Genomic DNA, 101,023 nt, shown 5'->3' with positions numbered 1-101,023 from the left:
GATTCCCTGGAGAATGTTTAATCGTTTCCCATCCTTATGGAACAGCTTAAGCCAATTTTATCGTTAATTCTGTCTGTTGCAATAAAGAGGTAGAGTTTTGTTTACAATTTGTTTCTTGTTATTTCATCCATTTAATATCCCGTTAACAAATAAAACGATATAATCATAAACAATAAACTCATCCTCTAGTTATCAAACCAAACAGAAAAGTACAAATTTTGAAATTACAGTAACTCGAAATAATAGAGACAACATTTCGTTGACACTAGCCACCAGTCACCAGTGTCACCGCGGTCATTAACTAGAAACAAAAATCGAGCTTCAAAATTTACAATGGGATGGGAAAGTTTACTTGTGTTGGTTAGTCGGTATGATCATACAAAGCAACTTGAACACAAAACTTTTGAGTCCATACTCTTTTATATCGAGGGAAAGAAGTTCGTACTATCCACTGAGCTATAATATCTCAATGGTACTATCACTGCAAAAAGTTTGAAAATGATCCAAATTGTCTGTTCTTCTTTTATCCTCTTAGATGTACATGTCCGATTGATCGTTCACGTTGGTTTTAGAGTGGTTGTAGGCCTTTTAACTTTGTTAACAACAATCGCTTGTTTTAATTTTGTTGTTACATCCATCCCACAAATAGAAGAAAAATACGGTCTTTATTTCTATGAAATCCTTGCAATCACACATTCACTACCAGGGGCCCATTTCATAATAAACTACAAGTTACAACTTGTAGCTTGTAATTTCCAAAAGATTTGCATTGGGCGATCAGCTGATTTACTAATAATATTAGTTTGTACTTTATTATGAAATGGGCCCCAGGTCTCACCTTCCTGGCTCCTGGTTCCTCATCGCTCCTCCTACAGAGAAAAATGTCGGCTGGTAGACGTGTTTAACACATTTACTAACAGGTCTCAATTTCATAAATCTCCTCATAGAAAAGTGTGGTGACTGATGGTAGTGGTAGGCAATGTGTTAATTACCCAAGACAAGAGGAGAGTGGACGCCTCGTCCCGCGCTAGGAAAACCCAGCTTATAAGGCGTAATTGGTTAGGTTTTATCTCGGGGGTACCAGATAATGCGTAACTCACACGTTGTTCGAGTTAAAAATATAATCTCCATTAAGTTTGTTGTAAGAGTTCAAGAGTAATTGGATATCCAAATAATTAGGTAAAGTATATGTTTTAAGCCTGTTAGTGGGTTGTCCATTTGTTATATGTAAAAGTACGTAGATGTTTGTGGAAAAGCTAATATTATTACAGTACTAATCAAGAGCTGACGTTCGTTTACATCAAAATACCCCGACGCAGCAAACCTGCAGACTAAGCAAATTTCCATTTACAGTACCTGGCTGATTTACTACTAAAATATTTCCTTAAAATTGTTAGATTTATTCCCTATTTAAATTACACAAATTGTAGTGAGTACCTAGGTTTGCTGCTACAGGAAATAATGTATGCAAGTGATTTTTTTTATATTGAAATGTTGATAGCTTAAAATGAAATAAACGAAATTGCCAATTTGTTTAAAATACATGCATAAACAATCTAACTACAACAGTTTATTTATTTTCCATAATAATACCTTAGGAACTTTTTAATTAATATCTCCAACCGTTGTTGGTCATTTAACAGCGCTTCAATATACAACAATATTTCTTTTTTAAGCTTTAAAAATCTGGAAAGAAATTATGAAATTTTGTATTATTAGGGTCAAAAATGCATAAAACCCAGTTCTCATGGTCCGATTATGCTGGTTTGAGAACCCATCCGAATAAATGTAGGTTTACATGTTTGTACCAAATCAAAATCGCCCAAAATCGGACCATTCTTGCTCGAGTTATCGTGCTAATGGACATATAGATATATAATATACTAGCAGAGTACCCGTCCTTCGTACGGGGTTGGTATATAAGTATAAAATGCTTATTGCAGTTATACTAGATCTTTGCGTTTGCAATGTGAGAAGACACGGTTTGAGAAAATTAGCTTCCTAAAATTTACGGTATGCTATAGAATTACAAAAGTATTCTGTATTACACATCTACCATAGCCATTATGTTCTACCACTTCACCTACACAATAGAGAAAAATAGATTATTAATAATTCGCAAAATATCACAAATTATTCATGAAATAAAAAAAAAAACAAACTGTAAACAATCCTACTTTGACAGTTCTCATTGAGTATTACAGTTTTTTGTTGCTGCTTAGTTCAAATTAGCTATGTTTATAAATGAAAAAAAATTAATAGTGCTGCACCCTGTTGGTAAATCTTATAACTTTTTAATACTTTTGCATATTATAGAACCAACTCTTTTAGTTGAAACAGCTGGCTATGTTTCTTTAATTTCCTTTAAATATGAATACTCATAAGGTTAACATGGGAAACTGCAGAGCCATTGGGGCGGAGCCCGAAAGGATTTTTGAAATAAGAATATGCCTATATGTTAATCGGGAATGTGAGCTATAATCATGCCAAATTTCAGCCCAATCCGACCAGTATTTTTCGCGTTTACTTGTAACAAACATACATACCGGTACATCCAAACCTTCTCATTTATAATATTAGGATGAATTCAAACAGATTGAGTTTTTGGCCTCTGGGGACCTCAAAACAAAAAAGTAAATTGATCCTGGTCTAAAAAAAAAAAAATGCTCCAGGTAAAATGAAAAACTTGGGGTGCATGCAATAGTCAATAAAGGTTCAATAGTGAAGATAATTGATTAGAAGATGATTTGATTAGAAGATAACTTATAATAAATTAGCATGCGCCCCACGTTTTTGTTTTAAATCTAACAAGTGTTTATTCTTTCCACATAGGCTATTTCTAAATTATTTTTTACTTTTTAGTGCATTTAAAATTGTGTTTTTTTTAAAGAATTTTTATTTATAAATTATTTTTGCCTATTTGAATTTATAAAGGGATTCTGCACATCTACAGGAAAACACATTTTTAACAGTATGCATAGATTTTCCTGTAGAAAATGATTTTATATATTATAATATTTAAAGACCTCACGTGTTTACATGTTTGTTTACCTCTAAAATTAGGGATTCTGACAAGGACAAAAAAGTAAATGGAACAAAATGTTACAAAGAAATATAATCTGTCATCAATACACGGTAATTTTGAATCTACAATGAGACAGATCAGTAGATTAAAGTTGAATACAATACAGTATGTACAATATTATACACTGACCTTAAACCTTAACTGGTTGATGGTGTCTTCTGAATTGTGACAAAAAACCTTGAAACTTACATAAAACTTTCAATGTACAATAAATATGTAATATCTAACTATAATACATCATCTTTAACAAGGAATGCATATATTGATCTAACATTGACGTAAAATAAGATGCATTAGCAACTAATTATGAATAACATTTAAAATAAATGTACAATAGGTGAAGTAAAATGAAATGCGATGTAATTGGGTAATAGTGTTTTTTTGATTAAAACAGAAAATGTAAAAAAAATTGTTCTAAAAACACATTTTTGGATTGAGAAGAGAACTAAAATGTTTTATTTTCTTTAAAAAATGTATAGAAAAATAATCTTATATGGTTAGGCCTGCTTGAGTTTAATCAATATTTAAACTTGATATGAGATTCTCTAAAATATGAAATAGTGTAATCTGTATTTTAGCTACGTACAAATATTGATTTAAATGATCGGTAATAGTATTAATACACATTTATGACATTATTTTAACAGCTCCTGTCCCAAACTATGGCATTCTCTTAGTCTTATGGTTATAACTAAGATATATGAGCAAACATATACATATGGTACAACACGGCGAAACATAATTTTATTCTTAGTATAAAATACAATGTATGTATATAGCTGAAATCAAAACAGGTATCTTTTGACACCTTTAGTAAATAAATATTTCACTGATCAATAGGGGTGTGCGATGCAGCATATTTTTTTCGATTCGATGCATCGATGCGATTCAAAGAACTTTCGATTCGAATCGATGCGATTCGATTCGATGCAGCACGGCATAATTTTCTTCAAAAATTAAATACAACATGTGTTTCTGTAATGGATCCTTTACCTTAAAAAAGTTAAAGTAAAAAAATGACTAAATAAAATTATGAACAAGAGGATAGTTGCTGACCTAACCTCATTAATGGACACTGCTAATTTTATGGTTTGCCTAAGGAAATTCACCCTTCACTAACAATTAGAATAAGCCTATATCAATAAAGCAATCGTTAAGTTTATTATTATTGACCTGTATTAAATAAAATAGAGTTTATTTTATGATGTACAGGTAGTATTGTTACTTAGTTTTCACATTTATATTTGTTGGCTTTCAATACTTTTGGTTCATTCTTAAATCAGCATGAACCAAAAAAGTTGATAATCAGTATTTACTACTACAATCGGATCTTAGGCTGGATCCGGTTTTAATGGATCCGATTTTATTTATACTAGGGATGGACGAGATTGGATTTTTAGTTCGAGACGAGACGAGATTTTTTATTTCTCATAAAATTTCGAGACGAGATCGAGACAGGATTTCCCTTCTCATACACAACGGGAAATGCACGTTCAAAAATTTTACCTGATTTTGTAACATTGTTAGATGACTGTTTAAATAAAAAAATAATGATAATAGGCAAGAATATTTACAATCTTTTATTAAAAAACATCAGAATAACATTTTTTTTATTAATCACGCCTAAGTTATTAAAAATGCCTACGATTAGGAAACATAGTGATATCAGTTAGGATAGAGTTAAACTTATCCTAAAATAAAATAAATCATAAAATAAAAGCGATATTAATTTTTATAAAATAGTTGGTACTTGTTTTGACTTTTTATAGTAATAAAACATTCCTCACGCTGCTTACACAACAAAACTTCTCAAATGTTATTAGAGTAATATTATTAAAATAATTAAAGCAATATTTACATTTAAAGAATTAATTCAATAAGAACGCCTTCGCAAAGGAAACGCAACTACAACACGCTCCTGTATTGCGGGTATTGCATTGACTTTCTGCAGGCGTTTTTAATTTTTTTATATTTTTTTTATTCTCGTCTTGATAAAAATCTCGGCCAAAAAGAAATCTCATCTCGTGTAACGAGATTTAAAATTTCCCGAAATTTCGAGACTTGACCATCCCTAATTTATACAATTAACACTAAATGGGCGAGTATTCGAGATTTTGAGTTCGAGTAGAGTACGGCCTTGAAACTCGAGCTTATATTTGAACTCGCTAGTTTGGTATAAAATTGTAAGATCAATATTTGTTGAAATGTAACTTGTGTTAGAATAAAATGATGGATAATTTGTATTACTGTAGATTCTACAGTCATACAAACAAATATAGAAATAAGCAAGAGGTAGTTGTCTTGTCCTAACCTACTTTTATAGCTGTCACGACAGAATAGGTCAACTCAAAGCAGTCGCCGGCGACTGACTGGCAATGTTATACTGACTTGACACAGAATAGAATGACATGATCGGTAGTGATTTTGTTTTAGAGTAGGCCTAGTGTTTCACAATATAAAATTTCACTACTGAACTGTTACGTAAGCAATAAATTTATGTTTATAAAAGTCAGAATAGAAACACTATAAAGGCAAACCAATAGAAGGGAGGCAGGCGTTGTGCAATGACCTCGAAATGAGCCGAATAGTAACATTGAGTAGGGGGTTACAAGGGGGGGAAGGGAAGGGTGAGACCTTTGAGCTATATTTAGACTAGACTTTCACCACTTCCCAAATGGCTGGGTATGGGGATTACAATAGCAGGTTTTTTCCTTGCCTGGTTTGACTTTTGTCTTTTTGTGTAGGAGATTTGAATAATCAAAAATATAATTTGAATTGACCACAATTATTTAGCATTGATAATACAATTTGCAAGGGACCAGGAGGAAATAGAACAAAACACTAAAATTAATAGAATAACACACAAAGTAAACAAGAAATTAAATACAGAACATGGTGATTTAACACTGTCACTGTCACTAAATTTTGTTGTCTAGAAGGGTCGGTGAACTAATCAATAAATAGCCAAAACCAGTTTCCTCCCCCTCTTCTCTCTCAGTCTCACCACCACCCCTCCCCCCCTGAGCCGGGAGGCCCAGCACTTTGTCCTTGAAACACCCTAGCCTCTGAAACAATAAACCCTTACACCTGCGTTGCTGTTTTGACAACAGGTTTATGAATGTGTTCACTATTTTTCATTTTCCAGAATTAACTATCAATTATTATTATTTGCAAGTTACAAATAGGAAACTACATGACATTATGGTATTCAATTACCCATGTATTATCAAAAATGTATAATTCATTACTTATTTTGATAATAAAAAGCATTCATTACAGCACGCAGCACTTATTGATATATATATATTATATATATATATATATATATATATAATCATCAAAGTATCTGTTACTTTATACAAAATAAAATAGGTACAAAATTGTGTGGCCAGTCAAACTTTATAAACAAACATTTTATTCTATAAAATACAGATGGTAAATAGGGGTTGGTTTAAAGGAAATAAAATACAAAACAGATTAATTAATTATTTTGATAAACGATAGAAAGGTTATGGGATTGATTGAACTAAAATAACCACAGGGAATCTTAATTAGAAAAGTCGTCAACCACAATCTGTTCAGTACATCGCTAGAGAGAGAGAGGGGGGGGAGAGAGAGATAGCAGATAAGGGCGTTTGATAGGGAATATGAAAAAGTAAACAAACAAGGAACAACGACGCGACAATACTCGTTTATAGCCTTATTGTCTCGACCCCTACATTTGCACACGTGACCACTTTTTGTTCCTTCCTTATCTTTCATCCGTCCCAAAATGGAATTCCTGAAATAGTTTGTTGGTATAATCTTCCCTCACACACAAGGCGCAGAGCTCAGTGCGCACTGTAGGTTGCCACGGCAACCGTGTGTCGTCATTAGCGACTTAGCCAATCACGCACGCGCACTGCGTTGTAGATTACGATACAAATAACCCTCTGACTTCGATGTTGTAATTGAATCGAATTTTTCTAACGATGCGTAATGCAGGGATGAAACTGAACATCTAGACAAGTTTAGGTTATTTATTTTGTTCTAAAAATAAAAATAATACATTTAAAGGTCTGACTTATTGATACAGACATTTTTAGTATAATTTCGTGTTGAGGACACTCGCACGCCGGTTGTCTGAGACTGAATTCTGACCGTCTGACATCTTGAAATGTAGATTGTATTGTGTTGTGCAATATCATCTGCCTGCAGAGAGAACAGCTGAAAATAACCTTTAGCTGTTTTGAACTAAATAGTGTACTAAGTTGGTTACTAAAGTTGTTAGCGTGATTACTAAACCAATAGATATCAAATAAATAAATGTTAAATAAAATATCTATCCATCCCTGTCGGCTGTCGGTATCGGCGGAATCGGGCGAAATCGATGTTTGGCAATCGATTCTTGATACCGATATTCCTAGTATCGGCAATGTCCGAGTATCGGTGGTAGCGATAATTGACACTTCCCTATCTAAAACTCATTTTAGAGTCCTAAATTAGTTTTAAATATGCATCGGGACGTAATCGTTGCATCGGTAGTTAACCGCTGCATCGGTCTTTTTCGATGCATCGAGGCCAAATCGATGCATCGTGATTTCGATGCATGCTGAATCGAATCGCGATTCGATGCATCGAATCGAATCGAATCGAAATTTCGATGCATTTTCGATGCATCGCACACCCCTACTGATCAACATGTTTAGAACATCAACTTGAATATACACATAATATTTCTCAAATCTAAAATACAATAAAATAATTTAACAGACTATTATTGTAATATACTCTTATAAACAAGGCTTTTTCGACAGTGAGTTATACCTTAACAACAAAATATTACAGTGATATCAATATTAACAATACACTTACACTACGACCCCCCGCATGTGTGTGCGTTACACTGAGTCCGCCTTCATCACAGTCAGTTGCTCTTGTCTCTCACAATCTATATGACCAGCCTGCGACATCATACGCTAAATTTAAATACATGTTTTCCTTAATTAAGATTTTGGTATTGTTATAATAAGTCTTTACCACCCGAAGTTGGTTAATCGACTTTCCGTGTCATATGCCTGTACATCATAGCATACAGGCTCAATAAGCCGTGGTTGAGGTTTGTGTGGGGGGACTCTAGTCCCCCAGCCACCCTCACAGCATACAGGCAAGATACTTGGAAGATATTTTCTACCTAAATTTGACTGAATTTTCTGATTGGTTTAATGTATGGAAATTATTTCTTAGTTACAATGCCACTGGTCACTTAATAGAGAAGTATTGCTTCATATTGTTGTATTTTACAGTTTATATTTTGTATAGTTTATAGGTCTATTTTACAACTGTATAGTAAAATTTAATTTTATAAAAATTCAAATTAGAGTAACTATAAAATTAATTTAGAACCTGTTAACAGTTTAAAAAGGTATAATTTCTTTTAAACTGCATTTTAAAGGATAAATATTTTAAAATGGAAAACAAAAATTATCATTCAGGTTTAAAGCTTCACCAATTTCACAACTTAATCAATTATTGATACCAGATACTTTGTTCAAGGAAAGAACCGGTTTGAAAGGTGTAAACTTGAACACTTGTGTAAAACAAAAATCAGGACTTAATGCTTTGTCCTTACATTAGACACATACAGGCAGACTCTCAGGGGTTCCTGACTAGAGGGGGGCGGCGCGGGCAGCTGGGGGCTATTCCTCTTGCGAGGGCGGAGGAGTCTCATCTTCCCTCTTCATGTCTTCCACTGGCGCAGACGATGGTGGGTGCTGCACGATGGGCTCCGAGGCGCGAGGTCCACCCTCCCCCGACACCAGGTGTGAAGGGACGTGGGGCGACGGGCCATGCCCCGCTTTGTACGCCTTCTCACCTTTCCGCCACAGGGTTATTTCCTGCATTAGAAGGAAAATTGGTTAACTTGTGTACATTATTACATTTCATATCTAGTGACCAAGTGGAGTAAACGTAACCTATGACATCACATCAGTCAACAAATATATTTCTATGGAAACAATTTACATCTATCTATCCATCTATATATTAATAGGCAAGCATGTTTCTTTAAAACCTTTTTTCTAGGCTCGTGTGGATCGCAGAGAAAATCTATGTATATTGTTGGAAATATATTTGCCTGTAGATGTGCAGAATCCCTTTATAAATTAAAAATAGGCTCAAAAATAAGCACAAAAAAAAGAGTTTAAAAATTTGAAAAAATTAACATGGATCTTATGGGTTGCCATTGTTGCCATGCTGGTGACGAAATAACAATGAAATATAAACAGAAAATCAAAACAAATGGAAGAAACTCCAATCACATGTTTTATTTACAGTGTGGGGGGTGAAAATAGAGAAGTCCGTACATTACATATTTTTGGTTGAGTTTCGACCACTGGACGACCTCTAGTACTTATTTAATCTGAAATTAATCTTCAAGAAGAACTGGTGATATTAGAATGAATATAAATTTGAAATCACCAATATTTTTAGAATTTTTAATTTTATGAGGCCTTTTGCCAGCTATGCTGGTATCATCAGACACATCACAAAACTGAAGGATATGTTTTTTATGTGATGTGTCTTCAGTTTTGTGATGTGTCTGATGATGCCAAGACTTTGAAAAGATGGAAGTTTATAGAACCATGATGTATGCTTCATTGACACAATGAGATGTTTCTCAGAGCAAGCTGGCAAAAGGCCTCATAAAATTAAAAATTCTAAAAATATTGGTGACGTTTTTATTTCAAATTTATAAATGAAATAAAATTTAGATGCAGTTGTTTACATACAAAATGGATGCTGCTAAAATTTTGCAGTAAAACCTTGTGTAACATCATGTGATCGGAGAGAGTTCTGATGAGTGTTATCAAATAGATAATTTCTGATGAATACTGACAGAGTTTGTCCATTGGTTGATCCCCATCGCTCCAATCAGTAATCTTGCAGAGGACAACTACTAAGCAACCAAATCAAGACTTTGAAAAGATGGAAGTTCGTAGTACCATGATGTACACTTCATTGACACAATATGTTTCTCAGAGCAAGCATTATTGAGAAAATTTAAAATTCCAAAGGAGTTGTTATTGCAAAATATGTGGGGAATCAGAAGAAGAAAAGTGCTCAGGAGAAAATGGTCACATACAGTCCAACCTCAGTATAACGAATCTGAAGGGACCGAACTGAATATTCGTTATATCAAGGATTTCCTTAAAACGAGGTTTGTTATATAGAGGTTATGTTTGCAGGAATTTCGCTAAGTCGAGGTTCAGAACCAGCGTCGGTCAATATAGGTCGGGATTAGACATCATTAAAACACAATTAAAGTAGCATAGGCTACAATGTACTTTACAGTACAGTGTTTACATTGTACAGTAGAACCTAAATTATCCGGCATAAAAAAGGGGAGGGATCTTGAATATTGCGCAATCATGAAAATGGCATTGATCTTGGTACAGGTTAAAAACTGTAAGTTTAAAATCACAGCTTGTTCTAACCCTCCTAAAACCTAGTCAAACACTGTATTGCGTAGTCATAAACCATGTAAAGAACAAAACAAAACACTAGTAGAAAGTTTTGTAAGCTACTGCTCGTAATAGGCCGGTAGGCTACTTACAGTACAGTACTGATTTATCATAACAGAGGAATGTCAATAATAATCATTAACTATAGCATTGGTGTTGCTAGTTGAAACAAATCGTATTGAAAACAATAAATTATTAGATAAGTTATTATAAAAGTGTACTGTATAATCATAGCCAACTTAAAGATACAGTAATAAAAACACTCGAAAAAGGAATGTTAAAATAACGATGTTGCTATTCTTTCTCTTTGGTTTTGTTTTTATATTCTTTCTTAGGTTTCTCTTTATCCAAAAATTGTACAATTCACCATAGTAACTTATCGCCCAATCACAGCTTACTAAACATTACGTCGTCATCAGTCCTCAGTGAATGAAATCAGTTCTCAGTTGCAACATAGCGCGCGCAGCGACAGCAGACAGATATGTGTAAAACGGAGCAGACGAATGTTAGCGCAAGCGATGACGTCACCTTTCCATTTCATCTGATAAAGAAACAGATTTTACAAAAACAATAATGGGGTGGGGGATTTGTTATATCGAGGGAAAGACGTAGACAATTCATTATGCAGAGGTTAAATTCGCAATGTAGAGGTTCTGACAATGATAAATTCGCTATATTAAGGTGTCTTATTTTAGCCGAAATCACGAAAAATTTGTTAAATCAAGGTCGTTGTTATGGTTTGTTCGTTATGTAGAGGTAAAATATACATTATGTCTTATGGAGAGTTCTAGGGGATTAAAAAAAAAATCGTTATATCAAGGAATTCGTTGTATCGAGGTTCGTTATATCAAGGTTAGACTGTACCATGGAGAAGGTGATGGATTATCTGAGAACTTCAAGTGGAAGAAACTGAAGACATTAACAACTGAATTCATCTAACTGGGGAAAACTTTTTGGGCAAGGAAAAACAGCAACTTTTGGGAATGTGGAGGAAGAAGATTGATTTGAGACAGAATTATTAATATGTAGCCTATTTGATTGTATCATAATCTAACAAGTTGTCATTGATCAACACTGTTAACACTGCACCTGTTGTTTGAAGTAACGACGGTCCTCTTCATCCATTAGCACCAGGTTGAGGAAGTATTTGACTGAGAACTTCTTGTTGATGTCCCTCATGGTGGGGGTGAGGTCGTAGCCAGCTAGGAACACTCGGATAGGGATGCTCTCCCCTCGAACTGGCGCACCGTCCATGATCTCGTACTTGGCGATGGTCTCGTTTTCTGTGAAGGTGTGTGGCCCTGCGATTGGAATGAATCAGTTTTTGGCCATCCCAAAAATAATACACCTCGTGAGTCTAAAGTGACCTTTTTGACATAAGCTTAAGTTAAGTGACCATAACAAAGTCAGGGTCACAAATCAATAAGACATTTGACCTGTAGCCTATAATGATAAAAACAAAACCATGTTGGCCTTGGATGAATCGCAGTATGCAGCTGGTGTTTTCTGTGATTTGTCTAAGGAATTTGACTGTGTCAATCATGAACTTCTAATTCACAAACTTAGTAAAATTGGAATAACAGGTAACATTCTTAAATGGTTTAGATCATATTTGGCAAACCGTAAACAAAGAACTCTCATCATAAAAAAGGGAATAAAGTACTATTCAGACTGGATAAATATAGAACGTGGAATTCCTAAAGGCTCAATTCTGGGGCCTTTATTATTCATCATCTATATCAATGACTTGCCCCAAAAAATTCTTTCAGAATTAATACTTTTTGCAGATGATACCACTGCTTTTGTGAAAGGCAACTCAATGTCGGAAGTGCAAATTTCAGTTAACAAAACTTTGGAAGATCTCCGTGAATGGTTTACAGCTAATGGCCTGGCACTAAACAGTGATAAAACAAACGTCTTATTTTTTCAAAAGTCAAACATGACAGATATTTCACAACAAAAATTTCTCGGAGTGATCATTGACCAAAAACTAAATTGGAAGGAACATATTGATTATTTGTTAAAAAAATTAAGATCATTCTTTTTTGCTTTTTCAGTTCTTTCTCAGTGTGCATCAAAAAATGTTATCAGAATAGTTTATTTTTCCCATGTAGAGTCGATTTTGAGGTACCGTATGGCATTACCTTATGGGGAAATTCAAAAAATAGTAAAAAGATATTTTCAATGCAAAAAAGATTCATTAGAAATATGGCAAACGCTAAATTTAGGGCTTCCTGTAAAAAACATTTCAAAAATCAGTCCATATTAACTTTCCCCAGCCTGTTCATTTATGAAAGCCTTAATTATGTCCATGAAAATAAAAAAGATTTTGAAAAGTTCTTAATAAAAAATAAATACAACACTAGGAACAAGAACCTTTACAGTTATCCAATCCATCGGACAACAAAATTTGAAAAATGTCTTTTTTACACAGGCCTGAAGCTGTACAACCATTTGCCGAATAAATTTAAACAATTGGCAGTAAATGTTTTTAAAGTTAAAATTAAAGAAATTCTACTGGATAAGGTTTATTATTCCATCTCAGACTTTTTAGCAGACACCTCCTTGGGATAGTCATTGTACATTTTTATTGTTATTGTAATCTTCTATGTTTTATGTAAAATGTTTTTTCCATTGTATTTTATTATTAAGATTTATGTAATTGACAAGACACCAGTTACTGCTATAAGCACCCAATGTAACGTTATTTGTGTCAATAAATTGATTTGATTTTGATTTGATGAACAATTTTTTTTCATAGTGCACTATTCTTCAAGATAACTAATTTACAGAACATAAATTGTGTACATTGTTTATCTTTATAAATTAGCTACCAAAATGGGTTTCTTTGGGGTTTACTATTATACTTAGCCTAAACAGCAGTTACTATTAATTACTTGGATTTAACATTGTGTTACTTGCCAAAATAATAATAATAACTTTACATTTAAGTTACTGACATCTTTTAGCAAATTTCCCATATAGGGAATAAGCTATTTCTGTTTCTATCTGTCTAAATTTCATCCGAATCAGCATACATATGTTAAGTATTTTTATAATAAAAGGTTTAAATTACCTGTGATCCTGGTTTGTAGTTGGTTGACTACAGCTGTTTCATGTTTAATATTAACACATCTTCAGGTCAAATTTGTCAATGCATTGATTTATTCCATAGAATGGTCGTCATAAGGTTTAAAGTTCACAAAAAAATAACACATACACGTACACGAAACATTTAACAGTGATTGGCCAAAACACAAAACGAAAAAGCGCGTAATTAACATCGGACACGTACGGCGCCGGTAGAAGGTAGGTCATGACTGCCTAGGGGTACGTGTCCGATGTTAATTACGCGCTTTTTTGTTTTGTGTTTTGGCCAATCAGCGTTAAATGTTTTGTGTACGTGTATGTGTTATTTTTTTGTGAACTTTTTTTTTGGTAATTTTTTTGTAAACCTTATGACGACCATTCTATGGAATAAATCAATGCATTGACGAATTTGACCTAAAGATGTGTTAATATTAACATGAAACCGCTGTAGTCAACCAACTACAAACCAGGATCACTTGACGGATACAGGTAATTTTAACCTTTTATCGTAAAAATCAGTGATCCAGAGGCTATACCATAAAAAAGTATTTTTATATCCATTAGGTACTTATAATTTTACTTCTTTTGAAATTTTCAATTTCATTTTGTTTGGACGTTTGGCTCAGTGAGTAAACTATTTCAGAGTTCAATTTAGCTCAACCATCTGAGGGTACCAGAGTGGTTATAAGGCTCGCCTAAAAGCCATAAAATGTTTTGATCCATAAATCAGAATAGAATACTTTTTAGTGTTATTAAATGAAAACCAGAAACGTTAAATTTGCTGATACAAATACCTATTCTAAGTTTTATATGCCAAGCATCATCATCAACTTTTTTAGGTCTACCTCCTGGTTCGCCTTAAAATATACAGCTTGAAAATATGTTAAGTACTGGATAGTTATAATTTATACCTGACCCTGTAGTTTCTCTCTTAATTATGGCGATTTCCATGTGCTTGATCTTGATTCGAACCAGTAGGAAATAAATTTTACCTACTATAACATCTTTCAAGTGATATCTGAAACAAAGGACACAACGTGTTGTTAGAGAATTTATAAAAGGAATAAACATTTTGGGAAAACAGGAAAAGTTTTTCAGTGAACCTCCTGAAGAATATAAACTATAATCAAGCATTAGAAACATTTTGATGACAGCCTTGTTGATTACCTACTTGGGTGGTATTAGCTAGCATATAAAACATACTACCAGATATTAATATAAATTTATTATTGTTCAACGTTAACTCAGTATTTTTATTTAAATCCAATTTTCATACAAACTATATATTGATCAGGTTGGCATGGGTTTTAATAAAATTACGAGTTTTAGCTGAGTTAGTCTTTGATGACGAAGGATGCTTCTAATAATATAAAGTAAAATGGATTTTACTTGGTTTTCTTACTTGCACTTGTTGTACTCGAATTCAATGTGTAAACAGTCTTCAATTCCTACTTCCATTTTGATGCTGTTGTTCATATCGGGATACGATGACAGAGTATGAACAACCAAATCCAGTTCTTTTACAATATCGGAAATCCGTCTTACAACTGTCACCCTCAACAAGTATCTGTAAATTAATTGAAACATTAACTCTTTATACTGTCCTAGAAGACTACACATGTAGTTGCACAAAGCATTCAACTGTGAACTGTTACATCAAACATCAAATTAACGAAAAGCAACATTCCACATCAATGTATTAGGCTAAACCTTTCATTTTACTACAGTTCACTGGAAAACTGAAAAAAATAAATTAGATTTAGGTAACCCACAAGGGTAAAACTTTTTGAGAACGTATAACCTTCAAACTCAAAAACATGTTCAGTAGACTGATTAGTAATACCAAATTTTACTAATGGATATATTCTTAAAAATTCATTTTATAAAAAGTATCTCAAAAAATTTGTAGGTAAAGGATAATCTGGAGCTTATGTTCATTGTTAACCAAATTTATGCCTCACTTAAATGTCCTGTGTGGCCGTATCAATAATATAATTAACACGCAAGGTTTGTTAAAACAAACTGTAATATTTTACGATTATCGGTTAATGTGAGTTCGGTTAAGAGGGTGTCTACTGTAACACTTTGAATCTACTATGTGTTAATGAGGTCTATAAATAAACTGCTTCAGTCACAAGAGGTATCTAGCCTTAATTATAAATAACTAAACAATTGAATGGTTACCTACCTTAATCGGACATTGGAACCTGTGTAAGACTCAAACGGTTTTTCTACATTCAGAAACTCAAAGTTATATGTAGTGTTTTGGGGGAGGTATCTAGCCTTAATTATAAATAACTAAACAATTGAATGGTTACCTACCTTAATCGGACATTGGAACCTGTGTAAGACTCAAACGGTTTTTCTACATTCAGAAACTCAAAGTTATATGTAGTGTTTTGGAAAAGCTCTCCTGGCCGGGCAAGCTCTTTAACCAACGACGTAAACTCATGGTGGTTGCCTCTGTCGTAGTAGAGCTCTATTTGTCCGATAAATTCAATTTTGATTCCTTGATGTTCCAATTTGCTTCCTGGCTTCTTTAGAGAGATATTCACCTGCAATATAAAGATGGCATGGTATTCAATCCATGCATTCATATTTTAAAAAGTAGGCTGGCGCCTACTTTAGTTTAATATAGGACAGTAAAATAATGTTTGCCCATTGTCACCCTTTTGTTCCTAGATCTGTTCCTTTCGGACTATAATTGGTTTATTTAACACATTCACTGCGGCTGCAAGATGGCCAGCTGCTGCCGGGAGAGTGGACAGCTATAAGCTGCGTGTATGAGTGTACAACAATTTTGAAATTTAGTTTCATTCAATAGGAGAGACATATTATAGCATGTACTGTGTCCCAGTTGTTGTAGACGTAATTTTACAAAAACCTAATAGATAGCAGCACAAAAGAAAACTCCTAGCCGGTCCTCAGTTCCCTGTCAAATGGAAGGAAAAAGCAAGGGCAAAGTACCCGGAAACACCATCAAAACATACCGCAAAAAGGGATAAAGCACAATTTTAAGGTTAGGTTCCTTCCACAATGCGACAGTACATTCAGTATCGTTATTCTATTTCATGTCATGAAATGTCTTTATGACAATGTCAGCAAACTTGAATATGAATATTGGCGGTAACCTTGACTAACGCAAAACTAAAAACCCACTACCCTAACATGTACGCTAAGGCACAATATGAGTTTCCTTCTCTCTCAATAGATAGACGAAATATAATTGAATTACAGTGTCCATGACAAATGTCTCCAATCGGAGGCATGCACACGTGGGCAGGGATGCTGATGTCTCCAACCGGAGACAGGCCGCAGTGAATGTGTTAAGCGCAACTGTATGACTCACATATGTGTGTCACACCACTTTAGGTATTTAATACTTAAATTTTATAAGGGGTTGGCAGTCGCTTTTAACCTTGCATTTGCCCATCTACATGGGCCTCAAACTGAAACCTACCAAGCAAATCAAGGGGTGGGCCATTTCAGTACAAGATTAAACTTGACTGATATACAGTAAGTAGTTCCTCGATAATTTGGCCCTCAATAATCCAGGAAAACTAAATTTACCTTTCCAGATACACTCTCGCCATCATAATACAGCAAGTGCCTTTCCTTCTTTCCATCTTCAGTCTTGATATCAGCCTGTTTTCTTGTGTCTGCACCATCTAGCACAATGTTGATCTCAGCACTCTGGCCAAACCCAAAGAAACTCTGCAAACACAACACAATTTAGGATAAAAAATATAAATTAATTAATAACTTTGTTGTCAATAAATAACTAAGTTACTTAGAAAATCTAAGATTGAAAATCAATAAAAACATTTAAAAGAGTAAAACTAAGTTACCTACCTATGGCCAACTTGTTTGTAACGACTGACCATACTGCCACTGTTTTGAAAAACCCTTCAGCTAAAGTAAGTCTTACTCTCACAATTATCTGAGGAGCTTTTGGGTTATATAAGTTAGGCCTAAGTATTTCTTTTTTATTTTGGACCAGAAAACAATATATAAATAACGTTATTAGGCCTAAAAAATATTTCTGTTTGTTAAAAGTAGGCCTTAAGCAATTAAGGAGTTATTTGATAAAACTAGTAACTTACTTGTACATTATTATACATAAAATTAATAGGTCTGCTGTACATTGCAAGTTTTTTTTTAGTGAATTTCTCATTTAGGGAATAGGCTAAGTTGTTACCACAGGTCTCATAGTAAGATATGGACCCGGAACCGATTTACTTTTTGAAGTACTTACAAGGCTTACAAGAAGAGGCCAAAAACAAAATCTGTTTGAATAATTCATATAGGCCTATTTATACTACTATATATCTAATATATAAAATTCTCGTGTCACAGTGTTTGTCTGCAAACTCCTCCGGAACGACTTCACCGATCGTTATGAAATTTTGTGTGTAAATTCTGTAGGTATGCGAATCGGACGTAAACTATTTCCCGTTTCGAAATTCTTAAAAGGGCTCCGCCCCAGTGGCTCTGGAGTTTCCCATGTTAACCTTATGAGAAATGGAATCAATGAATCTTAACAGCTGTTTCAATTAAACAAGTTGGTTCTGTTCTATGATGTTCAATAGCATTAAAGTTACAAGGATTACCAACAGGGTGCAGCACTATTACTTCTTTTACATTTATGACAACAGCTAATTTGCAACCAAAAGGTGAGTGAGCGTAGCGAACGAACTTCAACCTGGAGGCGAGTTAGCGTAGCGAACGAGCTAACCTGAAGGCAAGTGAGCGCAGCGAACGAGCTCCAACCTAAAGGTGAGTGAGCGTAGCGAACGAGCTCCAACCCAAAGGTGAGTGAGCGTAGCGAACGAACTTCAACCTGGAGGCGAGTTAGCGTAGCGAACGAGCTAACCTGAAGGCAAGTGAGCGCAGCGAACGAGCTCCAACCTAAAGGTGAGTGAGCGTAGCGAACGAGCTCCAACCCAAAGGTGAGTGAGCGTAGCGAACGAACTTCAACCAGGACGTGATTGAGCGATGCGAACGAGATCATCTTGAAAATTAAACGTAACGGTACTTTCTTTCCATCGGTCTGTCTTAGGGGAAACCTATAACTTAGGCGATACGAAGTTCGACGGGTCAGCTAGTATATATATATATATATGTGTGTTTGTTAGCACGATAACTCAAGCAAAAATCATCTGATTTTGATGAAACTTGGTATAACCGTTTTTAAGAAAAATAAACCTAGTATATTTATTCAAACGAGTTTGCAAACCAGCATGATCGGACCATGGGAATGGAAATACTTCTTTTATACATTTTATGAATTTTAACAAAACAAACAATAACCAAAACTTATGGATATGATAAAAAGGTACCACCGCATGGGGTTTGAAATTGTACAGTTTCTTCCAATTTTAAGTTGGTCGTAAAAATTTAGATTAGGATATAACTAAAATAAGTTAAGGATAAAAAAGACAGCTTTAAGTTAAGTATTAATCTTTTCGGTACTTAACTGTTAAAGGGAACATTCATTATTAGGCTAGGAATATACTAGGACGCTGGCGTCCGGGAGGCCGGGACGCTAGCGGGGCATTAAATCAAATGGGGGCGATTATACTAGGGATGCCAGCGTCGGATGCTAAAAAAGCCACCGGACGCTCGATTTTGTGCCTCCCAGCTGGTAGGCTGAAATTCGAACGTCCAGTGACTTTTAGCCCCCCCCCCCCCCCCCGGGGGTGCACAAAACCGGTTGTGGAGCATTGGTTAAAATGTGGCGCATTATACTAGGCGGCTACGCTATTACTATAGGTCTCATGGTAAGACCTGGACCCGGGACCAATTTACTTTTTTGATTTGATGTCCCCAGTGGCCAAAAACACCATCCGCTCATATAGATTTAAATATTATATATTTGTCCGTAAACGCGATAACTTGAGTAATTTTTGTCCGATTTTGATGAAATTTGGCTTAAAGGTGTAGGGTGGGATAAACTTTAATGAGTTCACGAACCAGCATGAACGAACCTTGGAAACGGGGGTTCATGGGATAAAAAAAGGGTTTAGTAATTCTTTACCCTCAAAACACATAATTTTCCAATTTCTCTCTACACAACTTTAATGAGCATAAAACAAATGATTTAGTAGCCTATATTACAGTGTTTGTGTACAGTTATTAGTGGTACGTAGAAAATTAAAAAATTGTAAATTAAAAATTCCCATGATATTCTTATGGAAAATATTGTTAACTGTTGGAATTTGCTTGTCTATGGATATATTTTGATCAAACTTGGCCAATTTGTATTATACTAAGCTATTAATATTTTACTAAAAACACAATTTATTAGCCTCTCTGAAGCAGCAAACCTGGGTACTCGTTGAACCTAATGTTATTTAAATAGATATTTAAACAAAAAATGACAAAACATTGAAATAAAATGGCAGTCCGTAAGGCTAGCATCCCAACACAAATCACGTCATTTTCGGCCCGAAGTGGGACGCTAGCCTCTCGGACGCCAGCCTCCCGGACGCCAGCGTCCTAGTATAATCCTAGCCTTATTGGTGATTTTTTCCCGATATATAGTAGAACCTCTTAAATCCGAACCCCCCCATAATCCGAACGCCTCTTTGCGTACCTCACAGTACAGTAGTTCTTTATTGTATACTGTATTTACTGATACACGCACTGTAATTGTTTCTATTGTAATGTACAAAACTGTTTATTCACTATGTTTACTCTGTATTAAATAAACACTGTAAGCCTATTTTACTTGACAAGTTAAAGCATTTTTCTCTTTTCCCGTAACAATTGTACGATCCATTTTGCCACATTTTAGCTATTGTAATGTAAAAACAACAATATGCTCTGTAATCCGAACTATTCAATAAAACCGAACTACCCCCAGTCCCAATTAGTTCGGATTAAAGAGGTTCTACTGTAGGCCTATAGCTTTAACATTTTTGTTTTCCTTAACGATCCATAACTACTAACTCCATATACTCCATACCTATATACCGAGTTTCCTTCTGCTTTAATATCTTTAAACACATTTAAGTTACAAAAATAAAACTGATCTCGTTTAGGCAAAAATAATATAGGCTAGCCTTTATGGATTAAGAAATGAAACTGTTCTAAGCGAAGTTAACCTAATATAACATACATAACTAACCAAGCTTGCTCTACCATTTCAACATTATTTGATAACAGAAAAGACATGTGGGGAGTATAGGCCTAAAACGAAATTTTGAAATGTTACAGCAAGTTTGGTTGGTTAGGTTAGGTTAATTTGGAACAGTTTAATTTCAATGTAATATTTTTTGTTATTGTTTGTTGAGATTGAACAATATTTAGCCTAGTTATCATAGTTTTCAGCTGATATGTTTCAATTCGTTAAGTTAATAAGTTATAAATAAAAGTTATTGGATCAGAAAATAAAATATCTATATAGGCCTAAGTCATCGACAAAAAATCATCGATAATAATGAATGTTCCCTTTAACTCTTTCAGTGCTATGCAACGATATAAGTTAAGTTATCGTTATGCATATTTTTCCCATTTAATGCTATGGAACGATAACTTAAGCGCGTTTAATCCGAAAAGTGCAAAGCGACGATATATCAAGCCGACTTTCGATTGTTTGAGTTTCAAATCTCCAATATCAGTTGACTAGGTTATTCTTTAGAAACAGCAATGATTCCTTTCGATTCCTCACACGATCGAGGCACGATATAAGTTATCATTCCTTATTACTTTTGAGATGAAAAATTTTTATTTTTACAATTTTGTATAAACCATTTTTAAGTAGGTACCCGTATACCGGTATACAAATTTTTAACCCTAGCAGTGGCCAAAGAGCGTAATACGCTCATACGCCGTGACGCCTAGAATGGCCACCGCGTAATACGCTATTATTGACTAAAATTTTTTTAACGGTGAAAAAACCGCTTATAATAAACTCTGATGTGAACAATATAAGTTATATATATCATTCAAAATATCACATTCAGAACTTTCATTTTATCATACAAACAAACCCTGTAGCAGGTATATAACAATGTCACGACAATTAGAAATCTAATGAATTTTTGGTGCGGCACGACTTTTGCAGCTGACACTTGGGAACTGTCAAAACACAAATTGTTTGGCATTACCCTGCTCGGGTAATTTTCGTTTTGGGATGATGCGGATGTTACCACTGGATAGCCATTAATTTTATCTTCATTGTAATATTGATATTTAGTCTCCTAGGTCATTTTTCAATCTGATTGTTGGAAACAAAAGGTCATTTCATTGAGTTGAAGCAATGCCATGTGTATTTCTAAACCCTTAAGTTCCAACCTTTGAAGAATCTTAATATAAAGAGGGGCATCTCTGGTGAGTCGCCGGGGCCTCATAGATTCTAAATACATTACGACCCTGTTCTTAGTGTTTTTAGCGAATTTCCCTCATAAGTTAGGGAATAAGCTAACTTTATTTAACTTATATATCATATGGTAAAGTTAAATTTAATGTACCGTACCTAATGATAATAACTTATTGAAATCATAATCTATAAGCTCTGCTGCAATAGTGTCCCCACAACTTTTTCAACAATGGCAAAATAACAAAGATTTGTCTAAACTTAAGTGAGTTTAATTTGGAAAAGGCTGGCATACTTACTCAGTGATAATATTTAAATCATATTTCAGTAGAATTTGAAGAACAAGAACTAAGTTAGCTTAGGAAGGTAAAGTTACTAAATTTTTCCAAACTTACTTCAAGGCAAAAAGTAACTTACCGTAGCAAGGTGTTATCCTACACTCATCCCTAGGTGGAAAGTTTTATGATGTTCTAGGCTACTTATTATTTATTTTATTAGTTTTAATTTGACACAATCTTTTCCGACATTATCGGTCACCGTATAATTCAAGTAAGTAAGTATTCAAATAATACTAAATAATTTACTTAAGGGTGGAATTTGAAAACTATTCAACAAATAAATTAGATTCAGTTTTTTAAGTCCTAGGCACGGGCCTGGGATTGTTTTTCACATTAAGCTAGCCTACTTCAGGCTAGACCTAGGTGTTGCAGTAATATCACTTAGATAAAATCCATTGGTGATTTGGTGGGATTTTAACGCAGGACCTCAGGGACCGAAGTCTCACGCTCAAACCACTAGACAAGCTCGCTCCCCCCATTACATTGGGAATAAGTAAAGGGGTCATCATACTTAACCCTATATGAGCGATCAAAATTTGGCAGTTCTAGCAGAGATATCAGGGAACTTTGGCCTAACTTAGGTCCTAGCCTAGTTACTATGACACACAAATCCAAAAATATTTATGCTTATTTGAGCCTCATATGGTTTCGACCATGGACATCTCACTGTTTTATTAATCTTAAGATTGTTTTTCCAAATAATAACTAGGCCTAACATATAAACTATAGGCCTACATAGGCTAGTATGGCAAAGATATTCACAAATGTGTAGCTTAATCAATTCACTTCACAGACGACTTGGTAAAAGTTTGTGTTCATATTTAGGTGGTATTATCTGACTTACCATAGTGAAAAAGTTTTATTGGACCTACGGCGATTGAAAATAACAAAAATTATAAATAAGGTAGAACAAATAACATTGCACTACACAAGAACTAGATAAATTTTAAATCAATCAGGTAATAACACTGAAGTTATTTATTGAGAGGCTAACAACTCCATCCCAGTTTGTTACGTCACGCCACACTTCCACGGTAGATGTCTGATCTCAGCCTTATAAATAGTTATGACTTACACAAACAAAAGTTTGTGTACTATATAATATACAAAAACTGTCACAATATATAACAATTGACTATTAGAATTATAGTCAAAGATATTAACACTACTTTGCCCTCAAAAATGTTTATTTAGGAACTAAGATATATGTTTAACATTATAACACTTTTTTCTCCTCTAGCATGAAATTTTGGGCCACCGGAATTTTATCCCCCTGGAATTTTACCCCCTGGGCAAAGCTGACGTCACTATGACCATAGATAAAACATACTTATGACGTAGTAACCTGAGTGGCCAAAAGTTTGTTCGCGGCCGGAATTTTACCCTCGCGGATTTGGAAGTCTAATGAAAATAGTCAGAGCGTGATTTACATTAGCGATAAAAACCGGAATTTTAACCCCTGTCCTATATACAGTGTAACTAGCTTCACAGAAAACATTTGCCAGCGTTTAGACAACTGAAGATGTATTTTTATCCCCGGATTTTTACCCCCCGGAATTTTACCCACGGATTTTTACCCCCCGATATTTCACCCCCTGGCCGATTTTAGAAATTGAATGATTGATTTTCTTATTTCTGTTTTTAATTAGTTGTAAACATTTCATTATATAGTAGCATAGATAAAACATACTTAGTAGCCTATCTTAATTTATTTATTTTTTAATCTCGACTACTTAAGTTTAACTTTTTAATGCTATTGAACATCACAGAATCCAATTGCTTAGTTGAACCAGCTGTTAAGATTCTTTAATTCCATTTTAATATGAGTACTCATAAGGTTAACATGGGAAACTCCAGAGCCACTGGGGCGGAGCCCTTTTGACGGATCTGCACCAAACTTCACACAAACCATTCATGACATGAATAATGCTTAATAATGCCTGAAAGTTTCATTCCATAAAGGACAAACAAACAAACAAACATACATTGGAATTTACATATAAGTTATATAGATATTTATATTATAGATTATTATTATCGAGTGTGTTTTATCTATAGTAATAATCCTAAACAGATCATATCAGTTCATATCCTTCAACCATGGATCATATCAGTATATTTTACAATACTTACTCTTGAAATACACAACTAAATACTCAACTTGTAAACATATTTATATTTTAATTAAATTCTTAATTTTCATTCATGTTCATATTTTTAAAATTCGTATTAGGCCCATTTAAAACAATAATATTAATCTGAAGTAAATCAAATATTACAATTTTCTAGTACAAATAAGAGACATGTAGAATGGCACCGACGAGTCTACAAGTATCATATTCAAAGTACCGGGCAATGGACGCACAACCTGACGTCTACATTGAACTGCTGATCAAGTGGCAGCCAATCACAGCATTGAGCACCAAAGGGATGATGGACACTGTAGGCGGGGTTAATTAGAATCTGGAAAAATGAAGGGACATGAGTAGCAAGATGGCATGAGTCTGGAAGAAGATTTGCGAGGCTTAGGACGGGGTCGGATCAAGTAGGCCCCAATTAATATATCCAGGATTGGTAAAATCTGCCACCTGAATACGTCCTATAGGCCAAACGACTTCACCTACTCAACCAACACCGACAGAAGAGGTCCAGGGGGTCGTCATCCGTCTTCGAGTACCAGGATCAACCACCGAGTCATCCGACAACGGAGACAAGGCCGACAAGGGGAGGCCTGGACATCCACGACACGGGGGAATCGTCTACCCTCAAGATCTTCTCATTGGTATGTTCCTAAATTCAATTATTATTCCCAAGACAAAAAGTTAGAAGAAAGAAGAAAAATTTTAATAATATAAAAAGGACCTAAGTTAAATAACTACAATTCATTACAATTACACCTAAAGGGTTTTGGTTTATTAAAGGGTTGTAGATTAGAGTGAGTGGTCAAATAAAATTTAGTAACTCATTCATGGTGTCAGTTCAATCAGTTCCAGAGTATTCTCACAATTAGTATACTCACAATCTTAGTAGTCATTTTGTATTCTTCACATTTAAAGTAAACTCATAACCCCAATAGTTTACAAACTACAGTAAAGTAAAGTTGTGCGCTGTTGTCTAAAAAATGATGCAATATGATTACCACCCATAGAGCAATATACAGTATATAGATCTGTGGTACCACCACGTGAAGACGGACCATGGCAATTTAAGAATATTATTTATTATATTATGGTCTTTCGTTCAAATATATATATATATATATATATATATATATATATATATATATATATATATATATATATATAAACTCTAATTTTATTTATATAGATATACAAACTTCCTCTTTTATAAATATAGATTTAATAAAATTTTAAATAGCATAGTAAAATCTATATTTGGCTAGTGATAATTTTATTATATTTAATCCAATCAACATTATCTCTATGAAATTTCTATCTCTTCCTTCTAGAAGCTGGCAGCACTGATTCAAAAAGTCACGTTGCCGGCGTTCGTTGAACTTGAACCTCTGAAATGATCTTTGAATTTTGCAGAAGGGAAGGGCGAAGAAGAATGTAAATTCTGGTCTTATCCTTGTCAAAGTCGTTGTCGTCCTCGTCCTGCCTGAGTAGTATTATCATACACACTACAAAAACACACACACTACGTACGCACTAAGAAGACTACACAGTACAGTACAGACTAGACAGTCAAACAAGAAGTCACTGAATGCAGTGGGAGTGGAATCGGAAAGTTCAACGAACACTCTTGCATCATGTGTTGCACTGCGTTTGCGATATTGTTTTAGACATTTTTTTTGAAAATTAAAAACCTGACCGCGGGATTTTCAAATTGAATTCTGTAGTGGTGATTTATGTGTTACTAAATATTTGCTTAATTTTACCTTTATAAGATTATAGCAGGATCTGAACCATAAACTAATTAGAGGTTTGAATATGATCACAAAACTGAAACATTGTGGTAGACAGTTCTCAAAATTAGCTGTAAAATCTTTTGAAGACATCCCTTCACCGAAAAAGTGGCCAGTTTTGGGACATGCATATTTGTTTCTTCCCAGAGGTAATTAAACATATTAAATTAAAGAATTTTACAATGCTAGATAAAAAAATATGAAGGACTGTGTGTTGCAATGCATGAACTTCAATTTAATTTATCTAGCTCTACAAAATACTTTTTTAGCTGTAGCAAGTTTTAAATGAAAATGAATCAATGTTATTTCAATTTTCATTTTCATCTTTTCAACATTTACTAAAATACATTATTACGTTACTTAACAATATATTTAAAAAAAATGACAAACTTATTGCAAAATCACAACTTGCATTGATACCTTACTTTACTAGCTAGTAATTGCTTACACATGCTATAGCACATCTACCATAGCCATAATGTTCTACCACTGCACCTAAACCACAGATAAAAGTAAATTAAGTTCTCGTTGTGTACCACATCATTTTTTTGCGGTTCAAATTAGCTGTTGTCATACATAAAATGCAAAAATATAATAGTGTTGCACCCTATTGGTAAACCTCATGACTTTTTAATGCTATTTATTATCATAGTCAGCTGTTTCGACTAAAAAATTGGTTCTATGATATGCAAAAGCATTAAAAGTTATAAGATTTACCAACAGGGTGCAGCGCTATAATTTTTTCTGCTTTTCTGAACAGCTAATTTGAGCCACTGACAAATAATTTAACAAAGCAGCAACAAAAAACTGTGATATGCAATGAGAACTGTCATAGTTGGACTCTTTACAGTTATCTTTATGTTTTTTAATTTCATTAATAATTTGTGATATTTAGCAAATTTTTGATAATTTTTTCTCTTTTAGCGAATTTCCCATATAGGGAATAAGCTATTACCGTAGTACTCACGGTAAGACCTGGACCCGGGACCGATTTTTTTTTTCGTTTTGAGGTCCCTAGAGGTCAAAAACACCATCCGTTCAAATTCATATATATATTTATATATAATATATATATATGTGTCCGTTAGCGCAATAACTCGAGCAAAAATGATCCGATTTTGATGAAATTTGGTACAAACGTGTAAACCTACGTTTATTCGAACGAGTTCACGAACCAGCATGATCGGACCATGGGAACGGGGGTTTATGGGGGCTTTTATGGGGTAAAAATGGGTTTTTCCCATTTTTTACCCAAAAAACATAAAGTTTTGCAATTTCTTTCGAAACTATTTTGTAGAGCTTAAAAAAACAAATAATTTAGTATATTGAAGCGTTATAATGCGCCTAATGGTTACGGAGAAAATTCCAAAAAATTGTAAATTTAAAATTCCCATGTTATTCTTATGGAGAATAAGTAAACTGTTGTAGTTTGCTTGTTTTCTTGTTTATAAACATATTTTGCCCAAATTTGGAAAATGTTTTTATTTCTTACTAACTATTAACATCTTACATAAAAAACACTTTTACCCTCCCTGTTGCAGCAAACCTAAGTATGTTTTAAACTGATTCTATTTAAATAGGGAATAAATGTGATATTTTTAAGGAGACATTTTAGTTTAAATCCATTCAGGGAAATGGAAATTCGCTTAGTCTGCAGGTTTGCTGCGGCGGGGGTATTGTTTAGGTGAAGTGGTAGAACATTATGGCTATGGTAGATGTGTAATAAAGAATACCGTAAATTTAAAGAAGCAAATTTGATCAAAATGGGTCCTTTTCTATTGCAAACGCAAAGCTTGAGTATAACTGCAATAAGCATTTTATACTTATATGCCAACCCCGTATGAAGGACGGGTACTGTGATGGTATAATTATATATTTTAGGGGAAATCTAACCAGGTAAATGTAAATTGAATAGTCTGTAGGTTTGCTGCAGTGGGAGTATTTTTTGTATCTAGAAGAGAATCTTATAAATTTTAACTGAAAAATTGTTTAACGAGAACAATGATGATAAAAATCATAGCTTCCTCGAACAAGGCCGCTGCGAGACAAAAGTGGCAACGGCCACAGAAACGGCAAACTCTGTAACAGCTGTTGCACTAATTTAAAATGGTTCGAGCGTGTGCATAATGTTAATGTTTACAAGTTTGTTTTACCTGTTATTACCATGGCAATATGCAAGTCACATTGCTACACTCCCCAGTACTGTGGCCTTGTGTTATGAAGGCTATACTGAAATTCTCTGATCAAAATTGGAGTTGCTGTGTGAAACAAGTTAAGTTTTACTAACAAGTTACACCCACTCTTGCAGCATTTTTTAAGTCACCGCAGATATGACTTTATACTTACAGGACCATATAAAGTAGAGAAGATGACTGAGGCAATGGCAGATTTGAGCAGTAAACTGGGACCAGTTTTCAAACTTTACTTGAATGGAGAGCACATAGTCATAACGAAGGATGCAGACGACACCAAAGTCATGTACCAGCATGAAGGGACAAGACCTCATAGACCACCATTTCCTGCTCTTTACCACTTTCGGAAACATAAATTCAACAGTGTTGGGATTGTCCCTGGGTAATTTATTTTCTGGCTATGGACAATAATACAAATATATGCATACAATATTTGGCATAGATAGAATGGATTTATTCTCACACATTAAATGTGTGAAATATGTTATAGGTAGTTCACATTATTTTATTAGGATGTTCAGTACTGTTATATTCCTTATTAGGCCTTAAATAGGCTTTCTAAATAATGTTTTAGTACATAATGCTGATGTTTTTTTAAGAAAATGCAGTTTTTTTTTTAGTTTTTTTAGTTTACTACTCCTTCACTGTAATTTTTCATGGCAATTTATAATAAGCTGTTGGCAATTATTTTAAGGTATGTTTCTGACCGGGGCACATTGATTTCTATAGTGTGTATTGTGTATTGATTTAATTTTATTTCGTAGTTGCGTAAATTATTTTTAACAAATAATGAGTTCTGTTTATAATCCATTGCTTGAGTCCTCTGGTTTTAACTTACCAATGGTTTTTTTTGTGTCTAAGTAAAGGGGCAACATTTGGCTTTAAAGCCATGTAGTCTCTTGTGTTTTGTATTTTTAATTATCTTTATCATTGAGTTCTTCTGTGGTTGCCTTGATTGTTTATCTCTTGAAGATTCTCTTCACCATTTAAAGTGCATACTGTGAACTTTAAGAAATACATTTAGTCGATAATAACACTAAAACATAATTAATTGGAGACAAAATACTCTTCAAAAAATGATCAATATGGTATGAGAAGTCTACCTCCACTTGGTATCACTTGTCAAAAGTGATATTCTGAAATGACAATTATTAGTATTACAGCTAATAATTAGCAAGTGGATGACAGTTGTTGTACTAACACCAAATATAATTAGTCAGTGAGAGAAGATTCAAGCAAACTAAATAATATTACAGTTCTGTACTAAAAATGTTCTTGGACAGTCCCAAAAGACAAATATGGTCTGCCATTAGGTGTTTGGTTAGGTACTTACATTTTAATTCTTTCCAGAAATGGCAAAGAATGGTATCATTTTAGAAGAGCAATGAACATTCTACTCAATACAAGCATGTTACAAACCTACAAAGACAAGCAGCAGATGATTGCCAACAGATTCACTGATTATATAGACCGCCATAAAGATGAAAATGGAAAACTTTTTGATTTGTATGCACATCTAACAAAATTTTCAATTGAATGTAAGTAGCACTTGGAAAAAATAATCTTTTTGTCATACTGCAGCAAAAACAGCCGTTATTCATGCATACGTTGCGGGTCTAAAGTAACATTTTTACTCTCTAGGGAGTAAAAATCATTTTTAGTCTAGGGAATGTGACGTGTTTGTTGACCGCTCGACATATTGATGGTATAATGTGTAACACAATTCTAATAGACAAAATGATTGAATCACTTACTAAACAGCTGCTCAATTATTTGCATTAGCAGAATTGAAAACAAGCTGGAAGTCGTTTTGAGAGGTCATATTTAAATAAAAATATTTTGTTTTCTAGATTAGGCCTAGTTTGTTAATTAATGATGCAAGATGACAAAAAATATAGTTCACCACACGGGCAAAAAGTGTCTTATTAACCCCGCTCATTGTCCGACCTCGGCTTTGCCTCGATCGTTAAACTTGACCTCGGGTCAAAAAGAGTAACTTTATTTCCTTAACAGGTACAGGAGCTTTGCCCAATGTTAGCGTCTGGTTCATCACCTGGCTGCTTTTGACCAAACAGGGCTGTTCTCCTAGCCCCAAGTATGTAGCAATTTAGAATTACTTGCTTTGCAGTCTCATTGCTGGACTAGCTGCAAAATTGATACCCCGGGTATCATTGATGATTCCCAGAGTTTGAAGGTGTTTGCTGAAATAACTCCGTATCTGACCCTCATTAAACCTAGGGGTTGTGAACCTCTGGCCTTTGAACGTCCTTCTCCCGAGGGTGGAATGACTGTTGCAGCTCTAGGGCACACCCTCGTATCTACACCGGAACCCACAGTTGGACCTTGTGTTCCCTAGTCTTTGGGGCTTCTTTGATACGCGCCAGCTCTGGATGAGCAAACCCCTGAAGTGTTGGCAATGCAGCTTCTGGAGTTGCATCAGGTTTGGTTCTGGTAGGGTTTAGGTTTTCTAGAAAACAACATTCCCACAAGTGAACTGCTAAGTGAGGCTGAAGGTCGGGCTCAGGAAGAGTCCCGCATGGCCGGGTAAGTGCAGTAGATCATTGGGTAAAAGCGTTTCTCTATCTAACAGACAGCATAGCAGATTGAGGGGTTGAATCTCGTCTCAGTTGGCTTGGTGTGTAACTCATGGTTAGTTCACCTGTCTTTGGCTGAGCTTTGGTGGGGAAGGCTCACCTAAAAATAGTGGACGACTCAGGTAGAAGTTGTAGGAATGAGTGAATTTGAATTATTTATGAGGTAGCTGTATCTCAAATCAGACATTTTACTACACATTTTACCTAACTGTGTACATCCATTGAGAACTTTAAAAAAAATCTTCGATGTTAATGATAAGACTTTTTTTTAAGCAGACATAGGCTAATTAAAATTAAATAAGAATAACCTGTAAAATTTAATGGGCTGATATTAAATGATTGATGAATTATTATGTTATTATGATATGTTGGTTGTACTTTACAATATTGCTGCTGACTGATATAGCAGTAACATATCATTGACCAAAGATAATGTTTCAGCAATATCAGTAATATGTCCGGGAAGACTCTTCCCATGCCTGGACTCAGATCAGGGCCATGTCTCAGAGCTTGTCCAGGCCAATGTTGACTTCATGGATGGACTCTATCAAACACTGATTGAACCTCCTATTTGGAGAATCTACAAGACGAAAGGATACAGAAAGCTGGAAAATGCTCACATGACAATGTACAGGTGAACTTTTGAATTATTGTGTTCATTTGATCAAATCAAATCGTTTGAGTACACTAACTAACTAATGGTAATACTTGTTAGTTAACAACAAATTTATAATATAAATTACATATCTCCAACTAACTATTTAGAACTATATACCTAACTAGTAACTTATATCTCCTTAACCAAACTAAACAGAAATTACATTTTACAAAATTTGCCGATATCAACATGATTCATACTCTTGGCAGGAGCTTCAATTTGTCTTTATGTTGTTTTCGGCTACTATGACTAGTGACAAGATTAATTATCTCATTAAAGGTGGGGAACGGCTAGAAATTGTTGTGGATGAAGAAAAAGATCATGGTGCTGAAATATTATTTTGAACTAGCCCGCATAGGCGTGGAAGGAGCTCGATGGAGACCCTAGTTTACCAATATATACTTCGTAATTTTATCTTAAGCCGGGTTTACCTAGGCGCGGAACGCAGAGAGCAGTATCCACTTGTCTTAGGCAATTTGATGTTAATGTACACCATGTTAATCCCTTTTCCGCTCTCCGCGCCTAGGAAAACCCAGCTTTAGTCATCTTTTGCAGCAGTTCTTGAAGGAACAAAGAATAAATTTAAAATTTGTTATATTTTTCTCAGGTTGCTAAAAGAGAGAATCAGTCAAGTGTTTGACGAATATCAGAAGGGAAGTTTCCAAGATCAACCTGTGATGGAGGCGCTCTTCAGCAACAAGTCTCTGACTTGGGATGACATTGTAATGCTAGTGATGGAAATATTTACTGGAGCAATCGATGCGGTGAGTTTTAGCCAAACTTAAATATTTAAATTCCACCCTTTTTTTTATAATAGTTGTTCATTTGATGATAGCCTATATGAACTTTAAAAAAACATTTCTTATTTTTACCTGTGACAAAGTGAATCAAACCTTTATTGTTGCTTTCAGTTGCCTTGACCTTCTGCCGGTTACATCATCATTAGTGTGTGTAGATGTTTTTCTTGTCGTCTTTGTGATGTTTTTTTATTTACTACATGCCTCAATTTTGAGGGACCGACCACACAATCTGACCGTTTTGAACCTAGAAGATCAACACAAGATTTCAACACTGTAAACACTCCTTTAAATATCAATTAAGTTTAGTGTACTGGTGAAATAAGCCTTGTTGCATTTGCTTCTGGTATTACGTGGTACACCAAACCTGAAACACATGGAATAAGCACTCATTCTTATCAAAATATGCACCTGATCATCAATTATTGCTGTTACCTTTATTCTTGTGTACATTTGAAATAATATTGGTACTTGTGCTTTCTTCTACTATTATGTTATAAAATATGTTATTGTTACAGACTTCAACCACATTAGCCATGACATTGCATTACCTCTCAAAAGACCCAAAACTTCAAGAGCTGGTCCGGAACGATAGTTCTCTTAAGTTGACACGAGCGTGTTTGAAAGAAACCCTCCGAATGTCACCCACTGCGGGCGCCAACAGTAGATACCTGGCCAAGGACGCTGTTATTGGGGGTTATTCTGTTCCAGCGGGAGTGAGTAAAAATCGATCTTATTAAACCTAATTAACTCCTGATTTACAATGTTTTTATTAACAAAATATTTATGTTGAAATTACGAGCTATTTTTTGTCTACAAAAATAACACGAAGTGCAGGTGCCTAAAGCCCTTAGCACAAGACATTTTGAGTACAGACAGTGTGGTAAAAGGGAGTATCTCACTCAACCATCTAACTGTGTAAGCTGGTACCAAAAATTCAAAATGGCAGATCCAAGAGTTCTTTGACCGGCCCCCATTTTAAACTCCGTTGTCCGGTTGAATTCAAATTTGTGGCATCGTATTCTACTAGTAAAGGCCTTTGATTTGATGTAACTATCAACCTATGCTTACTTTTAAGATTTTCTTCTGACTCCTTGCGGGTCATCTCCCTCCTCCCTGAAGAGGTTGCACATCACTGAATAATGTGTTGAAATAATACTAATGCTCAGTAACTGTACCAAATTTTAAAGCTCTAGCTTTATTACTTATTCAACTGGGCCTGGACCTTTTTCCACCCTGTGTATACGTTTGCATTGAAACTTTTTCAAAGATACTTCCAAGTAAATCTTTTGTTAAAGCTTCACTCCTAACTCTTTTTGATAACTCTCTCAGCCAAAAAGGTGTTATCTTAGTCATGAATTCGATATAAATTTGAGGATTTTTGAATTAGAAAGAATCCATCTAGGAACAAAAATTTTACACTGTACGCAACAATTAATTAGATTCCACTCTAATTACAGCATTTACAACTAAAAGGAAGATATTTTCCACAACTTTCTCCTTGGTAGAAAATACTGTAAAGGGCAGTGAACTATTCAATTTTGTGTGTTTATTTTGTTAGTGTACTCTTTCCATTCAGATAAACCTGCTGTCCTAACAAAAAACTTAAAACCTAAGCCCTTGGGCTCTATGTCAGGGAATGTTATGTTGTTTGAGTTAAAAGAGTGTTGATTTTCCAGACACTAGTATCAGCTTTTAACTCTGTGTCTGGTCTTGACCCGGAATATTTTGAATCCCCATCATCATACCAACCCGAGAGATGGCTGAAAATTGCAAATCAAAGTGATAAAAAGATTCACCCGTTTGCATCTCTACCATTTGGCCATGGACCAAGAACCTGCCCCGGCAGAAGCATAGCAATGACAGAGATGACCATACTTCTCTCAACTGTAAGTAGTACAAAAACATATACATGTATTGGATAGGTCTAAAATATTCCCAAATTATTCGTTTTGAGCCTCAGGGATTTAAAATTTACCCTATCTATTTTAATTATTTACTTTGGATATTTTATGAACAAAAATGATCAAAATAATAATATTAAACTAGTTTTTAGTGGACACACACATTAAGCATAATCAAACAGGAGCAAAATGCACATTGAATGGACTCGTTACATTATTTAAGGCGCAACTCATAGAATAAATAAATATGACAAAAATCAAAATCAACAAATAAGACATTCACATTTTATGAATGGCTGCCAAATAAGCTATGATGATTCCAATACACTATTAGATTCAATACATATTGGATTACAGAAGCACATCATGTGAGTTTTGGAAGTAATCCAACTTTTAAATTAATAATTTTGATTATTTGTTCAACCTCCTACACACGTTTTTAGACAGAAGATTTTAAATTATTTACTTTGTATTCAAATGTAGTGTTTATAAAACACTATTGTTTTTGTAGGTGCTGAAAAAATACAATCTACAAAGTTGCAATGATGATGCAATTGGTATGATCTACAGAATGAACAGAATACCAGACAAACCAGTGACTGTCAGTTTCTCTCCAGTAAACTGATTATCACACAAATTCTTGTTTTATTCCTTTCGACCAAGTGTTTTGTGTAATTTATTCAGGGTGCAACAATGCTTGATTGGTCTGTGCTCTGGCTAAAACATTACTAGAACTGTTGGTGGAATACAGGAAGTGAATTAAAAATTCATTAAATTCATCAAAACTTTACTGATTTTTACATCAGGGTTAGGGATAACAGTCTTGTACAAAACTGGAAATAACCTTTACGTATTAAAAAGCATTTCATAACACAACAAAAACTAGCTTCAAGAAAGTAACAGAATTTAAGTAGGTAATTTGTAAAATGTGCAATAAATTACACTTTGTACACATTAATTAATTTAAACGTCTATTTTTATCATAAAAAATCAACTATAAAGTTACTTAATCTTTAAAAGAATTGTTTTAAAAAATCGTTTCTAACTTTGGAACTAAGCCCTGAGAAGTTGGGGAGTTTCAGGCAATTTTGAGATGTACTTAAACATGTATGTCAAAATTTAAAAAAAATATATACTACATGCTTCAAAGCAAGTTATAAAAAAAGGGTTGATGTTAAATCTTCTTTTAATTGAAAGAAACAAATGTGAAATAACTTCCAACTTAACGGTATTAAGAATGTTTAAATGCTAGTTGGGGGTTGTAGTCAAACAGAGCACAATTTATAAAAATACTTAAACCTAATAATAAATTTAAATCATGTTTCTTACTATTTAACTGAGCTCTAAAGCAACTAAATCAAGTTGCATACTAAATGAGATCAATAAAGTAATGTATAAAACATAGCACAAACAACATTAGTAAAGAATATTACTCATGTCCGGGAGGAGGTAGGTATTATGTGGATCTTACGGTTAAAGAAATTATTTCTGAGCATCAATTTAGCTACAATAAACATAGAAAATTTAACAAATGACATTAAATGTCATTAATTATGTAAAAAATGCAAGTTGTTCGACAGCAGACTGATATGTTGAAATGAATGAAACATTTTTGATACGATAAACAGTCAATTAAATCAGAATAAACTAATATAAAAATAAATATTAATTCATTAACATAATATAAATCTGGATAAAATGTTTGTAATAAGTCATATTGCACTGGTATTAGGTACTTTAAGGTATTGTTCAAAAAGTATTTTATTCAAGTTTTACTTCGATAACGGATGCATAAAACTAAACATATTTTACAATATTCCAGAATGAGTTGAGTATGCACGCAAAGTACAGAGAATTATACTTTTTATTTTAGTGATACAGACAATACTTTTGATATTTTGGTGATGGTGAGATTTGAAAATCCATGAAGATTAATTACTTGAGGGTAAGGGTCAAACTATTTTGAAATGAGCTAAAAATGTACTGATTAAATAAAACCAAATTGTATACACAATCTTGCGGCAAAGATTGTTATATTTTATGGTTAGTAAAATTTTCTAAGAACAATTTTTTTTTGTATTGGAGATATTGGCAAATTAATGTAATGTAATACTAAATTTGAACTTTTAAATTTAGTATTACTTTACATAAGAAAAATGTGTTGAACATAATAAAATTATGTAACTTTGATGGTTTAATACCAATTAGAAAATATTTTAGCAATGTTTTTAAGAGATTTTGTTTTAACTTAACCCGGGAAAATAATTTTGTTTGGTTATATCCAACGCCTAATTTAGCTTAAAAAAAGAAAAGAATTATATTCTTGTCTGTTTACTGGCAAGCCCTAGAGGATTACACAACATTCACACACACACTCACATATCAGCCTACCAGTGAGGTTAAGCTGTTGGTGCGCCTATTGTTTTTACAAATATAGCGCACAGTTGTTCTGTGCAACCTCAAAGAGAATCAAACATTAAGTTATTGCTAAAAAAGTGATCCAGATGCCTGAATAGCTAATTGATAACTGTCACAGAAAATAGTGTTTGACTATGGAACACATAGGAATGACATAAAACTTAATCTACTCAGTAAAAAACCATATAGTATAACAAAAGACTAAGGTGTTGTTTAAGGAAGATCATTGAGTGTGTATGTGAGGGTTGTTAAAAGGCTTGCCAGTAAACAAAAAGTGTATGCAATATTAAATTAATGTGTTAAGCATATTGGTTATAAAAAAAAATAAATAAAAAAAATAATGATGCTTCTCTAACATTCTCCTTAGTGGGAATAATTATGGGTAAATATTGTTTTTTTTAGGAATAATTTGATTAATTCTTACATATTTCATTACTTTATGGAAGGCTGTTACTATTTAACAAAAACAAGAATCTTTGTATCCCTGGTAGCAGCAAACTTGGATACTCACTGTACAGCAAAAATAAATAACATTAGTTTCAGTGAGGTAATAATGTTATTATAATGTTGATATATAAATAACAATTTGTTCAGTTTATATTTGAACAATGTAATTAAGAAATGAAGTTTATGACATAGATAACTGATTGAACTTACAGCATTTCAATGTTTACTAGTTACTGTGGTTTTCCTTTTTCTTATTATTGAAATAGAGCATTTTAAACAACTTTTATTTGAGGATATAATGTAACATTTTTTATAACTAATTAATATTTTTAAGAGGTTTCCAAAGATGCAACAATACAAAATTAATGAGCGATACAGATTTAAATGACGAATCCAACAATAAAACTTGTTGAAGTTTGTTGTCGGTCTACCAGTGACAGAGAAAACATACAAAATTAACAATAAACAAATAATATTTCATAAAACTGGATATTAACTTTTCAGTTAATAACAAAAATAGAATGCACAACTACAAACAAAATCTCTATCGCTTAACTACTTACTATATAAAACAACTGTACATCTTATTTAAATCGAGTTTACACAAATATGAAAATTTTCATGTACAAACAAAAAATTAAGTATACTCATTTAGGATGTACAAAACATTAAACAGTTTTTCATCGACTATATACACATCGGTAGTTGGTCCAGTAATCAGTGTCTTTGGTAAAGTGAATATGTGAATGTATGGACTAATACAATCATTGGATCATAGGCTGTTTCGAGTATTGAATGATGAGATGAATGCGTACGATAAGTACATAAATCCTAAATGCAGCAAACTATTAATATGTACAGAATTCTAACAATTATAGAGAGCATTATTATTTACATTTGTTACAAACAGCTGCTTAGGATCATCACTAAATCGTTAACTTTTAATATTAAAGCTATGTATTTGTAAATACATATACACACGGATTTGTTAACTTTATATTCTAAACCCTGAAGTTGATGTGCTTTTGTTAAGTTTGTTTGTTTGTTTTATAGCTCATCAAAATACAAAATATGAAACAAACTGGGCCAATGAAAAAATCAATTTTTAAGGCCCGGCTATTTTATTAAATTGTAAGAAAGAATGAGAAGAAAACGTTGAAGTTGATTTCATGCAATAAATTGGTTCAAGTGAACAAAATTACTACTTAGCCTTCAATTGTTCATACAAAATCTATTACCTTAAAAACGTATTGCAATTTTTTCTGTCACACAAACTTTGATCGTATGGGATACAATTTAAGTTATATCATTAACTGACCTTACAAAACCCAGACATTTCAGATATGTATTACTTATATTACCTTAGCTTTCAACAAATAATTATTTATTAAAATGGAAATACATTAATTGTACACTTTTATGAGAAAGACATGTGCTAACCAGAAGGATTTTATGCAGTAAAACCTGATTTCTGATAACTTTAATTTCCAATAGAAGATTCTTAATGATTGGACAAAATATGTAACCACAATGTGTGATTTGAGACTTTTGGAAAATGTTTGAATTTTATGAGTAGTATTAAAAGCAATTTGGAAGGTAAGTCAAAAGACAAATGTAACATTGCGCTTTCAACTAGGTACAAAAGAAAAATATATGGTAGGAAGACTAGTCATTTCTTTTTACACAGATACATTTTTCAAGATACATTTTGTTATAATTAACATACGTACATTTTGTATGAAATAATTGAATTAAATAATTGTATTTCATAATATAAGTTTAACACAACACCATTTGTGTGCAACAAGTCTTTTTTTTAATTTAGAAAGCATGTAACTTTCACATGGGTAGAGCTGAAACACTTTTTGTGTATAGCTCGTGACACGTAAGCTGGCACTTGGGCCTAGCACAGGCAGTGTAGCAGGGGTGGGTGGTGGTGAGGAAAAGACCGGACTGCAAACATTTCCGCTGACTCAACAAGTTGACTCCTCGTGTTTCATGTACTTGAGCACCTTCACGAGGGTTGTGAGGACAATTTACGCAACCCTCACGATGGCACATAATGTTTTTGAGCAAGAGGCTAGTAGGGATCGGTCAAGTGCCAGCTTACAAGCCAAGAGCTAAACAAAAAAATCTTTTTTGAGAATTTTAAAGCGTGTAATGAGGTTTTACTGCTTTCAGTGGTAAAGAATGTTTTTAAGAAGTTAAGACTAATATTCATAACTCTAAAGCCAATAAAATAGGTCACAACTTATTGTGAAATACCTTCATAACCAAGAGGATCTGTTCATGGGGTCGTGCATCCCAAGGTACCCTCCTGGAGGGGGGTATCCAGTGGGGGGGAGTAGACCCTGGTGCAGGACCATCGGCCTCAGTAACTCCTCCTTCTGCAGCATCTGTGGATAGTTCATAAAGGGATGCGGGTAGGACAGAGGCCGAGACGGAGCATGACTCAGGTAGGGGAAGGGTGAAGCAGGTGGATGTGGACTAGGGGATGAACTTTTAGTGTTTGCACTCATGTCCGGATGAGGTGCGAAGAAATTACTGGACCGCATTTCTTCCAGGTACGAAGTGTAACTGTCTTTGAGTGGCGCTGGGCCAAAATTAAAGGCACTTCCTGGTACAACACTAGATGTTTTTAAAGATATTGCTTCGGACGAGGACTGTCCCAAATACTGCTGAAATCCTGCCGGGATACCAGAGGGCGTGGAGGTGTCGCTGCTCTTTCTCTTCTTGCTCGGTTTCTTCACAGCGGGTTTGGCTGCTGGCTCTGACGGCTTAGGTGTAGTGCTGGCCCTGGACACCTGTTGATAGGCGACTTCCAGAGGCCTGTTGTACCCAGCAGTCATCAGATCCACTGGTCTGCCAGGGTACGTCCCTGAGGTAGCTTTGGCTTGGATGAGATCCGACATCGGGTGGTTGTAGCTGACACTGTGAGGGTAGCCAAACCTTGCGAGATCGGACATCGGATGACTGTAATTCACCTTGCCTGCGAGCAAGTCTTGTTGAGAAGGGTAGCTCAGCGGTGAAGGCGGAACACTAAGTTTCCCACTGACTAGGTCCGGAGAGTGATTGTAGCTCAAACCGGACGCGGATAAGTCTGAAACTGCCCTACTGTAAGGTGAACTCACTTTAGGTGGTAAAGATTCTCGACTTGTAGGATAAGTAATGTGGGAACTTTCTTTGTTTTTAATCGGCTCATTTTGAGATACCTTGGCAAAATCCAAGGGGCTTTCGGTTAGTTTGTTTGAATCTTGTGATCTACTGACATAACTGAGGTTCGGTGGTGTATTTGTTTTGGCAGCAGTAGGATGACTGGAATAATTCAAAGGTGAAGATGACCTAGGTGCATTACAAGACAAATCTGTACTTCGCCCCGAATAATTTATCACAGGAGTTGAGGTCTTTGAGACTGGTAAAGAGTTAGAATACGATGACTGACTATCACTGACTTTGATAGGTCTAGTTTCAGAAAAATTAGGAGGAATTCGAGAATAGCCTCTATCATCTCTAGGATAACTAACATTACTCATTACACTGCTTGAAGTTGGATACATGGGATGTATCGATGTTGTTGAGGGAGGGTTCTTCCCATAAAGGCCATCATTACTGTAGTATGAAGCGGAAAGTAACCTTTCTTCTGCATAAGGGTCCATGAGATGAGGTGATATTCCATGCAAACCTAGAGCTAAAGCAGTTTCTGATGCATAGGCCGGTCTTGTATTAGGTTGAGTGGGTATTCGACCAGGCGTGGGAGTGAAACTCCTGTCGTTCTCAATAGCATTTCTAGTGGGTGTGAAAGACCCACCTCTATAAGATATCTCAGGACTAGAGCGAGCACTTTGTTCTACCTCGTTTATTATCCTCTTTTTAACAGGATACGTTGATGATACAGACTTTTCAGTTGCAATCGGTGTTGACCTGTACTGATCCGTCAAAGGTTTATTAGTGTCGTAATATGACATGTGAGCTGGATAAGGTGACATAGGTGCATCATAAGTGTTGACTGAAGGTGACTGGTAGGGCAGGGAGCTGCCACTGTATAAGGGATAGTCTGACTTGGGACTTGCCATTGGTGTTCTTGGGCTACAGCTCGGGATATCCCTGGGTGAACAGCTGGGTGGCTCTCTGGGACTGCAATTGGGTGTGGGAGGTTCTCGGGGACTACTGCTTTTATCGGAGCTTCCCCGGGGAAATGATGTGTCTTGATAAAAACCAACTCTTATGGTTCCATTAAGGGGGGAGTGATGGTAAGGTGTTTTGTTCGGGTCTGCTTGCGGAGATAGGTAATGCTCGTCTAAGCTCGGCCGTGGCGAAGATCCATCAATCATTGGGTCTGTAGGGTCTTGACTGAAAGATGACCTCTCTGAGACACTGCTTCCTGTACTAGCCTTTCTTTGTCTTCTAGCAGGTGACACCAGAGGCGGAGCTACAGTAATTTTCTTATCTTTATCGTCATCCACAGATATAACCTCTTCAGTGTCTTTAGGAGTAGCCTTGAACTGATCCAGCTTTTCTTTACTTTCATCGTTAATATCAGACTTCTTTTTGGTAGGTGGTTGTGATTTTGGCAGCCCAAACGCTTTAAACCATGCACTCAGATTTGGTGTGGAGGATTTCTCAGCCTTGGTTGAAGTTGGCACAGGAGCTGTTTTCTTTTCAAAGCTGTTGGAAGTAGGAGAAGCATCTTCTTTCAACTTTTTGGTTGACAACCCATCTTCAGGAAGGTTTTCTTCCGCTTCTGGAGAGTTTTTATCATCCTCTTCAAGAACTAAAGGTTTTTCATCCCCAGAATCGTCTTGAGAATCCTCATCCTTTTTCATAACCTCAGTATCGGAATTTTCAAAACTGTGTTTTCCAAATCCGATAACATCACTATTTAAAACTGTCCCTAAACTCAACTTAGGTGTTATCTGTTCTTCCTTTTCTAGAGTTTCAACATTTTGATCCTTTACCTTCATACCCGTTTGGTTTCCAGAGATGGAAGTTTCTTCATTCTTACTTGCACTGGGATTAGACAACAAATTGCCTTTGCTTTTCCCCGGTTGAAGTCTGTCTATTGTCCTTTGTACTTCTCGTCTTCTTTTCAAGGAACCGTGATCCTTGAAAAATCTTCTTCTCGTAAAGTCCTAAAAAAATATTGTAGTAAATACACAGTCAGCAGGAAAGTTTTAGGTGTTTCATTAGAAAGGAGATAACTTAATACTAACAAGTAGGATGTAACAGACAACACTTTGTTACATGATGAATTAGAGCATCCTCCCAACCTTATGATTACACACAGTTAACAAATTTTGTGTTAGCAGGAAGAATGTCTAATCATACTTACTAAATTATTACGAGTGGATCATTAAATGCAATTGGTTTAGTGTAAAAAAAATACTAAGCTCTCTCTTAGCAACCATAACCGATTATAAAAGCTCAAATACTCAGCTTAACCACTTTTGAAATAACTCGAATAAATTCTCATGGTACGAAACATTAATAGTCAGGACCAGGGTCTAAGCTTTAAGTGTCTAAACAAAAGGGAAACTGCCGTAAAATTAACCAAATGGATAGTGTTTTGTCACTTAAAAATGACTAACTCAATCAGTATATAACCCTCTACAAATCATAACGTAAATTACCAGTTTCTCTTTTGCTCGTATCTTAAGCCTGGCCCGGTAGTCGTGCTCTATGCGGCTGCCGACCCCATCACAATCATCCACCATTGGCAGTTGAGAGGGTGAGTTACTGGCAGATGAGAACTCTGAGAATCTGGGAGTGTCATCCAGCCACTTGTTGATGTCCTGCGAAAACGGTTATAAAGTTAAAAAATTAGTCTAACTTCATTGATTTAAATCTTAAATCTATTCTTTACCAAGCTATCTGTACCGAGTGCACAGCAGTTGATATTTATTGTACTAATCCCCAACAAGGACAATAGAAATGTATCTAATCTACAATATCATGGTACAACACTAGTTGTAGTGCTCTGTTACTGCTCTGAAGATCAGCTCATGTTATCTGCAATATGACACAGTTTTGTCCCTAACAGGACAGATTTGATCCACAACAAATCCACAGTAATTTTTATTTGTTTGGACCACTCTCTTTTAAAGGTGTTTGAATTTCATAATTTGAAAATGCTACTGGTGTAAACCCTCACAAAAAACCCACCCACCGTAAAAATTAAAGGTGTACCTTTAACGTTTGTTCGGTGGCCAACTCAAGTGCCTCGATGTCTGTAACGTTCTTGATCCCCGTTGGTTTCTTCCCAGGTCTCTTGGTCTCCTGCGTCTTCTTAGTCGCCTTGCTTCGACTCTGGCTACGACTGCTCTGACTCTCTGAGTCTTTTTGACTTGCTTCCTCCTCTTCTTCTTCTGCCTCCACCTCTGACTCCTCTTTGACCGGAACCTCCTCTGGCAGTTCGTTATCACTCTCTTCACTCCTGAAGAATAAAACAAGTATTAGTAATTTTTTCAATACCATGTTGTAAACACATTTTTCTTCCTCCACACATTCGCTGCTGTGTAATAGCCAGCAGCGACTTGGAGCAAAAACAGCCAATAGGCTGTAGACTGAGTACAATAAATAGTTTTCAATTCTGTTTCATCCAAAAGAGCCACAGCAAGCACATATTGCACGTCATGTTTTCTGGACAGTTTTAAAAGAAGTATAATGCCTTTATTTCAACAGGCAATCATAAATAAACTGGATCAGATAAGATCAAAGTTTTTTGCAAATCACAGCCGAAGCATGAAAATGCCTCTAGGCTCTATCTCGGAGAATCATCATTTCCAGTGGAACCATTTTTTGTTCATTTCAAATCCCAAAAAATTAACAAGACTAAAAACCAACAATTTTAATTTTTATAATTTGCTTAAAACACAAATCAACTGCATCTACCCTAAGATGTAATTGTTTTAGCGAATTTCCCTATAGGGAAGTAGCTATTACCGTCGGTGGCACGGTAAGACCTAGACCCGGGACCGATTTACTTTTTCATTTTGATGTCCCCAGAGGCCAAAAACACCATTCATTCAAATTTTTATATATGTATATATATATATATAGACATATATATATATATATATATATATACGTCCGTGAACGCGATAACTTGAGTAATTTTTGTCCGATTTTGATGAAATTTGGTTTAAAGGTGTAAAGCGGGATAAACTTGAATGAGTTCGCGAACCAGCACGATCGGACCATGGGAACCGGGCTTTACGGGGGGTTTTATGGGGTAAAAATTGGTTTTTCTCACTTTTGACCCTCAAAACACAAAATTTCCCGATTTCTCTTTAGACCTTTTTAGAGAGCTTAAAAAAACAAATAATTTAGTGTATAAAAGTATTTTTGTTCGATTATTAGTAACGGAGAAAATTAAAAAAATTGTAAATTTAAAATTCCCATGTTATTCTTATGGAGAATATTGTCAAATGTTGTAGTTTGCTTGTTTATGGATATATTTTGATCAAACTTGGCAAATTTATTTATTTTGTACTAAGCTATCAAAATTTTACTTAAAAACACACTTTATTAGTTTCCTTGTAGCAGCAAACCTAGGTACTCGTTAAACCTAATGTTATTAAAATATATTTAACTGAAAATCAATTCAGACAAATGGAAATTCGCTTAGTCGGCAGGTTTGCTGCGGCGGGGGTATTATTTTTTTATCACAGCTAAAAGATGAGAATGCCTCTATGATCTCTAACATGCAGGATAATCATTTCCAGTCGGACAGTTTTTATATTACTTAAAAGTTCCCAACTTAAACACAAGACAAACCACTCACTATTTCATTATTTTATGATTGTACATGCCTATTTATTTCTTATCAACTGGATCAGATAAGATCAAAGTTTTTTGAAAATCACAGCCGATGCATGAAAATGCCTCTAGGCTCTTTTCTCGGAGGATCATCATTTCCAGTAAAACTATTTTCTGACAACTCAAAAGTTTCTGAAATAAACGAACAAGGTCTTTACTATTTAATTGTGTAAAAAAATGGAACTAAATATTTAGAAAACACTCGAGAATCATAACAATAAAAACATCGTCTGTGACAGTTGTGTGTTTTGTGGCATTGTATGTTTAATATTAGCCTCAAAAACTAGGACTACCGTATTTAAATAAGAAGTAAATTAGATAAAAATTAACAATTGGTGTTATTAGTTTACCTGTGACTTGGTGGGGGAGAATGTTTAGAAGCCTGTGAAGATTTCCTTCTTCTGCCCTTTTGTTCACCGGGAAATTCAACTGCAACTTCTTCGTCAGTAGAAATTTCAGTTTCTAAATATCGATCAACTGCAGCATCAAATGCTTCTAGCAGTTTCCCAACCATTTCTGTGTACTCTGTGGAAAACCCTCTGTTTTAGTTTCAAAATAGCTAATTCTGATTTGGGATTAATACATTTTCCTTGGTATTTTGTGGAGTAGTGGATACAATTAAATCTAAAAAGGTTAGCAAATTGAAATAAAAATATGTTTAGACGTTGAATGTTTTGGTTTATGTGTGGAATGAAGTCTACCATCTTAGTGTCATTTATGATGTTAGCTTCCGAATCACTTAAGTTAGTTAATAAATGTTATAAATACCATACCTGTCAGGTGATCCTTGGAGTATTAATACACTACTGCAGTTCCAGCCCTTATGGGGCTTTCTTCAGGTGCCAAAGGAAGTCAACAATTTTCATTCACACAAATTTGTTGCATTGAAACTACGAGAACACAATACGGACACGAAATGAACATAAAAACGAATACACCTGTCAGAGTCACAAACAATTTTTATCGGTGCCGGCATTGATGTGCGACATGTGCGAGGAGCTAGTCTAGACTCAGTTTGAGACTTAAGAGGAGTCTAGACTAGCTAGCATGTAGCTATTAAAAATGTTATTTTAAGTTCACACACATCAGTTCCGGCATATCATCGTTCAGTCACGTCAGTTAAAAATTTATTATTGCCCTCATTAAACAGGCTTATGGGGACAGTGGACTGAGGAATTGCGGTTGCAACTGAGACTGAACTGTGACTGGACTAATGTGTGTGAATCGACCATGAACTTATTTATCCTTTTAACTCCTTTCAACACAAAGGCAGAGTTGTATTGGATTTCACAATGTCATAAAGTTTTACCTGTTGTCTACTGTTATATAATGGGGCTGCAGTAGGACTAGCAGACAACAGCCAAAAACACTTGCAACCGGTGATTCCGATAATGGGCATGATGTCTACCCTAGCATTTAAAAGTAAATGATTATATAAACAAATCTCTAAAATAGTTAAACTAACTTTCATTAAAGTAATCCTTGGCGATTGTAGTGACAACTAGTTGCAGTTCAAAGATGAACAATCTGCATGCCTACATGGAGTCAACATCAATCACAACATTTAATTAATTGTTCAAAGAAAGGCTCTAGACCAAGATTTTGAATTGTAGAAAAAAGATAATAGCAGCTACCTTATCTTGGAGAAGTACAGATGCACCATAGAACATACATGGCCTACCTGTACTTCTTCAAGGTAAGCTAGATGCTAACCTCTTTATTCTGCGATTCAAAATCACAATATTTAGTGGTGAATAAAGTTTGCTAAAGCTTGCAGGCTCAAAGATGGTTGGAACCGAAACAAGTTGTCACTGCAGCAGGATTGCTAATCTAAAGTCCACATAACTCTTAGCAAATTAAATCAAATCACCGTTCTCGCTCCCGTTGTACTGCCGGCAGTTATCCACAATCAGTTGGAAGTCAGCCTTGAACTCGCCGAATGTACTGTACTCGCCAGCATCCAGTTTATCCTCCATCCTCTGCAAATCCATAGGCTTGGCGATGACTGAGTAGTAACGAGGGGCGTACTCCTCCTCCACAGGGTCCAGGAATGGCCAAGCGTCCTCGTGGTTCTTCAGCCGATCCAGGATCTTGTACAGTCCCGTCTGCAGATCCTCCACACTTTGTCGGAACCTGTAACAATCCACCGTCTATAATCGCACACACAGTGGGTGCTTCCAGGTTTTTTGTTAATTCACGGGAAAAGTTAACTACAGGAGTAAATAAGTAGTCTACGGTAGAGGATGTTAGTTGAGGACAATTAATTCAACCTGTACCGTAATACAGGTACAGGTCAAATTCTTTAGTATTGCTGCAAATAAACGAAATAAGCTACAAGTTATGCAAGCTATACGTTCTGTCACAAGATTGCAGTTTACCAAATGAAAAATACTCTTAGAGGTCACACAAAATTAACTCTTGCAATTAACCTGACAAAGATAACACAAAAAGAGAGCTATGTTTTTACCATAATTTTTAACTCCTACAGAAAAAGTTATTGGTAGAAAAACAACACTTTGTGTATTAAACAAAAGGTTCAACATTGTAGTGTAGTGCTCAAAAAAATCTTTTACTAAAATAACAAACACAAAAACCTAACAGCATTTTATTGGACTTGTGTGTAAAAAAAAAAAAAAAAATGAGTTTGTTTGTGTAGATTTACTTGTATTCTGTATTTTATATAGTTTAATACTTAGCAGCATGTACAGGGTGTTTATAAAAGAATGCCGGGATTTCAAATAGTAATTGCTTGGATACTATTCAATGTAACTAAACGTTTTATTCGTCAAATTGAACCTAGCTAAAACAAGAGCTTGTATAGCAAGAGCTAAAACGAAGAGCTAAATTGTGACTAAATTGTGGCCGCTATTGTGACTCACGCGCCTGACGCCGGTCGCCAGTGCAATGTTTACAGCGCAACAGAAGGCACAGAATGTAATCTGTGTTTCAGCTAAATTAAACTAAATTTAAATCTTCTTGATGATAAAGTAATTTGACGCTGGTTTAATGAGTTTCGTGGCACCGTAGTATTTTGAAAAGACATTCACCTGGCCGGCTAAAAACAAGCGATGACATAGTCAAAGAAATCTGACAATTCAGCATCAGAAGCCCCAAAAAATTTATTTCCCGACGAAGTCTTTAGTTGAACATACCTAAATCAACACTTTATGATGTTTTCTGTAAAAGATAGAGTCTTTGTGCCTAAAAAGATTCAATTAAGACATCAGATAAACCTGCCAATCGACCCAAGCATACATACTTAGCCAGTTTTACGCTCATATAAGATTGACGAAAATCTGAATTTTATTCTGAATTGTATCAAAGTATGAGGAACACCGTTCTTTTTCCCTTCAATTTGACGTCTAAATCATTTAATTATCTTGAATATTCCTCTAGCAACAACCGTTTAAAATCCCGGCATTCTTTTATAAACACCCTGTATTTAAAATAAAATTGTTAAAATAGGTTAATATACATTTATATTGTAATAATATATAAAACACAAAATGTTTAGTTTCATAAGTAGACATCAATAGTTTACAAGACACAAGTAGAGAACCAAAAACATAAAATTTGTTTTTTTTTTACACAATTGAACACTATCAGGACAAAATTATTAAACATTTAATTTCCAAAAAGTTAATTTATTATAATTATTACAAACAAGCTTGACTAGTATAGTACAGCAAAAATCCTAAACTAAAGAAATTCTTTGAGCTAAACACCAGTATAGGCTACATATCTTCTACATACAAGTTTAAATTGTTCTAAATGTGCTTTAGTGATATAATTTTAATTTTAACAATTACTGGATTTCTTTTGAAAATTGAATGTCAACATAGTTTGAGGTAAAAAAAAATTCTAGCTGCATTTGTTGAGTTTAAACACTAAATAATGTTTAAATTCTAAATCTAATAAAAAATCTAAAGAAATGTTAATTATAAAAGAGAGTACACAAAAACATTACCTAACTTAGGTAGTAATTTCATCACAAATACTATCACACTGCAATTGTATACAACCATAAGCTTTCCTTTAGAAAGCACTAAAGGTAAAAAATCAAAACCTATCATAAGAAAAACAACTACTGTTTACTAAATGCAAAACAAACTTAAAAACTACAATATTATGTAACCTGTGGATTTCATCAATAATGACACTTTTTTTTTACAAAAACTCTTTTTTCTGTCATTATAAGTTAAATCTGAAGAACATGCATCAGAGGGAAACATCAGTGTTGTGCAACAGTCTGTATCAACAATGTCTTTTTAAACACTTGGACTCAATCAATACCTTTGAAACATAGTTAGAAAAATAACACTTTTTTATGCTAAAGAGCAACAAACACGAAACATTTAATTGGGAGAAACTAGAGGTGTGCAAGGGGCTCGATTTTCGAGTTGAGCCCAACCTAGCCTATAAGCTAGAGATAGAGCACCAAGTCAGAAAATGATCATGGTTCAAGCTTTTACGATCGCAATCGCAGAAAAGTTAAAATATTTACACTTTTGAAGCGAATGCGGATGACAACAATAATATTTTTCAGATGGCGGGAGAGGATCAAGATGCTTCTGTTACTGCAAGAGATATTCAGGATTTAGATGATGTTTCCGTGACTGTGGGAGTTATTCAGGATGTTGCCGCAATCACAAAAGTTGATAATGATGGCCACACACACCAGAGACTATTACGATAATATAATGTGAAAAACGTTGACATTGTGAAAAAACGATATTAAGGTCGATGACACGCATCAGTTACATCACGTCACAGGTCATTCACATCAGTCAAGTCACAGTAAAAAAACTATTCTTTAATGGATTTTTTTACTGTGCTATGTACTCATCCGGCACAGGTCTGTCAGTCACTCTGCCGACGTCCGTCAATCAATTTCAGATTTCTTCTCACCAATAGTTTTGGATTGTTCGGACGCCTAACGGACAAGTATTTGTTTGAGGTTAATTTTTTTTAATTTTAATGATTGTGTTTATATTTTAAGTAGGTACTTAATCAACAACACACAATACACAATACTGTTTATATTTTATAACAATCAACATGATAGACGATAGAAAATTGATAGAACAAATTGAAAATTCTTGACTGTAACGTCATTGTAAATAAAGTGACTGAAGACTGACTGAAACCAAATGACAGACAGTTGACCGAGGAATAGTGGATGCAACTAAGACAGAACTGTGACTGGACTGATGTGTCTGAATCAACCTTTACACTTAATTCATTTCCATTGAGGACAAATCATTTTACTGCAAGTCCATCCCCAAGCTGAATCCAGTATTTAAATTTTATCTTCAAAAATCTCAAACTTAAAAAAATAAACTAATTAATATAGGTACATTTAATCACAATTTTTAAACATGGTTAAGCCTGATTTACACACAAGTCTGGCTGGTCTAATTGTATAAAGTCTCTTATACAACTAAACTTAATCCTAAATAAAAGTATACACAGCCCTAAAACATTTAATTTTAATATTTTTTATTGAATGACACTACTGGGATGTTATAAATATGCCCTTAAAGTCAGTTTTCTATCAGCTGTTGTTGATCTAAACCATCACACGAATAAACACTGAAAAGACAAGAGTAAACATAATACAGCATATCAACTATAAAGTATACCTTTTTTTGTTTGAATTTAGTTGTGAAAATGTACTATATTTTTTTTAAGTTGTCTAAAATGCAACTTTTGACTGAAACACGAGAACTTAAATTTGGGGTGCCATTTAAAGAAATGTTCATATTAGCCCTTCTTTGTTAATTGACCTACAGCACAAATAGCCTACTTCTGACTTTTTATACAAGCATTATAATTGTTTGGAACTAAAGAAAACATTTTGAGAAGAGTTCCCAGAAAGTAAATAAAAGAAACGTCTTATAACACTTAAAACATACCCTTATATTGTTACTCACAAGAAGGTAAATATACAAATACCCCCGCCACAGCAAACCTGCAGACTAAGCGAATTTCAACTTGTCTGATTACATTTTTACTAAAATATTTCCATAAATAAGACATATTTTTTCCCAACTTAAATATCATTAGTTTTAACCAGTGCTTAGGTTTGCTGATACGGGGAAGGTAAAAAGAGTTTTTTGACCATAAGTCGATAGTATAGAATGAAAAAAATAAATATGCCAAATTTTATCAACATATATCCATAAACAAGTAAACTACAAAAGTTTTCATTTTCTCCATAAGAATAACGTGGTAATTTTAAATTAAACTTTTTTTGAATTTTCTCCGTGACCGTTAGGCATAAAACAGCGCTTCAATATACTTTATTATTTCTTTTTTTAAGCTCTACAAAATAGTTGAGAAAGAAATTACAAAAATTTTTATTTTTAGGGTTAAAAAAAATAAACCCCTGTTCCCATGGTCCGATTATGCTGGTTCGCGAACTCGTTCGAATAAACGTAGGTTTACACGTTTGTACCAAATTTCATCAAAATCAGATCATATTTGCTCGAGTTATCGCGCTAACGGACACATATATAAATATAGCCTATATATACAGGGTGTTTTTTTAAAAACTTGCATCTTTATTTATGTAAAAACCGCAATAGATAGAAATATGCAGTTTGCGGGAATCATCTATTGACGTAGGGGGCCCAATTTGTTGAATTCAACGTTACATTCACATTCCCCACCTTCCCCTCCCCACCTCCAACTTAATTTTTTTAAATAGCAAGGTACCCCTTGTGACATATCAAATGAAAGAGCATAAAAAAATAAAATTTTTGATAAAAAAAAATTGAAAATCGGTTCATAAATTTTTGTGATATTCCCCCCCTCCCTCCCCAGAACTTATTTTTTTTAATAGCAAGGTACCCCTTGTGACATATTAAATGAAAGAGCATGACAAAAGAAAATGTTTGGCGAAAAAACATTGAAAATCGGCTCATGAATTTGTGAGATAATCCCCCCTTTTCCCCTCCTCGGAACTCATTTTTTTTTATAGCAAGGTGCCCCTTGTGACATATCAAATGAAAAATAAATTTCACCAAACATTTTCTTTTTTCATGCTCTTTCATTTGATATGTCACAAGGGGTACCTTGCTATTAAAAAAAAATTAAGTTCCGTGGTGATGGGGGGGGGGGGGATATCTCACAAATTTATGAACCGATTTTCAGTTTCTTTTCATCAAACATTTTCTTTTTCCATGCTCTTTCATTTGATATGTCACAAAGGGTACCTTGCAATTAACCCTTTGAGTGCCTACGTCCGGGGAACCGGACGTTTTTAAAACGAGCCAAAAGTGCCGACGTCCGGCCCACCGGACGTTTTTAGAACGAGCCAAAAGTGCCAACGTCCGGCTGACCGGACGTTTCGTAATGATCGAACAGTTGTCATAACAACCGAATGGATACTCGGATTCTTTTAACCCATATATTAACATTGAGTCGAAAGTTACTAGATGCGATACATCGATTTTCGTTGGTCGAAATATCGAAAATTCGATTTTTACGAAATTTTAACCTAAAAATCGCCAGATCGCGCTTGGCATTTTTAGCGCGACCTTCGGGAAAAATCATCGGCATTTTTTTAGCGTTACTTTTATTTCTCGCCTGGCACTCTAAGGGTTAAAAAAAAATAAGTTGGTGGCAGGTAGGGAAAGGGGGGGAATGAGAATGTAACGTTGAATTCAAAAAGATTAGGCCCCCTACGTCAATAGATGATTCCTGCAAATTGCATATTTCTATCTATTGCGGTTTTTACATAAATAAAGATGCAAGTTTTTAAAAAAAACACCCTGTATTTGAATTTGAACGGATGGTGTTTTTGGCCTCTGGGGGCCTCAAAACGAAAAAGTAAATCAGTCCCGGGTATAGGTCTTACCATGAGACCTACGGTAATAGCTTATTCCCTATATGGGAAATTCACTAAAAGATGGTAAGTGGTGATCAATTTCGATTGGACACTCCAATCATCATCAGACCCAATTGGTGAATCACTTACCATCTTTTTTTGTACATTTACCGTCTTGTGAGTAACAGTATAAGCGTAAATATATGTTTTAAGTTTTATAAGACGTTTCTTTTATTTACTTTCCGTAAATTTAATAAAGTGTACAATGCTGATCAAGAAACTATTTAGAAGAATTCCAGCCAGTTGAAAGTCACAAAAAGTCCTTAACACCTAATTTTATACCGTACTTCGTCCCTTCAAGATATTTCTTCACATCTTAATACAGTAATTAAGTAGAAACCCTTCCTTTACACCAAAATAGTGCAAGGAGGTGCAAAATATCAAAGTAATTTTTGTAAGTAAACATCTTGTGAGCTATCAACTGCCAGGATCATTTTAAGGTTGAGTTACTTGTGTCTCAACTCCTTCATTCAAATATTTGATTACCAATTTCTCACAAAAGTTAGTAAGCCCAGTTAGTAAAATAATAGTTGAGAGCAGAGTTATCCTTAAAGTTCATTATGTGTTGAAAACATTGGTTCACAAACTTAACGTTGATTTTAGTCAAGTAAAAAGAATTGATGTCAACTTGCTGAAACTATGTCTAGTTTGTATAAAAAAGGAATGCTGTGGGTAATTCTTGACCAAATTAAAATTACAATACACTTTCACGTTTCATATATCGGTAACTAACACATGTGATTTTTCAAATAATTCTAGTAATTTGCTGTGTGTTAATCTCCAACCATGAATGAAAAAAAGATGGGATTGGTATCTCTTATTGTTGTTAAATACTCACACTTGGGATGTACGGAGTTTCTGCCGGGAAGGTTGTATGATGATCTGGCCTGTGGCAGAGGCGAGAGAGTTGTTGGTCTGACGGCCGCGGGGTTTACTAGCGTTGTCTGTCTGACTGCTAGAGCTGCACTCAGAGTTCGTGTGTGAACGCGACCGCAACATCGCGCGGTGCTCTCTCGCCCGTCTGGCGTCCCTGTGAAAAAAAACCCTCATCACTTGTTTAATTGAAGCTAATTTTTTGTGATGGTAAATTTATGTTTGTTTGAGGAAATAATGATGACATTTTTTTGTTAGATTAGTAAAAACAAGTTTCAACACAAATGTCATCATTTTGCATCTGTGTCCATTGTTTTCGCCTGTCCCCTACTTTTTTACTAATTGTTATTTATTTCAGAATATGTTTTTTCTTTTTTTTACTACTATATAGTTCTCTGTGTAATTATTCAGCTTTGGCTTATGTTTTTGTTCTGTTGTCTCGTTTTAGGTACTTTCTTACCTGGATCAGGCGCCAAACAAAAACATGTTATGAAAAATTGTTTTTTACTAGTTTTGATTGTAAAGTTTCACAATAACACATACAATATTTAGGTGATAGTAAAAATAGTATGGTAAAATTCTAGGTTAATACTGAAGTAAAAAATGTGAAGTAAAAAATCTTAAGAAGCCGTCTGAAAGCAGAGTAAGTACAAGTTCCCTTAGATGAAAACCAAATTTCTGTCTTTTGCCGTAAAGAATCATATGTAATAAAGCGTTGTTTATTCATGACTATACTAATTCCGGGCTAATTCACTGAATTTCAGAAACCATGCTAGTTGTTATATGACTCAACTTATTCTGGTAACCTAGGAAATCGTGGTAATCCATGTCAAATATAGACTGTATACTTGCAATATTAGTGTTGCTTATCTTGCGGATAGAATTTCAGTTTTCAGTAAGAGCGGGATGTCTTGGATCGCAATCTTTGCAAAAAGTTACAAAAAGCATAGACTTGTTTTCTTAAAAAGCGTTTTTGGGCTCTCCAAACAAAACTCAACTGATTCATGGTAAAAAAATTACTAAATGTTAAACAAGTCAAAAGTTACTTTGATGTATGACTGAAGAACAATTTGTTTTGGATGAATTTAAACATAAACAATGATGCAATGAGTCATGAAAATGAGTTAAAACATAATTAATTTTATGCTATGCAGAACTCACCTGTCTCTTCTTTCTCTTTCTTTGATTTCATTTTCTTTTGGATCAATTTTGTCTGCTGATGATTCTTGAGCTCGTTTTTCTTCTTCTTTTTGGTGTTTTAATTTTTCTATTCGAGAGGATTGTCTTCTTGGTTGCATCTCCATTAACCTTTTCCTAAAGAATAATTTTGTTGTAAACTGAGGATTGTCAGTAAATAATACAATACTACACTCCCTCTCGATTGTATACATTCGGTTAGGACTAGGATGACTACAAGTGCATCATAGACTCATGGACATAAGTTGCTTTGTCTTACAAAAATCATTTTAATAAATGAACATGTGTCAACTATCAACTATTCATCTATAATAATGTTTTCTTGTTTGATTTCTTCACTGTTTATAATTTAGGTACTGTACCTTATCAAATTTTCTCACTTAATATGTGAATTTAAAATACTAATCAATATTTGTATCAAATTCCAATGGGTTGGGCTTAATTGAGTTGGAACAAGGGTATGGTCCTGATGACTTTTATAAACAATAGTAGTTTAGTAAAATTTGAAACCTTATATTAATGAGGTGTTGCTAACTAATAATTTGAAAACATAAGACAATCAATTTTGGTTAATACCATAGAAAAATAAAATAAATATAGACTGTCAAAGGAATGTTCCAGCGCCCACCGCTAGGAGTGCCGTGTAGTTACGGCACACACCGCTGCAGGCGAGGAGCGTAGGAGCCGTATACGACCAGCAGACGCTGCAGCGGTGTGCGCCATGAATACTTGGCAACCATAGCGGTGAACGCCAGAACTTATGCTAACCGCAGGACAGCTGACGGTCTATATTTATTCTATTTGTCTATGGTAATACCCAGTAAGTGAGATAGTGAAGTTATTTGCAGTCAATATATTTTGACTATCTCGACATATATAGAAATGTTAAGTTCCTATAATATAGCTGTAGCCAGTTTATGAATGAAAATGGACGTGTGCCAGTAGTGAATTTATCCAACAGTTCTTAAGTTATTATTGATTTTTTTGTTTTATTGGTTATAGATGAGATGCCTAGAATTCAATATCCTTAAGTCAATTCTACACATGTAAAATGACAATATTCATCATCTTTTATTTTAAGATTGATGTTAAATTCTGAGAAGGATAGATTCTAGCTAGAGCTTACTATATTAACTAGGCCTTAACTAGGCTATTATTTAACCTTGCAATTTATAAGGTCAACGTTAGATAGCAACAAGACCCAGGGAGTTTTTCTGTGTCCTAAAAAAATAAAATAATAAAATACATAGAGTATGGCAAAACAAAAAATCACAGCTTACTTTTGCAGCCGTTCCTTTTCTTCGAACAGTCTCGGTATTTCTGGCAGGAAGTCCTCGGCTAGCACAGAGTGTAACGCTCGCTCCTCTCTACACTGGGAGTCCTCCATCTTGTAAGCGAGTCGCTCCCAGTCACTCTCTGTGTAACACACCACTTGCCACTCTCCACACCCCATCTCCGGCTCCGACTCGCTCTCGCTACGCGACTTTCGACCGTGCTTCTTCTCACGAGCCTTCTTCTTCTTCTTTTTCTGCAAAATAAACCACTATCATAACAAATTTGTAAGACATTTGAAATTGTTTGGGTACCGTACCGGTACCGGTACATTATTTTTAAGAATAGTTAGGTTAGGTATTCTGACTGCCTAACTGCCACATATCGCTGTTTGGGTAGGTGTTTTGGTTAGTAAAAAAGCATCTGTAATGACTAGGCATAAAATTAATAAAATTCCAGTAAGAATCAGATTACTTTGTTATGGAATGATTGAGTCATACACTAAACATTGAAGTAATAGGGCGTTAAAACAGGGTAGCCACAGAAAATTTGTCATTGATTTTCATGACTTTCCGTGACCATTTACCATTGATTTCCATGACTCACGAACTTTACTCGAAAATTATAATTTAACATACACACACAAAATACTGCCTAGACAAGTTATTTCAGAGAAAATACTGAAATATGTATTAACAGATAACAATGGAGTAATACATTTTGTAAAAATATGGTATTCAAAATATGGAAGGAAAAAAGAAAACCCAGTCTACTCCGTCCCCTTAGCTGGCCAAGTTCACTGTCCACTTTCTTTTTTCCTTACTGTATACGTTTTATTATTAATTTTTTATTGAGTTTACAGTGTTTCCAAAAATTAGCTTAACAAAAAAGACATTACTTAAGACAAATCAAAACATTATAACAATATTTGTATTGCAATTTGAGTTGTAATAATGAAGTTGTAACATTTTAATATACTGTACCTACACTACTGTTGCAACAATACCCTACTAAATATTAAATTAAATTATAAGATAAAGTAGGTACAGATTGTATTGATGTGTTGTGAATTTATGAAAAATACTGAAAAATGCTACAATAGTTGGCGTTGCAGCCGACTTGAGTATTAAGCCCCGTCAAACTCATCCATCATTGGGAATTTCCATGACTTTTTGCCTATTTCCATGACTTTCAATGACCAGAATTTTTTCTATGACTTTCCCTGACTTTCCAGAATGTGGACACCCTGTAAAACTACACTAAAGCCATGGGTGCGTTGCTAGCCCAGTGGTTGGCATCTCAGACTTTGGTGCGAGAGGGATGGGTTCAATTACCGACACATAACTCCACAAAACTCTAACGGGTTTTAGACCACTTTTCCTTTAAGCGTTTAAACTAACTCTTAAACTTCAAACAAAAATGCTACCAGAACACGAGCAAAAAATGTACAGGGTGGTTATAAATTATTGGACACATTTTAAGATTAAATAACTAAATAACAAAAATACACAAAAATGTTCTGTGTGACCTATTTTGCGTATCAAGCCTCTTAACTCTAATTTTCTCAAGTATATTGTTGACCGTTTGGAAATTGTTTCAAAACTATATTATAACATGAAAAATGTGTTTTAGCTTTTCACAAAAATGCTTGGTTCAAATATTCCGATTGGTTGAAATTAATTTTCAAGGTTGAAAATGTTAATGGATATTCAGTAATAGTTTTTAATTGTTAATTTTTATTACACCTTTGGTTAATATAATTGATTGATCAAGCCTAACCATAGACTGACCAACAAAAGTATACTTTTCATCTCATTGTACATTTTGAAGCTCGTATTTCATGTCTAGTTCATGTACGATGACAATGGGCGCTAATGTTGACAAAATTTTGTTTCTATTATTTTAGGGGTAATTTCTTGATTTTGCTTTACTGTTTGGTTATATAACTAGGGCACGAGTTATCGCTTATGAATAACTTAGCGCGTATTATTTGGCTAAACAAGGTTTTAAATGACTGAAATAACAAGAAACATATTGTTAACAAAATACGACCAATACAGTGAACCGTACAGAACTAACAATAAAATTTGCTTCAGCTATTCCATAAGGATGAGAAATCTACTAAGGGAGTGTGTTTTGTCTATGGCCTGACATTGTAAAAAAACAAAAACTAATCACTAAAACCAAATCATTTACTCATACTCACTGCTCTATGTGGGTAGTCTTCTCTGTAGAGACGAGTGCCATAGAAATACCAGTACGCAGATCTGTTCTCATCATATCCAAGGGGGTGTACTCGTAAGCTATCTGAGTCCAGGTTCTATTGCAAATTAGAAAAAAATGTAGGTAGCTACAAGTGAGAGTATAAGTGGGAAAGTGAAAAGAAATTATAATTTCAGTATTAACATAGAGCACAACAGCATAGGTTTTGGATTTTAGTCAAAATAGCAGATTTACCTGAATGGGAAAGAGTCCAATCCGGCTGAAGAAACACATAATCTACTCGTACAAATAATAGAACTTAATAAGTCTCAAGATCCAATAGTGGCCAAGAAGTATAATTGTGAAACATTCCAACTTTTAGGTAAACTACTTGTAAGTACGAGGTTTTTGTGTTTCTTGTATCAGAATGAACTATTTTCCATTCAATCAATCAATCAATCAATCAATCAATCAATCAATCAATCAAATCACTTTATTTGTCCTTGTACATTTCATTACAAGAAATGGCGTCAAATATAAAACTAAAAAACAATACAATTATAAATTAAAAAAAAAAAAAAAAAAAACTACCACTACTGCTTCATAATTTTGTTGTATTCATAAAATTCCTCTACAGTATTGAGTAAATGGGTTTGTTGATCAAATATATTTTCAATTTATATTTTAGTTTGTTATTATTTTTTTCTGATCTTAGTTCATTCGGAAGTGCTTTAAAGAATTTATTGCCAATGTATGTCGTCTTTTTTTTAAAAAATTCCAATCTATGTTTTTCAAAATGTTTTTTGGTCTGTCTTCTTGTATTATATTGATGACCTATTGGTTGTATATAAGTTTTTGTTATAAAAAATAAGATACATTCAAAAATATACAGACCATACACAGTTAAAATTTTAAGATTTTTGAAGTGTTCTCTTGCGGAGTCATCATCTTCAAGTTTGAGCATACATCTAATTGCTTTTTTCTGTAGGTTTAGAATTGTATTCAGATTATTTATTGTTGTTGCACCATACAAGCCAATTCCATAAGAAATATTAGAGTGAATCAGAGCAAAATATATTTGTTTTAGTACAGGTAATGAGCATAGGCTGGCCATACGCCTTAAGGCGAATAAACCGGAGTTAATTTTTCTCGATATATGTTCGACATGTTTGTCCCAGCATAAGTTTTCATCAATATATAGACCTAAAAATTTAGCCTCATCCACTTGTTCAATAATTTCCTCTTCAATCATTATATTTGGAGATATTTTTTTACGATTTTGCTTTGTGGAAAATGTAATAAATTTAGTTTTATTTGGATTTAACAAAAGACTATTATTATTGAAGTATTGCTTTATATTAGCTAGTTCTATAAAACTTAAATATTCAATTTCATTTTGGTTCTTTGCTGAGATTTTTAAATTGGCGTTTATTACCTTGAGAACATCCATGACATCGTCCGCATCGAGTCGAAAATCACAAAGGGCATGCAAGATTTCCACCTTCGTGCGTAAAGGCAGGAACTGGAAGTCGATGTCCGAATTGAAAGGGTTTTCTTTTCCATATTCCTTTAAAAATAATTGATCACATAAGATTTCAACAATAAAGAAACCGCAAATAAGAAAATATAAGATTTAGCCTAAATTACAGTGTATGCAATTTCATAAAATTGTGTATCAGAGTCTGAGGAAACTAACTACCTACTTATTGAATACGTAGCATGTCATCATCAAAACAGAGGATCCAAAGCTGGATCCTGTTATCCTTGAGCCTTGGGATTTAGCCTACCCTAAATAATAGTCCAGCATAAAGAAATGAGCCAAGTAACAGGTCATCTCACTCCTATCTACACAAAGGATTACTTATGTGTTTCACCTTGCACTCATATGCAGCTTAAATATTATGTTCAAATGTCAATTTTGTTACTGTGTTAATTTGACAGAATTTTATGAAATGGATTAAAAAAAAATTCAAGCTTAAAATATAACAAACGTCCTTTTTAAATATGTTCGCTACCAAAGTTATCTTCTATCTTATCGAGGAATTAGTTAGATGCCTGTATAGGGCCTTAAATTAAATGATACAAACTAACTAGGTTATTTTTTTATTTTATTAAATAATAATAAAATATTTCAACTAGTGGGAAAAATAATACTCACTCGACATTTCTGTCGGAAAAGTCGCCGCAAGAACATCTGGTAATTGAACGTGGAAATTCCATTGTTGCCGAGACAGCCACACAGTAATCGGACAATTAGCTCTTGGAGTAGGGAACTTCCAGTGTCTTCAGCTCCATCAGTGAGTAAAGCCTCCTCCAACTCCTGTTAGGGGAAAAAGGTTGAAGTTAGGTTATTAGGAGAAGAACAAATGTGCTTGATTACGATACAACAAGAATAGTGATGAAGCAAAACACGTAATATAAAAGAGCAGACTTCATAGGAGATATTATAGGATAGGCCTATAAGGGAAATTTAAGAAAACCTTAATCTAGGCAATCAAGATATGATGGATGTTGCATGAAGAATAAAGAAAAAATAAATAATTAAAAATTAATAAAGAAAAAAGGGTATGATACGAGGGTGGTTTTTTTAAAAAAAAAGGGCAGGGTGTTTTCACATATAAATCCTTACTTTGCTTGCTTGTACCACGCCCATAGGGGATGTATCATAACTTTCCATGACTTTTTACCTATTTCCAAAACTTTCCATGACTTTTTACCTATTTCCAAAACTTTCAATGACCAGGAGTTTGTCCATAACCATCCCTGACTTTCCAGAATGTGGACACCCTGCACTTAGCCATATTCTTTTGTCTAAAGTTAAAGTTTAACTTAATCCCTGATAATGTAGCAATCAACTTACCTCAATATCAAAATCCAAAAGGTTAAATGCAACTCGGAAGAGGGAGCAAAAGTGGGCAATACTTGGTACTTCCCACCATGATTGTATATCTGTAAAAAACAACAAAGGTTATTTTTTAGGTATAGGTTAAACCAAGCTTTTTAATAGTCTTTAACCCTTTGAGCCCCAAGTGCTGATATATCGTCTTGTCAATATTGTGCTGAAAATGACACAGTGCCGATAAATCGGCACCCCAAGGTCATGGGCAGAAAGACAATACCGGTATGCCGATATATCGGCCATCTAATATTTTATAGTAGGCCTAATAGCACTATTTTAACATATTTTTTGTATCAGAAAACGTCATTGCGTAGCCAAAGCATAAAAAAATATATTACAAGTAATATTTTGTCCATTTTTAGTGAATTTCCCTATAGGGAAGTAGCTTTTCAATGTATTTATGTACAAGAAATGAATAAAGTAGTTTTGAATTGAATTGAATTACCGGAGGTGGCACGGTAAGACCTAGGCCCGGGACCGATTTACTTTTTATTTCCATGTCCCCAGAGGCCAAAGACACAATTCGTTCAAATTTGTGTACTATATATATATTATTAATATATAGGCCTATATGTCCGTGAACACAATAACACGAGTAATTTCTGTCCGAATATTGATGAAATTTGGTGTAGGGAATTGTAATTTGATGTTTTTTTGTTTAAAGGCGTAAGGCGGGATTAACTTGAATGAGTTCTCGAACGAGCATGATCGGACCATGGGAACGGGGTTTTATGGGGTAAAAATTAGTTTTCCTAATTTTTGACCCTCAAAACACAAAATATCCCAATTTTTCTCTAGATCTTTTTAAAGAGCTTTAAAAAACAAATAATTCAGTAGGCTACATCAAAGTGTTTTTGTATGGTTATTGGTTACAGTACAGTGAAAATTAAAAAAATGTTCATTTATAATTCCCGTGTTACTCTTATGGAGAATATTGTAAAATGTTGTAGTTGGCTTGTTTATGGATGTATTTTTGATCAAACTTGGCAAATTTATTGATTTTATACTAAGCTATTAATATTTTACTAAAAACCCACTTTATTAGTTTCCTTGTGGCAGTCTAGGTACCCTACTCATTAAACTAATGTTATTTAAATATATTTAATTGAAAATCAATTCAGACAAATGAAAATTTGCTTGAAAAAGACGGCAGGTTTGCTGTGGCAAGGGTATTTTTACTACAGATTTGTGTTGTTTGAAGTGCATTTCAAAAGTTTTATTATTCTTTAAATGAGTTTATCAAAACATCATAACGATAACCAACTATGAACTACGTCTGTAATTGCATAAGTATTTGGGTGCATGCTATGGCCCTTGCATATTAGTGGAGTTGATAGGATTCGAATCATATTAAACATCATAATCATATCCTCCACTTGGACAAAGTAAGCTTTCCTCTGACTATATTATATCTAAACTTGGTATCCTCCATTCCCTGCTGTATGACTTGTAAAATTATTTAATAGTCCATTCAATATACACATTCTCTTTCAAATACCATATTTTATTCTCCTGCAGTTTGACCATAGAATGTCTATTTTAAGAGTGACAAATTTTTGAGAGTAACGGCTTAACGGCTTATTTATCTATATAAATAAAATTAGAGTTTTGTCTGTACATTGATCAGAATCATAAATTTTTAGGTTATTTTTTACGTTTTATACATTAAAGAAGCCGAAACAAGTATCATCTCAATTTCTGTCTGTCACGGCCCAAGAGCCATTTTATGCGGCCTTCTCCTGAAAAACGAGAGTACCTATCAAGATCCGAATCATTTTAATGTATTCACTGGATTGGCGAGAGTGTCTACTTACGAAGGTCTTAAGAAGGTACTAATTCATGTCCTTGCATTTTTACGTTTCTTTGTCATATAGATTTTTTCACAGTAATTATCCCATAAAACCCAAAAGAAACGTGAAATTGGATTTTAACAAAATATGTATAACAGAATCAGAATCAGAATGTTTTATTGCCATAATAATACATAAATGTACAGGGCAAAAGTCACCAAAACTAAACAAGTAAAATAAGACCCATTAAAATAAAGATACACACTTCAAAAGGTACAAACTATTTACAATTTAAAAACTAAGAAACTCTGTAAAATTCCTTATCAACTAAATATTCCCTAAGACCACGCTTAATTTTTTTAAAATCATGTTCGCCCTTGATTCTGTTAGGCAGAGAATTAAAGAGACGGATACACATGGAGAATGATTGGTTTTTATAGAAAGTGGTACAAGATAGTGGAATATGTAGGTTAAAGTTCCTCCTGAGATTGTAGCTGTGGTGAGATGACACTCTAATATGAAACATTGTCGAATTTTTTTAAAGAAGGTCAAAGATTAAAAAATTAAAATTGATGGGAAGGTCAGCATACTATTAGCTATTAAAATATGGCCTCACTACTTTGTAAATAAACTTACGGACGTTTAAAAACCCAATTTTGTGCGATTTTTCAAGTTTTCTCCCAATGTTTATAAAATAATCATCTATGAAATAGCGAACAGCTGTTCGGATCAAGATTATTTTTCTCTAGCTGTCACTGATATGTTTACATTGAATGTTGTTTACAAATACCGAAATCATTTCCAATCATGTTTCAAAAGCAAATCCAAACTAAGTTGGATTAAAACCGTTTTTTTTTTTTACATAACGGATTTAATTAATCGCAAGTGCAATAATGTGTAGGGTAACCGTAAATGAAAATAGAGATTCTTTGTGTATAAAATTTCTTGAGTTTTGATAACCGGGAAAAAGACCTTTGAATCAGTGTGGTATACGGCTGGGAAACTTACATTTTTTACATAAGCATTACCGTACCAATAGCTTACATAAAAGGTTCCAACTCATTGATGGCACTTCAATGGTGGTTGTGTAAAGTGTAAAGTGACAACTGCAGTGGGTGATTGTAACAGAGGTTTACGGATTATGTTCAAATCGCTTTTCCAATGTGTCTTCTCAATGCTATGTGCTGCTCGCTGGACCATACAGCCAATAGACCAATTGCTAGGTAAGTAGGCCTAAACAATTACCTACTCATAAGTTGGTAGCGCATATTAGCCTACTCAGTGTTCCGTACGGACAGGACAAGAGCACCTTTGATAATGAAATTTCCAACCTGAATATTTAATGGCAAGGTTGAGGTATAGTATTTTAACTACATATCGTTTGGTTAGTTAGGTAAGGTTAACCTAACCTAACTAACCAAACAATATATCGAATTAAACAATCGAATAATCAATATTACTCATTTGGTTGTTTGTGCCAACAGATATGGAAGTTTAGGCTTACTCCTTATTGATCCTAAGCATTTTATTTTTTTTTACTTGAAACTGTCAGATACTGTATTTGTTTATAAATAATAGTTTGGCCAGCATAGGCTATCTGAAAATATGCAAACCAACTGCTGTTCTTTATATAGGAAGGTTTCAACTGACTACTATAAGATCCCCGTGCGTAGAACGAGGTCACAGCTAGTATTATTATATAATCACTTTGACTAACATTGCATTTTATTTAATTATTCGAATATCAACAAAAGGTAAATATAAATATCTCAGTAGAATCTGTTAATATTGAACAAAGTTATCAACCAATAATTCAATATTCAGTTTATTATCATTTTTCAAGTTCAGAGTGTCACATCACTAGTAAATTCTTAGAAGGTTTAACGTATAAGAAGTGTTATAAATAAGTCCAAGAAGTTGATTGGGGGAGGACAATTAACAGATCTCTCACAATACTACATATGGACATCTGAGGTAATTTAATTATACTGGCCTACACATACAACATCAAATCTTCCACTGCGCAGGCTCCGTGTGATCAATGTCCTCATAAGTTCTATTTGAATTAAATTAAATTCTTTTAAATCCCACCAGGGGGCAACTTTTCGTGTTTCACACCTTTATGAAATATTAAATTATATTCCATAGGGGTGAAGTAATTTGTATTTGCAGATATATATATCAATATATATCTATCAAAATCGAACAAATAAATATTATATTTTTCTCTTTTTTTTTCTTTGCAATTCATCTTCAGATATTGTTGATGTCACGGATGATGATCCTACTTATGATCCAGTGAACAGTGTAAGTAATGGTAGGCCTAGGCTTAGCTTCTTGTCAGAAGGTAGGCCTAACTGGTCCTATCACTTATATTCATCTGATGATGAATATGTTGATGACGTTGCTTCTCTTTATGAATTGCCTAAAGGGTCCATGAATCTTGAAGATACAAAAACTGTCACTAGGCCTATGTTCACTGGTACTCCCCCTAATCAGACTGTCAGAGGTGTTATTCTATAAACTGTTATGAAACGTACCTATGAAATATTTTTACACATTTAAGTTAGACGATTCAATGACGAACCTTTAATTTAATGAATATGTTATGAAACGTAGTTAACGACTTTATTAATTAATGGTCTATTACGACATCACGATTAAAATTGTCATACGTGTTTGAGAACTCACGTGTATTGAGCTTAATTTCATAGTACCGGTAGTTTAATTAGTACTAAGTTATTCTTAATACAGTAGAACCTTGATAACAAGACTCTCATGGTGATTGTAAAATAAGACTTGTTATCAAGGTTGAATTCTTATCGAAGTTTGTAATAACATGTAAATTAGGGGTAAAATAATTTTAAGGGGATTTGAAAATGACACTTGTTATCAAGAGCGACTTGTTATCGAGGGTCTTCTTATCAGGGTTCCACTGTATATTCTTCATATTATGTTATTTTCCTATAATTTTTTATTTATTTATTGGCCCATGAGCAATGTTTGCTTGTAGCCTATAAGTAGGCTTGCTGCACAAAGATCTCGACAACGGCTTTAACAATTTCCTTCAAATGTCTTATTCCTTAAAAAATGAAATTAAAATATTTTAACATATTACATGTTGCCAAGTAACCATGTTGGTTGAACAAAATAACAAAGGAAAACTAAACTAAATACAGTACCGTACGTGTAACATCTATATATACAGGGTGGCTGAAAAGTAACTTGCACCCCCCCCCCCCTTAACTTTTCAACCATTTGAGATATTCGAAATCGGTTTGCGGCAACCTTCTTAGATATGAGGGGCTACAATAATTATGGTCAATTTTGAAAATTTTGCCCTTAGGGGTAGCGGGAGTAGGGGGTAGCTCAAAATTTTCAAATAACAAGTATAGTCAAGTTTGGAATCATTTTACAGGTCTTGACGAAAAATGAACATTGACATAAAGAAAACAAAAATCGGCTTACTAATAACAAAATGGCACCCTAAAACGTTTCAAATCCAAATAGCCACGAGGGTGGCAAAAAATTAACTTGCACCCTCTTTAACTTCTTAACTATTTGAGATATTTGAAATCGGTTTGCGGCAACTTGTTTGGAAATGAAGGGCTACAATAATTATGGTCAGTTTTGAAAATTTTGCCCTAAGGGTAGCGGGGGTAGGGGGTAGCTCAAAATTTTCAAATAGCAAGTATAGTCGAGTTTGGTATCATTTTGTAGGTCTTGCTCCGACCATCCATAACAAAATGACAGCTCATAATTACTTTAAATAACCATTGTCTCAATCATTTTTAGCTGTCATTTTGTTTATGGATGGTCCGATTTCTATTTTCTTTATGTTACTTGTTATGTTTCGTTAAGACCTACAAAATGATACCAAACTTGACTATACTTGCTATTTGAAAATTTTTGAGCTACCCCTACCCCCGCTACCCCTAAGGGCAAAAATTTCTAAACTGACCATAATTATTGTAGCCCTTCATTTCCAAAGAAGTTGCCGCAAACCGATTTCAAATATCTAAATTAGTTAAGAAGTTAAAGAGTGTGCAAGTTCATTTTTTTTGCCACCCTCATGGTTATTTAAATTCGAAACGTTTTAGGGCACCATTTTGTTATTAGTGAGCCGATTTTGGTTTTCTTTATGTCAATGTTCATGTTTTTTCAAGACCTGTAAAATTATACCAAACTCAACTATACTTGTCATTTGAAAATGTTGAGCTACCCCTACCCCCGCTACCCCTAAGGGCAAAATTTTCAAAATTGACCATAATTATTGTAGCCCCTCATATCTAACCGCCGCAAACCGCCGCAAACCGATTTCAAATATCTCAAATGGTTGAAAAGTTAAGTGGGGGTGTAAGTTACTTTTCAGCCACCCTGTATAATACGTGAAGCCGTTTTTTTGTTAACGCAACTCCTCCCTTATTTGTGCACCAATTTCAACGTTTGAGGTGTCAAAAGATTCGTCTCAATATGTAGTTTTGCAATAAGGTTTTAGAATTTTAAAATTCGTGCTCTTAAGGGCGTGAGACCCTCTTAAAGGTCGGGTTTTCCCCATAAGAAATACACATAGAACAAATTTAAAAACAAAAAACAGCTGTTTATAAAAAGAAACTCATAAGCTTTTGGGGAGTAGGCTAAATATTGATGTTTGTAATATTCAGTAGGTTAAGACCAAGTTAAACAGTTTTGTTGGAAGAACAGAAAATGCCTCAAGTTCAAAGAAGAAATATTGAACAAGGGAGGAGGACATAATTAATAATAAGATATCTTGTGCGTATGAGGAAGTTGAAAAAGAGAGACCTGGTCTAACAGATACCCATCCAGATACACATTCACTTGGTAAGATGAATAAAAATTGCCAGTTCTACTATGCAACTTACTTTGGAAGTGAAGAAATATACAAAGCTCATAGTGTTGTCACGGTGGGAAAGTAAACTTGCCTAATGTCAGATCAAATGAATGCATGCAAGAAATGTTTACTTCAGACACTGACAGATCGAGATATTTCAAAACACTTAGTAGAAACTATAATAATGCCTTGACTATGATAAGTTCAAATAGTAAGTTAATCCCAAATCTTGGCGGACCTTATATTTTTATTATTGTAAACTTTTGTATTACTCGCTTTACTTCAATTGAGAAAAACGTAAATGTATTGTTTACTACTATGTTATGTTGACAGTTCCTCGGACAAACTTATACAACGTGTTTAGACTGAATTCACCAACACAAACCAGACATTTCAAGTCAAAAATAAGAAGTTTCAAAAACTCATTTGCCATTGAAAGTTTTAGTGGCAATATTAGACCACTAAAATGTTATGTTCATAAGTGAAGGAATTAGTGTTTATGTATTGAACGATCGAGTAGTTACGGTCAAGTTTATTTTTATGATTCAGGAGAGGCAAATAATATACGCTGTTTAAAAAAAGAAAATTAAAATTGCTATCCAAATATTATAGCTACAATAGTTAACCAGCCTATTGTCTAGTCTTTTAGGTAGAAGGTAGTGTGTAACAAATGTATACATACTTTCAAAATTTTGGGACAGGTATTAACAGAAACTGCACAGAACAATGTGAGAATGTTCTGATGCAGGTCATCAGATACATGTCACTAAGTTACAGTCACTAAGGTACCATGACTGACAGACAACACGTTAAATTACGTTAAACAACTTTCAATGGCGTTGCTGTTTTAGCCTATTCAAAGCATATTATGGCTGTCCAGTTGGTAACCCAGAGTTTGTGGGTAAAAAATGGAGCACTTGATACTGTATCACCCCACTTTTCAGGATTCTCTACGGAGAAAATTTGTTTGATCAGGGGATGTCTCAAATAAAAGAAATAAAATGACCCAAATTTAATTAATTAAGACAGGTTATCAGTAAGGTAACAGTGTTCTTCAATTCTCAATGCTGGAAAAACTTTTTTGCAACATGTTGACTCGAATTGAGGTGATCGCTTAGCATTAATTAGAAGTTATCAGTTAAAGGAGAGCAGAAATAATGTAGGTGAACCTTGACGACGCCAATAGAGATATTTAAAATTAGTTTCTAACAAGTTTTCAAACAACTCTAAGTTGTAACTAAAGTTACTCAAATTTAAGCATAAGGTTTTCCTTGGCTTTATGTTTCATATTATGCGGCTCATTGAGCCGCACGGGTTCTCTAGTGTGTTTATAACAAGCCATACATACACAGTACAGTAGCAAATTACAAAATAGGTAGGTACAGTACAAAGTGAAATAGTTATTTGTGTAAATACTCCCACTCGTGTTACACATTATATTTTTCCTACAGTCCCTATAAAGCATATAAATAATTAGTCTTTCAAACACTATACAACACGTTTTTAGGTTCAGCTGCCAACACAAATAGGTGCCCTAGAGAAAGTAGTAGGCTACCCGGTCCGTATCACTCCGCTATTTTTCCTCGGCAAGAAATGTGCTCCGCGACTTGAGATATAGTTCCGTATGTTTTTGTAGTTTGAAGTGGTTTCCACACCTAAAAAAATGCTTTAAATGTATTTTCTTGTTCATTAAGATCGTAGGAATGTTTTAAAAACGTTTAAAAGAAAAGTCCAGAAGAAATTTCAGAAATACCGTAACTATAAACACAAAATGACAGGTTAAATCGTAGTTATAGTAATAGTCAATCAGCTGCTCATAGTATTCTTATCTTTAAGTGTTGCCAACCTATTTCCAAACGTACTCGGATTACGTGCATAATAGAACCACGCTGTTTTGAGTTGTTTCGTTGGAATCCTGATGTGCGCCAAAGTATAAACCGTACGACAAAGTATAAATATGCAGCAATTAGCAGCTTTCTGTACTATAAACAGTACAAGGAAGCCAACTTTGTCGGGTGACTGTAGGAAAAATATCATTTGTTACTATTGAGCAAAATATTAAACTGAAGATTACTCGCTATAGAGTTACAATAGAGATAGGCCCTAAACCATACCGAGCCATGGGTCGGTCCCCAGGTACTTCTGGTATTTATTTAAGATATCATAAACATTTAATTAGCCGCTGGACAAATACAAAACAATGTCTTTTTAAGGATTTTTTAATTGCCTTTTAATTACTTTGGGCTCTAGTTAGCAGTAATAATGCAGGGGAATTTATAATAAAAAATAAAAAAATACAATTACCTAGGTATCTTTATTGACACCTTTGACATTTTAAAATACAGCAGTGTACGATTATTTCGTCGATTATTAAGGTTGGCAACGCTGCGTGCAGTGGGCGTTGCCGGGGTAGCAACTTCCGGAGTTAGCCAATTCCTAACTGGGACGTTTAGGCAGTTCCAGAGTTAGCCAGTTCTGGCACTGGACCGAGTTAGTGAGTTCGAGAGTTAGCCAATTCCTACGTCTGGGTTTTTTACTTACTTTCACCACAATACATTTAAACAAAAATGAGCTGTCGCATATATGCAGCGTTTGGGCTTTTTCAAGAAAAATATAATAATTTTCACTATTGTCTTTGCTATAGACCGGGGGTCGCAAATATGCGACATTACAGAAGGTTCTAAAAAATATAAATACCCCCGCCACAGCAAACCTGCTGACTAAGCGAATTTCCATTTGCCTGGATTGATTTTCAATTAATCTATTAAATTAACATTTATGTTCAACGAGTAGGGCCTACCTAGGTTTATTGCTACGGTATATATAAAATTTATGTGAATTTGAATGGATGGTGTTTTTGGCCTTTAGGGACCTCAAAACAAATAAGTTATTAAGGTCCCAGGTCCAGGTCTTACCATGAGTAGGCCTACTAGGTAAAAGAAAACAGAATTAACCTTCCAGAGGTCGCATCACGGAAGTAACCTCCAGGGATGTTTAATTTTTCGCGATTATATTATTTTGAGTGGTGTCGGCAGTGTGAGTGTCACTGTACCTCACGCATCTCATTCCTAGAATCGAGTGAAGGTCAAAACTCACCCCTACTATTTTATATTTGTTAGTTTTGTTCTGTTTTGTAAGAGGCTGGAAGTAACTTCTGTGTGCGCTCTGCCGAGTCTTATACAGCCTGGAGGCAACTTCCGTGATGCGACCTCTAGTTTAGTGTGTGCGTTGATTATTGTGTGTAAACAATTACTGTAAATAATTATTGTTTTACGATTCATGGCATTATTTAGTAAATATATAGTTTTTACAAGATGATTGAAGAAGTTAAATTTCGAATTGCAACACTCTTAGCCGTGCTGAAAGGGAGATTCACGAACGACGTATGTACAGAGTCATTTAGTATTTATGTTAAATTACTTAAAACATCAGGTATTGAGAGTGTTATCATCTAAAGCCACATTATAGGACATTGTAGTAAAATTTAAATTAACTTCTTGAATTCTTCATCTTCTTCTTCAACTGAGATTCCTTCATGTACTTTTATGTTAGAACATTTGATAGAATAATAGTTTAATTTTACATTTATAAAATCTAAATAACACATTTTTGATGTTTAAAATTAAAAATAAAACTTAATTTGTGCACTAAAATACAAATTTTACCTCATAGGCTAAATGTTTGTTTTTAGGGTCAATCCATCAAGTGGTTCAAAGGTGATTGCTTCAAGATTTTTAAATTTTTTGATATTTTTATCCTTGAAAGTACATACGGTATCATTAGAAGTACAAAAATACAATTGTTTTATTTTTATTTTATTTTTCTACTGTATGGCGGCCATTTTTGTTACTGGAATGCCCGTTTTCAGCGATTTCAGAACTCTGCGTTTAATTAAATATCTCTGGTTCTACTAATCCTAGAACATTAAAGTAAAAACCAATCTCTTCAGAAAGATCTAAACATTAATATGGTAATATAGTTATGTACTTAAAACTAAATATATAGGTCTAATTACCTGTTTAAAGTTTAACGCAACGATGCTACGAAAACTGATTTTTAACAATTTATTTTTACCTAAAGGCAATTGACTAGGTATGCGTTTGTTATTTTTTTATCTGATAGTTATAGGTGTGTATTCCAAATCATCAAAGTTTCAAGTTGTGGACTTACATAGGGTTTGAAATAAAAATTTTCAAAATCTTAAAATTTTCAAAATTTCAAAAGTTTGATTCTTAATATCTCTGATGAGCATGAAAATAAAAATTTCAAATTTGGCTCAGATATAGGTAGTACTAAGTAAGGGTATTATCCTGTAATAATTTTATTTTGGGGACCCAACTGGTTTCAAAGTTATGAAATATTGAAAAGTAGTGCTCCTACACCATCTTTGTTGTGCCTCTTACACCTAGGTGTGTATTCCAAATCATCAAAGTTTCAAGTTGTGGACTTACATAGGGTTTGAAATAAAAATTTTCAAAATCTTAAAATTTTCAAAATTTCAAAAGTTTGATTCTTAATATCTCTGATGAGCATGAAAATAAAAATTTCAAATTTGGCTCAGATATAGGTAGTACTAAGTAAGGGTATTATCCTGTAATAATTTTATTTTGGGGACCCAACTGGTTTCAAAGTTATGAAATATTGAAAAGTAGTGCTCCTACACCATCTTTGTTGTGCCTCTTACACCATTGCAGGCATTTTTTCTGTGTGCAGTATAAAAAAATGCCTCGCGGCTTGTATTTTAGTACCTTGTGACTAAATATTTCAGTAAAAAAATTGTTATATGTTACTGTATCGCAAAGGCCACCTTTAAATCCAGGCCGCAGTCTGGTAGAATTTGCTTTGTCGCAAGTAGTGTTGGTTTAGTGCCAGACGTCCCGTAAGATAACATGGCAGACTTGTGTATTATTCATTTAAATTTAAATTCATGAACATAAAAGTATTAAAAGAAAATAAAACACATAGAATTGAAAACCAAAACAATATTAATTTAAAATCTAAGTCTATACTTTTAATAAAGTGGTGTCAATATTTTCCGATGGTGTAGGAGGCACTACAAAGAGCGAAGTCACTTATAGAGTCTACAATGTACCATTGACAACCAAAAATTTAAATGCTAAGGATATGTTTAACTTTCGAAAAGAACTTATAGGTTTTCAATACTTTTATGTAGAGAGTTTTTTTTTTTTTTTTTTTTTTTTTGTCCTAGGACGCTAGGCACGAGCCTGGGATTGTTTTTCACATTACTTCAGGCTAGACCTAGGGGTTGCGGCATTATCACTTAGATAAAATCCATTGGTGACTTGGCGGGGATCGAACCCGGGACCTCACGGACCGAAGTCCCGCGCTCTAGCCACTACACCAGCTCGCTCCCCTTTTTATGTAGACAGTGAAGAAGTAGCAAAAAATGATTTAGAACTTCAATTTTGATTCTAAGGTACGTCTACCAATTCCCTGAACACAAAACCTTTCACAGATTTGTACCAGTGGCAGACAACAAAGTAGAGTGTTGTAAAAAAAATACTTAAAATCTATTATTAAAATATAACATTATTAAAAAATACATTGATAGTGTATTATAATATAATATTATGCTTCCTACGCTATTACACATACTGTATAATGCTTATTTTAGTACTTTTCAATATTTCATAACTTTGAAACCAGTTGGGTCTACAAAATAAAATTATTACAGGATAATACCCTTACTTAGTACCTACTATATCTGAGCCAAATTTGAAATTTGTATTTTCATGCCCATCAGAGATATTAAGCATCAAACTTTTGAAATTTTGAAAATGTTAAGATTTCAAAATTTTTTATTTCAAACTCTATGTTAGTCCACAACTTGAAACTTTGATAATTTGGAATACACACCTATAACTATCAGATAAAAAATAACACACACATAGTCAATTGCCTTAAATTGTTAAAAATCAGTTTTCTTAACATCGTTACCGGTACGTTAAACTTTAAACAGGTACCACCTAGGTACAGACCTAGATATTTAGTTTTAAAAACATAACTATATTAGGCCTACCATATTAAAGTTTAGATCTTTCTGAAGAGATTGGTTTTTACTTTAATGTTCTAGGATTAGCAGAACCAGAGATATTCAATTTAACGCAGAGCTCTGAAATCGCTGAAAACGGGCATTCGAGTATCAAAAAAATGGCCGTCATACAGTAGAAAAATAAAATAAAAATAAAACAAGTTGTATTTTTGTAGGCCCTACTAATGATGTACTTTCAAGGATAAAAATATGAACAAATTAAATACCCCCGCCGCAGCAAACCTGCCGACTAAGCGAATTTCCTTGTCTGAATTGATTTTCAGTTAAATATATTTTAATAACATTAGGTTTAACGAGTACCTAGGTTTGCTGCTACAAGGAAACTAATTAAGTGTGTTTTTGAGTAAAATATTGATAGCTTAGTACAAAATAAATAAATTTGCCAAGTTTGATCAAAATATATCCATAAACAAGCAAACTACAACATTTGACAATATTCTCCATAAGAATAACATAGGAATTTTAAATTTACAATTTTTTTAATTTTCTCCGTTACTAATAATCGAAGAAAAATACTTTTATATAGCCTACAAAATTATTTGTTTTTTAAGCTCTTTAAAAAGGTCTAAAGAGAAATCGGGAAATTTTGTGTTTTGAGGGTCAAAAGTGAGAAAAACCAATTTTTACCCCATAAAACCCCCCGTAAAGCCCCGTTCCCATGGTCCGATCGTGCTGGTTCGCGAACTCATTCAAGTTTATCCCGCTTTACACCTTTAAATCAAATTTCATCAAAATCGGGCAAAAATTACTCAAGTTATCGCGTTCACGGACGTATATATATCTAATATATAAAATTCTCGTGTCACAGTGTTTGTCTGCAAACTCCTCCGGAACGACTTCACCGATCGTTATGTAATTTGGTGTGTAAATTCGGTAGGTATGCGAATCGGACGTAAACTATTTCCCGTTTCGAAATTCTTAAAAGGGCTCCGCCCCAGTGGCTCTGGAGTTTCCCATGTTAACCTTATGAGAAATGGAATTAATGAATCTTAACAGCTGTTTCAATTAAACAAGTTGGTTCTGTTCTATGATGTTCAATAGCATTAAAGTTACAAGGATTACCAACAGGGTGCAGCACTTTTATTTCTTTTACATTTATGACAACAGCTAATTTGCAACCAAAAGGTGAGTGAGCGTAGCGAACGAACTTCAACCTGGAGGCGAGTTAGCGTAGCGAACGAGCTAACCTGAAGGCAAGTGAGCGCAGCGAACGAGCTCCAACCTGAAGGCGAGTGAGCGCAGCGATCGAGCTCCAACCTAAAGGTGAGTGAGCGTAGCGAACGAGCTCCAACTCAAAGGTGAGTGAGCGTAGCGAACGAACTTCAACCAGGACGTGATTGAGCGATGCGAACAAGATCATCTTGAAAATTAAACGTAACGGTACTTTCTTTCCATCGGTCTGTCTTAGGGGAAACCTATAACTTAGGCGATACGAAGTTTGCCGGGTCAGCTAGTATATATATATATATATATATAAGTCTATATATATATATATATATATATACATATATACAAATTTGAACGAATGGTGTTTTTGGCCTCTGGGGACATCAAAATGAAAAAGTAAATCGGTCCCGGGTCTAGGTCTTACCGTGCCACCTACGGTAATAGCTACTTCCCTATAGGGAAATTCGCTAAAATCTTGAAGCCAACCAATTAATTTATTTCTGGACCACTTGATATGGATTGACCCTTTATTGACCTGGAAGTAACCTCCGGGTGCACCCTCTCCCATTTTGAAAACCAATTCGCCCTCTGAAAGGTTAACACTGTGCTGCATTTCTTGAGCAATCATTGAAAGAGACGATTTGCAAACTATGGAAATATAGGAAAGTCATAGAACACCACCAAGTAGAAGAATTAGAAATAATAGTGTTTTAAAGAATTTACAATCGTTAATATGGACAACCTAATACGGCTATGAGTGGTTAACATTTGTATAAAACACTCAAAAACAAGATCAGCTTTTGAAAAATGATAAGATATTTACCTACAAGAAATGTTGACTAAATCAAACTGTTATTTACATCATGACTGAGTATTTCCATTTAATCTTTGAGTCAACTGTTTTAAAGTCATCGGAAATTATACACGTGATAGAGGAGATGTTCACGGATACCACAGTATCAATATAGTATCACAGGAACGATTTGGCGTCTTCCAAGGGTCAGAAAAATGACGTAGTGCTCGCGCTAAAACCTATTGAGGGGGATATTACAGATCAATAGACACGCGACAGTTGATACCACTGTATACACGTGATAGGATATGTTCACGTAGAGGAACCACAGTATCAATATAGTATCTCAGGAACGATTTTGGCGTCTTCCAAGGGGCAGAAAAGTGACAAAGCGGTCGCACTAAATCTATTGATGGCGATAACTTACTACGGGTCACTAAGACAGACGACAGTACCACTAAGCTACATAATTGACGTTATACCAACACACATTATACCAACATTTATCTTAAATTAATACAATGATCTTATTGCATACAGTAGTCGTAAACAAAGAAATTGAACGCATTGCAGTAATGACAGTTAGCTCAACTCAGTCAAACATTGAAATAACCTATAAAACATAGTGACTGGAACAGGGTCACAACGCCATTTCCCTGCCATGGCATTGAAGCTGTTTAACAAGCTGCCGGAGAACTTGAGAAACCTTGAGACCAAGAAGTTTGAGAGAAAAATTAAAGACCAACTTGCTCAGTCGGCCTATTTCTCCATCAAGGATTTCCTTGAGGATAATCTAGCGAGTAACTGACTCAAAACCCTGCTTCACCCGCCAAGTTTGTGAGTTGACATAGGCCTATTTGTATATAGGCCTAGCCTAATACACATTTTTTTTTAATATGACAAGAACATTTGATTTTGCTATTTGATCTAAAATTAAGAAAACTGACACAGTTAATTCAGTAAACCTGGTCAAAAACGAAGGGATGGTATTAAGGTATTAAGGGCACAATAAAACAGATTCCTGAAACACAAACGTTCGTCACACGCAAAGGCGCGCGCACTACTGGTGAGTAAGCTCGCACGCACAGTCGCGCACACTATTTATTGGGGAGTTATTGGCAGATTCACATCAATTTTTAGGCGTAACTTAGGCTTAGCATAAGTTAGAGCTTACTTACGGTATTTTAATAGTTGAAAATGGTGCTGGCCTGATTTATAACTTTGATAACTTATGCCTAGAAATTAACTAAGTTACCTTTAACTTAAATTAAGTTACTAGGCTTCTCGAAGTGAATAAGCTATCAAATAAAATACTCCTATTCCTATCGATCTAAGCAAAATATGTTGGGTTAGGCTTTAGAAGCCTAGGCCTTTTTAACCCTCCGAGTGTCATGCGTCGCTGCAGCGACTCACGAACACTGTTTACGGCAAAGGCTCTATGACTGACTGAATCGGATTGAACTGGATCAAGTTAGGTATCGTTCTTTTCCTTAAGCTTTCTCCAGAGGTCTGTCTCAGCGCTGTATGTTCTCTGAGCCGATCGTAATTGTAGCAGACAGCTGACGTGCCTAATTGTAAACAGGTTAGTTAACCTCGGACCGATGACTGATGTGTTTTATTACGTTTAATTGTTTTAGTGTTAAAAATCAAAAGTAGTGATATAGGCTACGTAGTGCATTATAAGAAGATTTAAGTGATTTTGAAGGGCTGGTTGATGATCCTGAAGAAGTAGGTAGTGATATTGATGTAAATTATCAGCCAGATTCCTAGCTATGGTTAGGCTATGCATTCTTAGCTAAACGCAATGTACTGAAATCTGTTTTTCACTCATAGGCCTAACTTATTTATTTGATAACTTACCTCACTATATGATTATATATTTGTAATCCTCATAAAATTTAGAACAAAGTGGCTATTTTCAAATATTTATAGGCCTATAATTTATACAATTTCATTGAGCGCAAACTTATTTTTTTTTTTATTTTCCAAAATATATTTTTTTTACCTAAAAAATTTTTTTTTAACAAATGTTCTTTATGTTTTATATATAATATTGAAGCCCATGATTTTCCAAACAAAATGGTATATAGAACAGTATAATTAACATTGTTTTTAAGCTACTCAGATCCGTTTTAATAAAACCTTGCAAATGAGCTAAAAATAGGCAGACATTAAGGCCAAAACAAGGGACACTCGGAGGGTTAAGTTAACTTTATTTCAAAGTGATAGGCTAAGTTGCCTAGGCAGACTTAAGTTAAGTTAAGCCAACCATAAGTAAGTTTAATCTTTAGGCCTAGTAAGTGCAACATGCACCGAGATAAGTTACTTATTGTCATTTAAGTTAGCCTAATAATTATAAAAGATGCAGTCATTCAATACAGAACTGTATCCCTAAGCCTAGGTTTAGGTAGGCTAACTTATTATTACTTAGTCTATTATTTATTATTAGTTCTGAAAGCGGTAATTCTGAGCAATTACTTGGTCAACCCCAATTTTTTTCATATTTTACTACGGTCATCAGGAGGTTCTCAGAAAGCAAGAAACATATAATTTAAGCCCCGCAAGGTTAAGTTAGGTTAGGTTAGGTTAGGTTAAGTTAGGTTATTAATTAACCTAACCTAACGTAACCTAACGTAACGGTACTGTTACAATTGGCCTTAGAGATGTATTTGAGACTAAAAAAACATAATAAGTTAGGTTAGGTTAGGTTAGGTTAGGTTAAGTTAGGTTATTAATTAACTCAGTAATCGCCGGGAGGATTGTCGGAGGAACCACTAGCCATAGCCATAACGGTACTGTCACAACTGGCCTTCCGCGCGTCTCCCGCAAGCCACTGTTATCGCTTAAACTTTGAACCTTCTTATCGCTCGGCAACCTGTAATATGGCCTTGCGGGCCTTGAATTATATGTTTCTTGCTTTCTGAGAACCTCCTGATGACCGTAGTAAAGTATAAAAAAAATTGGGGTTGACCAAGTAATTGCTCAGAATTACCCTGAAAGCAATTGGTAGCACATACCGGTAGGCCTTAAATCTGAATTAATTTTCTATAGGCCTAGGCCTATGCTCTGATAAATTCAAGGTTTAAAAAATAGCCTAACTTATGCTGAAGTATTTTACACCATTTAAGTTATCCAAACAAAACAGTCAGCAGCTAACTTAAAATGTAAAAATAAGTCTCATTTGGTTAGCCCTAGGACTAAGTAGGGCTAGCCTTATAGGCTATAGCTATAGGCCTAGACTTAATCCTTTTGCCTAGGCCTCAACCTTTATTTACCGCCATTAACATAAAGGAGATGTTGATTTCAACATTCAGATTTGCGTTTAAATAATTTAAGTTTGGATGATTTAAGCTTATAATTCAAATTCTAAACAAAATAAAACCATCAAAACTCACCATCCATCAGAGATGTATGTTCAAGATCCTGATATCGACATTTCCCTGGTAAACACAATAAAACTGCTGTTTGGATATTTTAAACCGCCGAATGTCGCTTTAAAAGCTTACAATGGGCAAACAAAATTACATCCTAGGGACAAAGCCACCATTACTGACGTTAATAGAAACATTCTCATACAAAACGCAAAACAATTTAAGCTCAATTGCGACTTAATAACTAAACAGAAATCCTTTTAGAGGGACAAACATTATTCCCATATTGAAACATCACCTCGCGCTAAATACTACGCTGTTCATAACTACATTTAATTCTGTGCCTTGGTCTAAGACGCAAAATATTTAATTGATCATAGTTAAATTTTTAAGGCACAACACACATTATTAACAAACAATAATATCAAGAATCTAAAACCATTTTTATTGTTGCATTGGTTTTTATAATTCATTTGTGTATCATAAATTACTACAGAGTACAGCTTGACTATCTTTGCAATGCATTAGCCCTGTGAAGGAGAGGGAGAGCAGAGGATATTTTTTCGTCTGTTATTTCTCCCACCTCCGCACCTCAACGACTTTTGGGTCATATCTACACAAGAGGAAGACCAAAAATCGGTAGAACGCGCCAAAACTTTAGTATATATTATGGTTAGTACTGTACCGGGGGACCGAGCCTGCGCCTTGCTCGGTTGTGTTGTAGTTAATTGGGGTTGTTTAAACGTTTTAAAACAAACATTTATCATATTTCCGAAAAACATTTTTATTACAAACCTGAGACAGACATTTTATCTCAATTTTATAGCCCCGCATTTGAACGCTAAAATAATAAAAACTCTGTTATGTAAAAGCATGCACATAACAAAAATAAAATAGGTAATTTTTTATAATTTGCACAGAATTTTTCTTCCCGCTAGTCACTGAAACCCATTATTGTTCGACTATTTTTCTCTAAAGTTAGCAGATAAAAATATTATACAAAATAAATCATATAAGTTTAAAAATGGCTTGTGACAATTTTTCACTACAACTTCTAAAAAAATTGAGATTCTGTCTGTTTTTTTTTGTCATTGGGATTTAGCCAGTATTTATTTCTGGTTCAATGTAGTCAACATTATTCACAAAAGTGTTTTTTTAAACATTTTATTTAATTTACAATCTGTTTAACACAAATAGAACAATAAGCAAATATGATAAAACTAGCTGTACCCGCGATAATAATCCGTTTGAAAAAGAAATAATCTATTATCATACATGTGACCTAAGCCCTCAGGGCTCGCACCGTTTCTGGCATTTAGATTCTTTAAATGAGCTACACCGCATCCCGGTCAAGGTCGAGCTTCTTGGTGCGGAGAATACCCTGGATGTAATGTGACACACAGGTCCAATTGTCCTCACCCTCCGTCATCATCGGTATGACCGTGTCCACCGACAACAGTCCTACCACAGACAATATAATATACATTAAAGTATTATATTGTCTGTGGTCCTACTAACTGTTGAGCCTCCAGGCGGGGCCTTTCCCAACGCTGGCAGTGGAAAAATGTATGCTCCACGTCATCGAGAATGCCTGGGCAGAATATGCAATCGGGTGACGCGGCTTTGCCCATCCTGAACAGGTACGACCGGAAAAGGCCGTGTCCCATCAGAAATTGGGTGAGGTAGAAGTCCACCTCTCCGTATCACCGATTAACCCAAGGTTAAGGCTTGCTGTATCAGTTGCCTGGTCCAGCGTCCCCGTGTCTCCTGTTCCCAGCCCTCCTGCCACAGCTGGTAGGTGCGGGTGCGTTCCTCTGTTCGAGCCTCGTCCTCCCCACGGCGCCGGTAAATTGTCTTTCTCTCTGCCGCCAAAAGTTTGACGGGGATGACTCCAGCCAAGATGCATGGAGTAAAAGAGGTGGGCCAGACAGAGCGGACTGCGCGCGATGACGTCACTGCAGTCCCGGCCGCGGCTGCCTCGCCGCTAGATACATGCTAACGCACAAACCTTACTTTTTCAGACACGATTTAAGCTGGTTTGGAGGAGGTATTTCCCGTTATGACACAAATATCTTTGTGTACTAAATAATGATTTTTATGATTTTGAACTAACATGAATTGTGGACAGTTTGACAATAGTAAATAACCAATCAGGCCTGTATGTTGCATAGAAAGCGATGAAATGCGGGCGTCTACCGATTCCGTTGGAATAATAATTACACTTTAGAATATTTTTTGAATAAGATATAACACTCCCCTTTTTCAGGTTAGTTAATAAAATATATGTTTTAGCACTAGGTAAAAAAGTTGCCTGTTTAAAAGTTACTTCAACTGCTTTTTGGTGTTAGTTATAAATGAAACGCCATCATTTTTCATTTTTAATTTCTTCTTTTTCTATTTAGTGTTAAACTTTTTTGGGTTTGTTGATACAAAAAAACAACAACTAATTATATAATATTTTATATGAGAATCATAAATGTTGCTTACAAATAAAAGTCAACACGATACTGTATTACTATTTTACAGGAATTAAATAGACCACAAAAATCTGTTTGGATAAATGGCATTGACCAAAGAATACTCTCAGAGAATACTAATGATTTTCCCCGAGGAAAGCTTGGTTCACAGGTACTTTTAAAGAAAAAATATTAATTACGTATGTATATACATATATTTCATTTTAGACTTTATTATTTTCGTGTTAAGAGGATTTTCTCTTTTATGTAAGTGCACGTTTGTTCGGTATTTTTACACGAGTTTACTTTCTGAAAACTTTACTTTACTGAGATAAAAATTGCTAGGTATGCGGTTTGCTCTAGCTATATATAATGACAGTTACCTATTTTAAGACTAAAACTCAATCCGACATAAGAGTCATATTTTATTCGAAAATATATATACTTTATACTTTAATACTTTCTTATGAAATGGCGACCATACAATGTAGGTATTTTAAGCCAAGTATGAATGGAGATGAGTGTAGGATGAGTGGCGCGATCTTGTAGTCTTGTTAGTGACTAAGGCCGACATTCCTTAGACACAGCTGTTAATTAATAGCCCAAACAGCTAATGGTAACTAAGGGACCTACAGTTTATAGTGGAATCCGAACCACATTTTTTCCTTGGTATATACGAATTGGTCTAATTATCAGGATAGTACTGCGGATAGTCGTAATACTCACCAGTGCGGACGTTAATCCACACCAGGGAGTATCCCATCCACAGTGCATACCTATAAATATCCACAATCCGTGACCTCCTAGTAGCTGGATTACAGGACGACGCCACCCGTCCCAGTCTTTATACGGTTTGTCTTTATTGAAAGGTGAAAAAGAAACGATTTTTCGATTTCAAACATTTTTATATTTGTTTATTTTGAAGATGTTTAAAGGAATTAATTTAATGATTATTGGGTTTGGGGAATGTTAAAAATCCGTGAGCCCTGAATCAAACTTGTGTCTACTGAACACAGTATTATCGCAGTGATGCGGAGGAATGTTCTACAAAACGAAAGTTCAGAAAACTTTACCGGGGAAACAAAAAAATTGTGCAATCTGTGTTGTAACAATAAAACACCGCAATGTAGGCTAAATGAAAATTGAGAGTTTGGAAAAGGAATTTTTAAAATTGAAAATTAAATATTTAAAATGCTTTGATATGAATAAATGACCCTGTGAAGAAAGTTAAGACATTAAGCCACGCCTTAAAGTTAATTGTTTACCTCTAGACCGTCTTGAGCTATTTGCTCAAAGAAGAATAGTAGAGTCTAATGATATTGAAGTTTTTTAAACAGGCAAAAACAAATGAACGGCAACGAAAAATAAAAAATAATCAACTAAGAAACGTCATCGTCAGCACTAAATTTAAGAGTAAGTAAAAGATTTCAAGAACTCTAATAACGCAATGTGTTTATATCTGATTGCATGTCCAATGGTGAGAGATACACTTTGTAAATAAAGTGTTTTTATTTAAAATGTGTTTTCTTTCCATTCATACAAATTTAAATCTCCATTCCTAATTACACTAATCTAATGATGATTGTACATTACTAAAAGCTACTTTTATTTGGTATATCTGTATGGTGAAAAATGTTTGTTTGATTTTATTAATACAGTAATTTAAAAATACTTAGGGTATCTAATTAAGTTACTAATATATTCATGAACCAGTTAAGTAGGCTATCCTAAAAATATATACATCATAAAATTAGATGCTATTTACCGGATCAGAGTAGATCCTTAGTGATATAACAACAATAATTGCAGAAATGGACATCAATTTAATTAACAATTGCTCTAATATTTTAGTAGTAATATAATAAGGAATAACATATTAATATATTGAAAACCAAGCAAAACCAATTTTAACAATTGCGTAGTACAAACTGGCGTAAACAACGCAACATAACATCTAAAAACGTTGTGTACGGGCTGTGAGTAGCGGCTCGAGGACTGCAGTGACGTCACTGCCTCAGTCCGATGGGCGAGGGGGGAAGAGGGGCGCGCTCTGTCTGGCCCACCTCTTTTACTTCATGCATCTTGGACTCCAGCAACCACCACGACGGCGGGCTCGGACACTGTTCGGTAGGCAGATGCTACCCTCAGTGCTGCCTAACCCTGCACTCGGGCGAGCCACATCCTGTATGCCTCCTTATTTGTCTGTTCATACCTCCGCACCGTATGAGTACAGACTGGACCGAAGACATTAACAGCCTTCTACGACTGGACCGAGGCCGTCCGACATTGGGCATCAATTGGCTAAGAGAAGAAACCACCCTAGCGGCCTTGTCCGCTGTACGGAAGATCTGATCACGCCAGTCAAGCTTGATGTCTACCATGACCCCAAGATACTCGGCAGAACGAACGGTTTGAACCTCGACGGCTCCCACCCTCAACGGCACGATGGTGTCAATCCGTTTTTTGTCAAAATCACGATCTCGGTTTTGCTCAAAGCAAGCGAGAGACCGTGGTCTGCCATCCATGCGTTTATGGTACGCATAACTCGGTTTAGCTTTAGCTGAGTCAGCGAGCCAGCTCAACGCTGCGTGCCAGCTATCAAAGCTGCAAAGTCGTCTGCGTACCCAACCAAAACAGTTTCATCAGGCATTTCAGACCTCAGAAGGCTGTCATCAGCGACGTCCCAGAGGTCTGGGCCGAGTAGCCAAAGTACGCCTACTGGTGTATGTAAAAACATTAGTTATTAATAAAGACACTAATTTTAAAGTGGGTTTCCTTTAAAAGAGCTGCCATAAAAATCAATTATACTCATCCACGCGAGACAATTTTTTCTTTTAATTAATAACGATTATTGTTAACCAACTTGTAAGACAAACTCACTATAAATTAACGATTGAGGGCCATGCTATAATGAAAATAACAATACTTGTTATTTTTTCACATGCTTTTAAACCGTTATCCTACACTCATCCCCATTCATACTTGGCTTAAAATACCTACCTTGTATGGTCACCATTTCATCGAAAAGTATTAAGTATTAAGTTAAACGGTTAAACATTATGAACTTTTTTATTGTGACATTCCTGTGCATTTTAAATCATCTTCGGGGAACCTATGCCTAAATTATCTATGTATTTTTAAATATAGGAATAGCAGTGCTGTCCAGGCTGACAGTGGTGGCGCCTTGACAGCGACCCTCGATATTGAAGGTATCACCACAGAAAACATACTACGGTTATAGTAGTATGTTTCTGTGGTATCACAGGGCTCTTTGTGTGTTTGAATATTGTTTCAGTTTTTCTGCTTGAGGTTATTAGGTCCCAGTCTCACGCAACTTAAGCCATAATAATACATAACCATATTGGTAGATTTTGAATAATAACAAGTAGAATAAACTTAGCATGTTTGTTACATCAAATATGGTATATAATCTTGGATCTAGTATTCTTTATATTCGTTCAGTCTTGGTTTGTGCTCAAACTCATTCCCCGTGATACTATGCGCCATGCGGCGATGTAAAAAAATATGGAGGGAGTGGGATGAGATTGAAACGAGAGTTTGGTTTGGTTTGTTTTTGTTTGTTTGGGGTTTGCTTGCATTGTTTGGATTCATTCCATTGTCGTCCACGGGCCACGCACATTTATAAAACTAAATCTAAAAGTTTTTGTAAAAAAAACATTTGTTTTTTAGTAGCGTTAGGGTAGGGGTAGGCCTAGTGAATCTTGGTTAATTTTGGAATTTTGATTGTCTTTCTTTATTTAACTTTAAAATAAAAGCTCCTAGTTGCTCTCCTCAAGGGGCAGGTTGCCTTAGGTATTTCGCGTGGTTTAAGTTGTTAGGATTAGGTATAGGACTTTTGACTTGCGTGTTTTGGCTTGTGGTTAAGTGGTTTGCTCTTGATGGTTTCTACCAGTTAACCAGGAGTTTCTACCAGTCTAAATTTCAGGAATTTTAAATATAGGCATCCGCATAGGCTAAGACTTTGAGATTTTGTCCTTGAAGTTATAATGTTTTTCATTCATTTAAGTTATCTTAACAAGGAAAGCCCTACAGTACTTTGGTTATCGCAAATTTAATTTAGCAATTGATTCAAGTTTTAAAACCTCCCTTGTCTACTAAGTTAAGAATGGAATGCGAAGCTGTCATCGTTGCCCTTGGCATTTATTTCATGGGGGATGCCTTGTACTTTTTAAAGAAGGTAGGCCTAGGTCTAATTTCTTTTTATAAACTTTTATAAGCTCGTTAAGGCCTTACTCATCTGTTAATAAGTTAAGTGCAGTGCTCGTTTTGTGACGGGGCTGCACTTTACTTTAGGTCCTACACTCATTTGAATGAAAATATCGATCGATATACCGTATCGATTAATTGATTGTTTCATTCAATATATCGTTTGGTTAGTTATGTAAGGTTAACCTAACCTAACTAACCAAATGATATATCGCATGAAACAATCGAATACTCAATCGATATTTTCATTCGAATGAGTGGAGAACCTAACTTTAAGTAAAGTGCAGCCTGTGACGGGTAGGCCTAAGTTATGTGGCAGTAACTTACTTCTTTCGAAAAGATAAAAATATTGGCTTAAATAGGTACTTTTTTGTCTTAATCAGGTTACCTACAGTTGTTCCGGCACTTCATTTTTTACAAATCGAGCACTAAATAACTTAAGGGGAGTACAACGTCCCTAAGTTCTTACCGCACGTGTTAAATTGACAAACTTTAGGTAACTTAGGCTACCTACAACTCTTAGAATAAGTTACCATAGCCTAAGTAGCCTACTTACCGTACTTAACTTATCACAATGAAACTTTGCATGCTTGTTTAACTTATTATAGTCTATTTAACAACTGGTGGTATAAACTATAATAGGCTTAATATCTTACTCGTTACAGTTACCTACTATCTCTTTAACTCCTCTATCCAAAAAGGAATTTTCCCACACGTACCTACTAAAAGTTGGTCATATAGTCCCAATCCTTAAGAGTGGAAATCCCTCAGATGTGATCAACTACAGGCCAATCAGTATACTGCTGTCAATCGGAAATGTGTTTGAGATGCTGGTTTTGTCAAGATTCAAGCCATTTCTAAGGCCGCTTATTAGCCACAGTCAGCATGGGTTCACTATTCCAAAGTCTACAGTTACCAACCTCCTACTTTTTGAAAATTTTATCCTATCAGCCATGAAAAATGGTAGACAAATGGATGTCGCCTTCGTTGGTTTTGCGAAAGCATTTGATAAAGTGGACCATGGTATACTCATTGCTAAATTCGAAGCCTATGGAGTTTTTGGGCCACTCCTTAACTGGATGAGGGACTACCTTACAGGACGCCGCCTGTGTGTTAAACTGCCTCACTCCAAGTCGCTAGAATTTTTCCAGACTTCAGGGGTCCCACAAGGCTCTCTACTTGGTCCATACTTGTTCATTGCGTTCATCAATGACCTTGTCGATGTACTGAAGGTGGACACACTGCTCTTTGCCGACGACGTTAAGATCTTTACAGAGGTGTCAAGTTATGAGGATTCTATGCACTTGCAGACTGGCCTTACATCCATTAATGAGTGGTGCATTTCCAACAACATGTCCCTGAATATTGCCAAGTGCTCAATCATGACATTCGGTAGATTACGAGAACCGACCACTTTCAGTATGCGATAGATGGTCAGTTTAAAGGGGGTGGAGGTTGTTCAGCATGTAAATTATTCCTGCGGCTACTGGGCTCAAGAATCGGTTACACTTACCGAGCCACTCCTGTTGTTGATTTGGAAAAACGCTTCGGTTTACTTCCCCTCAACCAAAGATGTCATCACTTCGACCTCGTTGCCCTGCACAAGATTGTGAATGGTTTTCTCGACTGTCCCGAGCTGCTTAGTAGCATTGATTTCGTCACGCCCAGAGGAACCAGATCTAGAACTATCTTCAGGAGAAAATACCACTCCACCTACTACACTTACCATGCTGGACTATTACGTCTCCTGAGGATTGGAAGTGATGCTGCATCTCATCTAGACTTCTTTAATGAGTCGATTGCATCCTTCAAGCACAAAGTTCTTGCAAATTACACCTTATATCAGTATTAAATGTCAATGTATTGTTAGGTATCCCATTTCACTGTATTAGTTATTATCATAGTTCCTAGCTCTATCATACGTCCATCACATGTAGGCCTACTGTTTGCTTTTTGTTTTGTCTTCTTACCACAGTATTATTTATCACGTTATTTATATCATTTATATTTATTGTTATATTTCCTAGGTTAGTCTCACTTGTCTCTGTTATGTACATATTTCTTAGACTTAAACTTTTACTATTTATTCAATTACCGAATGTCTTGTATTATTTATGTCTTGTTACTCCTAGGTATAAGTAGTTTTTTTTTACTGTCTAAGAGCTTGCATGCATCCCTATTGTATTGTTCATCAGTTTTGCATTGTTACTTAGTTTTAGTATTTAGTCATGATGAGTATCTCACTATATTGTAATTCTTATTGTAAATTGGTGAAATCCATTGGCAATAAATAAATAAATAAAATAAATAAATAAATAAGTTGTTGAAACGAGTCTCAGCGGTCAAAGATTTGGGGGTTACTTTTGTAGAGGATTTTACCTTCGACAACCACATTGACGATATATGTAGCAAACCGGCTTCTGGGATTTCTCTTTCGATCGACCCGTGGACTAAGCAACACTTGGGCGCTTAGGACTCTGTTCTGCTCTCTTGCTCGCCAGCTGCTCGAAAATGCCTGCCCAGTTTGGTCTCCTCATTTAATTGGCTAGATAAGCCAGCTTGAGAGCATCCAGAGGAAGTTTTTGAGATTGGTTGGAGTTTGCTAGGATCTACAGTATCGGGATGTGCCTGTGGCTCAAATGCAGGAAAACCTAAATCTCCAGGATCTTCGGGCGAGGCGCTGTGCATCTGATATGGTCTTCCTCTAAGCTCGTAACCAGGTTGATTGATTGTCCTGCCTTGCTGTCTGAAGTAGACATTCATGTTCCATCTGGTACAAGATCCCAGGACCTATTCGGAAGGAGGCACTATGCATGTGGATAGGCCTACTTGAATCTTTAATTTAACAGGTTAAGTTAATTGACTGTTTCCCCATAACTTAGAAAATCCAATAATATATTTATAATGGTTTAAATACCTGTATTCAGAAATCTAAACTGCTGCTTGTGGCAACTAGTTTTGGTTCAGCTAGGAACCATCTTCAGGCCATACAAGGTTTGGTTATTTATCTCCGTATATTAAGGTCGTAATTTAAAATATAGGCTAAGTATATAAAACACACACGAACACGCACATTGATTGACAAACATTTAACATTTAAAAACTACCAAGTTTAAGTTACTCGGGGACATGAGACAGGTGACGGGTCCAGGTGGAAGTTGTAGCTCGAACTTATATTTTAAAAGAGGACCTTCATATATGGAGGAAAATAACGACACCATGTACGGCCTGAAGATGGTTCCTGGCTGAACCGAAACTATAGTTGCCATAAGCAGCAGTTTGGATTACTGAATGTAGGTATTTAAACATATTCAAACGTAATCCGTAATACTTGGGCTAATTGTTCTATGACAAGGATTATAGGCCTTTTACAATTAACTACCGGTACTGTAGTGTAGTATAATATTTTGTTAATTTTTAACAACTATATTTTAAATCCCTGTCAAATTGTTTTTCTTTCCAGTGTTCCTGCTATCTTCACCAAGCCTGTGTTGATCACTTCAACAGAAAGCGCAAATCTACAATTGTACGGAAAATCGGAAACTATAGCACTTGGATTAAAGCTCCTAGGTGCGTATTTTTATTAAAATACGAGTGTTAAGTGTAACTTAGCTTTGTTACTACTAAGATCACCAGTTTCATTAGTCAGGACCATTTTTATAAAAAGCCCAATGATCGAGGACAGCTGGTCCAGTTTCAAACCATAAAAGGCTATGGTTTAGGGTACAACTTTTCTCAGAATCCAACCGGAAACCTATTGATCACTAGGCGAGCACTATAACCACTCAGATAACCAGCTATTTACCACTTATAGAAGTAATTGGTTTAGAAGTTCAGTAACTTTTTTAACCCTTTGCGGTCGAATGGCGAATATAGGTCACTGTCCGGCCTTTTTCGGACTGCTCAAAAATGACAACCTTTACTCACAAAAAAATTAAAAAATCAAAAAAGGTTTATCTTTGAGGTCGGCATGGTGATATGCCGCCGGACACCATTTTCCCGACGGCTTGAATGGCGACCTATAATTGCCGGAAAATGAAAAAAAATCGACTTCAAAGGGTTAATCTACTAAGGTGTATTCTGCTTTAAAGAATAATTGGATATGTCATAATTATTGCATTATTTCAGATGCAATGTGTCAATTGAGCGGGTCACGAGCTCTGTGCAGTTAGAGAATCGAATTGAGGAATTAGAAAAAGAACTACTTCAGTTGCAGCTGCAAGTTAGCAATATTTTACTCAAGAAAGACTCAAAAGAAACCAAATACAGCAACAACGATGGTAAGAGAACGTTATTCAATTTTAAACTTTCCTAACTAGCTGACCCGTGTGAAGCATTCCTCCTGTATCCTTCTCAAATCCCATTTAATTGAAATACATAAAACAAAGTTAATACTGCATAGTGCGTCGTTGATTTAGGTATGGGTCCTTATTTCAGGAATAGATGTTGGTTTACATTTTTTGATGAGTTTCAAAACATAATGTTAAGTTATTTTATTTAAATGTTTACAGGACCTCTTTGAACACTATGTTTGAAGTGATGTAATGGTCAAATACGATTATGTTGATAGCTTTGTTTTTACACTGACAACACCTCCAAATCAATTTGTGAAAAACAGGATATGGCACGTACATTCCTTCTTTCGTCAGCTTCTCTTCATGTGCCTTATTTTTAGCGAATTTCTCTGTAACGACCCAAAACCTGTCAAGGGGTAAAAATCTAATTTTAAAAGTCTCATTTAAAGTTATTATAATTTTTTATACGTTCGGGGTAACCCGTGCTCGCGTCGAAGGTGCATGGCGAGTATCCTCGATCTAGGAGTCGTTGGAATGTGGCCCCAGCAGAATGGAGGCCAAATGGCATAACGGTGAACTGGTAAACACCAAGTCCAGGCACTGTAAAAGCAGTGATTGGCCTACTAGTCTCCGAGAGATGAACTTGCCATTAGCCCTGCTTCAAGTTGAGTGTTCTGATAAACTTTTTCTCTAAGATAAAATTTATTATCCGGAGCAAAGGATATGCCTCACGAACAGAGGCTTTGTTTACTCCTCGTAAATCTGCACAAGGCCGCAGCCCACCGGAAGATTTTTTTTACCATCACGATATTAGAACTCTAGGGGCTATTTGCAGGCTCGATAACCCCGTCCGTAAGCATAGTCTCGACTTACCTCTTGGGTACGATCGCTGTTTCACCGGTTCGGCTCCCTCCTTCAGAGTTATCACGTGCTCTTAAAAGGTGGATTTTGCTTTTGCTGCTGACCTTCTCGAAGAGCGCGAGTTTGTTGGCTAGAAACGTCTCTAGTCGCACGCTCTGGTCATTCGACAGCCTGATCACTGCAGCTACGTCGTTGGCGGGTCTGGAACATTCTCCAGGACTGCGTTCTACAGTGAGTTCAAATCGAGGTCGTTAATTTGTGTTATTCCTAAAACTAAATCACAAGTCAATCCCGCCACATGTAACGCGTCCCATTCGTATTCGAGTCCGCCGAATAATCCGCAAACTCGTTATCCAGTCGTGATGGAAGACAGCATGCCATTCGCCATTCTTATACCAACATTGCTGTCTACAGGCAGAACCCATCGGGATTGTAATAACATTGCAAGACGGTCACCAATGAGGCTGACCATGGCACCGGTATCCACGAGGGCCCTAAACGGTTGACTGAATATTTCCACGGTTACAAAGGGTCTTGTATCGGGGGAAACAACATCATGATTGGTCGAAACGGAGAAATCCTTTATTCGTTGGAGCCACACGCTCCATTCTTGGGGGGTTGTGATCCGGACCGGGATTTGGACTCAGCCATCAAAATTACAGTTTGTAGTATTAATAAACAATTCAGCGAAAAATAGGGCCGTCATTTGCTCTTATGTGATTCGAGCTGCAACTTTTCACTGTCTGAAGTTGTACGTTCTCGATGTGAGTGCATGGATGAGACGTTGGAGTCTAAGATAAGGTCCTATTGTATGAAGGTTGTTGCTGTGAAGCAATTCATGTCCACGCAGGTGGCAAAAAGACTTAGCCCTCTCTGCGTAAAATATGGCTTTGTAGCGTTATGTAGACAAAGTTACATAAGAAACATACTGAAGGTTTTTCCAGATCCTTAAGAACCAGAACCTCTAATCAAGTATGAAGCTTGAATTTTATTTCGAACTGGATTGAGTATCTGTAATGGCTTTTTGCTCCTCAACTCATATCCATTTAAGCCGTTTTTCTGCTGGCCTGTTCCTCTTGGATGTTATGAGGCTAGTTGTGATTTGTCCCTCGATAATAACTGGCTAAGGCTAATGGAAAAGCTTTGCAGTTTCTAACGTGCTAATGAAAATTTGCTTCTGGTTGCTGCAGCATGAAGCTGTACTCCTGTTCGGGTATGTTTTATCAACTGAACTCTTCGCCAAATGTGTCTTTGAAGGTGCCCCACAGTTATGGTATGTTGGAGTTACCAGTTGGAGTTTATTTGCAACTTCGCACATCCAACCGTCCAAAGGTCCTCTAAAGACTTGAGCTTCTAATGTGGAGAGTACTAATGTAGTACCCGCAGATAATATCGTTTGATATCTGTTGGATTGACGGTGAATTGTGGTTCAAAATATATTAAGTGTTATTCTAGCAGATGTCTCATTGACCGTTGGACCACAGGAGGTGTTCAGAGAGAAAGTAAATTGGTTGTCAGTGATAAAGTAAAAATACCCCCGCCGCAGCAAACCTGCAGACTTAGCGAATTTCCATTTGCCTGATTGGATTTACACTAAAATGTCTCCTTAAAAATATCACATTTCTTCCCTATTTCAATAGAATCAGTTTAACAAGTACTTAGGTTTGCTGCAACAGGGAGGATTAAAAAGTGTTTTTTGTTGTAAAATGTGAATACTGTAGTTTAGTAAGAAATGAATGTATTTTCCAAATTTGATCAAAATATGTTCATAAATAAGCAAACTACAACAGTTGACTTATTGTCCATAAGAATTACATGGGAATTTTAAATTTAAATTTTTTTTGAATTTTCTCCATAACCACCAGGCGCATCATAACGATTCAATATAGCCTACTAAATTATTTGTTTTTTAAGCTTTACAAAATGGTTTGGAAAAAAATTGTGAAATTTTGTGTTTTTAGGGTAAAAAATGTGAAAACACTTTTTTTACCCCATAAAACCCCCAAAAACCCCCGTTCCCATAGTTTGATCATGCTGGTTCGCAAACTTGTTTGAATAAATGTAGGTTTACACTTTTAGACCAAATTTAATCAAAATCGGATCATTTTTGCTCGAGTTATCGTGCTAACGGACGCACATATATATATATTACATTTATAATATTAGTAGGATATATATATATTTATTTATATTTACATATACATATATATATATACTAGCAGAGTACCCGTCCTTTGTACGGGGTTGGCATATAAGTAAAATGCTTATTGCAGTTATACTCAAGCTTTGCGTTTGCAATGGAGGAGGACAAAGTTTGATAAAATTTGTTTCTTTAAATTGACATTATACTAATGGTATTTACGCATCTAAAAAAAAATAAATTGTTACAAATTCACAAATTATTTATGACATAAACATAACTGTAAACAATCCTACTTTGTCAGTTCTCATTGCGTATCACAGTTTTTTGTTGCTGCTTGCTTAGTTTAAATTACTGTAGCTGTCTACATAAATGCAAAAAAATTGTAGTGCTGCACCCTGTTGGTAAATCTTATAACTTTTTAATGCTTTTGTATATCATAGAACCAACTTTCTTAGTTGAAACAGCTGACTAAATTCTTTGAATACTCATAAGGTTAACCTGGGGAACCACAGAGTCACACTGGGGCGGAGCCCGAAAGGATTTTTGAGATAAGAATATACCTATATGTTAATCGGGAATGTGAGCTATCATTATGCCAAATTTCAGCCCAATCTGTCCTGTGGTTTATGCGTGATTGAACTTCAAACAAATAAACAAACATACAAACACAAACTTTCACATTTATAATATTAGTAAGATAAGATATATATATATATATATACTAGCTGAGTACCCGTCCTTCGTACGGGGTTGGTATACAATGCTTATTGTAGTTAAATACTCGTGCTTTGAATTAGCAATGAGAGAGGACACGTTTTGAGAAAATTTGGTTTACTATAATCTACCGTATACTATAGTATATAGACCATCTACCATAGCCATAATGTTCTACCACTTAACCTAAAAAATAGAAAGAAGTAAAGTTCTCATACTCAGGTTTTTGTTGCTGCTTGGTTCAAATTAGTCATAAATGTATAAAGAACTAATAGTGCAGCACCCTGTTGGTAAACCGTATAACCTTTTCATGCTATTGAATATCATAGAAACAAATTGTGTAGTTGAAACAGCTGGCAAAATTATTTAATTCCTTTTAAATATGAATACTCATAAGGTTAACATGGGAAACTCCAGAGCCGCTGGGGCAGAGCCCGAAAGGATTTTTAAGGTAAGAATATGTCTATATGTTAATCGGGAATGTGAGCTATCATCATACCAAATTTCAACACAATCCGACGAGTATTTAATGCGTGATTGAACTTCAAACAAACAAACAAAGAAACACACAAACTTTTACATTTATAATGAATGATACTAGCTGAACCCGGCAGACGTTGTCTTGCCTTTGACTATTTATAATTTAAGTACTCAAGTACTGTAACATTTAATTGTCTTATTGTATATGAAGTGCTTATAACTAAATTAAAATACGTACGACAACTAATGAAACACATATAGTACAAAGGATAACCGATTCTTTATTATTGCTCTTATATTAATGCTAGTGGGAAGACAATATTTTTGGTCTTTCTATTCGGCTCAATCACGTCCTAGTTGAAGTTTGTTCGCTACGCTCACTCACCTTTAGGTTGGAGCTCGTTCGCTGCGCTCACTTACCTTCAGGTTAGCTCGTTCACTACGCTAACTCGCCTCCAGGTTGCAGTTCGTTCGCTATGCTCACTCACCTTTTGGTTGCAAATTAGCTGTCGTCATAAATGTAAAAGAAATAATAGTGCTGCACCCTGTTGGTAATCCTTGTAACTTTAATGCTATTGAACATCATAGAACAGAACCAACTTGTTTAATTGAAACAGCTGTTAAGATTCATTAATTCCATTACTCATAAGGTTAACATGGGAAACTCCAGAGCCACTGGGGCGGAGCCGATTGGCCGGATCACGAAATTGATGGTGTATAAACCTATTCCATGAAATTCTACACGTATGTACCAAGTTTCGTGGCAATCGGTTCAGCGGTGTCTGAGTTTATCACTGCCAAATATATATATATATATATATATATATATATATATGTATACAAACATCCTCTTTTATACTTATAAGATGAATTTGAACGGATGGTTTTTTTGGCCTCTAGGGACCTCAAAACGAACAAGTAAATCGGTCCCGGTTCCAGGTCTTACCATGAGTACTACGGTAATAGCTTATTCCCTATATGGAAAATTCGATAAATTTAAGTAGGCCTACAGTAAAAGATTTTGGAAAGAATCTATAAATCAAAGGTTTTGTTGAAAATCTAATTCACCTTAGGCCTATAAATAAATCAGCTGATCAAATAACTTAAATCAACATTTTGCATCTACATATTGACTGCAGTCAATACCCCGTTTATGGATAGTATATTAATTTCATAATTTAATTTCAATTCAAAATGTTGATTTAAGTTATTTGATCAGCTAATAAACTATTATATTTTAAATGTTTAACCCTTTAGAGGTTACTTACTTTTCTTCTGAGTATTTGTATTTTAGTAGCCTATTAAATATGTGTTTTTGCTGGTCGGTTGGGATTAAATGTATAAACAGTTCCTCAGTGCTTTACAGTGCCTAGGAACTGACTCGACCTCATTTCACTCTTCAAAATCTTCCCCACAATCCCTTACTTTCAGAATGTTAAGCTTCGCATAACACAGATGCTGCCATCGTCCATCACCTGTTCACCTCTCTCGCCCAGAGTTTGGTTCTGTGTGTCACATCTCGTGTTTTGTTTTCTGTTATGTATTTATTTATTAAAATACATCACATAAAACCTAAGGAGTGCTTAATACATACAAAGAGGGAACAGGTAAAATCTTAATTTTTTTAAAAAAATTTCTATTAGATGTTCTTGGACTAACTCGTGTGATAACTCTTATAATTCTCTTTTTTATTTTAAATATTATTTTACTATCTTTGGCATTTCCAAAGAACTCAATACCATAGCTGATGTTAGAATGCACGCTTGCAAAGTATACCATTATCTACGTTTTTGCATCGTATTATTTTAGAAAGCACTAAAGTAACTACTTAATATGGTGTTATGTTACACTTATTTATTATGCTATTATTTACTTATGTTGTTATTTACTTACTTACTAATATGTTATTATTTACTTTCCACAGTCTAATTTAGTATTTAATTAGTGTTTAGTTCATGCTCATCTCATTAATCTGAACTTAACTCTACGTATACACTGATTGTCTATGTTTACATTACTAGATTAGAAAAAATTCTGTACGGGTCATTGCTCGTATTTTAAAATTAAAATCACCATAAAAACTCCCCAAAACTATATAATAACTGTTTGAGTGAAGATTAAAAACTATAGTTCACTATGAATAGCCTATTATGATATATTTTTTAATTCTTCTGTATTTTGATTCTTTGTTTTCTTACTCATATTTCCTATAAAATTAATTACTTCTTGTGTTTAGTTTATCTAGAAATTTTATTTTCCAGCTTATGAAGGGCTAAGAAATAATATTATTTGAACACATGCCCAATTTTATTAAATGTTCACCTGTTATATTGAGATGGCTTTTTAATGGTTTGAAACTGGCCTCTGCTGTCTGTGATTGAGCTTACAATAAATGGTTTAAAGAGACAACTGCTCTTTGTAACAAATCTAAAAGCTACACAAGGCATCTCCTTCAATCTACACTCATCCATCATTCATTCATATTTTGGTTAAAAAAAAAATACATCCCAGGAGTGTTTCAAACTCATTGCAGTAATATTTTTTTTGCCAATAGAATTTTTATGTTTATTATAAGAACACCCTTTTATTATAAGGGTGGTGAAAACCTAGTCTTATTAACATCTAATGTCGACCTTTTTTAATAAAGCATTAATTTGAAGTCCAATGACAAATAATATCATTAGGATTACAAGCGGAGTGAATGTTCAGATTTGATACTCTACTAGTGGTTTATAGTAAACTAGACGTGGGCATAATGTAAATTAAATGTAAGTTTTAAACAGCCTTGGTTATTTGTTTATTTAGGTATAAAAATGGTTTATGTTACCTTTTTGTGTCAAACGATCTGTGTGTAGTTAGCATCAACTACAGCTGTTTCATGCCCTCTAGGGCACATCTTTAAGTTGTCAGAAGAACGTTAGATAAGCGCATTCATCTGTACATGTTATCTTTTTGGGTAGATGTTCTTTAAATCTAGTGGCGAAAGAACAAGCAGTTTGGCCGATGTAAAGTTCGAGCAATCATTCTGTTTGATTTGTAGGTGCCTGTGTTGTTTACTTGATCAGAAGGCGTCTTTTCTATTCTTTAAGCATTCAAGATAATTTGTTGGATGTTTTGTATGCAACTTGTACATCGTTCTTTGCCATTTCTTTTCTCAAAGTGTTATTTGGCTACATAGGGATTAATTTATTTCCTTTCATCTTAAAAAGTTTAGAGCGTAATATGTAGCTGCCTATGGGATACAGTTTCAGACTTACATTAACAAGTTTTATTTGTTTCAGATGACATTGTGACATCTACAAGTTTGTCCCTCCCTCCTCCCCCACCCCCACTTCCTCCCCCACCCCCACCTCTTCCTCCAACTGGACTTCTTTGCAATATAACACCTCTAGTCAAGACTGTACCAAAAAGTGCCAATGTCGTGAAAGACTCTACATCCACGATCATCGAAGAGTTGTCCAAGAGGCCTCCCAAGCTCCGTCATGTGGAACGGTCTCCAGGGGGACGACCTGTGCGTGTCACCCCTGCCTCCAATGACCCAGCAGACGTACTAGCCGCTGTGCTTAGGAAGCGGTTCGAAGCGATTCATGGGGAAAAGCGAGAATACTACATGCCATCGCCAGAAGGTTCAACCAAAACAATGATAACTGGACATTGACTTGACTTGGCATTTTATTTCATGTTTACAGTTGAATGTTTTTATGTTGATTTTTGAATTTTATTTTATTGTAATTTCAGACTGGAAGTTTTACTGAACAGGTTGGTTAATGTATAAAGAATGTTTGTAAACAGAGATACAGTATCTTAAATCTAGTTTGTTTAGTGAAACAAAAATCTTAGATTTGAGTTTTTCCAGTTGTGTTTTCAATATGTATTTTTTGAATGGCTCAGTAATGTTGAATGGTATCAAACAAAAAAGTACATTTATTTGTAATTTATTTTTGTTGCATCAAGACTGTTTTAAGTCATAATTTACTCCAACCTTATCTTTCTTTAATTAAGTCCTGACTTCATTTCCTTGAACTTAACTTGTTAAATTTTTGATTTTTTTTTCAAATTGAGGCTAGGTATCTAATAGATTAACATATTTTGTCTCTGTTATTTTTTATCATGTTAAACCAAGAAATACAGGTGTTTATAACAACATTGAATTTTTTTCACCAAACGGTATGTGTATTTAAAATGAGTATTTAATTCTGACCCTTAAGCATTTCTTAATTCACCTAAGTTTTCTGCCTCATATTGGCACAGACATTTTTAAAAGTTAAGTAGGTTCACAATTTTTACTAACTCATAGTTATAATTTTACTGAGTCATGCTCATAGATGAGTATTATCACTTTAAGCTCCAAAACCTGGTATGCCAGACTCGAGATTAAGATAACCTTACTACTATTTATGAGTATATCGCAATAAAAAATAAAATACCATATTTAGTTGTAAGTTTATAACAACTGTGCTTGGACTTGGAAGAGACGTGAGGGTGAGGTAGTCTCTCCAGCCAGAAGACAGTTCTGTAGATTAAGGGTTCGAATTCTGTTTTGGTCAAGTCTGGTGCAGTGGTGTAGTGGGCTGTACGAGTCACAGTATGCTTTTTCCAAAGAACCTATATATTGGCAAGCAACCCACATTTTGTCACAACATTGGTGATCGTTCATGCACTGGAAGATTTATGACTACACCACTAGTCTCTGGTGTGCGCCTCATGAGTGACAGAGGCCCATCTATAACAACTGTAACCCGCTCAGATAGAAATTTGCTGGAATTGGCGGATTCTTAGTGAGCTGTATCCAAAATTGGCACTCGTTACACTGTTTCGTAATCCTACCATTCGCGTGTGTAAAAAAAAGTTGTTAGAAGATGACTATGATTTTAAAGATCACAAGGCGAGAGAAAAATAGAAGTTTCTTTGTTACATCACTGAATATTAAATACAAAGGTCAAGGTGTAAACTGATAATAGGATAGTGAAAAATACCCTTGCTGCAGCAAACCTGCAGACAAAGCAAATTTTAATTTGTTTCATTCGATATTTACTAAAATATTTCTATAAACAAGTCATAGTTAATCCCTATTTTAATTAGAGTGGATTATATGAGTACTTTAAGTTTGCTGCTTAGGGAAGGAAAACATTTTTTTTAATTTTTGTGTACCCTACCATTGCTTTATTTTTTTTAATAGCTCTACATGTTGGTTGAAATGGAAATCAGGCATTTACATGTTTTTAAGGTACAAATTGGGGAAAATGATACAAAAATTAAATGGTTGTTCTTATACTCAATCAAGTTTATCCAGCTCTACAACAAGATGTTTGGACAATTTTACCAAAATTGAGTTATCGTGTTTACAAACACACACACATATATTTACTAGCAGAGTACCCGTCCTTCGTATGGGGTTGGCATAATGATAAAATGCTTATTGCAGTAATACTAGAGCTTTGCGTTTGCAATGGGAGAGGACGCAGTTTGATAAAATTTAGTTCTTTAAATTGGTGTATACTATAATGTTACACATTTACCATAGCTATAATGTTGTACCTCTTCACCTAAACAATAGAGAAATATAAATATTACCTTTGACTATTAATATTACGCATTAAGAATCCGCAAACTATCACAAATTATCATGAAAATTAATAACAAACAATCCTACTTTGACAGTTCTCATTGCGTATCACTGTTTTTTTTTGCTGCTTAGTTCAAATAAGCTGTTTTCATAAATGCAAAAAAATATAGTGCTGCACCCTGTTGTTAAATCTTGTAACTTTTTAATGCTTTTGCATATCATAGAACCAACTTTTTTAGTTGAAACATTAAATATGAATATTCATAAGGTTAACATGGGGAACTGAAGAGCCACTGGGGCGGAGCCCGAAAGGATTTTTGAGATAAGAATATGCCTATTATGTTAATCGGGAATGTGAGGTATCATCATGCCAAATTTCAGCCCAATTTGTCCAGTAGTTAAATTTGTGATTGAACTTCAAACAAGCAAACACACAAACTTTTACATTTTTATAATATTAGTATGATAAATATTGACATATTGTGTTTTTGGCCTCTGGGGACATCAAAATAAATTGGCCCCGAGGGTAGATCTTTTTGTGCCGCTGTAGAGCTTCTTCCTTCAAGGAAAATCTGTTAAAACTAAATGACTTATTAGCATAATGGTCATTTACCTGGTGTTAAGGATATTATAAGATAAGTCCTGAATAATGTGCAAACAATTCCAAGATTTTTTCTGCATTCGTATTTTTGTGTATACATACTTTATTGCACCGATAGAATCAAATTTTGTGCTATAATCACTGGTTTATTTATAGTATCAAGGACAGTTGATGAAATCAAATGAAGATTTGGATTGGTTTTACTTTCAAAA

At 34.8% G+C, this 101,023-nt stretch overlaps 4 protein-coding genes across 4 annotated transcripts; 2 read left to right on the top strand and 2 right to left on the bottom strand.

The window, feature by feature from the left end:
* Positions 1-6,464: 6,464 nt before the first annotated feature.
* LOC128995402 (vacuolar protein sorting-associated protein 26B-like) lies at positions 6,465-23,342 on the bottom strand. The gene is made up of 7 exons (XM_054420411.1): positions 23,180-23,342; positions 17,248-17,391; positions 16,000-16,232; positions 15,080-15,244; positions 14,589-14,695; positions 11,677-11,888; positions 6,465-8,961 (listed from the first exon to the last, which is right to left on the bottom strand). The coding sequence occupies exons 1-7, from the start codon at positions 23,180-23,182 to the stop codon at positions 8,764-8,766; spliced, it is 1,062 nt and encodes a 353-aa protein (XP_054276386.1). The 5' UTR covers positions 23,183-23,342; the 3' UTR covers positions 6,465-8,763.
* A 2,827-nt stretch (positions 23,343-26,169) lies between these two features.
* On the top strand, positions 26,170-39,397 carry LOC128995585 (probable cytochrome P450 49a1). The gene is made up of 9 exons (XM_054420601.1): positions 26,170-26,412; positions 28,612-28,837; positions 29,806-29,993; positions 31,491-31,683; positions 32,315-32,471; positions 33,023-33,220; positions 34,184-34,393; positions 34,920-35,024; positions 39,149-39,397. The coding sequence occupies exons 1-9, from the start codon at positions 26,289-26,291 to the stop codon at positions 39,395-39,397; spliced, it is 1,650 nt and encodes a 549-aa protein (XP_054276576.1). The 5' UTR covers positions 26,170-26,288.
* LOC128995583 (uncharacterized) lies at positions 36,471-79,499 on the bottom strand. The gene is made up of 13 exons (XM_054420600.1): positions 79,493-79,499; positions 61,384-61,472; positions 60,682-60,843; positions 59,959-60,090; positions 58,528-58,641; positions 56,330-56,577; positions 55,014-55,166; positions 53,818-54,009; positions 46,959-47,221; positions 45,439-45,613; positions 43,457-43,703; positions 42,901-43,062; positions 36,471-42,402 (listed from the first exon to the last, which is right to left on the bottom strand). Exons 1-13 carry the CDS (start codon positions 79,497-79,499, stop codon positions 39,541-39,543), a joined length of 4,806 nt encoding a protein of 1,601 aa, XP_054276575.1. The 3' UTR covers positions 36,471-39,540.
* A 6,010-nt stretch (positions 79,500-85,509) lies between these two features.
* Positions 85,510-98,788, top strand: LOC128994723 (mitochondrial fission regulator 1-like). The gene is made up of 4 exons (XM_054419461.1): positions 85,510-86,122; positions 89,615-89,721; positions 90,280-90,431; positions 97,926-98,788. Exons 1-4 carry the CDS (start codon positions 86,051-86,053, stop codon positions 98,300-98,302), a joined length of 708 nt encoding a protein of 235 aa, XP_054275436.1. The 5' UTR covers positions 85,510-86,050; the 3' UTR covers positions 98,303-98,788.
* Positions 98,789-101,023: the final 2,235 nt, after the last annotated feature.

The sequence above is a fragment of the Macrosteles quadrilineatus genome, unplaced genomic scaffold (assembly GCF_028750875.1).
Source record: "Macrosteles quadrilineatus isolate MER2022 unplaced genomic scaffold, UCM_ALF_1.0 Scaffold_5__1_contigs__length_97177068, whole genome shotgun sequence".
Lineage (NCBI taxonomy): Eukaryota > Metazoa > Arthropoda > Insecta > Hemiptera > Cicadellidae > Macrosteles > Macrosteles quadrilineatus.
This window is presented reverse-complemented; position numbering and strand designations above follow the sequence as displayed.

Bases quoted from the DNA above. Each gene is read 5' to 3' on its own strand.
- LOC128995585 (XM_054420601.1), top strand. From the start codon at position 26,289: ATGATCACAAAACTGAAACATTGTGGTAGACAGTTCTCAAAATTAGCT. The intron at 31,684-32,314 runs GTGAACTTTTGA...TATTTTTCTCAG, and splicing joins GCTCACATGACAATGTACAG to GTTGCTAAAAGAGAGAATCA. The intron at 35,025-39,148 runs GTAAACTGATTA...TTTTGTGTATAG, and splicing joins TGACTGTCAGTTTCTCTCCA to CTCGTGACACGTAAGCTGGC.
- LOC128994723 (XM_054419461.1), top strand. From the start codon at position 86,051: ATGGAATGCGAAGCTGTCATCGTTGCCCTTGGCATTTATTTCATGGGG. The intron at 86,123-89,614 runs GTAGGCCTAGGT...TTTTCTTTCCAG, and splicing joins CCTTGTACTTTTTAAAGAAG to TGTTCCTGCTATCTTCACCA. The intron at 90,432-97,925 runs GTAAGAGAACGT...TATTTGTTTCAG, and splicing joins CAAATACAGCAACAACGATG to ATGACATTGTGACATCTACA.
- LOC128995583 (XM_054420600.1), bottom strand. The intron at 45,614-46,958 runs GTGATTTGATTT...GGTTTTCCACAG, and splicing joins GTACAACGGGAGCGAGAACG to AGTACACAGAAATGGTTGGG. The intron at 43,063-43,456 runs GTACACCTTTAA...CCGTTTTCGCAG, and splicing joins CCACCGAACAAACGTTAAAG to GACATCAACAAGTGGCTGGA.
- LOC128995402 (XM_054420411.1), bottom strand. The intron at 16,233-17,247 runs GTAAATTTAGTT...TTTATATTGCAG, and splicing joins GCGAGAGTGTATCTGGAAAG to GTGAATATCTCTCTAAAGAA. The intron at 8,962-11,676 runs GTGCAGTGTTAA...CTTCTAATGCAG, and splicing joins GTCGTTACTTCAAACAACAG to GAAATAACCCTGTGGCGGAA.